The sequence below is a fragment of the Struthio camelus genome, chromosome 15, assembly GCF_040807025.1.
Source record: "Struthio camelus isolate bStrCam1 chromosome 15, bStrCam1.hap1, whole genome shotgun sequence".
NCBI classification, from domain to species: domain Eukaryota; kingdom Metazoa; phylum Chordata; class Aves; order Struthioniformes; family Struthionidae; genus Struthio; species Struthio camelus.
In genome coordinates, this window is record NC_090956.1 from 4622828 (window position 1) to 4763307 (window position 140480).

Sequence of the window (140480 nt, forward strand, 5' to 3'; positions counted from 1 at the left end):
CTTATCTTCCCTACACAGATATCTCAAGGATTCCAGTGCCTGTAATTGCCACTGCTTAATTCTGCAGAACCTAGGGACGGTATCAAAGTATTTTCCTCAACTTATTCTGTGGTTTCCACGAGCCCCAGAAATGTAGCTACAGAAACTTGCAGATGTTCCTCTATATTGCCATCAGGCCTAACTGTAACGAACAAAACGTGTGGCCTAGAAACAGCTCTCAGTTTCCAGGCAGTGTATCTAGAGGAACTCAAAGTGTTAACCCTCAATGATATGCAGCAGGATTTTGGAATCAGTATATAGGATAGGCCTGGATGCCTCAGGATTCTTTGGCACGCAAGATGAGTTGTAGCAGTTTGCTGATGTAGGAAAAAGAATGATGTAATTGATTTTGTTTACAAAAATGCTACTATTAATGTAGAAAATGAAGTTTTAATGCATGGGAAGCAACAAATATCGTTCATCAACTGGAAACTAATTGAAAGGGCAGTTCTTGCCTCCCTTCTTTCTTCTCCTTCATCCTGCAGCCAGGGATGCCACAGAGGCAGTGACAGAAACAGCGCGCAGGCCAAAACCAAAATCTTGTGACTCATAAACATACGTATCATACAGTTGAGTTCCAGGGGTGTCGTTATGTCACCATGTGAGTTAGGGTTTCTGGACAGGGATAAGGCTCGCTCCGAAGCTATTAAGATTCTCCAGCTGTTGGCCTTTGAAGTGGACACACAGGACATAACAGAGCTACCCAGCCCTCTAGCTGCAGTATGGTTCCACTACGTGGAGTCCTGCAGAAAAGACAGGAAAACTTTAGTGCTTTGCTGTGTGCTGGGGTGGAGAACATGAAGTCTGAGTTTCATTTCATAGGGCTTGCTAGTAAATGAAAGACATCAGTGTGTGGTTTCTAACGCTGCCTTGGATTCACAGAATAGTTTCTAGTTTATTCCCCAAGGATACCTTCTTTCCAGCATCTTTTTGTACTCAGTCTTCATCAGGAAGCCACGAGCATGACACTGCAGTATGGTCATGATCTTTGCTACGTGGTCATGTCATGTGTACAAGTTTGGCCAGGATCGCAACATATAATAATGATGCCAAAAAAAAAAAAAAAAGTGATCTTGTGGCTGTTGGCCTTATAAAGTACGATCAGGGGCTGTATGTGGCCCACTTTAACCTCCATCCATAAGTTGAAATTTATGGATGGAATAGGCTGGAGGAATGATGAGTATTGTGTGATTATTATAAAAGTTAGGAAATGCAGATTTTAGATTTCTGCAAAGAGCAAAATACTCACTTCTTTTGTGTGACTGTTACAATAGATACTTTCATTATCAAAAAAAGTATGCGCAAAAGTAATGATATATGCTGTTAATATTAGACAGCTGCAACAGTCTCTATTTTCCTTTCCCGTCTTAAATTGGATAAATGATCAGTTAGTAGGATTTTTGCCTGATTAAGAGATAGTAAAGAGCAAGTGAGATTTATCACATAGCTTAAGGTGCACTTCATTTGCATTGTATTAACTGCACTGTCTGATTAAAAGTCAGTACTGGGAGCATCTGTAAGAGAGAACATTATATGCATGAGGAAGTGGGTTGCTGTAGAAACTCTAACTCCGCAGCTATATCTACACCAAAGGCACACTGAGTCATAACTTCCATCGATTTTATTTAGCTCGATTTGCTAGGAGTAAACAGTACCTTGTATGTCCGATTTTGTACTCATTCTCCCTTAGGTCAATAAAGCCAAGTAGCAACTCTGATGCCTTCTTATTGTCCACAAACCCCTGAGGGATTATGCTGGGATTCAGGATCTGGTATCTAAAATGAGAAAGACAGGTCTAATGATATAAGAGCTACAGTTAGCAGCAGTGCACAAAGGCTGATCACTGCTTAACATCTCTGGTTCAGTTTCCTAGCCCTACGGACATGGCACTGGAATACAGGTGGTAAGGAAGCTTTCTACCCATCTTGGCAAAATGAACATTCTTGGAAGGGCATGCAGAAGTGTTAGACATGGACATTTATATCCACTCCCCCTCTGATTTGTCATGAGCAAAATCACTGCAGAGAATGTATATGGCTGTCCTCTGAAAGTGGAAGACATGCATGAAAGGAGAATTCATCTCTGCTTGAACTCAGGGTGTTGAAGGTCTATTAGGAAAGCCCTTCCTGCAGGTGTGGGTGCCTTCCAGCACGCCATTACAGGCCAACTGGTGCAAGATGAGGGGAGCATCCACCACTCCTAAAAATAGTCAAAGAACACAAGTCATCCCTGTAACCCAGGCTGCCCTTGCTTGCACAATGCTAAGAATAGATGCATTAATGGTAGACTGGGGCCTTGCACTCTGAAAAGAGACATAAGTACAGTGGAGGCTGGGGAGAAGATACCTTTCCTTTTTCTACTGCATGTAGGAAAACCTGACCTTTGTTGTCTCTGCAACTGAGAGTAAGTAAAGTCTCTATTACATTCATAAGGACAACAGTTGTTAAGCGATAGTTGTGGAATTCCAGCAATATGAGTAACCACCTATTCACAGCAGTTTGCTGTTGACTGCTTTCCAATTCCACTTTATTATACATCACAGGTGAAAACTTAAGTGGCTCTTCGGCTTTGCACTGTTCTCATGGTTGATCCTGCAAGAAAAGGCTGCAGGAGACGATACAGCCTAGTAAATAGTGATGCCAGTTTGTCTAGTTGAAGGTCCTATATTTCCTAATTTTTGTCCTTCCATCAAGAAATGAAAGGTTTACTAGACATCCTATCTCTAGCCCTAGCTTTTGGATACATCTCTCAGACTAGCATTCCCTTGAAAGGCTGCAGCATAGCCTGTGATGACCCACGTTCTTTCATTTCCGAATAAATATTCGCTGTTCAGCCAGCCACAGCTCGTGCTGAAGGCTGTGTGTGCTATGTGAAAGCTATGTGGCTTTGCATGCTACAGACACACCAGGCTGCTTGAATTCATTTGGAACAATGCAGTGGATGAGGTGCAGGGATATGCTATGCAAAGTGGTCATCAGCTTGCTCAGCTGCTCCTGGGACAAGACAAGGAGAAATTACAAAAAAAAAAAAAAAAAAAACCTAATGGGACTTATAGGAGGTTTTCTCTCTCCAGCCTCAGTATTGTAAATTCGTTTGCATTTTACAGCTAAAAAAGAAAAAAACAAAAAACACAAGAAGTTAGGAAGTGAGCCTGGTTTTACTTGGCCCAGGTGAACAAGCTTTCAAGCATGGAAGCAACCATGGGCACAGTCTGAACCCTGGATATTCATCTGTAAAAGGCAAGTGAAACAATTTCAGGTAAATGATGTTTTGTGATTCTAGCTTATTGTGTTGTATTGCTATCTCTTCAGATGTTACCATCATACAAGAGTTATCAATGAAAAGGGCGGCTCTCAACCATTAAGACTGGAGGAATAACTCCATGAACTGATAACAGCAGTTGGCCATTATTTGCTGGATGGACCATCTCCTAAAGACAGAAGCGTGTTACAGAGGACAGCCAGCACACATTAACTTCATCGAGGCTTGTGCAAAGTCCTGCATGGCTGTCAGTATTCGAGTGGGTGAAATGGCAACACCAGTGCATAATAGAAGCAAGCAAGGTTGTCTGAAAGGACTGGATTGAACTCAACCATAGCTGTATCAGCTGGGGTTTGGCTTTGAATTCCATAAGAACTGGGCTTTCCCCATAATATATTTCCCCATCTCATTTGTGACTTTCAAGCCAAGACATTAACAAGCTTCTTTAGATGTTTATGTCCTGCTTCTAGCACATATATTAGCTTCACAGCTAATATAAGTACAGCGACGCCAGCCTCGGAAAGTTATACCATATCCTCTGAGTGCTGGGCTGCATCTCTATAGACTGGGATATAGTTCCCAGCTCTGCCACATCCTGCCTCTGTGATCCTGAGCAAGTCTCTTTGAGGGGTTTCAGCTGCCTAAGCCTAGTGACATTTTAGACGCCTTCATGTATCACCAGCCACTGCTCCAGATGGGCACAGGTCTCTACTAAATCCTGTGTCGTGTCTTTGCCCTTTGTGGATGCGTGGGCATTTAAAATTGCACTACTGACACTAGATTCTAAAGTTCCTGTAGCTGAATGCCACCCTTCTCTCTTTCAGTTCTGCTCTGATAAAATCAGGGTAACAGCATTACCCAACCTTGGACAGGGCTGAAGATAAATTAGGGAGATTGTGAGCTGCTGCTGGAATACAAAAGCGTTGATGGCAGTTTCAATATAAAGGGCTGGATGATTGCTTACCCTGTAAAAGTTGGAGATGGTCATGAAAGAAGACCCTCTTTTCTGCTTCTTGTAGCCACCAGCTAAAATCAGTATTGCACAGAATACAGGAGAGATGCTCTTGCAAGAGGAGTCATACTAAAGTAGTATACTGTAGCTCACAATACAAATCCATCTTAACTAACTAAGTGAGCAGCTCAGTGCTCTCTGGATAAACTAATAACCCAATAAAAACATGATATTTAACCTGCAGTGTGCCCCTGTTTAGAGGTTGTTCTTTTATTATTTACTAGTCTAAATAAATCCTCAGAGCAGAAATGAACCTAGTCCTTGGAAAAGAACAGAAGAGAAGCTGCATTCACAATATGTTGGCATATGTATTTGTTTGCACCCTGGCTCAGTCTCTTCTCTGTGGCACTGGTGCCACTGTGCCATTTCAGCACAGGATGAAGTGAAGTGGCACATGCAGGAAGTAGAAGTAAGATCTGACCCAGGCTATTTGATAGCTTGAAATCTGAAAACCAGTTTCCTAGTCTGCTTCCCATTCGCCTTTTAACTGCAGAGCCCTGGGCTGGGCTGATGACAGTCCTAGCAGGCAGCAAGTTTTTATGGTTTATAGAAACCTGGCATTTGTCTGGGCAGCAGAAGGCCACTGACTGCCAGGAGGGGATTATATAGCTTGTCATTAAGCTGCACGCTGCGCTCACGCTTCCATCTGTGCAAGCATGTTTCTGCAGCAGTGCTTCGTAGTGCCTTCACGGAGCAAAGTGAACACAGTACGTAATGTCTGTCTCTCAGTGCTGGAGGGGCACAGTTTTCAAGGACAGAGCTAGATCGTCTTTCAGCATGGAAAAGAAATATGCAAAGGCAGACACAGTGTGTTACCTGGACGAGGAGAGTGTTACAATGGCAGGCTTAATCCTTTCTGCAAAACAGTGATGGGGAAGCACTGGGGGACTAGAACCGATGGCATTTGCTTGCTGACATTGCACTGACAGTATTGACTGTACTGTATAATGTTCACCCTACCTGCAGCCTCCTCCTCTTTAAGGAGGACACAGAGCAGGGGCATGCTGGACTTCTGGAACAAGCCCACCGCCATTTCATTAAGGGGATCCTTGTTCTTCTCCAGTCACCTTGTGATACTGTACCCCACCTGGAAGGGGGCAGAGGAGAAAAGACGTGGCTGCTCCACATGCAGTGAGAGAACAGTCCAGTAGCATGGCATGAGAAAGCAGATGTCTTGTTGTTAAACAACGATCCCTAGGTAGAGAGAAGGAGAAGTCCTCTGTGGGTATAAGGAAAGGATGCAAGTTAATGTTGGCACAGGAACAGCATTAATGTACTCACTGAAGTCTTGGGGCCTTACCATGGAAAGCATATGTGCTCTGAATAAAGGATTCTGCGGGACGGGCAAAGGAAAGGATGTTGCAAAGAGATTTTTTGAATGTTTACTTTTTAATATATTTATAAATATTATTTTTTTAAAATTTATTATTTATTTAAATTACAAAATTTAAATTAAAAATTTATTATTTGTAAATATTTATATATTTATAAATATTTGCTTTTTAGATTCTTACTTTGATACACTGACACAGGGGACAATGTGGCCTGTAGACTGCACGCATATAATGAAGCACAATGAGAATATAGCTTGGCACAGTCAAATGTCACTTGCAGGAACCTGCTTGGTATCAAAGAAAGGAAATAGTTGCTAAGTATGAAAAAGAGCAAAGGGCCTATGATTCATGCTCCGATCATGTTCTGTCAGTATATCTGTGCAGTGGAGTATATGAATAAGTGGTGGAGTTTGATAATATACTTAAATACTCTTCCTGCTGCTAAGCATTAGCATGGCTGCTTGACAGCACAGCAGAGAGGAAAGTCACATACACCAGGAAAGACTAGACAGGCTGCAGTGAACTGCAGGACGCTGGCTCTTCTGGCAACATGTAAGCAACAGAAGCAAAAATTAAATTAATCCTTTGGCTGATGTGCCTTTTGAGTAGCTTTCCTATGGCATTGTGTTCCTAGAAACAAGCCCTGGCTTGAGTTTTTGGGGTTTTGTTCCTTTTCAGAATATCTGTAAGGATTATATTTTTAATCAAGGCTAGTGGCAACATGCTGAAGAGTCATGAAACTGCTTGGCTATTCTTTGACTATTAAAATGCCCGACTGTTGTGTCATTGGTCAGACATTTGCACAATCAGTGCTTTCAGTTAATTGTTACTGGAAAGGATTTCTGAGATGCACATTTCTGCGCAGCAGGGCCAAAATTTGGCTGCAATTCTTCCTTAAGGCAACAGAGCCACATTAATTTAAACCAGCAAAATACTTTTCCCTTTGTTGTTTTACGTTAAAACCTTTGGAAGTTTGACGCGATCCGTGAGGGCTTGGCCTCTACATCTTGGCCTCATGTCTGACCTCGGTAAGTGCACGTTCAAGCTTACTCAGGGATATGGACATCATGTTGGTGGAAACAGCACTGGTCTGTAATTACTGTGCTGGCGTAATGCACCCGCTTGAAGTGAGTTTCTGCCCCTTTGCCTTTGCCACCTTTGGGCTTGAGGAAATTCGGTGATTTTCCCAGATGGTTGTCCTAGAGGGCAGACTTGAATGTAGCATCAGTGGTCCTGGGGAACACACACTGCTCTTCCAGGAGGGAGGAAATGCGCGTGGCCTAAAGGGAGGGGAAAAAATGCCCTAAGGTGGAAGGAGAGCATAAGAATGCGTTACTGTCTTGGCAAAGAGCTGAGACTCTGCCTCTAATTTTCCTGCGCTGCCCTTGCCACCAATACTGGGATTATTATCTGGTCACCTATCTGCATGTATTGAGGAGTCTTATTCTGTACCCTTCTTCTCCAGGATGGGGGAAGTTACCTTTTCCAGGAGCTCAATGCAAGCTTGTAGATCTAGGCCAAAGTCAAAGAACTATTCAGTGCCATCTCTCTTGTACTCCTCCTGCTCTAGCATGAGTAAGTAGTGGTTGAAGAACTGCTGCAGTTCTCATTGGTGGAGTTGATACACATCTGCTCAAAGCTGTGGAACTGCAGAGAAGAGCAGGCTGGTTGTGTAAGGCATTTGCTAACCTGCCTTTGAGATATGTCCGTCAGCTCTACATAGGAAAATTCAGCTGCTGGTAAAAAGCAATTTAACAGCTTTGTCAGCCACTATCGCAGGGAAGAAAATCACCATATTAGTCTCAATGGAAGGAAGAACATAGCTTGTTGCTCCCTTCCCCTTGCTGCATACTCAGGAACATGGTTACAGGCTCTGCTTTCTGGGACAGACAAGCCCTCCAACCCTGCTGGGAACCCACTGGGGAGGACAGAGAGGAAGCAGGGCTCAGTTCTATCCCTTCACACACACACCATCCAGCAGAGCTTGCTGGCGCACAGGTGGTAGTACACACCTGAAACAAAGGGTTTCAATCATTGCTCTGGGTCTAGGCCCCCATATGCTCCAGGAGGTAGATGTGCCTGTCTGCTCCACTGTAGCTCCAAAAACACCTGCAAAGCAGGGCTGTTCAGCAAAGAAGGATGAAGTCCTTAGCTGCACCTCAACCATCTGGCTAGGCCTGCTGCCCTGTGGCAGCTGTGAATGCCAGCTCTGAGTCTCAATAGCACATCTGTTCATTTAACAAAATTCAGCATTGTTGTTCAAGGTCATTTTATATCCCCTGGAAACACAGTCTGGTTTTAGCAGCTTTTCCAGTATTAACAAACTGGCTGAGGTCTCAACATACTGCCTTTGCACTGGTTTGCTTTCACCAGGTGTGATCTCTCAACCTACCCCTTTGTGGTGTCTAGCTCCGCCTGCTCCTGTCTTGGCTTCTGCTTAACCTGCCTGTTGCCAAAGTGCATGATACCCCCAGTCGGCTTGTAAATGCTGATCTTCTTTTCTGGACTGAAGCCTAAGACATCAGAGGCCACCTGGCATAAGGAACACAGAGCCACACAAGAGATTTCCTAATCTACACTATAAACTGGAAGCCAGCCCATAATGCTAAACATTTAAAATAATTTTCCAACCCATTGAAACCTGACCAGTCAGGCCCCTTCAGACTAACGTGGGACAGAGCAGCTTAAAGTTGCTGTAAACAAGCACTCTGCCGTTCTTTCATACACTGACTTATGCTAGCTGAGGACCTTGTGCTTTGACAGCAATTGTTCTAAATGTCTCTGTGATATCACGAGTAAACTGTATCTTCAGTGATCATCAACTCATTCCACTCTTCACCCTCCATTCTAAAATCAGCAGGATACGAGCAGCAAGAGCCCCATATCACAATTGTCCCCTGTCTCAGATACGGAGGAAGTCTGGCACTGCTAGCAGCATCGTGCTTTGCCCTATCTGTTTGCCCATGGCAGGGAGAGTGCACGACTCAGAGCTTGCTGGAGAACTTTGCAGACAATGAGTTACTCATGAGCCCTGAGCTGGGACCCACTGTCTCAGCGGCTATGAAAATCATAGGTGCTTTGTACAAAAGGCTTGTTTTCAGTGTACAAAGCCTGGAAGCTGTAAAATATCATCAGCTGCTAGAAAGGGCACTGTAAGTTCAGCAGCTGGAAGCCGTTTGATCTCTGTAGCTCAAGTCCTGCTTATAATAATAGTTTCAGGAGCCAGCAGATACTCCCAATAAGCTCTTTTCAGTAACAGATACTCTTCAAAATGATATTAAAAAGGAAAATGTTTGTCAAAAACAGATGAAAGGTCATGTCTTGCTCTTATACAAGCTGCTGCTTGAGATTACAAATGTATGTGAGATGAGCAGGTTTTAACCCATGGTCTCTACCACAGCTTTCCGATCTGTCAGTTTTTGGGCTTCAAACAACCACTATAGCCAACTCATTTGAAGTCCTGTAAACCGCAGGCCGTTGAATGTTGACCAGAAATTCCTACATCAAGCTCATTTTCTCTGAAGCAAATCTTTTACATTCAGGTTTCAACTCACAGAGAATGGAACAAATCCTTAGGTTATCCCTAGCTGCTCTTCCAGTAAGCCATTTATCCTCAGAGTGAAGAAGCTGAACTTTATTTCTAGGGGGAAGCTGGGCTACGGACAGCATCCTGTTTGCCAGATTTTCAATTTCACTGATGTTTCTCCAGACTTATATCAGTGAGAAGCAACTCTTGCCCATCATCCATGTTGTCTACTGTGACTACACCTTAACACACTGGTAGTGGTTAGGACCGGGCACATGAAGCAGTTTCTGCAACAAGAGACAGACCAAGAGGTGGTTTCAGTGATTGTCATCAGGACAATCAAGAAGTAACATGAGCTTTTTGACTGGAGACTGCAAGTTGTTCTAGGTTTCAATTCCTGAGCATCTGATTTGAGTGGATCACTTAAGAAAAAAGTCTTTTACGTTTCTCAGGCTACCAAGGAGATTTTGACATAGCAGCCCTGTCAAAGTAAGTGGGATTGAACACCCAAACCTTTTCAACAGTATTGAAAAACTTGTCCTGGATTTGTTTCCTGTGCTGAGGAGATGTAAGCAATTGACATGTAGCAGCTCAACACTTCCGTTTGAAAATGATTATTTTTACCTTAGTGGCAGCCCTGCCAGATCAGGCGAGACCTCACCATGCATTGATCAAGATAAAGGACGACAGCTTTCTTTTCTCAGTCCGGCCTGCCTAGGGAAAACTCCCTTGCTATCCTTCTTCTCCTTGGATAATTAGTAAACAGCCCCCCTTACCCCTGCCCCACTGCAGAGCACCTACTTTAATCCCTTTAAACCTACTTTAAGCAAGTATGGTTTTATTGAGTAGATTTCTTATTCTGGAAGCAGAGGACCTAGCAGGGAAGCATGATTTGAAGGGAGTGAATAACAACCACAAAGCCATACCAATAAGTTCAGATTTCTTTTTGAAGAGAATCTGGTAGAAGATATGATAACCTCTCTCAGCTGCTTGCTGGGAAATGACACATTACTTCTCTAGGAGGTTTGAAACACACAGGGAAACACATTCAGGTGCAGGTGGCAGCCACACATAAAAAAAATCATGGCCCAGTTGGTGTCAGTGGGACTTCTGCTTTTGATACCAGTGAAACCTGCATTCCACTAGTGTCCTTTGGAAGTCCTGTGAGTGCAGCAAGAGTGATAATTATCCTTCAGTGGTTGTCTCAGAGCATGCTTTTAAGTTTCGCAGCATGCCTACTAGGACAAATTTTAGTATAGCTGTTTTGCCAGCTGGTGAAATGGAGGCAAAGAATGCCATCACTTGTCCAGTTATATCAATGATGGGTTCAGGAACAGATCTCCAGACTAACTCACCCTACTTCCAAACATGCTGTGAATTGCCAGTGCATGGTCTGTAAGACTGACCTGTGAAACATCTGCTTATATTGTCCTTTTTTTTCTTCCAAAAAGAGCTCTGGAAAAGTTTTTCTGTATACTTTAATCTCTCTGCCCATGTTTTCTGTCAGGCACTAACAATAATTTGACTTCCAGTCTCCACGAAGACCGTACTCCTCCAGACCTCACTGTACCAATTCATTCAGCTATATCAAATCAGCAGACCTGTCTAACAGTCCTAGCTGGTGATTTTTCACCTTGCCTCCCAGCTGAAGTCTTTTGTCCACATAGGTCTGATGGTGAAAGGGGTCAAGTGAGTTCTTCAGACAAAGCTGAGTTGACTCAAACCACCTTTACTTTCCATTTCAGTTAGGCAGGGGACTTCAGGGAGCACTGACACACTCCCTTTTGGCAGCAGAGCTCCTGGGGGTGAGTACAGAAGTGCCTTGAGCCAATGCTGCCACTTACAGAATGAAGGTCTGTCCGTGGCCTTGCTCTCCAGGCCAGACTGGAAGAAGCTGTAACTTCCAGTAAACAACTCGAAACTTGCCTTGACCTTCTTTGTCCAGAGAGGCAAATTCAACATATGGTCTCTGGGTATGATGTAGATCTGGGATGACTTGAAAGTAGGAGGGATGCAGACAATCCCACATTAAAGAATAACTAGTCCATATGTTTCCTCTCTCCTTTTTCTGCATGCAAAAGGGCTTTACTCAGGAAAAATGATGGGGTCTTTTTACCTTGAGAGCTGGTATTTGTGGTTCTCAATTTAGTCTTGGATGCACATGGGCAAACAAAGAACAATGCACCTTCCCTGGAAAGCTATTTTTAGGGTCTTGTTTGCAAGACAATTATACTGTTGTTCTGATGAACGTGAGTAATGGTTGCAGTATAATTGTAGAATGAAAAGTGTACAGCTTTTGGGGGAGGCTTTTGTGTGTTCACACAGAGCCTCATAGGCAGCTAAAGAAACAATAAATAAATTTGTCATCATCTAAAGCATGTAACTTCACCACAGAGGTAGGGCCAGATTCTGGTGTCATTTACAGCTATGCAGATCCCACAAGTTAGCAGAATGAATTTCAGATTTGCACGTCTGACCTAATCAGAACCGGGCCCGTTCAACACAAGAGAAAATCCAAAGCAAAATGAATATAAAGAATTGTATGATTACTTACAGCTCTCATTGTCAGCCCCAGCCAGCTTGCTAGTGCTACCAAAGTGAATGTGGATAAATTTGCCCTAGATGAGAAAATAAAAGATAGTCTGTTAATCAAGATTGCAATAGCTGGAGGAAAACAGAAAGTAGCTGAGAGGTTCTGAGCGTTCATCGGGGACAGACAGCAGTGCCTGTAGGGGCAAATTTGCAAGTCAGTGAGAGGAAATTTAATCTTTTCAAAGAGCAGATCTATAAAAAAACCTCTTTCTTTTTGGATTCTGTATTAGAGCTTAAAGAAATCCTCCTTTCTTTGCAGCATATGGCAGAAGTATGTAGTGCACAGAAATAGAGAAATGAGACCTCAGCAGAAAACTCCAATGTTTTCTGTTCTCACTGTCAGTTTCAAATTTCAGAAATTAAAAAATAATCTGCAGAAAAATGAAAACATTTTGAATCTTTGCAGAAGTAAACATTTGAAACGGCTTTGATTTGGGGTTGATCAAAACTTAATTTTTTTCTCTTGATGTGTAAAAACGTGACATCGGAACAAAATGCACAGAAAAATTTACTTCTAGGAGATGGGAACCAATAATGCTTCATGTGAAATGTTAGAAAATACAAACTGACTGTAATTCTTGACCAACAATTTGAAAATAATTTCTTTAAATTTATTCTGAGAGGGAATGCCTTTGTATAACCTACCAGTGACCTACCAGTGCAATCCAGAGAAGGCCTGGTACTTACAAAATGGTAGAAATTGTTCCTCATAATGTTAGCATTGCCAAATGCTTCCAGAACAGAATTAGCCAGGGTGATTTGATCTTCCAGGGATCCTACAGAAGGAAGAAAAAGAAGATAAAAATCATCAGGATGCTAAACACAGAAGACTTTAGGCTGTGAGCACAACTACTCCTCACCCATCCAAAACAACCCGGTATATACATTTTCTGTCCACCAGCTCCCACAGGAAGCTGAATTACTGCCTTAAGCAGCTCTGCAGGCCGTGTTCATCCTGAATCCCTTACCTTCCCACCCGCAGCCTGTTTGCAAGTGCTGCTGATATTGTACTGAATGACCTTTTTTGTGTTCTTAGTCTTGCTGGCACCGGATTCTCCACTAGGCAAAGTGAACACGGAAAACAAACATAGTGTTGGTGGAAAAAAACCTGAGCAGATTGTACAGCAATAAGGGGGAAAACTCAGGAGAGAAGTAACATCATTTCTTTACTCTGTGTCAGACAGGCAGGATCGCCCCAGGGCTGCCACTGGGCACCTTTCCCACCCCAAACCTAATTCTACTGCCCCTCCTGCCATCCATCCGTAGGTTTGTGGGGACGGAAAAAAAGAAAAAAATCAAGACGCGCAAGATTACTTACGTAGTCAGCATAAATTGGTCTGTGGGGAAAAACAAAATTAAAAAGGCCCCTTGGCTGAGAGGGGCCGATCCTTCTGTCCAGCCTGAAGTCATCTCCTTCCAAATGCCCCCTCCATCTTCCTTTCCTTTTGGATCCGTGTGGGAAAACTCACTGCTATGAATCTTGGTCGGTGGCAAGATCATCTTCAAGACGTGTCCCCTCCTTTTCTGATTCGGCCCCACAGAAGACTCTCCTCTGAGGTCCAGCCTTGTGGATTTGAGGCAGGGCTTGTGGATTTTGAGTCTGGTTGATCTCCCCAATTCCAAGAAGCAAGACCAAATGTGAAGTATAATGCAGCTCTCAGTGCTTGGTGCTTCACTCTTCCTGAAGAGGATTTTTGGGAGGTGCCAGGATTCAGGGATCCATAGGAGAATGGCTTCAGCCAGGGCAACATTGGGATATGAAGGGACAAAGCTAGGAAAGAAGAGAGATTTATTGCTTGCAGGAAGAAGGTGGTTATTCCAAGGATAGAGGGCAGCATAAGACAGGCTAGGAATGTGAGTAGTGTAAGGACAGCCTGGTGGGGAGAAGTTGTGGAGGAGGAAGCAGGCATAGAGGTACAAGCTGGGACATGACAGTCCAGAGCCGTGATGGTGAGGAAGCTGGAAGGAGAAATAGGAAGCCACTGAAAGAATCCAACAAGGCTAGAATAACAGGATTTTTGCTGCAAGGCCAAATGTAGCTGCTATTTGTGTCTCTGGATTCAGAGTTATTTTACTGAGCCCCGCAGTAGAGTAAGGCAGGAGAGGAGAGGAGAGTTTGCTCTTATGAGTCACCCATGAGTAGTATGTCACGGTAGGTGTTGTCAGAGATGGAGAACGGGTGAGGGGGCGGTCTCAGTCCGCTTCTTGCCTTTGTACATCTGAGCTCCCCTGGCGCCGTAGGTTGGCAGCCCCTTGTAGGGGTTGATTGTCAGGCAGGACAAACCAGAGTTGATCTGGCAGGAGACAAAGGGAAAAGAGACCCCGGGTCCAAGGGAAACCGCTCTGCTCTCAGCCTGGGGAGCTGCAATGCCCCTGCATGCTGAAGCAGCCGTTAGCACAAAGGGCTTCTTTCCTATTTGCTGCTAAACAACATACTCCTTTGTTACCAGGAGAAAAGAGACCAGGTCCGCTCCCTGCTTATTGATGTTTATATCTCTTATTATTTGGACAACATGTTCATCATAATATTTCACCCAGATAAAACACTTTTCACTATGTTTTATTTTTGCAGGTGGCAGGAAATAAACTGCAGGGAAATCCCACCTGGCTGAGGATCCCTCAGGCTGCTCTACAGCACTGTTCTCTCAAGGATCTCCATGCTTTCTGCAAATACCGTAATTATTCCTCCCACTGATATTTATTTCGGTTTGCAGACCACCTGCGAGCCCCCAGAGCTCTGTGTGAGGGTAAATTCACAGCAGCCACAGATCAATATCACCCTCTGTTTTATGAATGGAGAAAAAGGAGTTCATTTGAAGACAAGGCAGAGCAAAACAGAGAGCTCAGATGTCCTGGTGCTTTGCCATTTGCTTTAAACAAATGAGAGACAGGCAAAGAAAAGGGACTTGGACGTGAGCTGACACTGAAAGATTTAAGTCATACCAGTGCTCCCCTCGGTTTACAGCCGGGGTTCAACAGAAGCCTGCAACAGAAGGATCAAGCGCTGTCAAGTCAGAGACAGAAGGTAAATCAACATCCCAAAACTGGGTAGTAGTTACTAATAGCGGCCAGCAAGCGAGAGATGAACTGGGGAGAAATAGCCAGGGAGAGTATTCCCCCTTTCCCTTCAGGCTTCGTCCTTGTCCAGTGTGGGGCCATCAGGTGCCTGCATATGACTGAGGAAGGGCGCCTCTCTCCTTCCCTTTTTTTCCTGAAAACTGTAAGACCCTAATTCTGGTGAGGGCAGTTCTTAGATGGGAGATGGCAGTGGGATTTCTGGAGTGCTGAAGGTGTTGGTGGTTTTCTGTGGTTCCCAGAGAAGCCCATGGAGTAGCTGTAAGTAAGAGTGACCACAGAGCTTCTCCCTCGCTCTCTGGGGTCACAGCAGCCTTCACAGAGGTGCCTTCTGTGCAACATGGGCACAAACCCTCTTAGTCTGAAAGGCTACAGCAGTGCACAAAACAGTACAAATACAGGCTCAGCAGCAAAAAGAAGCTGGGGTGGGGGGACCTGGTTCATCAGTTCCGTTCTTCAGCCATCAAGAACCATCACAGTCTTCCAAGAATCCATGACACGTCCACTTCAAATGCCCTTGGGTGTTTTGCACCCCTATCACAACCTTAGACCATTAGGAGACCAAAAACTGTGACAAAGCCATTCCACAGAAGGGAGCAGGGGAGTTCAAGGACATGACTCATGTCCAAAGGCTTTGCATTTTTTGGGGCCTGTTCCATGGTGGGAGCGGACTATATCCCACACTCCAGGCAGTCTTCCTTCCCCTGCCCACATATCAGAACTAGCTTTAATGTTGTCAAGGCAACAGTTCAACTGCTGATGGTGAATAGTCTTCGGCAGTGTCCGGCAAACCAAAGCTGTGCCTCCTGGGGACCTACAGTACCTGCTCAGCAAGTTGCTCTGTGCAGAGGCAAAGCTGATGTTGTCACTACTATTATTCTAGCCACTTAGATTAAAAGGAACACAGGCTGTGCTGCAGCTTTGTTTCACAGTGTGGACACACTGCCCAGGGTAGGGGCTTCCCTCTGTTCCACCTCTGCAGCCCCAGTGACAACAGCCCCAAGCAATGCTTTGTGCCGGCCCTGCGAGTCACGTTGTCTGCCCAGGCGTTGGAGGAGTCAGTCTGGAATAAGCAGGAGAAGCCCCTGGAGGGGGCAGGTGACTGCCAGCATGGTCTGGTTTTAGAAGGTACTGCTTGGGCTGAATTCAGAATAGCTTGGCTGTTGGAGAGGATGCTGATGTGTTGGCCCCTCTGGTGATCTTGTTTTCCCCACCATCCAGCTGAAGACCTTGGTGGTCTAAAAAAATATGCCTGCAAGGACTCCAAGGCAGCAGTGCTGTGCCTTTGGACAGGAGTTTCAGGGCTAAACAAGGTCCTGGTGTAACACTATCAATTGCAATCCGCTACTCCAGGATGAATTTCACCCCATAAAGCAGGAAGGAGAGAGTTTTCTCTGTGTATTTCCACTCCTGATCAGGCAAAGACAAAGAACTACAATAGCTTAGAAATCATTTCCCCTTTCAATCTATACAGTTAAAACTGTGGCATTGCTGGGTTTAGATGCTTGGATTTGCAACATGGGATGTCATTCTGCTGCTCCTTTCCACAGAAGGCTCAGGACTTCACTGTGTCTGTCACCTCCATGAAATACATGGACTACATGGTCTCTAAAGGGGATCAATAAAATGTTAAACCAAACACCCACAGATGATAAATGCATGTGACTAAAAATAGTTTGTACTTGCATCAAACAGTTTCTTGGGTGCAGGCCTCAAACTCCTCTGCAAACTTAAATTCTTTATGCCTCACCATCCCCTTATAGCTGGGTAAACTGCGGCATGGCACAATTACAACTAAAGTCTTGAGAGGTGTCCACCCATCGTGGGTGCTCCGGTCTTTGGCAGAAAAAGTATCTACAAAAAGCCTATTTTGTTCTGGCCTTTCAGTCTGAAGTTAATAGGAGTGACTGGTGCTTAGCTTCTCTGAAGGCAGCCCTGAATCATCTTGTATGGGTCCCTAGAGATTTTAAAAGCTTAGGTGTAAATGCTATCCTGAAAGGCGAGAAAGTAGTAGGCCATCCCAACAGTAAGGGATGAGTTAAAATTCTGAAATTTCATTTCCCAAAGATTACATGGAATTTAACGAATATGTAGTTAGAATACCTGCTGGCCCAGTGCTTTTCTCTTTCTGCATCTGCTTTCAACTTCTCCCCTATAGAGGTATATGATCCTTCCCGATCTCTACGCCCCACCTCTTCCCGACAGTCACACACAGCAAGTACCTACCAGAGACAGCGCTGGGAGAGGTGTTTACAAGGGCTGGCCAGGCTCTTATAGCTCTGGAAAGGACCTGAGCCAGCACTTTTTAAAAAAGACGACACGTTTCTGATCCATAAGTTCAGCTTACCGCCCTGCTGGGAGCCTGATTGGCCAAAGCTTTGGTCCCTCAGGAGAGATCAGTTAATGCTTTGTTTTTTGGGGGTTTCTGCTGCTCTTTCCTTACAGGATGTCTTATGAACTCAACTGCTGGAGTATAGGGATGAGAGGAACTGTCTACTGAAGGTTTCTTTCAGAGTCCCATCTTTGGCCATGCCCTTCTGGTTAGGTGGACTGGCATACTTCAGCAGTAAGAAGAGCTGATCTTTGGCAGACAGACGTCAGACTATACCCTTGGCTAAACCAGCCATGTTGGTGACCTAAGTGGCTTTTGATGGAACTAAAGTTTCATTTTAAAATCATTTCTATGTGCCATATTTATGATGGAAAACTTCTGGGTGTTAGCTCTGAGTGGACAGGATGAAGGTTCCTGTCAAGTTAGTCTTATGTGTGCAATTGCTCAGTTGGTGTGAACTGCCCCTAATGACAACTACTTCTGTATCAGCTTTAAGTGTTTCTCTGCAATATTTGTTTCTACTGGAGCATCTGGAATGTGGTTACCCTGCAAGCATTGCTGTCTTGGGTATTTTGGCTGAATACACTTGGGACAGAGTCTCCAAGCAGGAAGATTCAGAGAAACAGCCCCTTTGAGGTGAAAATTAGAGCGTTCATGTTACACCCACCTTGAATTTGTAACTGACTATTCACCCTGAAAACCTCATTCTAAGAACTCAGCATGTCCTGTCAGGAGCAGGATAATACCACAAAAACCATGGCCAGCTTGAATTTTGAATATTGAGGATTGTGATTACCTTCTCAGGAATGCATCCAGACAAGTCATATTTTCTGGGCTTTTTTAGGTAATTATTTCAAACCATGAATGTATGAGTGAAGATCATAAACAGTTCTCAGACAGACATCTTACAGAAGGACATGAAATGCATCGTATAAATAATGGATTCTGACCTGTTCACCCAAGTGTAATGTGAATAAATGTCCATTTTGCCCGCTCAGGAGAAATGGGCTGCAAAGGGAGCAATCAGATCTCTCCATGGAGTGATCCAGGTCAAAATGGCAAACCTGAAATAGATGCAAGCTTACTCAGTCCAGCGACAGATCAGCAACAGCTAGAACTCAAGCAAATTGCTTCTTTAGCTCGCAATTTTAATAAAATGTCATTGCGGTTTCCATAGCACAAACTGTGATGTATCCTGTATCATCCCTGACCACACAGTTCTCCAGTGTTGTCCAGCATATCACCACGCTGTGTAAATCCCACTGTGACAGTCTGCGTTGGATTGTGGCTGGTTCATCCAGCCATATCCCATTAGAGCGATTATATTATCTGGTAAAGATGTTTTTGAAGGTCTGCTTAGAAAATGAAGGAGATATATTCTGCCATGATATTTCTGGATAGCGCCACGCTTCACGGTTAGCTCTGGAGGATGCAGTTAGAAAGCTGTATGCTGAAAGGCCTGAGCAACGGATCGTGGGGAGGGAGCTGTCCTCTGAGCAGGGTGTTTGCCTTCAGCGTGGGCTCCATTTCCTGCTGTGACACAAGTCTCTTCATCATCCTAAAGTGAGAGTAAAAGTCCAAGCTTCCTGCCTGAAGGGTGGAAAATGGTTTTCAGATGGGAAGATGGTTTTCAGAAGAGGGACAAATTTGTATGCATAATACAGGCCACATGGAAGAAAGGTTCTGGTCTCTTCCTCCCAGGGCTGCCAGGACTGCCGGGGTGAACACAGTGGCCTAGGTGTCCATAATGGCATTCCCAGTCATAAAGAAAGAGGTTGTAAGCGCACAGAGGGCAGAGAGAGGAACAGGCAATAGGAAGGGGCTTTTGACTGCTCGCTTTACAGTCTCAGCCTTTGTGCTGTTGTGACAAGCCTTGAAATTACCAGCAACTCCCTTTCAGACGCTGTTTTCCAGGGTGGCGTTTAAGTAACAGCAACAAACTGATCTCTGGTCATTAGGGGAGGAATGCTATCTGGATCAGAAAGCCCTGCTGAAGGATCACAGGGTTATATAAAGATCAGCCCAGGAGACTGCAAGATGTTTGTGTATTTATTAGTCATTTAAAAAACAATGCCGATTCTTTGATGAAAGCTGTATCCTCATTCTCAGCTGTTGTCTGTTGCCTGCTTGGGGAGTATCAGTGTAGCGGTGGGGACATATTGCCTACTTGGGTAGGAGCCTGTGAGGGTTGGAGGGGTATTGGCTGTACAGGGACACATCCAGTCGCTAACCAAACAAGGACAGATTGCTCCTCGTCAGGCACAGAGGGTCTGATGGGGAAGATGCCAAGTACTTTCAAATCCCACTAGGTGTTCAGTGAATCATTGGTTCTGCAGAAGATGGTCTGTGTGGTTACATGATCAAAAACTCTACAGGGAAGTGTACACATGAGAAAGCAAAGTTAAAGTCCTTCTTTCTGGTGTTGTCTAACTTCTCTGTGCTCAGCTTTCCAACTGAAGCACTTTTTTAATGTAAAAAATTATGAGAACAAAACAAACAGCCAAAAATCCTCTGAAATCTTATTTTTTTTTTTTTAGGAGAAAGGGAGAAGAAAATCCCCTGAAAGCTCCAGCATGTGGCATCAAGTTGACCCCACACAGACTGCTAACAAGACTGGGATTTTTTAATCCACAGCAGAGGCTTTGTACACTTGAGCTTGTGGAGCAACAGATAGCACTAATGAGTTGCTCTGCCCTAGGTGGACCAGCTGTACAGAGGACTAAGCCAACTTTTCCACCAGGATTTAACTGTGTCTGCCAGCTGCAGAGGAGTATTAACATTCAGAAAACAGGTCTCACCCTGGATCTGGCAGAGATGGTGCACTAATGGTTAGCAAACCTTCTGTCTGTTCCCTCCTGTCTGTCTTACCGTCGTTCTCCAAATACATCTGACAGAGGTCAGGGATAGAAAAAACCCTCGCACCCAAGCTTAAACCTGAAGCAGATCTATCAGCTAGTCCCTTCCATAGCCCCAACCTCTGGCCACAGGACTCTATGTCTAGTTCTAGCCAAAGGCCACCAATGACCAAATTCTTATGCTTAACCAGAAACTGTCAGGAGCCACAGCCTTGTCTTGGACAAAGACTATCTCCCAGCCCCAGGCAGTGGGATGGTGCGACACAACAAGAGCACTAGGATGGAATTACAAAAGGCCCCAAATTCCAGCCCTACCCTAGGACTGTCACCTCAGTAAGTCCCTTCCAGGACAGCCTGGAGCTTCTTTCTACCCTACTTTTAACTGGCCCACTATGTATAGCTCTGGACAGGGACCCCAGTAAAACCACAACCATAGCCCTGACCAGGACCAGGACCCATAAGCCAATCTCAGCCTCGCAGTGCTGAGGTTGAGTAGCACCTACGGCTACTTGTTGGCCTGAGTTTTAAAGACGGTGGATCCAGATCATGAACCCTACTCACCCCAGCTGATTTTGGATCACGGCTTGTGCCATTTGGTGCCATGTGCTGGCTTGGATTACAAGGGACTGTACGTGGGCAGTCCACAGATTCATTGGTATGGACTGCAGGGCCTTCCCCGTATACATTTGGAAGATCACCTGCTCAAATAGTCCATGCATGCTGTGGATCACCCCTGTTCAGTTAACTCGGCCTGTAACATTCAGGAGCAGAAAAGACAAGACAGTGGGGGCAGGAGGAAGCTCTGAGATTCCTCCTCCCCTTGTTTCCCTTTTTCCCAGGGAGCTGTGAACCTCTGTCTGAGAAAACGGGGTAAAGGAAGAACACACAGACTACCTGTCTGCTCAGAGGGAATTTGAGTATATATTTTTATGTATCTAATCTCCTAATACAAGTCGCCCCAGTTAAAACAAATCTGCTTGGAGGATCACACCAGCTGCAGTCCGTGTGAGTGCTCTTCCAGCAAGCGGCAAGACGGTGTTGCCCAGGGGCTGCACTGGTGCAGAGAGAGCAGCTCCACTCAGCTTGTCCAGGGAGGCTGAGTGCACCGTGCACACCAGGGATCCTGCCCAAGCCTAGGGAGGCATCAGTGTAGGGAAGCGGCAGAAAAGATACAGCACAATGAGATGTAATTACTGGGGGGCCCTGAAAGCTCATTACCAAATCAGTGTGTATGTGATGTGAAACAGTTGAAACACAGACTATCGCCCCTGGGCGTAGCAAAAGTTATCTTCAGCTCCTGGGATCGGGTAAAATATGCATGTTGAATCCTCTTAGCATTTCCTAAGTACAACTTTCAAACAAAGGCCCCTAAATACACATTTTAAACAAAGACACTAATTTCTGTCGAAGTGCTGTCCTCAGCCATGGTAATCAGAGACGCCTGAGGAAGGTGAGTAGCCGGCACCCAGCACGCCTGGCTGTCCTTCTCAGCAACATGTCCCTGCGGCAGTTTCCTCTTCCCCATGCCCAGTCCTTGCACTCTCCCGGCTTGCAGTGTGAAGCAGGTCAGAATTTCGCTGTAACTGTCCATCACCCTTGCCAGACTGCTGGCAAAGCAGTGCGGTCGCCCCTCGGGCAGGTCAGCACAACAGCCAGCCTGGGGGGCTTCACCTCACTGCCAGTGCCCACCCCATGGCAGCAGTAACTCTGCTGGGCCTCGCCAGACTTATTGTTCAGTGCCCGAATCCCTGGGCACGGCGTCTGCCTGCTCCTCCGAGGAGAAAGCCGCCTCCGGAATTGCCCTGCGTGGTCAGGAGAACCGGAAACTTCATCTCTTAGTCTAAGTTGCACGTAGACTCCCTGGCAGCAAAGTGGCATCCAGAGGCTCAAACCCCTGTGATTTATTTGAGTTTTCTGACATTTTCACGAGGTTCCTCCTCCCTGCATGATTTACAGTAGACTCCACACCTTTAGAGAATGCTTTAGTCTTTCTCCTGCTAGAAACCGTGGAGGATAGTGATGCATGATTTACACCAAATCAGGTGTTTTTTTCAGTAACTCCAAGGACACGCCATCCCGCTGTTGTGTCTCACCCCCAAATTCACCTGAGCTTTATCTATTTCATTTCCTCCAGTTACAGATTCAGGGACTAAAGCAATATTCATTCCTGGGCCCCGTTAGAGAAAAATATCTTTAAGATTTTTGGATGTAATTATAACTTCTGCAGCTGAATAAATCAGTGTCCCATAAATGACAGAGGATAAAGGATTTAATAAATAGCTACGATTAAGTCTGATGTTATTTTTAAATAATTTCAAAAACCGTTACTCTAATCCCTTCGTGGCTGGCAGAAGCAGGATGCTGCTTAGAAGTTAAAATTAGTTCCTTAATGTTCAGTCCGGTGTGGAGTTACAGGCCCTCCAGGGCTGTGCTCCTTCTCTGAGGCATCCACTTACCCTGGCTGGCTAATGGACATTAACAGCTGTGTTTGGCAAGTGTTAAAGGACTCCCACAACTCACACTCAAGCGCTGCTGCTGTTCTCGTTTCTGGGGCTCAATTAGCTTGTCAGGAGCTCCCATTGACTCCAGCATGCCCGACTGATGGCATAATCAGTTGGTGTTACACTTCACAGTTTTATCCACTTTACAACCAAGAGGCTCCAAAATGGCTTTCACAAGCTGTCTCTCTTCCAGCACAGCAATTCCCTTGTCTTTAATACCCAGGGAATTCACAGCTCTGCCGTGCTTCTTTATCAATAAATATAGATCTCTTTTGTATAACGTCAATGTGACTTTCTTAACACCTACATTTCTGAGTGAATGATCCCATTCTTAGCAGGAAAAAGACACTTAAGAACACTGTGCCTTGAACAGAACCACACAAAGGGACAAGTCTTCTGGTCCATATAACTTCATACAAGTATTAGATGTGAATTGTGTATTTTATCAACCATACGAAAAACCCTAGCAAACTTGAGCTAGGATTGCAGGAATGCAGATATCCCATAGTGCAATGGCTAACCACGGAGAGTTGGTGTTTATCAAACCCATTTTAATCTGCCAAACACCCAGGTATTTGGGAGAAAATTAAGCCACTGTCAAGACTCTTGGTGACAATTCCCTCTTCTTGGTGACACCCCAGCCCAGAGCCCTGCTATATTCCCATAATAAAAGCTGACTGCGGGGGAAAGGCACTGGACTGAGGTGCAGTTTGTCCTGGCTTGCCGTGTCTGCAGGCAACGCAAGGTATGATCCTGCTCTCCCAGCCACCCTCGGTGACACCTTCCTTCCTTATGTATCGGCTCTAACAACTTCAAGGCCACGGGATGAGCTGTTTTGACCGAAATGATGGAAAATCATACTTCTTTCTTTCTTGCGATGGGTTTGTTTCCTTTTGAAAGCTGTCTGAACTGACACATCCCACAGCAACCTGGCTGCAGAGAAGCGCGTGTGCATGTGCGAGTGCGCGTGTGTAGGGGGGAGTGCACCACTGGAGGGAGAGGAAAGCAGGATCACTTTGGGGTCAGCTAGACTGAATTAGGGGTAACAGCAAGCTGCACCTTGAGCCTTGGGAAATCCAGCTGCAGTGCTTAGCTTTGCCACTGGCTCAGCAATAAGATAGGGATAACAATAAATCCCTTCTCCCACCTTCTGCGTGTCCTGATTAGATAGACTGTAACGGACAGGCGCTGTCTCTTATTATGTGCTTGTTTAGTGTCTAACACAATGGAGCTCTGATCTTGACTCAAATCTGTGGCTGCCACAGTAACAATAGGATTGAAATGAATCTAATGGCTGGCAGTGGGGAGGTCACCAGCTGCACGACGGCTGAATCCCTGGGAGGAATCGGTACAAGCTGCAAAGTCAGCATTGCCTCCCTCCCTCTGGGATTGTGTACCAAGGAGGACACGTCCCAACCGAAAAACGAGGAAGCTGAATTTCCAGGCTCTGTCCTCGCCACACTTAGGAATTGCCCTGGGCAGGCATGAATATCGGGGTGTGGGAATATCTTGAGAGCCGTGTGCATGTACCAGGCCCAGTTGAGAAGCAGTCTAGGTTTGGTCACACGGTGGCCCACATCCACCAATGGTCCCCTGGTGTGAAAGCGGCTCTGCGGTGTGCAGAGCGGAGCCGGTTCAGGCAGCCCGCTCGGATATTTCTGCATCAGGCACCCTCATGCTTCAGTCCCAAGGTTAATATACGTGAGGAAACGAGCCTGTTTGCACTCACCAGCGTGTTGACAATCCAGGCAGTGACTCACGTGGGTAAGGGGAGTGGGATCACGCGTCTTGTTTCACCTCGGCTTACACCAGGCTGAAGCACAACTGCAGCTGCCCCAGCAACAACCCACAAGCAAGCATCTGGTTGCTTGCTCTGCGACACAGACCACTGGTGCCTCTCTTGGCTCAGGTCCCCGCCAGCATCACCCGTACCAGGGGAAACCATGGCACTCAGCGCTTTCCTCGGCGCTGCTGCACTTTCATCAGGCTCCCCCCGCTCCCCACACAGCTGGCACAGGGCTTTTAAAGGCTCTGCTGTGAAGCGTGCGTGTAGCACCAATGCAGCAGGGCTGCACTCAGTCTTGGTTGACGTTCCTTGGTATTGCTGTAACTAATAAGTAAAATTAATTAGTTGATGTTAACTTAGTGGACTACATTAGAGTTGAGTGAAAAAATATGCTGTTTGAGAGCAGACGTTCATAGAGCTGGCAAGAATCCCTAGCTTTGCTTTCTCCTTGCCAGATGAGGTTTTCTTTTGCAAAAGGACTGCTCCGAACAGCTGCTGTCGCTGTACAACCTCGTGCGATGGAGCCAGGGCCGTGCCTGCATCATCTAACCCCACTGCCGAGAAACCACACTGACATCTTTCCCGACCAGTACCTTTCGCTGCACACACTGACGGTAAGCCTATTAAAGAGACGTGAAAAAACAGAGGAGGGAAAAACAACGCTTTTATCTCAAGGCTTAAAACTGATGTTTTCATATCTGCCACCAGTCACAGCCTAACTAATCCTCAGTGTCACGGTGGGAGCGCTTGACAAAGGGTTACAGGGTGAGAAAGACCAACAACAAAGAAAACCTCTAAACTGGAACTGCAGCTTTTCATACCTGTCAAGATGTGGATTTTCAGCCTGAGCACACAAGGCTGAGCTCAGGGGACACTGTCATGTAGATTTAGGGTTTTATCTCCTTTCCTCTCCATTAGCTGTGATACCCTCTTATTATACTGAACACTGAAACATTTTTTCCTCCAGCGGTTGTCCTCTTTCCCATTTGGCAAATATCGATCTGCCCGTGTCCTCAAGACAAGCTGAGATCAGCTTCGCTCATCCTGCGCCTGCTCGCGGGTCGAGCGCTTGGCAGTGCCACTTCTCATGCCATCAGTGATTGAAGCACTGTACGGGGAGGGAGCTTGTTAATCAACTTGCACGTGTTTTCTCTCTCCGTGTTCCCTCTCTCCCTGTGACAGAGCCCTGAACAGGACGGGTCTGATTGCACCTGGCGTGTGGAGGGGAAATGGAAAGGGCAGAAAGAGAAAGAGCAGCCCAGGATAACAATAAATTTATCGCAGCCTTGTTACACATTCATATCCTGCAGCACCTTGAGCGAGAAGGCTCTCAAGGCAAAAGAACAACGGCTCCGCTCTCGCCGCACAGCCTGCTCGGCACTGCCCTGCGCAAGAGGCTGCCCCTGCTTATCTTGCAGGGCGATTTTAAGCCAATTTAATTAAACTGCTTGGAAAGGTTGCAGGGACCCATCCACTTCAGCTTGAACCAGGCCTGTTTTGATTTAGCTTTGGCTGATTAGGAATTAACTGAAACAAACCACTCAGAAAACAAAATTAGAGGGTGCACAATAACTTTTGCACCAGATTAAGTTGAATTAAAAAGCAATTGAAATGTAATTCTGTTTCAAGCAGCCAAGAAACAAGCGAACGCAACCAGTGGCACCTGCAACTTAAAAATACAGCGTTTAGGAATAGCACAACTAGCTTTTTAATGTCCACAAACAACAGATATATCTGCAGATTTTCTCTCAACCCCCCCTCTCCCCAGGTACCTCCCAGACAAAGCTTTGTACAACTTGTTTCAATTACCTTGAAAGGGAGAATTGGCATGACCCTCCCGGGCTTTGAACCTATGATTTAAAGCAGCCTGGGTACTGTATAGTGTATTTTCCAGGCTGGAAATAGCAGCACAGTGAAATAGCTGCTCCCTGTAACTCATATGATTTCTTTTAAACTAGCTCTCATGATACACAGTTAGCAGGATATAAAGGCCCAAATTGTGCCCCCAGGTAAGCTGGGCGCCAAGGGGGCAAACCTTGGGGTTGGGTGCTGCCTGCCGACCCCAGCGCTCCCACCTGACTCCCAGCAACAACCCGCTCTCACCTTCCCACCGCAAGCCCCGGAGCCCGCTCTGAGTTACTGTTCTTCCTGTCTCCTTCGCAGAAAAGGACGTTAAGTAACATAAAATTAGATTTTAATTAAATATTTTAATAGCTGTTTTCCCTACCCGTTTAGCAAATACCGCTCCCTCTGTGGGGAGGCTGGCTGCAAAAAGGGCCAAAACAGGCAAAGTGTAAATGTAGCAGGGGGACGCACAGGGTGGATGGGAGCGGGGCAGCCCAGGCAGGAGAGCATTTGTGCTCCTTGTTGAGGAGCACCCAGGTGTGGCCATGGAAAATTAATGGTTAGTAATTGAGGGAGGGGCTGGCCTGGGAGCAGCCAATTAGGGGGAGAGCTGGTGGGTGCTGTGGCTCCATGAGGGGGTGATAAAAGAGTCAGAGGGGGGTCTGGAAGGCATAGAGAGAAGGTTGGGGGTGAGTAGCTTCTTCCTTGGGGAGTCACTAGGGTTGGGCTGGGAGGTCAGTCTTCCTTCTCCCCTATGGAGCTGGGCTAGCAGGATCTGGTGGTGGGCTGGGGTTGTTGGTCCCATCCTGTGAGGGGAAGGTTGTGGGGCTGTGCACCTGACATAGCTGGCAGTCTGGGGTCTGTGCTGGGTCTCTTGCTTGCCTGGTGTTTGCATGGCCTGCCAGGCTGTGGTGTCCCTGCTGTGATGCTTGAGTCAAGGGTTGGCTTGTCCTGGCTTTTCTGTGGGTCAATGAAGTGACCTTGGTGACTGGCTGCTGGGTTGGTAAACAGCTAATGCTACTGATATCCCTGCTTGGGTTCCTTGTGCAGCTGTGTCAGGAAGTGGTGGGAGGGAGGGTGCAGAAAAGGCCTCGCTTTAGAAAAGGGAAATAAAGAGTTCTTGGAGGCTGATCTGAAATACAGGTGCCTGCTGTAACCCTAGAGGGTAGGTAAAGATGCACCACCTGTGAGAGACCAGATTCTGAGTGTTTAGGAACAGCCTGGTTTTAGGAGGCACTTGGAGGTATCTCCTGGCTGATCTGAGAACACCACTGCTTTTTTTGGGTGGTACCTTTGCTATTCTCCCTCCTCCTCACAAAAGTTGCTTGAAGGCCTAGTGTTGGTCTAATTTTTGTGTATGCATGTGGCCCCTTGGGCTCTTCCCTACTTGAGTGGGTTTAGAAATGATTCTACCTGTCCCTCTCTAATGTTTAGTGTCTGACAATCCCTAATACTAACTGGGTTAGTGATGGCTGAGAGTTCCTTGCACTTACTGTATGTGGCCCCACATGTTTTTCTAGTGGGAGGGGACTCTTTTGGGAGAGTCCTAGCATCTGTGCAGGAAACTAAGCTGGGATGTGTGTGAAAGGGCAGGTTTGTATGCATTACATCTTGTCCTTAAATTGGACTTTAAGCTGGTGCTTTCAAAGGCAGAAGGCCTTGCTGTTCCTGCCAGATTTGGCCTCTGCCTAAACAGACCTAAAGGCATGATCCAGAACTGCAGGAAAGTGATGTTACTGTAACCATGAGAAGTGATATGGCCTGGTTCCTCTCGTGAGTCTGCTTCATGTGGCTATAGTGACAGTCATGATTTTCATAGCCTGGTGTTAAGTGATAGCTTGTGCTTGTATTTAGTGTCAAATTTGGTAGCTCAGGTTGCAGTGCATGCAGAGCTAAGCTCTGCTTAGGGCCTTCAGCTTTGACCCTTGCTGCTGAAGAGTAAGGCTGTTCAGGGCAGTAGATGGGAACTGCTTCACCACTACCCCTCCTCCCCGCCCCAGCCTCCTGAGGTTTGCAGGCTTGTAGATCAAGGTGGATGTTGCTGGTGTGGTTGTGACCTGATGCTACTCTGTCCTGAACCCAAAAGCAGGTGGAGACTTTCAGCTGGTAACTTGATCAACTCTGTCAAGATGCCAATTGTGAATGAGCAAGGTGAGCGGATGAGGAAGTTCAAAAACAGAGGCAAGGATGCAGCTGTAAGTATGTACTTCCCATCAGTCTTTCCGTACTCTTTGTACAAAAGCAGAGTTGACTGAGGGCCCTTCCTTCCTTGGTAGGAGCTGACACTAAGGCTTCTGAATGGCAGTGTGGCATTCTTCCCCAAACCTAGCTGTAAAGGACAGCAGAGGTGGGGGAGAGGGAGCAGAGCTTTTCTGGCAGAAGGGATACTCGGTTCACTTTCTAGATGTGATATGCTGCAGGATAGAGCTTGCATAGTCTGTGTTGTGGGGAGAGCAGTGGTGCAGGTATGTGGGAGATGAGTGGCAGGTAGGTGACTCTAAACTGAGCCTGTGAAGGTGCTGGAACAGGAAGAGAAGATCCTGCCACAACCTGCAAGGGTGCTGAATGGCAATTCGTCCTGTAGGAAAGGGGCTGGTGCTGGATATCAGACTGATCTATTAGCTTGCCCTCTAAGCAAGTATAGAAGTTAAGGGTTTGCCTTTCAGGTTCAGGAAATCTCTTCTTTAAAAGAACCACTGGTTGCAAGTTCTTCCAGAACCCTTGGGAGGCAGCAAGCGAGACAACTTTGTTCTGTTCTGTCTCCTGTGTAACCCTCCAGGCCATAGCAAAGAACTACCTGAGAGCAAATGCTGGTTCTGTGTTCCTCATGAAGGGAATTTGGGTAGGGTGTTATGGAGCTGAGCATAGGGCAGGAGGAGAGCTGCCTAGGGAAGCTGGGTGGTGCAGATACTGAAAGCAGATGGTGCCCCTCTCCTCTCCTAGGCACTTAGGAGGCAGAGAGTGGAGGTGAACATAGAGCTTCGGAAGGCCAAGAAGGATGAGCAGATTCTGAAACGCAGAAGCATTTCAATCACTTCCATGGAGGAGAGTCTCTCTCCAGGACAAGAGAAGAAGAATGCAGTAAGTGCTGGATGCTTTGCACCTGGACAGGACTGTACTACAGTGCACAGCTTGTACAGTATCTCATCTAATGTCCCTTCAATGTTTGGGCTGCTTATCAAGTCCTGCTCAAATGACTTGGGTAAAATAGCTAGTGCTATTCCTGATCAGTGTGCCCAGTGTTGGGGACTGCATTTCAGACTGCCTCTCCCTCTTTCTGGGTTATTTTGCATGGAAAACATCTCATGAGGCTTCCCTCAATGACAGGTAGAACTGGACTTCCAGCCCCTTGAGAGCTGGTAAACCTCCAGTCTGGCTCCCTGTGCAAGGAGGGGTAGTTAGCAAGCTGGTAGTGCAGTGGTGACTTTCTTTCCATGCTTGATTATAAGGATTAGTTGCCTCTAAGGCTTTTGTGGGTTCTCTTCCTCTGCCTCATCTCTACTGTGTTGCATAAAGAATAGACATTGCTTAGATATAAGGTGGTGACTGACTTGGGTCTAGACAGCTGATTGACTGCAGAGATTAAGCTGGAGGGAGTTGTGGCTTACCTTCTGACTCTGAATCATTCTCCATGACACAGGTTATTCAGCTGTCATTGGAGGAAATAGTTGAAGCTGTGAATGGGAGCAATACTGAGCTACAGCTGCAGGCTACACAGGCAACCAGGTATGCTGCCAAACTGCTCTGCTATCCACTTGGAGAGATGTGGCTGATACAGTGCTGACTGGTGGGCCTTGTAGGCAGAAGGCATTTTCTTGTATTTGAAGAGCTATCTGAAGATATGAACTGCATATGGACAGAGCCCTGGGCCAGTAACCCAGACTGCCCTGAGGGACCTTAGCAGAAGCCTGAACCCCTGCAGCCTGCCCTGTGTGGCCTGCTGGCTTCAGCTGCAGTCCTGGGCAATGCTCATGGGAGGCAGGAACTAATGAAATGTGAGGCTAGATGTGACCAAAGGGTTGGCAGTAGCCCCTGGATTTACCACCCGAACTGCTGTGCCCTATGCTGGCTGTGCAGACAGGGCAGGGAGTGTTAGCTTCAGTCAATAGATGAGATCATTAGGAAGAAATGAAATGCCAGAGGCTTGATCAGAACAAGGGCTAGAGAGACCAGCCCTATGAAGGGATGCAATTGAGCAGGGGTGTCCTGATCTGAGTGGCAGCAGGAAGAACTGAAGGCTAGTGCCTTCAGCCCCCGGCTGCAGCAGAGATCTCCCTCTCCAGAAGGCTAAGGAGAAGCTGCTATTGCTGCTGTTTCCTGAGCAAACCCAGTGCTTCCTTAGCTGTCTCTTGCTGCCAGATCAGTGATTTGACTGTGCTGGGGGATCAGTGCTGTTTCTAATGGCTGTGAAGACATCAGCTTCTGGCAGCTGAAGCCACAGCCTCTTGCCCCAGAGAACAGATCAAATGTGCCTGCTGTAGAAGGTGTTAACTGAGGGTTGGCCAATGTGAACCCTTCCTAAAGGGGTGAGTCACAACTAGCTTGCTAATCAGCCATATAAAACAGCTGGCTTTTTGCCTGTTCAAACCAAGTTTGCATATGCCTGGGGTGCCCTTAACAGCATACCAACCTACCACAAGATATCCAGTGGCAGCACTAAAGCAGCTCTAAGCCACTGATTTACACCTCCACACTACCCTCTGCCAGCATGAGCATTTGTGGCTGTGGAGCAAACCAGGCTGGGAAGCAGATCTGGCTGAAAGTGGCTTTTTTTGGCTTTGACTAGATCAATGTTCTTACCTCATCTATCTGGTGACTGCATGTGCTTCTGGGCCTGTGTGAGGCAGGAAACAGCAAAGAACAACAGCATGGGACTGGTGATTCTGGATCTTAAGCTATAGCTGGAAAAGCAGTCTGTGAAACTTCATTTTAAATGGGACCTCTGGTCTGTGCAAGGCTAGCCAGTGCTCCTGAACTGAGAAATGAAGGCAAACTTGCAGGCTGTGGGAGAGAACAAATTGCATGTAATCTATTTATTCATTGTCTTAAGGAAGTAACTCCTGCAAGAAGAGGAGTATGGAGTGATGTTCTGTTGGTTCCAAAAAGACACGTGCAGTACTGCACTCTAACAGACAATCTGCTGTTGCCTCAGCATTTTAGATTTTTCTTCTGCAGAAATCTCTCTATGGTAACTCCTCCACCAGAAGACCTGCTGACATAAGATGTTGAACTAGCATCTCTTGTAGCTGTTGCTTCCCTTGCAGGCCAGGACCTTATGCCTAGCTGTGGGATTATGGTCTGTTCTGTGCCACTAAATGGGCTGTGTCTCTTGCAGGAGAATGCTGTCCAGACAAAGGGACCCACCTCTCAATCAGATCATTGAATTGGGGATTATCCCCAGACTGGTTGAATTCTTAACCCGTGCTGACAATGCTCCTCTGCAGTTCGAAGCGGCCTGGGCACTGACTAACATAGCATCTGGCACCTCAGACCACACCAGAGCAGTGGTGGAAGGAGGTGCTATCCCAGCCTTCGTCTCCCTCCTGTCCTCCCCACACATGCATATCAGCGAGCAGTCTGTGTGGGCACTGGGCAATATAGCAGGTAGGCAAAGGTCTCCAGGCCTGGGCTTGTGGGTGTGGAGAGGGTTATTGCCCAGCCCATTGCTGGGGGCACTAAATATTGATCCTCCCCAAGAAAAGATGGGAGAGAACTGCTAGCCTTGTCTCCAAGCTGTGGCTGCTCCTGAAACCCTTCAGTCCCTTCATGTGGCTTTGGCAGCCTTTAAAACCTTGTATTGGTTCTGCAAGAGGATCTTGGAGGATGTTGGTTAAAGTCAAAAGCAAGACTCCATCCTGCTGGGATGGTCTAAGCCACTGTTGTCATTAGCTGTTCATGCTGGTCCTGCTGGATGCTCTGAGGCCTTTGCAGGGAAAACAGGGTGGATCATATCTGGTTATTCTGACACACTGGCACAAACTAGCTATGAAAGCTCTAAGGTTTACCTGGTAATTTTTTTCCCCCTGAAAATACTTAGTGGTATGTGGCTGGTAAGTGAGCCTCAGTCCCCCAGCACTGGCCTGTGGCTGCAGGTATGGTTGCTGTTTGATGTTGACTGTCTTGTCATTTATTACATCTACTCAAATGACCCTTTTTCATCTGTACAGGTGATGGTCCTCTGTACAGAGATGCCCTTATCAATTGCAATGTGATTCCTCCCTTGCTGGCTCTGGTGTCACCTGTAACTCCAGTAAATAACCTCTATTTTCTTGACTTAATGGCTGTTAATCACTTGGGTAATGGGTGAATGGTGATGACCTATTATCTGACTGCTACAAATAGCAAGCTGTTTGTATAGCGGAATGAGACCCTCTCCTAAACTGCTTTTGAGGACCCTGCTAGGCAGACATGTTAGTCTTCAAACTCACGTGATGTTTAGCTTTCCCTTCCAGGTTACTTCTAGCTTACAATGGTCAAATGTAAAACTGGTGCAAGACAGACTTCCATATGGAAGGGCTAAACTTGCCCTAAAGCAATGCCCTTCTGCAATGGTGTCGGTTCATACTGTTTTCTGTCTCTGGGGAAGCTGAACATCAGAGAAGCATAAGATGGATGGAGATAAGCTCTGAGGGGCTTTAACAGTGGTGCTGATGCTTCCAGGTGTCCTGTCCTATCCCATGGGTGTGGTGGAAGCTGTACTGTATGCTTTCTGTAGGCATAACTAAGGCCTTTCAGGGTAGTGTTAGCGAATGCCCTCTAGGCCCTCTGAGTTACCTTGTAAGATGTTAAAACCTTTCTGGCTGCTCTGTTCCTAGCCTGACTTCATCTTGCTTCCTAGGGATCCCTGTGAAACATGACAACATCAACTCATATGTGCAGCCTGGTAGTGGCAATACTTTGAACCTAGCTGCCACTGTTCTCCTGGAGCGTCTGACTCCCTCTTACTAGGATAAACTGTCTGAACAATGCCCTTAATCAAATTCCTGAGGTGACCTGTGCTAGAACAATATCTCTAATTAATGCTACTATTAAAATACATTTTTGTCTGAGGAATGGTCTGTAATTTGTCCCAGCAGATAAGCTGCTTGACATCTTTGTAGCTTGTCATGCCACCAGACCTGAAGTTTTTGGAATTCAACATTGGGGGCAGGTAGGGAACTGACTGTCTTAGTCTCTTACCCATTTCATCTCTCATCCAAAAAAATGCTTCACCCCTTCATTACAGAAGCTGCCTTCTGGCTACTTGAGCATAAGTGTACTGGCTGCTTGATAACATCTGAGTTGTAGGGACTGGAAGCAAGGTGCTACCTCTTCAACACTCATTAGTCAACACTCATTAGTCCAGTAAGTTTCTGTGGACTGGAAGATTTTTATGAGACTCCCTTGTATTTCAGGTTGGGTTCCTGAGAAACATCACATGGACGCTGTCAAACCTCTGTAGGAACAAGAATCCCTACCCTCCCCTGGATGCAGTGAAGAAGATGCTGCCAGTCCTCATCTGCCTCATGCAACATGAAGACAAGGACGTAATTTCTGACTCCTGCTGGGCTGTGTCCTATCTGACTGATGGCTCCAATGATCGCATCCAAATTGTGGTTGATACAGGGATTCTCCCGAGGCTGGTGGAACTTATGGCCAACCCAGAGTTGATCGTTATGGTAGGAAATGCAGTCTTCAGTTTCTGTATCTGTCCCTTAATATAGGAAGCACCTACTTCCTAGAGTGGCAGTATATCTAAGGAGGGAAAAGGCATGTTTCCTTACTGTCTGTGGCTAGTGTGGCCTTTCTGGACTACAGTATTAGTTCAGTTACTGGTGAAGTTAATATTCTGTACCAACTTGCTGTGACTGGCAGACTGGATAGAGAATGTAAAGTTGCTTAGAGCAAAATGGGAGGACAGTAGGTCAGTAAATACAACAGTAATCATCCACTATGCTTTCCTCATTTGAAGGATCAAGCACTTGACCTTGCTGGACTTCCTGGCAGGTATCCCTTGAGATAAGGATTCTCCTCATCTGTTCTAACCTCCTCACCTGTCCTAATCTCTATCTAGACTCCAGCCCTCCGTGCCATTGGGAATGTAGTCACAGGGACTGATGAACAGACCCAGGCAGCTATTGATGCTGGTGTCTTGGCTGTCCTGCCTTATCTTTTGCGACATGCAAAGCCAACTATACAGAAGGAAGCAGCATGGACTCTCAGTAACATTGCAGCAGGGCCTTGTCGGCAAATCCAGCAACTCATTACTTGTGGATTATTGCCACCTCTGGTGGAGCTGCTGGATAAGGTAAGAGGCAGGGGCACAGCATTGTACATGCAGTTATTGCGAAACAATGTTCGAATCAATCTGTGATGCTCTGTTTGTGAAGCACTCTGAGGTGGCTCTTGGGCATGTGGTATCTGCTTCAACATTGTCAAAAGGCTTAGAACAGCCTGAACACTTAGCCACGCTTTGATACTAACAAGTCTCTGAGCTACTCCTGACACCTGTCAGGTGTCTACCCAGTGCTCAAAGCACTTGGAAAAGTGGCCCAGTACAAGCTCAATACAAAGGAAAACAGCTAGTCCTCATCTGACATACTCTTCTTGGAGCCCAAGCTTTAGCTGCACTCTCTTGTGGTTGCTCTTTCAGGGAGACTTCAAAGCTCAGAAAGAGGCTGTGTGGGCTGTGGCCAACTTCACGACAGGAGGCACTGTGGAGCAGGTGGTAGAACTTGTCCAGTCTGGGGTGCTCAAACCTCTGCTTGACCTACTCTCAGCCAAAGATAGCAAAACTATCTTGGTCATCCTGGATACCATTGCAAATCTCTTCCTGGTAAGATCTTGCTTCCAGCAGTTCTTGTACTCCTTTGGGGATGTAGATCTTACATCTCATCCCCAAAGGAGCAAAGTGTGAGTGTTCAGCTTGCATCATGTGGCTAGAACAGCTCCTCCTAGAACACTACTGAGCTTGCAAGGATAATTGTTTGACTTAGTGGTGTTTAACTTGTTCTTGCTCCCTCTTGGGAGCTCAATGTTGCCCAGCTCTTGGGACAGCCTAAAGTGTTCCTCTTACTAAACTCCTATGACTTTAGTCTATCTCTGGAAAGTAAAACATGAATGTGCTAATCCCCAAGCTGTAAAGAAATGAAGGTCTTGCAGAAATCTAACTGCAGAGAAAACAAGTGGTCTCAGGGGTCTCCACATGACTGCTGAGCTCCCTGACAGCTAATAAGTCTACTCACCTGAGTTTGTTTCCTCTAGTGCTATGGCACCGGTGAAATGGCTTTTGCAAATGAAATATTGGTGGCAGGTCACACTTGCCGCTTCTCAGTGTGTGGATGTAACTGAAGATTTTTTGCTAGCTTGTTTGGGTAGCAGTCAAGCCACAATGTGGTAGTCCCAGCAGAGACAGTATGTCATCTGCACAGTAGTAGATCCTTGATCTCTGCTATAACCCAAAACAGGAAAGGGACTATGGTCACTTGCCCCTGTTAGGCTGGGGTTACAGTAAGTCTAACTGAGCTGAGGTAGCCTTGGTTATATTTGCCCCTTGATTGTCTAACTTCCCAGGCAGCTGAGAAGCTGGGAGAGACAGAAAGACTGTGTCTCTTAGTAGAAGAACTTGATGGTCTGGAGAAAATTGAAGCCTTGCAAACCCATGACAACAACATGGTCTACCGAGCTGCACTGAGTATCATAGAGAAATACTTTGCTGGTGAGGTATGTGACCCTTGTTCTGCTTCTCATCTCAAAATATGAATTATTGCACACTGGAATGTAGCAGGGACCTTAAGGATGCTGAAATAGGCTCTTGGTAATAGACTTCCATAGCAATAGAGTGGGTTCTTGCAGCTCATTCCAGCTGCCTCTAAAGGTCTAGAAGCCCTGACTTGAGTTGTCAGCTGACTAGTTGCACAACAAAAATGGATGCATTGATAGCATCTTGCTGCTGGAATTTAAACTGGCATCAGCTGGAGTTGCTGTGACTGCTCATATGAATACTAAATACAAAGAAGCTTCCTCCTTTGGAGCTGAGTTAGCTTGTCCTTATAAATGGAAGCCTCCTACTCAGCTGATAACTGCTCAGGTTGCTTTTGGATTATTTGACCCTTCCCATCTTAATGAACTAGAAAAAGAATATAGGATGTCAGCTGCTTGTTGGAAGCAAGTCCTGCAACTGTCATGTAGATGCCATGCTTGGACCTAGCCTCACAGATGGGGAAACACCAGGAAAGAAATTTAGTGGCTTTGTCTGATCTCAGAGCTGAGACTCGGATTTGAACTGCAGCAGCAGGGAGTGAGTGTCCATGTTCATTCTTTGGCTAGAACCAAGGCCTCTGGGATGCCCCTGCTAGAGGGTGTGGGGAAGGCTGTCTAATGCAGGCACCTGCCTAAAGGGCTGGGTCCTAGGAGGAATATCTCCTCTGCAAGGCAGTCTTTGCTTGTTGCTGTTACAAGCAGACTCCTGAATTTCAGTGAATTCAGTGCCATCCAGCTACACCTTACCTCTGCCTGTGGGCTTGTTCACTTCCCTCTGAGCTGCAGGGACAATATACTCTGTAAAGAGCGGGAGGACTTGGTTTAGTCCCCAAAGGCCTTGTTAGAGTGAGAAGCTGATCTAGCTTGTTAAAGCAGAACAGTTCTTTAAACAGGGAAAACACTAAGCTGCTGCTGTGCAGGGGGGAGGAGCTTAGGCTTATAAAGCTGTGGAACCTTTAACTGATGGTCACCTAACCTTCTCCTAGGAGAATCCAGATTTGCAGCCTGGGACTGACCAGGATGGGCAACTATATGACTTCTCAGTGGAGAAGCAAGACTTCAACTTCTGAAGATGAAGCACTAGAAAGCAGTGAGCTGCTGGGTGGAGGTGGCTGGTTGGAGCTGGGATCTCCAGACCAAGAGGAACAAAGATGTAGTCTCTTTTTACTTTTGAAATCTATGAATAAATAACACTTCTGGGTTTGTACTACTTGCTTATGATTTTTCTCAAGCTGGTGTTCTAATACTAGTATAGGTTTTTCCTGTAATGTCTAGAGCCCTGCAGAAGTGTACTATGTGATGTTTTCTGGATTAAGAGCATGGGCAGAAATTTTCTGCTGACTGCTTGACTCAGATTAAGCTGCTAAAGAGTAGGGTGTTACCATCAAATCCAGGTCTGTCTCAGTGCTTGTGCTGAAAAGGTTGCTTGTTCTAGGCTTGGAGTATCTGAAATATAGCTCAGAAAAAGCTGTTCAAGAGCTGTTTTGGTCTTCTGCTGGAGGTGAGAATGCCTCTCTCTAGAGGAAGCTCTAGCATGAGGAAGAAATAAGTCAGGAGAACTTGGATCACTGTCACCCAGTCCCTGTAGTGCTTCCTGCTTGTAGCTGGGCCTGGATAAAGGAGCTGCTGAGCAAACATCAGCTCTGATGGCAGCAGGGATATGTCAGAGGCAGTTGTTGAAATGGGAGCTAATTTGCCTCCCACTTTAGCTTCACAGATGCTATCCACTAATTCAGAGTCCATTGATCTGACTCTGCCTAGAGCTGCCTGTTGAGACTGAGGGACCTGTATTTCAGGTTTCCAGTAGGTGTTGCTACCTCTTGTTGAGAGAAGGCTTCTGTCTGAGCCCCTTGCTACTTCAGGTTTCTCCACTGTTCAGCCTGCGGTGGGTGAGGAGAGTTTATGAACAGCTTCCATGGGGTTCCAGTAGCCCTGCAGCTGTGGCTAGGGTAGACTTGAATGGGCTCTGGCAGATACACTGCTGCACAAACATTGTGCTGCATGTTCAGAATGAGCTGCTGGACACTGCTACTCAGTACTGCTTGTCCTCATAGCTGCTGATGGGTTGTGGAGGGCTCTGCTGGTGTTGGAGAGGGCAAGCCTCAGCGCTTGAAGCCTTGTCCAAGGGCTTTGCTCCATGCTGAACAGCATCATTGTGCCCCTGTGTTTAGGGGCAACATAACTCTTGGATTTGGGGTGGCAGCTTCTGTTGCTGCTGTAATGGGTTTCACTCTTTAGTCTCTCCAGCTTCAACCTGTAACTGCACCTGAGTGGTTCAGGGCTCTGCCTCCTTGGGTGCAGAGAGGTGTGACAGAATCTAATCTGAAAGGGAAAACCTGCTTCCTGGGAGAAGCTCTGCCTGTGGCCTGGATTTGTTCTCTAGCAGGAGTTAAGCTGTCCTTCTCCAGTCTCCTTAGGAAAAGGAGTTAGACAGTGAAGTCTGGTTGTGCTCCCTGCCCTGCAAAGAGGCATGCAGTCCTGACTGTGTGGCCAGAGTAGGGATCACCTGCTTAATATTAACATGCTGAGCTGCTGAATTGCAAAGTAATTCCTATTTTTTTATTTCTTGGATCCAAAACCATAAACTTAAAACTGTGATAAAGCAATGTCTGAACATGTAGCTGAAACAATCACCTGGGAAAGTCCTTCCTTTGTGCCAATGGGTTAGCATAAAGGGCTCCAGCTCAGCTGCGTGCACCTCCTTGTAGTGCGTTGCTGACAAGGCTGATGCTGCATCTGGAAACGCTCATATTTCACCAGGTAAAAAGAATCTGACGCAGGTGCTTCCTCAGTGTAAATGGAGATGTAGACCGGAGCTGGGCTCTGCATGGCTGCTCTGACTTTGGTCCAGCGCAGGGCTTTGTCCTGTGTTTCAGATTGTCTGTGCTGGGCCTGGCCTGTGGGCTGGGAAAGGAAGGGTGGAGCAGGTGGCTAGGAGGACTTTCTTCTAAGGGTGTTGATGCTCTGACTTGAAGCAAGCTAAAAAGAGCAAGGGCAGAGCTGTCTGTCTTTTTTTCCAGCTTACCTGTGCATGCTGGAGAGGCCTGCCAGTGGTGGATAGTATTATGCAGAGCTCTGAGAGCAAGTGGATAGCTTAAACTGCAACCAAATGGTGCCCCTAAAGCCCAGAACATGATGGAGAAAACAACGTGACCCCCTCTTTAAGAACATGGGTAGGAGTATGCATCCTCCATAGCCACCAGCCTTGTGGAGAGCTGCACCATGAGCAAGGCAGAGGCAGCATGGCTTCGACTGATGCTGTTGTACAAACGCGGCTGGAGAACTGGGAACGGTGTCTGTCTGAACACAGCTGCCTGCTCGGCTGTATGTACCTGCCTGATGCCTTGTGTGTTTGGGAGGCTGCTGCCTCAGCAGGCGCGTGAGCTACCTGCAGGCATCTGCTTGCCCCTTTAATGAGTGGTGCTCTCCTCTAATCACCGCTGGCCCCGGGCACAGGTGGCAGTTGCCGCTTTGGCATTCAGCTCCAAAGGGTTGGAGACACCGACTTCTCGCATCACCCTCCGTCTCCCTGGCGTGACCCTCCTTCCCTTGCTGCTGCAGCCAGCTCACAGGCGCGGGGCGAAGGATTAGTCGGGGAGCTGTTCACGGGGTGGCTGCTTCCCAAAGGCAGATTAAGAGTAGCTTGACCCTGGCTTCTTGGCAAAGCCCCTGGCACCTTCCTCCTCCTCGGGTGTCCACACCTCGCTGCTGGGCGAAGCCGAGGCTGCAGCACAGGAGGGGACGGCGGGGGGTCTCCTGCTGCCTGGGCTCATCCTCTGCTTAGAGATGCACCAATAAGTAGTTTTTCTAATTAAAGCACCCTGCATCTGAACCCCAGAGAAGCCGGATGATGGCTGCTCCATCCCTGGCTCTCTAGAGCTCTACAAAGGCGGTGCTGGTGCCTGTGCTGGCTCCTTTGTCAATAAAGGACACCGTAAAGGGGGTAGGGGCTCTTCCAAAGTACCTTTATTCCGAATTATTCATTTTCTGCTGCCACAGGAACACTCAGCAACCTCCATGGGACCATGTAAATTAGTTATGGGGGCTCTGACTTTGTAAGACTTGATCGAAGGGGGTTTCGGTGGCAGTTCCCAGGGATGCAAAGCAGGGAGCTGGGGCCTGCGCTGCCCCTGACTCACCCGGCCTGCCAGGAGCCGGCTTGGGGAGTTACGCAAGCCGAAAACTGATGGCTGGAGAAAAGAAAGAAGAAATAGGAGAAACAGCAAGTTCAGCTCCCTGGAGCGTGGGGTGGGAGAAGCAGCAGCGCCGGAGTTGGCCAGGAGGCAGGAGTCTGTGCCCGGGCGAAGGAGAGTCCCAGCAGCGGCCGAGACAGGGGCTGTGCCGGGAACCGCGTAACTCGGGGCTGCGGGAGCCAGCTCTGCCGGCAGGGGATGGGACCGAGCCCTGGTTAGCGTGGCTGGGCAGGGGGAAAGGTCGGGGAGGTGGATTTGGGGGAAGAACGTGAACGGCGGAAAGCATTGCTTGAGTCTCCAGTTTTTTTGCTGCACCTGATGCTTGGCCGTAGGTTGTCGGAGGCTTTCTCTTCTCCGTCGCCTGTATTCTGCATTTTCTTCCTGGCATTTACGGAGTGGGGTTTCTTCCTCCTCTTTGCCTCGGAGGAACCGCTAGTGAGAGTGGTTCCCAGCTGATCTGTCGCTAGGCTCAGTTAAGATGCTGCAGACTTTGAGCAAACAGACTGTAACAGCTACAGCTCGGTCCCTCCGAGTGATGATCTGGAGCTGAAAACAAACAGCGAGGAAAGTGTGCCGCGGGGAGCCGAGACGCTGGGGACCAGCTCAGCGGCAGGCTGGAAATCGAGCAGCAGGGCTGTCGGGGCTAGCCATAAACATCTTTGCCGTGCTCCTCCGCCCTGAGCACGCTCGAAAAGTGAGAGCCCGACGCGCTCTGTCACTGCAGGGGACCCGCCTGGTCCTGAGCTGAGCTCTCAGTTAGCCAACGCCGGCACGCAGCAAGAGCAAGGTCCTGGGCGAGGACCGAAGGGCCTCACGCCTTCCATTAAACAGCACTGGGAAAGGATGGGCAGAGCAAAGGAATAAAAGCTGTGGTTTAAAACTGAAGATCCTCTCTGCTCAGCACAACAGCGGTACTTTCGAAATCCCGAATTAAGGCGTGCGCTGGTCGGACTAACGAACTTAGCCGCTAACCCTCCGCGTCCCTTTCTGCTTCCAGAGCCTCCCTGCGCGCGCGCCCCTTGCTTCGGGTCTGGCCGAGAGGCGGGGAGGGTGAGAAGCCGCGGAGCCAGCCCTGCCGCTGTCCCCTGGCAGTAGCCAGCGACGAGCTCGGCGCGAACGCGGTCAGGAGCGACGCCGAGCCCGGCACGCCCCGTCCTCGTCCCCGCTTCCAGTTCCATAAATCAGCCCGATCGGGGAACTAGGTCATCTCTTTGCCTGCAGGAAAAATAGCTCACGTTTGCTCTACAGTAGTATTTGCTACTTCTGTCTGGCTACGCAGGCCCGCATTGAGCCCGGCGTCTGCTCCGCGGGGACGGCAGCACGTGTCTAAGCAAACAGGACAACCTAGTCTCAGCCAGCTGGGTGTAAAAGAAGGCTGGCCCGGAGGTTTGGCGCAGGGAGGTTGGGGGATGCGCCGTGCCTCGGCGGACAGGGAGGATTTAGGGATCCTTTCAGGATTTTTCTTTCAGTAGCGATTTTGTTTTTGGCTGGCAGCAGAGGTGAGCGGGCTTGTTCAGCGTACACGCATCCTGGCATTGCAAATAGAAGTTGGTGTATGTTTTTTTTTTTTTAAATTTGTTAGTTCGTAAATCAATAGGCTGGGGACGGGTCACGGCAGAGGCGCAAGGACCAGGCCCCAGCGTTAACTGCTGGCCGACCAGGCATTTGGGGAAGCAGTGAGCAACGAGGTGCTCGGGGGGGTTGCATGGGGCGCGGGGGCCACGGCCAGGCTGCTCCCACGGCATCGTCTCCGGCCAGTGGCTGCGTCTGCGGGGGACCGCGGGCAGCCGGGTGGCCCCCCGGGCACATCCCGGCCTTGTGGGCGCGCGGGGACGAGCACCTGAGCCCGCTGGGGGCTGAGCTGCCCTCACCCCCAGACCCACGCACCAGGCTCTCGGGTTGGCACCGCTCTGCTTGAAACCTGGCCCCGTGTCCCCCCCCCCCCCAAAACATCACCCCTCTGCTGCACCCTGCGCCCTGCCACACTGCCCCGGCCCCCACCCTCCCTACTCCACCCACCATTTCCTCCCCTCCACCCTGCCCTGAGCCGCCCACACGCTCCATTCACCCCTCATCCCACCCCAGCCACCCTCCATTCACCCCTCATCCCACCCCAGCCACCCTCCATTCACCTCCATCCCACCCCCACGCACCCTCCATTCACCGCCATCCCACCCCAGCCACCCTCCATTCACCCCTCATCCCACCCCAGACACCCTCCATTCACCCCCCATCCCACCCCAGACACCCTCCATTCACCCCCCATCCCACCCCAGCCACCCTCCATTCACCCCCATCCCACCCCAGCCACCCTCCATTCACCCTTCATCCCACCCCAGCCACCCTCCATTCACCCCTCATCCCACCCCAGCCACCCTCCATTCACCCCCATCCCACCCCAGCCACCCTCCATTCACCCCCATCCCACCCCCACGCACCCTCCATTCACCCCCATCCCACCCCAGCCACCTTCCATTCACCCCTCATCCCATTCCAGCCACCCTCCATTCACCCCCATCCCACCCCAGCCACCCTCCATTCACCCCCATCCCACCCCAGCCACCCTCCATTCACCCCCCATCCCACCCCCACGCACCCTCCATTCACCCCTCATCCCACCCCAGCCACCCTCCATTCACCCCCCATCCCACCCCCACGCACCCTCCATTCACCCCTCATCCCACCCCAGCCACCCTCCATTCACCCCCATCCCACCCCCACGCACCCTCCATTCACCCCCCCCACGCACCCTCCATCCCACCCCCAGACACCTTCCATGCACCCCCACCCCCCTCCATGCACCCTCCAAGGGACCCCCGTGCCACCCCCACGCACCCCCTGTATCACTCCTACCCACCCCCTCTGCCGCCCCATCCACCCTCCGGGCCCCCATGTCACCCCCATTGTTACCCCCGCCCCGCCTCGCCCCCCCGCCGGGCCCCGCCGTCGCCCCCTCTCCGCCCCGCCGCCAGGGGGCGCTGCCGCTCTCCTCCCCCCCGCCCCCCTCCAGGCCGACCTCACCTCCATGGCGGCGGCGCGCGGCCGCGCCGCGCTGCGTGCTGACGTGCGCCGCCCCCTCTCCCGCGGGCGGCGGGGCGGGGGCGGCGCCAGCGCGCTCTCCGCGGCCGGGCCGGGCCGGGCGGCGGGGCTGAGGCGGGCGGCGGCGGCGGCGGCAGCAGGCCCGCATGGGGGTGCCCGGGGCCGGCGGCTGAGACCGGCTCCCCCAGCCCGCGCCCGCGATGTCGAACCCCGGCACCCGCCGGAACGGCTCCAGCATCAAGATCCGCCTCACAGGTAACGGCGCCGCCGCCGCCGCGCGGCCCTCCCGCCGCTTCCCCCCCGCACCGCCGCCTCGCCCGCCCCGGCCTGGCCGCCTCGGCGCCGGCGGCCGCCGCCCCCTCCGGGCCGCGGCCTGGCGGCAGGGCCGGGCGCCGCGAGGGGGCGAGGCCGGCCGGGCTGCCGCCGCTACCGGCGCGAACTTTCCCCGGGCCGCCCCCCCCCCCCCCATATATAATATATATATATACACATATATCCCTAATATATCTTGGCCCCCTGGCCCGCGCCGTTGCCCCCCGGCGGGGTGTCAGGTGCGCAGCCCGGCGCTGCGGGGGCCCCCGGGGGGGGGGGGGGCTCCGGGCCCGGCTCCCCCCCCCCCCCCAACCGCCGCCCGCCAGGACCGACCTCGGCCTCCTGCTCCGCCGCCGAGTTTCCCTTGGGCCGGGCAGGCGCTCTGTGCTGGGAGAAAATGTGGGTTTAGTCGCGGGCCAGGGCTGCCTCCTTCCTCCCCGGCCGCCCCTTCCCCCCTTTTCTCCTTCAGCAGATCGCTCATCCGGCTCCCGAAGTTGCTTCGCTGAGCGATAAGGGGAAGGGGGGAAGGAGCGATAAACTGCGCACCCGCGTGTGGATAAGCCAATTCTGTGTTGCACCCTCCAAGAGCTGGATTAAATCTTCTGGAAGCTGCCCCGGTTGATACTGAGGCTGCTTCCTTAATGGAAAAAGGGCAGAGTTTCTGAGGGCTACGGTGTGAATTATTGATAAATAAAGCCCAGTCCAGGCCTCCAAGGCAACAGGTGCAAACTCGGAGAGCTCTTTCAGCGAACCGCCGTGCTGCTCTGGGTCAGTAACGCTGATCTGCACGGAGTTGTTTCCCTGGGTGCGTTAGGCATCGTCAAATAATGGGGAAGCAGCACTCCTGCAGTTACACACAAGATTAACTTGCTTCTGGCATATAATGCAATCAGTCAGAAATAACTCCTAAAAAAAAAAAGAATCCTGCTTTTTTAATCATTTTTGTTTGGTTTTACACTGCTCTGGCTTTAAGAGACTAAAGTTTCTGGGAAAAAACATAAATAGGACAATCCTTTTCTTGGATGTGAAAAGGTTAAAAAAGGATTTAGGGTGTATGTTTGATCTGAAATTACAGTTTTGCACTGATGCGTGTTAAATGTCAAAGCAGTCCTTAATATAACTTATTTTATGCAACCCAATAAATAAAAATGTTGCAAGAGAAGTAGCTTCTGCCATGCTTACAGCCCTCCTCAACGTGAGGGTATTCTTTAAATAGCAGAAAAAAGCTGTTGGGTTTGATTTTTAAAGGAGGAGTTCTGCATCAAAATGCTGTTTTACTTCTAGCTTGCACTGTTCTCTCTTATTTGAGAACGTTTTGGACATTTTCTGGAATAGAGTGAAGGTTTGGTTTGTTAAATAACTGGATAGATTTTCTTGTTCATATATTCCCCCCTCCCCAAAGAAAAGCTGTACTGAAGAAACCTCCAGCTTGCTCAATCATATCTTCTGTCCTTATGAGCATTCAACCTGGGTGGTGTGCCAAAAATTGCTGTATTTAATCAAAAAATAAATTGCTTTGGGAGAGGTGTTGCTTTGGGAGAGGTGTAGCTTTGGAATCGTTAAGAAACGTGTTCCTGGCTTCTCTGGCAACTAGCTTCTCGACTTACCTGTTTCAAATAGCTGTAGCTAGCATGACTTTTTTTTTTTTTTTTTTTTTTTGGAATCTGTTTTGGTATTGGGAGATTTGAGCTGAATTAAATCAAGACACAGCGCATCTTCTGTTATGGTTTACTACCCGCATTGTGTTTCCTGCGATTATAGCCATTTCTGTTTTCCACTCCTGCAAGGAACTGTGTAAATGCCACTTAGTTTGAAGATGCCTGTGAGGGTTACTTTGTAAACGAGAAGTCGACAGTGATAGCATCTTCCGTACTTTTTGAAAGACATACTTTTTTCTTGCATGTTAGGAAGGTGCTTGTATTAGCACTGTGCTGGGATTATTTTATTTATGTGAATATATATATAAAAAAGTTCTGGCTCCTCTGATGTTTATCAGAAGTGATCTTCTAGCCTTATGTGGAATGGTGTCAGTCCTATCCTGATACAAATCATAATGAAGGAAAATGGCAAATAATGCATCCTGTTTAAAAAAAAAAAAAAAAAAAGAGAAAATGCGGTAATAGCAAGTAAGTTGGATGACAGATTAAAGTGACTTTATCTTCTGTGCGTCTCAAACATGGTAATCTCTCTTCGTATCTGAGTTTCCCCAAAAGCCTGTGCAAAGTTCCTTGTATTTCCGATGGAGCTTTCACCACTGCTAGAGATGTCTAGAATTGTTCCAAGAGACAAGGCCGTAAATATCTTTGGCTCTTACAAGTTAAGGTAAACTGAGCTATCACCAGGGTAGTGTAACAGTGAATGACTTATTTAAAAAAAGATGGAAATAATAAAAAGATATTTTAAGTTCTGCAGTGTACGTGCTTGAAAAGTCCACTGAGTGTGTTCTGGGTTGGGGAGGAATGCAATCCAAAGACCAAGGGACCTTTGCTGAGTGCCTCCCCACCTCCTTTTTCCTTTTTTTTTTTTTTTTCTTTCCTCCCTTTTAAGTGATGTGCTTTTGTCTAAAACCTTTTGTTTGCTGCTGCCGTCACTGTCCCCTGGGGAAGTTCCAAAGGGTTTATCAGCTCCAAGGCTTGCATCCTTCTTGCTCATGCTGTTATATCACCCAGAAGTACGTGTGAAAACTGCAGTCTCATTGTGCTAGATACCAGAGATGCTCCTGTTCCAGGTAGCTTGCAGATTAGGTGGCACATAGAGTTGGAAAGAGAGTGAAGAGGTGGGCAAAACATGTAACATTTTTACCAAAAAAATTTGCGAAGTTGTATTTTGACTTTATCAGTACTATTTCCTTTTTTTTGTTGTCGTCGTTTTTCTGCTGTGTCTTACCTGAGGTGTTAAAAGTTGGCTGGCTTCTAAATGCCGGGGAATGTAGAAGAGATCTGGAAGGAAAAGGCATTAGTTTTAACTTTATGGATCACTTCATAGATGGAGCAGGAGGGGAGGAGGATTTCATGTGTAAGGGTCAGAATGCATGAAAATGTGAGATGGCTATTTTGAGGGCTGATCGCAAAGCCGGTTTCTTTAACAGAAAAGCAGCAGTTGGTATAAATGGGTATAATAGGAGACTACAAATAACCATCTCCAAGTATCTAACTTAGCTGCAACTGGGAGTACTTGAGAGCGTAAAAATGTGTTCCTCATTAGCAGACCAGGTCTGAGAAGTTGCTGGGCCGCTGTTTGTCATTGTTTCAGTTGCATCAGTGTGGCTTTTAGTGGGGCTTCTTTGTAAACTGGGTCACTGAAAAATGCATGTTAAAAGTGTTCCCTAAAGTAAGTAATTTTTTAAATTTTTTGTTTTAATTTTAAATCCATGGCAGTGAAATTGCCCAATTCAAAGCACAGCTGTCGTAGAGTCAGGGCAGCTTGCTTAGATGCAGGAAGCTGATTCTGTGGGTGCTTGCACCGTCTTTGGGACGGCCGAGGTGGAGCGGTTCGAGGGGAGACCTCGACAGGGTCAGGACAGTGGTAGGAGGCAGTGGTTTCGAGGGTACAATTTTTACAGAATAGGTGTCGCAGTAGAGGTTGTGGTGGGAGGACGTAAGTGAGAGTCCTCACAGTTGTGATGGGAAGGAAAATTTGGTGTTAGTAGCATTATGGAGAAATGAGCAACCAGATGTAGAAGTTGGCAGTTTGTGAAATAAGTGGAAGAGTTGGAGGGGATTTATTGGCGGCGAGTTTCCTTCCTGCAGGAAAGGTTACGGCGCTTGGTAGTGGCACAGAAAGGGAAAGAGGAAGTGGTGATACAGATAAGTGTCCTAAACACTGCTCTCGGTTTATTGTAGTTAGCGCAGCTTAGGGAAGTCTCATCTGCAAAGCCTGAACGATTAGTATCTTTTAAATGAGTGGTTCGCAGTCATTTTGCAGATATTCATTTGTAATTTAAGGAAACACTAAAGAACACAGTGACTTCAAGTACAGAGTAAAATACTGTATTACTTCAAAAGCAATACACTTAGGGTTGTTAAAAGGGCAAATTTTAAAAACACGGCACATGTTAGTATGTTTTGCTTTCCTTTCGTGACTAATGTAGTATTGATCGATGTAGCAAAGTTAACTGACTGATCAATAGCAACACTAATATTGGTGACCTAGACAGCTTTATGTCCTATTTTCAGAAACAATGAGTGTCTGTGTAGGGATCTCTATAGCAGAAGTAAAAATATTTCCTAGGCTATCTGTAGTGTTATGTTCTTACATTAGAAAGATTAGTGGTTGCAGACCAGCATAGTTCTGATGCTAGCATTGGTGTAGGAGAAGGATGAAGGCTGAGATGGCTGACAGGTCGGCCAGCCTGAGGTTAGCATGTGGAATTTAACATTGGACTGGTTGTGTATAGTGGAGAGGGTGGTGGGAAATAGCAGTTTAGCAGCTGCAAATTTTGCGTGGTAAGTTGGGAGCGTGTTGAAATCTGTGCCTAGTTGTTTTCTTGTTGTTAGAATTTTCTTTATTTCCCATCCCTCTGGGAGTGAGTTGCCTGGCGCTTTTGTGGTCGGAGCTCTGGCCTGGACCTCGATTCGAAGCTTCACCGCAGGTTTCCTGTGCGATGTTGAGCAAGTCACTTCAGCTCTCTGCCCATTGGTGTTATGAAGCACTAGCATTTTTGTGAAGGTAAATTCCTGGCTATTAAGAGGCCCTTTGATAGGGATGACAAGAGGCTTGTGGCATATAACTAGGGGACTTAAAAATAAATAAATAAATAAATAAAATAAAATGAAAATCGTGCTTTCATGGGAGAAGGTGAGAGTGCAACCTTTCCATAGGCCAGCTGGCATCTTTTTACTGCCAGAGTGGGAATCCAAAGAGCAGCCTTTTCCTCTGGGCAGGCTGGTGGGTAGCGAGTCTCCTTTTTTATTTCTCCCAGTAAGGCAAAACCGTGCCAGCACCATTGTCCTGGTGGAAGTAAATTCACTCTCCAAAAGGAGTTTGCTTGAACGTTCCCCTCGGGCAGGGAAAGTAGAAACAATAACTACTTTATTCCTAACTTGAAACTTTCTTTTCTCAGCCTGAATGTCTTGGTATAAAGAAATGTAATTTGGGATGTGACTGTGCAGTTATTTAATGATTACTTCTTTTTTAATTCCATATTACCCACCAGCTTAAGAATTGCTTTCTCACTGTTTCTTTAAACGCTTTTGTTGTGTTTATAAAATTTTGTGGTGTCTGTCTTTTTGTGCTGAGAAGTTAAACATCAATCCGGTGGTAACTGTGACAGTGTTTTCCATTTCCTGGTGCACCAGTCAGTGTTAGGTTGCGATGTTATGTATCCGGGCAGTTGACCTCTTCCTCACAGCAGCCAAGAAACTGCTAAAACTGCCATTGCAGATAAATAAAACGAGACCATCAGATTTGTTTTCTGTGGCCTTCTGAAGGTAGGTCTGGTGTGTTGCAGGAGGGAGAATTGCCGTCTCCTTTCTGTATGTAACATCAGTGTTTGTGGTGGTTTTGGCGGTTGCTTTGGATCGCTGCCCAACTTTAAGCAAGTCCAGTTGACGTGCTTCGAGTTGGATTGATCTGGTTAGATTACTTGCTACTATTTATGGTTCTAGAGTTAAACGGGGTCTCTCTTGACTGCCCCGTTGGTTTGGGCCGTGATACTTGAGGTAGCACGATAGCGCAGATTGGTTTGGAGAGGATAAGGTTAAACCGACATCAGAGCGTGCTTGCGACCTTTAGGCATGTATGCATCAGAGCAATTTGTTTAAAACTTGAGGGAGGAGAGTATAAAAGAACTAGCTAGAAGAGACTGCTGCTCTTCTCCCACCTCTCCCACTAGGGATGGACCTTTACTTGGTATGTTTTCCTACGGCAATTCCTCTGGAAACGGTGAAAGCGTTGGTGTGAAAAGGACCAAGTTCTAAAATATCATTGAAAGCTTTTATCTGTATTAGTGCTTTGATTATTCACATTTAGGAACTGACAACTTCATAACAATGGTTTATTTTCCTAGAGTGAAACAAGCTTGTGCTACTGCCATTTTACTGAAAATTGTTCCTTTTATACCAGCAGCTCAGAACTGGGACGTTTTGTTGCCCTGGCCCCCTCTCCCCCATTTTTTTTGCCATTGAGATCTTAAATTTGGAATTACTTGTTGACAACCACCATGTTATGTTTCCTATTGTAGATAGGCTTCAGAGTGTGTGGCTGTGTCAAGGTCTCAAGTTTAGTCCTTGATGCTCTTGCTCACACCCAGCTGCCGCCGCCTCCATTAACAGTGAGGACAGCACTGCAGTGGAGTGACTTCAAACGTTTTTACCTTGATATCAAGGTAAAAATCTTCCTCAGGGTGTATCCTGGAAAGCCTGAAGTTAGACTTGCAATCAGTCGATATTGAACGCTCAGGTTGCTGCTGGTGCTGAGGAAGCTGCGTTGCTGGAAGATTATGATGTTTCAGGTGCTTACAAATGAGTTCCTGCAGATATTGCTGCAAGGATTGAACATGTTATTTTGTTGCTAGTCTGACCCCCGTTGCCAGAAACTTGTCACCCGCCCCAGGAAAACAGGCAGAAGAAAGCCTGTGCTCATACTTCAGCTGCTTCAGACTACGTTCAGCTTCTCCGCGTAAATCTGTCTTAACAATTTAAGCTAAGACGCTGGACTTTGAAGAGCTGAGGTATGAGCACGTGCTGCCTTCTGTTAGGGGGAACTGACTTAAAGAAACGGAAAAGAAAGAGTGGTAATTTCTTACACCACACAGCAAGCTTTGCTAGAGCTTGTTTATCAGTATATATTAATCTGTAAAAGATTTATCTAAGCATTAATGTAACAGAGGAAACTTGCAGGTATGTTTGCTGAAGTGTCAGTAGTTCAGTAACGGGTTAAGATGCTACAGTGTTTCTAAACTTTGTTTCACTTCTGTTTGAATGGAAATTTAGTAATTTCTGAGAGGCGATCGCTGGGAGTATTTTTCTCTGTTTCCCTTCGCTGTCATGCTTATGAAAGTCTTAAGAATGCAAAAAAGGGAGTTGGGGGCAAAACAGAGTGAACAACTTTGTTTCAAATATTCTCTTTACGAAGCGGCAACTACCTTGAGAATATTTGGGGGTATAGGAGCTGGATGATAAATTTGACGGTAGTCTGGCTGAATTGGCAGAATACGCTTGCATGCTGTTTTAGAAAGAATCTCTCCACAGGGCTGTAATAGCTTGATGCCTTCCTCTTCAGCAAGTCATTTTTGTCAAGTTAAAGGCCAAAATTCAAACTGGCTTGTTGTCAAGGACACTAAGCACAGCAGGCAAAAATCCCCAAGGCTACCCAATTCACAGCGTAGATGATAAAGCAGGCCGAGCATGGTTTACTCTTTTCCCCTCCCCCCGAAAAACCCTCTTGCCTTTTTTTGAGGAATATTGACGCTCTTATGCACGCTAACAGAACGCAACGGCAAGTATTTAAATGGAAGGTCTGTTCCTCTGTTTGTGGGCAAAACAATCCGTTATTGTTTCGGAGTGATGGGGAAATAATGCACAATCCTGGCAGCGACTGTGCGACGGTGCGCGCTCCTCCATCGCTTCCAGCCGCGGTCACCTCCGCTGCAGCCGAAAGGGATCGCCGCTGGAGCGCCCTGCATGCGGGAGCACGAGCCCTCCGCCTCGGCTCTTGTCGATGCGGCTCTTCCAGAGGGTTAAGCTCACAGTCCTAAACCTTGCCATCGTGACCGTAAGAAGTGATGAAAAATCCTGTGGAATTAGGCGTAATAGCGTTCTATTTTATACTTTAGTTCCTCATTCTCATTTAAGAATATACTGTGAAGTGCAACGCGAAGCCACGATGTTAAGTTGAAGTCTTTAATGCTCACTAAAACACTAGAGGATTATTATGTGTGTCCCTGAATTTCCTCGCTAATGTTCAAATTTAACCATAGGGTTTTTTTTGAATGGTAGATGTTTATTTCCCAATTGATTACAAAGAAGCCCAGCTGAAAGAAATGTAATTCACTTCTTTCTTTCATCAGAAACCTGATGTTACCAACTCTTTCTTTAGCAGTAATTTTTGCTTTTACTGGTAACCAGTAGTAGGTGAAGAAAAATTTTGGATAGGATGCAATCTTTTTTTTCTCCCCTTCAACTTTCTACATTTTATTTAGAGTAAAATTTCATTTTCTGTATGAGTGAATTAGGAGGAATAACATTTCCTCTGACCTCTTTATATGCATTTCAGTCTTCCCTAAAAATCTGCTTATTTCCTCTAATCATTAGACTAAAATAAAATGCGTATGTTCTTCTCAATTTAAAGTTTCCATCTCTTGTTAACTTCACAAAATGGTGAATTAAATCTGCATGTGTTAATAGCATAGGTTTATTTTCTTTAAACTTCATAACTTCCAGGGCATTGTATTAAAAGCTCTACATTATGTTTTTCTCCTTAACGTAAAGGTAAAAGCTCATTTAAGATGGATGTTCTCTTATTTGTTTCAAACTCCAGGCAACTGTTAGCATCAGCCTGAACTCCATTTTTTTCATGGTCCTGGTTTTTCTTCCTGAAACCCTGAATGTGGTCTGTCTTGCATCCCCAACGTAAACTAGACGTTACAGCAGAAAATTCAGTCCCTGTGATCGGTATTGTTATATCTGCACAGGACTTATGACCCCGAAAAGTTTCTTGGAAAGGAAACATCTTTTGAAATGCGTACACTTCACTGTAGTGAATAGCAAAAGCGAAAGAAGTCCAGATTGCATATGAAAACCAAATGAGGATACGGACTGTGCTGTTGCTTTACATCAGTTATCTGACTATGGAAGTGCAGAGTTTAGAAAAGCAACGAATTTCAGCGTGATTCAGATCTGCAGTGATTGTCATACTTTCAATGGAAGTTATTGTTCTTTATTATTGCTGCTGACTTTTTTTTTTTTTTTTACTTGTATAGATGTTTTTATAAACATGTGTTTTTTAGATTTAAAAGTCGGGGTGTAATATTCTACAAATGCGAGTCTAATCAATGGATACCTCGTTGCTGAGCAGGGCTTCCTGGATATTTTTAGCGTTAATGGAGAGAGAATCCATTATATTTGATAAACCTTTGGTTCTGAATTGAGTAGGCGAACGTAAGCTAATGATATGATGTTGGCCTTTGAATTTTCCGAGTTCTCAAAATTATATTTACTTCAACTTTATTAGATTGTATTGGAAAGTCCAAGCAATATCTTTTTTTTTTTTTCTCTTTCTTAAAAATGGCTGCAGACAGGTAGCTGTCAAGCTAAGTATTACGAGGGGCACATTGACCTTTCACGCATCTGTAAATGTTCTGTTAAAGCAATAGATCAGGAAGAACAGAAAAAAAACTCGATGTCAAAAAAAAAAAAAAAGGGCCAGAAATGTTGGGGCTTCTGTAATTTTCAGAGAGTTCCATGTATCTTATCTTTCCTCTCCTAGCTATTTCTTCTTTGGACTGGTTTTAAGCTGTGATCTGCTGATGTGTTTAACCCCTCTTGAGATTGTTTTCAGCCAGAGCGATAATACTTCTGTTGGGAGTCCCCCTTTTCTAGATGAGCGCTCAAAAACAAGTGATGTATGTGGTTAAGTAAAGTTACTGAGCTAGTAGTGAAACTCAGGTTAAAATCTCTGCCTCTGCGCTTTTTCTCAGAGACCCCATGATTCACTGTAGTGTTAAATTTGCTATTGCAAAAGCACAGGTTATAGGAATAAACGTCCGTCTCTTTGTAAGACTGACTTCTATGTATTGTGCAATAACTGTTTATCTAAAATATAACATGCTACATGTACAGTTAACGTGTCATAATATGAGCACCTACGTCTTTTATTCCTCCTTTCCAACATTTTTGGGAAAGTGAATGTTTTGTTGATAGACTTTTTTCAATATGTACTTATTAGATGCATCTGTTAGAGCACAATAAACTAGCTCAGGTGTGAGAGTTGCTTGGGCAGACTGCCAGAAGTGTGCAGCCTTTAATTCCAGTTAGGCTAATGGAATCGCTTCTAATAATCGTGCTGTCACCAGCTCTTTTTAGTAGTGCTGTTACCTGGCCTCATGTAGGACATAGGAAAATGAAAGAAGCATGTAGATGGGTGCCTCTTTGTGGTGTTTTCTTTAGCGTAAAATTAAATACCTTCTCGGAGTTGGAAGGGCTTGTTTCTGGTAACAGGATAAATAATACTTCCATATAACCCTGACGGCTTGGCTCGGACTTGGAGTCGCAAGTGATTTTTTTGGTTCAATCACAAAAGTAACTTGTCTACAAATAATGTTTTGATAAACTTCAGGAGAAATTAGCAAACCGCGCATCAAACGGAATTTATAAAAACTTGCTTGGGAAAATGTGTTCTAAGTAGTCTGCAATTCAAGGCATTTCCTTCGCAGGATGCTTATCAAGTCTGCATGTGCTACTTCCAAATTGAACTATAGCACATACGAGAGCTATTTTTGATCGAAGAAGGAAATAAAGCCCTGGAAAGTAGCACCACTTTATCTTTTTTATCGTTGCCTTAGGACGCAAATCCTACAAGCGTGCGGAGAGAGTGCAGCCTTGGAAAGAGACGGAAAGGAGTCGGGTTCGTCTGTGATGTCGGGATGACGCTGGCAATGTAAATGTGATTGAAATAGTTGTTGTAGGACTGATGAGTAAATACACTAGAAGCCTTTGGATAAATTGACTTGGCTTTGATAGTCTGTATACCAAGCAAAACCAAAATGTCCTGCTTGTTTCTGTGATGTTTCTGTACCGAGGCAGCTGTATCAGTCGGAGCAGCTGCCAGTTGTTAGGGCAGTCGTGCTTCCAGATGCCTACGCAGAGCGCTTTTTTGATGATAGCTGCAATCAAAGGACTGTGTAGCACAGACGTGCAGGAGGTCCCCGTCGTGGCTGCGAGCCTCCTCCGAGGGCGGTGGAATTAAGATGTTAAAAGCCTGGAAAAAGAGATTCAGCAAGTATTTTGCTGGGATTTCTTCTGGATCGGAAGGCTGATATTAACCAGTTTTCAATTAACCAGTTTTCTAGGCTTTCGTGGTTTCACAGATCAGCAGTGAAGCCTGGCACGCTGAGCCTGTCTACAGATTTTGGGAGACAGTGCTGCCGTAGTTCACTGTTAGGCTGGTGAATGAACTTAGGGGGCAAGCTTAAGCTTGTGTCTAAGAAAAGCAGGCTAAAAAAATTATCGCACCTTTTACTCTCCTCTAAATAGTTTTTGGATCTTTGTCTGATTTCAGTCAAATTTGGCAAGGGCAGAGATGTTAAGTATACTGAGTCTACAAGTTTCACAAAGGTCAGTATTAATTAATCCTCCCATCTCCTTCACGCCGCCCCTGCCCCGGGAAGGCGTTGGAAATCAGTGCCTTCTCCCTCCTGAAAGGCAGCAGGCTCGGGCCCAGGTGGACGGGTTTGGTATGGGGGAAGGTGCCTGGAAGAACTGGAGAGGAGCCCTGCTGTAGGAAGAGGAGAGACATTTGTGTATGAAGTCTAGCACAAATCATTAAGCAAATCAAGCTTCATTAATTAAATTTCTAATTGACCAACTGGAGTGAAAGGTTTGACTTCTTCCCCCCCCCCCCCCCGCCCCATGCATGTGCTTAACAACATTCTCTGAGGCAAACATCCAGATGTCTTTATCAAGCACCTGTAATAACGATTTATAGGCTTTTCTTTTGACTTAGGGTTTTTGTTTTGCTTTTTAACCTAAATGAAATTGTGCACTAATTCCTTACACGAAGATTCATCTGCATCCTGTGAGCATGTCGCTTGCAGCATCAGACAATGCATCAACCTCCTACTGGCATTTTTTAATTAAAAGAGCAGCACTATCGCTTCAAATTAATGCCACATAGCTTATTTGAGTAAGGAGTGAAATGTTGTTTATGGGTGTTTCTCTTATGAAAATTGTTTATTAGATTTTTTGCCCTCTTTTGGTTCTGTCTGCTAGTTTGTCGTTGTGCTTGAACAATAGCAGATTCCTAGGTGCGTGAGTTGTTAATGGCATGGATGGAAGTAAAAGGCTTGGATTTGATGGATTTAGTATCTCGGCTGTTTGACAAATAAGAATGACTTTCTTAAAAAAAAAAAAAAAATTCCCACAAACAAAGCATTACTATATCTTTGCAAATGTATTCCCTGCGTTGAAAATGTAGTGAAGAAATAGATCTTTCTGGGAGCTTCTGTGTCACAAACTGCCAAGTGATGTTTTTGGTAATCCTGTTCAGTGAAATTGTTAGGTCTCCATTTTACTAAATTACTGTGAGAGCAAGTAATATATCTAGTGAAAGCTAGCCCTAGTGAGAATTTTCCTTGTACAGCGTTTCGTTTTATCTAGAATATTAGCGCTGCTAACCATCCGTGTGAAATGTAATGTACTGAATCTATTTAGTCAATTTAAAATGGAAAGCAAACTTCTTAGGCTTTGACTGAATAAACTGTTCCCATGTGTGGTTTTTTGTTGTTTTAGGGTTTTTTTTTTTTTTAAAGTATTAAATTTTAGACTTTGGATGTGTTTATATAGTGGTTTGATATAAAGAGCATTTCCTTTAGGAGAACCTTCTTCATATTTTATTGGTGCAGGATCCAGCAACCTAGAGTTGTCACTTGCATTGAGTGATATTTCTGAACATGAAAGACACATATTAAGGTAGTATAGCAGGAGACATCTTTTCATTTGAGCTCTGTTTTACTTATATAACACCTTCCTTTGAAGTGTCTCAGAGCAGAAGTGGGATTATAATTTATTGATGTAATGGACATTGACATTTGGTACAAGGAAAAATGCAAACACTGTTGCAGACAAAATGATGAAAGTATAAATGTTGAGAAAATTGTAAGTAACATCCTGGCCAGAATACTGAGGTCAAATATTTTCATTGGGATCCCGACCTTTGTGACTGTAGATTCGCTTGGGGTTAGAAAGGGGTTTTTCCGTTTTTGTATAGCTTACAAAAACCAGCTTGGAAAATCGCTGGTTTGTTGCGGTATGTCGCTGTTAAGCCGCTGGTGAGAAACTGACGTCGCAATGCAAGCGTTTATTTTATAATTTTAAAAAAATCTTTGCTAGAGTGTTAGATGTATGCTGTACGTTATTTGTTTTCATTCCAATTTCTCTTTATTTTGCTCTCTCTCGCTAGCCTGTAATTTAACACATTTCTAGCATCTTTTGGGTGGAGGTTTAGTCAAGGATGTTGATCGTCCTGCTTTTAGGATGATGGCTCTAGCCTTCCACAGCCCTTCCAACGGAAAGGTCCTTCAGCAGTTGGTACAGCGGCAGCAAGGGACGTTACTGCTCATCGTCCGGAGGCTTCGTGATGTCCTCTTGTTGTTGTCATATCCCACCACGCTTAATCTGAAAACACATGTAAAATATTTGACGTAGCTAGATGGTACAAGATAAGGGTTGGAGCCGTTCTCTGTCTGTGGTGTTAGTTATGCTTGAGCTCACTGAAGTCACAAGTTGGCTGCTAGCGGAATAATATGGATAAATGTTCTGTGGATACAAAGGAAACGGTCTGTGTCAATATGGTAATGTCCACAGGCAACAGACTTCCCTCGCCACCCCGCTGCTAATTTGAAGGATATTTGCCATTGCCGATCAGTTGAGGTACAGCAAGTAAGAAAAACCGTAGGTTTGCTCTAACCAGCCTGTTTGTTTTGTTGTCCATCCCCTGGTGACTGTCGGTAGTGCTAGGCTGAATAAACAGAGACTATTGATCAAACTTGAAGTCATTAACTTGGCAGTTTAAATAGATGCTGTCCTATATAATTAGAACAACGGAGTAACACATAGGCTGATACGGCTTTATTCTGAATAAAAGCCTCCTTTTCATGAAATCTTGTTTGGTGCTATTCAGCTCTCATGGGTTTTGTGCCTCTAGTAGGTCACACGAGAATTAGACATTTTATTTAAAATACCTAAAGGGAAGAAGCTAGCTTCGCTTGTGTAAGCGAGCGATGGCATTGATATAACGTGGATCTGCCGAACTTTGATACTAATTGGAAATAGCGCTTGGAGGAAGGGGTTGCTAACATGTTGCGTGAGGTTACTGGTTAACCACATCCAGCCAGACCATTTCTTGGGGAGGCAAACAGGAGTACTCAGGGGAAGAATAACATCCAGTATTACCTTCCTTCTCCAAACGTTTAGCATTTCTTTCAGCCCTGAAACAGGGGGAGCTTCTCCGTTTTGCTACTTTGCTGAGAAACAAATGCCTATTAGATCTGGATCTCTATACTGAAACACAACAGGTGATTAATTATTTTAAAAGCGTAAGATTTCTTTTTAACGGCTACTTTAGCGTGGTACGCCTACCAGCCTCCTAAATTATTCAGCGTTTTAGATGCCGTTTAGCAGGACTGTAAGATATACGCTATATTTTCCGCGTTGGACTCCTTGGATATCCATTAAGGGTGAACGGCGGTGTAGCGCGAACGCACTGGGAGGGAGCAGCGATAATCTCATTAATATATGCCCAGCATGCCCTTCAGCACTTTAGGGACAAATAATATCCTGTGTTCGGTGCTTCCTGTGTTTTTTCACTTGTAAACAAGGAGGAGAGTAGAGATCTCTGAACAAATGATGAAAACACGTTAAGGAACGAGAAGAGCAGTGTGTAACATCTTAGGCCAATGTTGAAAGGGATTATAGCAGACTGAATGATCGGGAAACAAAGAACTGAGTATTTCAGAGTTAAAATTTTTCAGGAGTTAAAGAATATTCCAAAACGGCTGATGAATTTTATTCAAAATCAGAAGTGATGCCAAGAAGTTCATTTGAGTGAACAAAATTTTTCTTTACTCTTCCTGGATTTAAACTTTGTGCTTTTATTTGAGCTTTCACGCTTCAGTTAGTAAAGTCATTTTTCTGTTTCTGTAGCTAAGCGTTTAAATAATCCCTCTGAAGAACTTTTGAAATTTAAGGGATGGTGCTTTATGTGAAAGCCTGCTTCGTTCTTGATGTATACAGTGTCAGTTGTGTGTAATGAATGAAACTGCTCACCTCCTTTTCGGTATAGATTTCCTACAGCAAGGCATACAAATGGTATTTTGAGCAACTCTGTGGTCTTTTTTTTTTCTTTTTTTTTCTTTTTTGCGATGATAACTTTACTTGCCTGAGCATTTAAAAGGAAATACAGTCTTCCTATTTCAGTACCCTCTACTTTCTTTTCAGTATCCGGAGGGGCTGAAACCTGGCAAAAGAACTGAGGTTAAAACTCTTCCCTAAACATTACATGTGCAAGAACAGGTAACATGAAAACTCTCAAAAAGAGATGGAACTAAAACGTCCTAATGACTTCTAGCTTGGGCAAATCTTACGATTTTCCCTGCAAAACACTAAGAGCATTTATACCTAGTCCAAGCTAGCATCAAAACTTCCACTTACTATGGGCCACGAGGCTGTGGGACACTGTCTTGATGATGATGATCCGTACGCTCGTTATCCGCGGGTTGATAACGACAGGCCATGGAGCAAAAGGAAGAAAGCAGTACTCTTGAAAGAGGTCCAGCAGGTTCCACTTCTGGCCATCCATGCACTAAGTAGCCCAGAGTAAAATGAACTTATTGCTCTAGGCTTTTCTACACTGTTAACTCTTTGTTGAGCATTGACTTTAGCATTCTGATTTTAAATTTAAGCTGATGCTTGGTCTGTTCAGAAAGTACTGCTCAGCCTCATCTGTTTGCTATCATCCTGACCACGAAAAGTTAGGAACAACAGATTTGCAAATCAGGAAGGCGAAAGCTGTAGGAGCATGAAAAAATTTCTTTGGCAGTGAGGCCCATAGCTTTGAAAAGCTTTATACGACAAGACTTGAGACTCTTTACGTTTCTATCCAAACATGCCAAAAAGCACTCGGCATACTTCGGTTAAAATATGAACATAGAAAACAACTATATGCTCTCGAAATTAGGGGAAGTTTGTAGGACGTTTGTTACTTGAGGTATGCAGTTTTAAAGCATTGATATGGTACCGATGCCTTGCTTGATTTAAAAATGCTTTTCATTTACTTGCAAAACAAAATTTGAGGGTGTTGACTGTGCCTCTTGAAAAGTCATCCAGCATCTGTTGGAATTTGTTGCAATAACAGTTATTGAAGCTATGTTAGTGCTAGAAGGGTACTTGATAAGTGTTATTCTCTGCAGTAAATTTTCAGTAACTGCTTGTTACAGGATTGTCTAATTATTAAAGAAATACAAAATGAGTCTTAGTTTTAGAAAAACAGCTTAAGGCTAGTGCACTGTTTTTCCTGAGGTTTGTTCTGTTTTATATGCCTATGTTTTATAGGCTAAATTCCTTCTTGTGTAGAAATTTCTCTATTGGAAATTCTTCACACTGATGTTTTAGAAAGAATGAAAAAATGGGGGTTCCTGAATGTTGTGGTCATTAGGGTTTGTCTTATTTGCATTTCTAAAAATGACTATGGCAAAATTTGTTGTTTCTTATTTATTAATACACTTTACAAAATTTTTTTCACTTTTTCATTTTTTTCATTTAATTTCAACGTCAGCAGCATCCTGGGTCACCTGAGCAGTTCCTTGCCAGCTTGCTTTTCTTGGTTCATTGTACAGCTTTAGTTCAGCACTGAGTCAAACAGTCCTACTCTGACCAGAGTCAAACCTATATATTTAGTTTTAAGGCAATTTTCCATGTGAATTGGTTAGTTAAAATTCTTCTACTGATACATAAACCCTCACGGGATTAACTAATAGTTTACATAGTTTACAACTTACACATGACTTAACGCCATTCATTTTTGAAATAACAATGTTCTTGCTTTTGAGCTCTTGCAACCTACTTAACATTTGATGAAAACCAGGCATTAATTTTTGTCCCGTTTATTAAAACAGACCAACTGGAAATTTTCATGCCTATAAATTTAACTTTGTACCTCATTTAATTGCAGTAAAATATCTAAAAAGCTAAATATTGGTTCTATCTGGAAAAACAAGACTCAGTTTTTAAGCTGATACTAAGAATGTGTTAAACTGCATCCTTTTTCCTCCTTCAGAATCAGGTTTCACATTCATATTGGGGTTTTTCGGGATACTCACACTACCTGTATATGAAGGACTGTAAATATCAAGCACTCTTTGGAGATGCAAAACCTACGTTTTAGGACTTCAACTGAAAAACACGCATCATTTTTGAGCAAAAATTTGTAGAGCTTTTAGTATTAGACAGAATATTAGTATTTCTACGCGATGTGTCTTTGCTACCTGTAGTCAACTCTCTCAAGATTTTCAGTACCAAGGTTTCTGCTTTAACAAGTTTTGCATGTTCTGTAGTGGAAGGCTGGATTTTTTTCTGCTTTATGCAAAATGGGAAAATATTTTGCAGGAGGCCTATATGCACGTGAAGAGGGCTGGAGGTGAGATTGGGTTAGAAAGCACAGTTGCTGAGTGCGTTCACCGTAATCTGAGGTCTGACAGCTGACCTAGGGTTCTGTTCCTATCGTTATTTCCAAGATGTTTTGCTCCCTGGACAAGGTCCCAGGGCTGTGTCTGTTTTAATTGGTTTGGTTGGTCCGTATGGTTAGTGTCCGCAAATGCGTTGCTCCTTGGTTTTGGTGTTTTGCTTTTTAAACTTTTTCCTCCGTAATAAAGGAGTCGAGGGCAACTGCGCAGCTTTTCCCGGTGGACTTAAGAAACGAACGTCCTCGTGTAAGGACTCTCAAAGTTCATCAGTTGGGTGGTGTTTTGTGGAAAAACAGCTGCTGTTGGTACATAAATGTACTCTCGTAACTTGAGTCGTACAAACAGGTTATGAAAAATATAGTTGTAGTAGTGGTACGGGTAGCCCCTTTGTGAAATAGAGCACCAAAAATACCTGGGAAGGAGGGGGAACAAAATTTGTATGTTTTATAGTAAGCGTAAGGTCTTTTGGAAAACCTTTTGTGTAGTGAGCTAGTAACCAAGTGGTCAGCGGCACGCGAGATTCCTGGTAAGGTTTCCTTTTGATAAGGAAAACAAGATGTTTAACACTTTATATGTATAACTTGGGAAAACAGAGGTCAGAGATGTATTAAATTAATAGCATGTAAATTAAAAGCTGACTTAGCAGAAGACTGTTCTGCGCGGGGGCTCTCGTTAGCCCTTCGAGGGGAGCGGGAAGCATTTTAAGCCTAACTTCTGCCTAAGTCATAGTGAAAATGAGCATAGTTTTGTGTCTGCATCTGGAGGGCTGGGGTATTTTCTTGGCACTTGATTGGTAAGTCGCTGTTCATCTAACATTTTCCAGAGACACAAATCTGTATGGCTGAAGACTGTGCGATATTTCTAGAAAGCACCTTTTGTTTCCGGGAAGCCCCGGGAGCATGGTGGAAAGACTAGGGGTAGGGCCAGGTTTTGGGGTCTGATTCCCAGCTGCACCGATGTGCAATGTGCGGTTGGTTGAGTGTATGTAGTCCTATTATATACTAACGTTTGTATAGATTTGAAAACGGTGCTTTGAAAACGCCGAGTGTTAAAAGTGCAAAATATTTTTGGCAATCTTAGTAAAATTCAGTTTGGAATCCGAGTTATGAGTGCATGTGGGTGGAGGAACATGTTTTTCATGCTTTAGGAATTTTTTTCCAGATGCTTTTTCAGTGCTTGGGTAACTTTAACAGCTAAGTATTAAGACTTCAACATGGATTTATTCCTCAGTATTAATCTAATTTAAAGAAAATTGTGCTACATAGTTTCGTGACATGTTTTTAACTTTACAGTGATGATCTCACGCTGCTGCGCCTGTCGAGGTCTGTTTCAAAATGTGAGCACAAGTATGTGCAAACGGTTCAGGGAAGCCTATCTTGATAAACACTGTTTGCTCAAAAATACAAATTATTGGATGCAAGTGTGTAGAGTCTTATGGTTGAAGATACAAAATACTAAAGGGAGGAAATCCAGAGCTGCATTGATCCCAGCACCTACAACTTGCACAATAAGGTGTGGAGTAAACGCTGTTTTGTATTTGCGGTAGGAATGTTGTCATTGAAATTGTTCTGCCTAGCTGTCAGCTATGAGGTTGAATTTGCACTGAGAATAGAATATTATTCTCTGCGACTTTAACAAATTTTGAGCTCTTTCCAGAGATTTCTATTTCTTACTAGAGAGCATATACAGAAGCTGACCCAGTAGAGCTGAAGGTTGAGGGTATGCTGTGTTTTCAGAGAGCTGCCAGATGATTTGGGGATACTTTTTCCAAAGCGAAAACTTGAGGGAATTTGGTAAAACTCTTTCTACAAAATTTGTTCCATTTGGTTGTGGTTCTGGCAGATGTGTTGGTGGGGGTGAAAAACTGAGTTTTAAAAAACATACGGTGCAGATATATGACTGTATGTTCTGTTAATACGTTTTCTCTGGTAAAGTTGTGCAGTAGATGCAGCTCTTCTTTAAAATGGCTTTCTTTGAGAATAGGTCTTTCAGCTGCCGTAAAACAGAGATAGCGTTAACTAACTTAGCTCTTGAATCCTTGTTTTCAAAGCAGGTGGTTGTCCTTCGATGGTGTTGGGAGATAGTCTGCACAGAAGAAGGTACGAGGAAGTGAGGCCGGGCATCTCAAGGGTATTTCCTTGGTGGCAGTGGAGGCTTCGCCAATTCTTGTCACGTTCGTGCCCCAGCATCTCTTGTTGTATTTATTACAACTGAGAAGACGGCATAGGGCCGAGAAGAACAGTAAGGAGAGGCAAGGAAGCTATCAATAAAAGGTTTTCCCTAAAGAAAAGCGTTCCCGGAACTACAGTTTGAGTAAGAGAGAGGAATTTAAAGTGGCAGGGATTTGCCCCGTTGCACGTGAGGCAGACTCTAGAGGTAGGTTCTGCTTGCAGGGATGAGGCTGAGCTGAGGGCATGCAATGCTTGGAGAGGGCAGAGGTGCTTGGGTTTTATAGCCAGCTAGCAAACAGGAGATTTGTAGAGAGTGTGAGAAGGTTCTTGGCCTGGATTAGAGGAATGCATAGCAAAGTCATAAGAAAAGTGATGTAATAGCTAGGATTGAATGAAACTTTTAATCTGGGAAGTTGCCTTCATATCAGGCGCTTGTTCTGGGTGAGTAGAGGGAGAAGGCTGAGAAGAGTTAGTATGAAGGGTAATTAGGTATGCTTATTTCCCCTTGTGTGGTTTGTCTGCCTTTCTCTGATCCCATACCTCAGCATTAATTCGACTTCCTATTATCTCCCTCTTTTTTCATCCCTACAAAGTTCTTCAGCCACATCCGTAACTCTTAACGTTTCTCCAAGTTTTATATCTCAATCAGTTCGTTCTAAAACTTACTTTACTTGTCTTCTGTGGCATGTAGGCCCAGTTAACAGGCAATTTAATGAGTCCTTTTCTCCAATAGTCCTGTACTGTTTTTCTAATGGTTTATTTTAATACAGGCTAAATCATCCCTTGCTTGTGCGCATAAATAAACTGAGAAGACTTATTGTTGGTCAGTACCCAAGAAGATTTTTCAGTCTTAGTAATTTTTAGGAATCCTGGAGGTGAAAATGTTCTCTTTTGTCAACTTTGTATTAGTCCGCACTGTGAGAACTCTGTCTTCGGCACGACATTTTTATGCTTAGGTAGGACTGCATTTTTATTCTTGGCTAAGTAGATACTTTAATGACATGTTAGTGGACTAATAAAAATGATTTTTTTCTGGGTGTGTGGTTTTTGAAGGTCTCTTCAAAGTTGTCTAGTGTTTGCAACTGGCTGTGTGAAGCCAAGTTCCAACCCACGAGGAAAGCATGCCTTGAAAAGAGGCTTTGATTTTTTCACTGCAGCCTACACAAAAGGGCCACAAAAGGCTTCATGTATCAAATCTAGCAACTCTTTGAGAATCGAGTTTTGGGTTTTTTTTTTTTTTAATGAAATATTGCTTTAATCTTATAGTCAAGTTCAGTTTTAGCTTGAGTTCAGGCAGAGGCTTCAACGATCAGGCTGTGATGTCTACTGCCCCTGCAGGGTGGGGGGTTTGGGAGTTTTTGGCTGGCTCACATGTCACATTGCAAATTTTGTTGGCACTGCAATACAAAGATTATTATTGAAGGACACTCAGATGTGCATGTCTATGTATATACGTTTATAAAATTAGCTGCATACAACTAAATTGGTTTATTTGGTAAATTTAATTATAAGATTTTAGTTATGTCTGTCTTTTTGGGGAAAAAAAAAAGGTTCAGTGCTGCAGTAGTTCAGATTTGGTTGCTGAAAAGTTAAAGCCATCAGTGGATTTATGCGTTTCAAAGTCTGAAGCAGACAGAGCAAGACTAAAACTATTCTTAAAACAAACAAAATAAAGGACTAGAATAGAAACCTTGGCTTTTGTGGTGACAATTTAAACTTCAATTTGTGAATAAAATGGTATATTTTAGTACAGAGATGTGGTTAGCTGTAGAGAGGCTGCGTTTTTACACACGTGGTGCTTTTAGCCATCTTTCCGTTTCCATTAAACTTTCTCTTGTACCCTATCAAACATAAATGATTGTCAGCCTTAAGAAAACAAAACACTTAAAGCCTTCATGGGTTGCCTAGTAGTAGAAATAAAAACAGAGGTTTATCTGCACTGAAGTTTCCCGTAAGGTTATGTGCACAGACTAGGAATGATAACGCAGAATCGCTCTTAAAGGCTGTTTGGAATGGGTGGCTCAGGGTATTCAGAATATTTTCTGCAGAAACTACACTGGACTCTTTGGATGAGGAGTGATTTCACGGCCAGATTCAGCCTAGCTTTTAATTGCACGCCACCGGAGTTTGAGGCTTTAGACTAGCACGTGGTAGATAGCTGATGTTGGCATTTTGGGGGGTGTTTTACACTTGAAGCACACGGTTTTGCTATGCAGCCCTCTGAAAACTGCTTTTAAGAATGGTCAAATTCTTGCTTTGAAAAACAGCCGGTAAACTGGTGCGTATGGGTGGCTGTTGTCATGCAGTAGAGGCAGAACAAGCCCATTTCATACAAAAGTTGCTAGGTTCACAAGTGCAAAGCTAGGCAGACTTCGAAGCACCGTCAGAGATGTTTCCATGACTTAGATGTGTCGAATTTGACCTGCTTTGCAGCCTTTTTACTTTTGAATGGTGCACACGAACTTCAGTTTCGTTATGCCAATTATTTTTAATCAAGATCTTTATTTTCCTCTTCTCCTAAGGAAGCTTTCATTGTTGTCACTTACTTTTTGCTTTTATCTTAAAGCAAACAAACCTGCGATGCTTTTAATGCTTATGATAAATTCATGGTACCTATCTCTATGGTTAAAGACTGTCTACACAGATGTAAATACTAAGTAAAGTCCTTTCTACGTCACCAGCCTGCTGGCTCGTGTTTACCTTCTGACAGAAAGGTAAAACAAATATATCCTGGAATCTAGTGGCATATTTGTACAAGCACAAATGATTAACTTGGAATAGCAGAAAGAAAGGCCAAAGATGGCTGAGAGGTCTATTTGCTAGCATCTTTCAGTATGACCTTCCCCTCTTTCCAAAGGGAGATGTGGATATACTGCTGTTTTCTTTTCTTCAAAATTGAGTGCTAAATTGAATGCTGTTAGGTCAGATCCTGTGCACCTGTAGAAGCCCTCCCTGAATTTGAGGAAGGAGATGCATATTTAACTTGGAGCATAAAGCAAAGGATGAATGAATGCAGTTCCAGTTGCAAATGTTTCTGCTCTGTCACACTGGTGCAGGCTACTATCCCGTTCCTACTGAGTGTTTTCCATTGCCTACCTGTATTTCCGTCTGTGTTTCAAAACATGACTAGCTAGTTTTTACATAGTTCAGTTTGGAAAACATTTGTGGTGACTTAGTCCTGTGCTGCAGGGTGGGATACGTTACAGGTGAATGAGTATGGTGTTGATGGAGAGAGAGCAATTTGAGGATCATCTTGCAGATTGGCAGCTGTCCTTCAAGCACGGACAATTCAGAAGGAGGAACTGGCCTGCAAAGGGTTTGATTCGCAACCTGGCTCCGTTTCCCTGGGGGTATTCGAAATGGTTCCTCATCCGAGCTGTGTTTCTCTGCCTCCTTTTGGAAAACGTTGGTCTGGCTGTAGAGGTAGCTCGCTTGCTGCTGAAGCTGCAGGTTTTTGACACAATTTGCAGTCCAGGTTGTTGAGACGTTGGTGCCACTTGGTGCTTTCTGTATTTTGCCTGCCCGTAGCTTGCTCGGGCAGCGGCCGCGGAGCCGTGGCAGATGATTCATTTCTACTTTGGGAGCAGGGTGGACAACTGGGGTCTGGCACAGGATCCACTCGACTAACTCAACTTACATCTGCATTGAAGACATCCCCAGGGTGAATACTGACATTGTATAAGGCCTTGTCCTTTACCTTCTGCCAAATATGCATTCACGCTAGTACTTTACCCAGCTGGCTAATTTGGCCTTTGAAATTATCTCAATAATGTCAGGTACTTTAAAAAAAAAAAAAAATTCCCATCCCTTTATAAATATTATAATATAGATGTAAAGGCATTGTTTCAGCATTGTTTGGGATGCAATGCGTCTGCCATATTTAAAAAAAACAAAATAAAAAGTTCTTCAGCGCTGCATAGCAATTCACGGCAGAGTATCAACAAGTACTCGGTCAAGCTGGAGCAAGTCGGTTGTCTTTCAGGAGGCAGAATGTAAATGACCAAGACAGGAGAATTAGCGCCTTTTGCAGCTTTGCAACAAATGCTGACAAGCCATAAACCTTACAAAAAATCTCCTCCTCCTCCCCTCCCCCCCCCCCCCCCCCCCCCCGCCAAAACCCCAAACCAGATGCAGACGGCTTTGTGCAGGGTGCTAGTGTCTCTGTTGCCCGGCTCCTAGATGAGCGTACACCCCGTTCCCCTGCGCTCTGGGGGAAGCCACCTCTGATGCAGGCGGGAAATTAATAACTTTTTAAGCCCTTGTAGCTAAATCTACCCGAATTCAGGCCTGCAGTAGCAGCAGTCGGTTCAGGCTAGCAATCTTGCTGAGTTCTTTGTAGGCAATGCTTTTAAGGAGAAAAGCTGGCATAAACCCAGCTTTGCAGAGCAGGGAGGGGCTGTCTGCTCAGTCACCGGCATAGTTTCCTGTCTAAGTCTCCCATTGCTGACCTTTGTCACCTGTTTCTTTACTGGATTTTAGAAATCCAGAGTTTTTAAGTGATGGGGCACTTAAAAATATTTTTGCTTCAGCAGACTTAATAGGCAAATAGTGGAGCAAAGCCAGTGGCCCATCTCGAGCGGCCCCATTGTAAAGCTTGCTCCAGAAAGGTTTCTTTTGGCTGTTGGCTGTTGTGCCAATATTTTTCTTACTAGAAAGAATAATAATTTTTTTGCAGCCTAAAATTGAGGGTTTCACGGGCTGCAACTGGAAAATTGGCAGCTGTGCTCCTCTACTGTAGACCAAAAGCCATTGGCAAAGGGAAAAGAATTAAATGAAGAATATAATTCTTCAGTAATAGCTTTAGCAATTTAGGCTGCTAGTGAGCTCTAGAAAGCACCCCTGAAATGTAGAATAAATGTAATAATTATAAGGGCAGACTATATGCAGATAGTTAGTATTCGGGCGGAATACTTTTCCAATTCAATAATGTATTCTTAGAATTGAGGATGGGAAGTGGCATGAGTTATTTTGATTTTTAAAAAAGAAAAGCTCCACTGGGTACAGGAACCTTAAAATTCATTTTGGCTAGTATTAGAAGGCTCAAGTTCTAATTTTACCTGTATTTACTCTGTGTTTTCTCGGTAATTTTTTTTCTTTAAAGCACTCACAACAGTAAGTGAAAATTAAACTTTGCCCTGTCATGCTTCCATATAAGAGCGGCAGTGATTTTGTAACCCTGTTTTATTTCGAAGGCAGTTGCCATAGTCCTGCAGATTTTTCATTTTCGGTCAGTTGTTTAAAAAGGTGCAAGAGAAGCTTTCTCCGATTATGCCGTTTGCCAGTGAAAGAAATAAGTAACTTTTAATCCGTTCTAAAAATAGTTTCCTGCTGCAGCTGCTTTAATTATTACTAAAACAAAGGATTTAAAATTCCCCCCCCCCCCAAACATCTGGGTTAAATAACAGACCGCTTTGCTCTGTCTGCTTGCCGTGGGAGGTCAGCTAGTTTGGAAGGTGGGAAGGTTGCTGCGGAGTTGAGAGGCAGGATTCTAGTGGATGTGGAAAAATGAGGGGTTTTCTCCTGCGTTTCTGCTACCGCTCCTTCACTTGACCTAATCCAGAGTTAGCACGCGTGTGTAAATGCCCCTCGAGAGGTTGCGTGGGAGCGGGATCTGCCCCGAGCCAGGCGAGACGGAGACGAGGAGGGGTGCGCGACAGCTGAAATGGCCATTTGAGTTTTTTTTTATTGAGCATTTATTCTCACGCAGAGATCAAAGTTTGGTGGGGAAAAAAGACTACCTCGAAAAATAGGTATTTCTTTTATAGTTATATTCCTGCCTTGGATCCCAGCTTTAGATCACTTAGAGCTCTAATGTTTTCATTTTTGGCTCTGCAGTTATTTTTCCTGGCCTGTTGTAAGAGTTGAATGGACGCTGAACAGCTCGAATTGCTGAGATCATTCTGAGCAGCCCTTATTGAAAAACAAAATCAGGCTTGTAGCTTATAATGGACTTAATAGACATGGAGATTGATGCGAGTTCCCTGATCTAATTTTTACTTAAACTACTGTGCTATTTAGTAGGATTGGAGAGAGGGGAAATGATGTCTCATTTGTTGCCCACCCAAAAGAAGGGGGGGGGGGGGAAAGCCCTTGACGAGAGTGTGTTTTTTGCTGTATACTTCTCTTCTCCACAACAGTCTTTTCATTCTTAAGGCAAAAAGTTTTTGTATTTGAAAACTGCTTACAGCTGTTACAGTGCACAGCTCAAGCATTTTATGACTTATCACAATATCTTTTGTATGCAGTGATTGAACCTAGGGGCAGGCTGCAGTATATTAAATTGGGCTTAACACAGAGGTCATGGTCCAGGACCATTCTTGGTTCAGACTCTGTTTAGTCCACAGTCTAAAATGGTTCTGAAACCACAAAATTCTGTTTTTAGCATGTGTGTAAGCATGCTGTATGGAAAATTGGGAGGGTTAATGCAAAGGGACGTTCATTCAATCTTATATGCACTGTAAGAATAGAACAAAAGCAGCAGAGGAGTTTTGTCTCTTTATGTAAATGCATATTGCATTCACAGATAGAGACAACAATGCTCACGTTTAGCGTTTGTTCCTTTTTCTGAATTACGATGGGGTAGTATCGTAACTGTTGTGATTGCTGGGAAGGTTTTTTTTTTATGCTCTAAGATTTGTTTGTCTGCTATTTTGTTTTGCAGTGTTATGTGCCAAGAACCTTGCAAAGAAAGATTTCTTCAGTAAGTATCCCCTGATTGTTATAACTTTCTGCTCTTGATTAATCAGATTTATTTGTAAATTGTGTATTACTGTCATTGCTCATTTATGCCTTTCATCTGTTCTGTGGTTCCATATTCCAATAACATTGCATTACTCTATGAATTCGCATCGCCTTGAATTGTGTTTGGGTAGCAGAGACGTTAGGGTTGGGAAGAGCAAGGGACTCCTAAATTCTGGTTCCAGCGCTGGCTGACGAGGCTGCAAGCAGGCTGCTGCTTGCAATTCTTTGTGCAGGTGATGGGTAGCGTCTGCCTCGCCGGCACCTGTATTTGTAAAGCATGCCAAGGGTACAAGTGAAGTGTCCCAGTGCTGCAGTCTCAATGTTGTGTCAAGGACTGATTAGAAATGCCCAGTTACCAGGGTGCGTAATCACTGCAATATGCATAATTTACCGGTTTTTAACCTTTACTTTCTAAAAACTTCTTCTGTTGATCGCAGATACGAATCTGTATGACAGAAGTATGTTACCCTCTATATAGGAGCTCATTTCTGTCTTTTTGGTTTTACTGAAGTAGTTTTAGAGTTACAGCAACTTTCCTTTCTTTGTTGGAATCCTCTGCCCCCCCCCCCCCCCCCGAAAACACCCCCCTCATCCCAAAGCTCACCATAGGATTAACCTGGAAGAAAGGAAACAAAGTATCATGTTTTCCTTTCCTTTTCCCTTCTACAGGACTTCCTGACCCGTTTGCAAAAATAGTTGTTGATGGGTCAGGTCAGTGCCATTCAACTGACACTGTGAAGAACACATTGGACCCCAAATGGAACCAGCATTATGATCTGTGAGTTGTTGATTAGATCATAAATAAAAATGTTCTAGAAATTTAGCTAGCAAACAAGATGCAGAGGTTGGCAATGCAGGCTTTATTTCATGTGTTAGACCAAAAAAAAAAAAAAAAATCACATTTCCTGAAGAGGCTTGGTTTTTGCAGTAACAAAACCATGCATGTGAACGGGTGCTTCTCTTGTTTTTAGGTATTTGAATTTAGAAGCACCTCTTTGTATGTTTTAGGTTCAAATTGCTTAAGTAACCTTTACTGGAGCGGTACAGTCAAGCTGTTGCAAAATATTGTCCTTGTTGTATTGATTTATCTTCTTCAAAATATTAGAAACAAATTTTTCAAAGTTTTAGCTCATGTGCTATATAGCTTTTAATGAGGCTGTCTGTAGTTAATTAATGCTGTAGTAATATCTATTTAACGTGCTGTGCAGCACTGTAATTCATTCATAACACCAATCCAGGCTTAAACACTCCTGTATTTAAAATAAAACTGCATAACCAATGTACTAAAATGCATCAGAATTTTTTTTTACTAGGAAAGCCTAAATACTATGGAGTAAAGAGCTAATATTTTTTTTCTAAAATTACTCTTCTAATACGTGTTCTTCTAGATATGTTGGGAAGACCGATTCCATAACCATCAGTGTATGGAACCATAAAAAAATCCACAAGAAACAGGGAGCTGGCTTCCTGGGGTGCGTCCGCCTCCTCTCCAATGCCATCAGCAGGCTAAAAGATACTGGATGTAAGAGCAACTCCTACCTGACACAGTCAGCTACGGTCTGCGGTGCCTTCTTTCGAGTAGTGAATAATATTCTTCCCTTCCTTCTCATGTTTTCTTGATGTTTCCAATTTTCATTCGCAGACCAGCGTTTGGATCTATGCAAACTAAATCCCACAGATACTGATGCTGTACGAGGCCAAATAGTGGGTAAGGGTATTCTCGGTTACACATTCATTATCTTAAGTATATACACCGTACAAACAAATGCTGTATTAAAACCAAAACCTTCTGTAGTCAGTTCTTGCTTCCGTGCCTTTTTGTGTTGTTTCTTCTGACTTTAAAAGAATGTCCTGTTCGTGTAATGGGATTAAATTACATTGCCTGAAAATTTTCATTGTACTCCTGCATAGGAGTTTGTTTTCTCTCAGCTGATAATTGGAAACAATATTATAAAGAAGGAATGAATTTGGCCAGGTTTCTAATGCAGCTCTGGAAGGGTGAACGTTACTCGTGTGAAGCTAATGCTATTTAGGCCAAGGTGACAAGCAAACAATGTTAAGTGGGAAAGGAGACCTGGAGGCATTTATTGCAAGTAGTTGTTTTACTCTTGAACTTTTTTATTCTTTTATTTTTTTCCATTCTTGAACTTTGACTCATGTAACCTATCTACAAATTCCAGCAAGGTTTTCTCACTTTTGGCAATGTTCATATTATGCCTAATTTACCCCACTAAAAAAAAAAAAAGTCTTTTCAATAGAGATCTATATGCATCTATCTGGCAAAACCCAAATTCTCACTGCAATGGTGACATCTAGTGGTGAGTGACTTCTTTCAGGCTTGCTTTTCTGGATCTGTGTGAAATACAGATGGGAATCCTGGTGAATTTGGTAATTACCAAAATACCCTGCTGAAATTTTGAAGTGGTGATGCCTGTAACTTTCTATTCTCATGAGTTTTGAATGAAAAATGCTCCATGGCTATAAAAGAGGTAGTGATAAATGATGTGCTCTCACGCATAGATTATAGTTTTAGTGTTCCTTAATGTTGCTGGTGGGCTTTTGTTTGTTTTTAAGACGTAATCGTTCTTTTCATATTAACTTTGATTTGTTTTTTATTTCAGTCAGTTTACAGACACGGGACCGAATAGGCACAGGAGGTTCTGTAGTAGACTGCCGAGGGCTTTTGGAGAATGAAGGGTAAGGATTGCTTTCTTTACACTTAATTGGAAAAAAGATTTATACGTGGAAAGAATATCGTGAACACAATAGAAATGTTTAACATCAATGTGACTAATATGTCTTGTCTGGGAATATGTAACAGGTAGTAAGGTTATGGCTGGATGCTTACTTGAAGAAAGTGTGTATATGTAACTAAAACTAGGTAGGAATTGATATTTTTTGATACCAGTGCTTTTCTAGCACTGGTATAACTAAGAAATTCAGGGTGTAAAAGTGTTAAAGTGGCATATCTTACCTTAAAAACTTCAGTACTTGAAGTAACGGAGAGAGAGAGAGAGAGAGAAAAGTAGTTAGTTCTGCATTCACTTCTCTGTGATGGAAACTCTTGAAGTTTCCCCATTTTCAGAACCGTTTATGAAGACTCTGGACCAGGAAGGCCGCTGAGCTGCTTTATGGAGGAGCCGGCACCGTACACGGACACCACGGGGGCCGCGGGTGGAGGGAACTGTCGCTTTGTGGAATCCCCCAGTCAAGATCAGAGGCTTCAGGCGCAGCGGCTTCGCACGCCTGAAGTCAGAGGCCACGTACAGACACCTCAGAACAGACCGCATGGCCACCAGTCGCCGGACCTACCGGAAGGTTATGGTAAGAATTTTTTCAGACCGTAAAATTTGTTCACGTTTTTCCAAAGACTTCAGAGAAAAATTCTCTCTTTTTAGTACACAGATGTGGTTTACTTGTTAAAACATGCAGTATGGATGTGCATCTAATGGTCTGCCTTTTAGAAAAGGAATTAAGGGGTGCAGCTGTAAGTTTGAGACTGGCTGATTAGCAGTTGGCTACTGAGGATGCACTGAGAGGTTGATGGTAAATTAAACATGAGTTTGTGCTCTGATGCTGTTACAGAAAATTCACTGCTAATCTTGGCTGTGTATCCAGGGAGAGCGAATGTAAAGAGCTCTTTAAACTAGAGCAGTAATGCTATTTTTTCCTTCCCCCTTGGCATGTCGTGTAGGTTTGAGCCCACGTTTGAGGAAAGATCAGGAAAATAAAAAAACGACAAAGCCAGTAGTGCAGGAGAAGATTAGGGAGGATAAGATTAAGAAAAATTTAAATCTTAGAAAAGAGCGTGCCACATCTAGGAGTAAAGAAATCAAGCTCAGAGTTTGGGGTTGTTTCAAAATCTAAAAATAAAACTACAAATTAAAACATATTGGTACTTAGATCTGTGAGGTTTCAAAAAGATTTTTGACGTGTATAGTCAAACTTTTGAAGACTGTTTAAGGACAAAGTAGTCCACACTGCAAGAGATCAGATGGGTAGCTCAAGTATTTTCTCCTAGCTCTGACAGAAAAATAATATGCTAATAGCTTTAAAGAAACTGTTTGTTTATTTTTATTTTATTTTTTTCGGATTTGTAATTTAGAATATCTTTCTTCCCTTTTCCTAGAACAAAGGACAACGGTACAGGGGCAGGTTTATTTTTTGCACACGCAGACTGGAGTTAGCACATGGCATGACCCCAGGATACCAAGGTATGTATTTATAGTTACAGAGTCAGGGTTTTTTTTATGTATTGCAATAAGCTGAATCTTTGAAAGCAAAAATCAATGAAATGGCTTGTCTGAATTTAAAGAGAGAGATACCAGCAAAGGAGTAATTTTGGATCTCTCTAGTTAGCAAACGTTAAGGATTACTCTTACTGGAAAGAAGAAAATGATCTACTTGTAAATCATATAAAACAAAAGAAAAAATAGATAGCCTGCAGGAGTTCCCATTTAACAAATTCCTCATAAAATGTTGATGTGACTTTATTTTTGATAAACAGTAACAGCTTTTTGAATCTGACCCATGTTTGTGTTGGAGAACAGTTTGGACTGTAAATTGGAGGAAAATGTGACTATTTCCTTAAAGCCGTTGTTTCCTGAGTATTGAACTTGTAAATTCTGCTTTAAAAGTGCCCACTTCTGCTGAAGCAGAAACTAGTTGTCATCTTAAAACTTGCAGTAGTGTTGGGGTGTTTTTTTTTTTTTTAATGCCTTAGAGCAATGATTTTTTTTTTAGAAAAACTTGAATCCTCCATATGATTAATTTAGTAAAGCCTCTTTAGAACTTAACCTGCAGTTAATCTGGTTCTTTGTGACTAAGGTCTGGCTGCTTTCCTTGAGGAGGCCTGAATGTGTGCTGTTGCACGAGCCACCTCCGCACCAGATTCAAGAGTGAAACACAAAGTTTGTATCTCTGCAGCTTCTGTATATAATTGACTAGTGTGATCCAGGATACTAGAAAAATGATGATGAAGTAGTGTAGGGATAGACTGACGTAGCCACAGTACATGCAAGCATATATGAAAGGTAACGTTTGTAGAGAGAGTAAAGAGCTGGTGTTAGACCAGCTGGTGGTAGCTGGAAGAAGAAACGACGCTGCTCGTTCTTCAGGTCACCTGTGTGGGCCTTGTATGCCCCAAACCTTGTGTCATCTTCCAGTGATGCCGGGTGACCTAATGAAAGGTATTGATTCTTCTCTCTACAAATCTTAACGTTTAGAGCCAAGCTTTCAGGATCAGCGACATAAATGGACACAGCACAGTGTCTTGTGAGTTACAGGTAGCGCTGTCTTGTTTTAGTTAAAGGTGGTTTTCTTTACTACCAGTTTGCGGGAAGATAATCAGTGCAAAAACCTAACCTTGGCAATTAGCGCAGATGTAGGTTAAAACTCCAGGTAATCAGATCTCTGAAATACTTTCAGATGCACAGCTGATTGAAACAAATGGTTACAATCATAATCTTCTTTTAAGCAGCCTAACAAAGGCTTGTCTGTCTCCCTGCGTACCCCTGCTGGCTTGTAGTGACTCTGACACTAATGAAGCCTTTGGTGTACAAAAAGTGTTTTCTACCTCTTCTAAAGCCTCTCAGTTAACTGCTCTGTATTGGTGTTGGGTGGTTTGCTTTTAGGTAGGAAAATCTAGAGAGTTATCTTCAACCCTGGATAACAGATGAATCCATGCCAGCTGTCTAGAGAAAATTTCACTTAATAACACCTTTTCTGTCTAAACCATAACCTTCAGGGGACCTCCTCCTTTCCTTGCCAATCTCAGTGTCTTTCCTATATTTAGCACGTGAGACCTTAAGCATTTGAAATTCTCTAGGTGTAAATACATCCTATGTATTGAATTCAGATACTACCTGAAGGTAAGTGTCCACCTTTAACAGCACTCGTAAAGAATGATACCTAAAATTATCTAGCATGATAGGGCTGAATGTGTTGAACCTGATTCTCAATGATTTATCAGTCAAAAAGTTAGGATTCTAAACTTACTAATTAAAGAGGTGATGGTTGGTTGGTTGGCTTGGTTTTGTGTGTGTGTGTGTGTGTGTGTTTTTGTTTTGTTTTTGTTTTTTAACATGATCTTACTGTTTGGCCATCTTGGCTTCTTATGTCTTAGGTACTTAGACAGTGGTTCGTGCAGAGGCCTTTGTTTCTTAATTGTTCAATTTTCTGCGTTTAGACCACGTTTGTGCTCAAGGGAATTGTTCTGTGAAGTCTCTGCTATGAAAAAACACTTTTTCCTCCTTTTACAGCTCTGATGCATATTGAAGTTAATTTTGAGCTGTATGGCCTTCATATTTTCAAAAACAGAAAGTGTTTTGCTGTTTTATCATCTTCTTATCCATGTACAGTGCATACACAGGGAGTTGTCCTGCTTAGATTAAGGATTCTAAAAAGGATAGCATAAAAATAGCTATTCTGTCTTTCCTCCTAAGCCTTTCATAACCCAGAATCGTGGAGCACCAAATTCACTCCCCCCACCCCCTGCGTAAGTTGGTTTTATCTTAACTTCAAGAGCACTTTAACCTTTTATTTGCTTTTCTCCTTAGAGACCTTAACAGTGTGAATTGTGATGAACTAGGACCTTTGCCTCCAGGTTGGGAAGTTAGAAGTACGGTTTCAGGAAGAATATATTTTGTAGATCATAATAACAGAACCACACAGTTCACAGATCCAAGACTACATCACATCATGAAGTAAGAACCTTGCATGATTCATCACAAATGTGAATTCTTAAACCATTTATTTTTGTCTAATTTTAAGTGCAATCTGGGAGTTGTGAGGGACTGAAAACTGAATCATAAGGATCTTGGGGAACAGATACAAGTAGATGGATTCCTGTGTGGGTCTAGTCAGTCTCTGAGCCTCGGTTCTCAGTGCTGCTCGCAGTTGACCTGGCTGACTTTGTGTAGTCTCTTGAAAAATGTTTTCACTGTGCTTTGCAGTGCTGTGGGTTAGGGAAGGGCTCTCTTATATCAGCACAGCACCGGTCCTAAGCTGGTTCCACAAAATTTCCTTGAGCTGCGCTGGAGCTAATATGCTGTGCTGGAACCCAGATGCAGGCGTATGGGGTAGAGGGTTCGTCAGATGGTTCAACGCATGCCTCTTGGCTTAGCAGTTTAGCTTTGTGCTAGCTCTGCTAGACCTGACCTGGCTTCATGCTCCCTTGTGCTCCAGACAACAGGAACATAAAGCCAGCTGGAGTCTGGTCTCCTGGTGCTGTGCACAGCCAGCTCGGGTTCAGCAGGATTTAAGAAGCTCAAGCTCTGCATCATGCAGAGGCAGCTGAACACTACAGACCTGAGCCCGGAAGCAGCCTGGAAGCGCTCGTCGCGCCTGAGCTCAGAGCCTTGACTGGATCTGAGTAGTCTCTGCTTGATTCCAGCTGGGGGATCTCTGGATCTAGGAAATAATTGATCAGTAACCCAAGTACAGCACTGACAGATAAAGATAATTGAATGTATAAAGCTGCAGCTATGTGGGACAAGTACACCTTTGCCTTTTAGTAGCCATAGATACAGTACTTACTACTCTGTCATGAATGCTCCGCCTTATTTTGCGTGGAGTTGAAATAAAATTCATAGAGGTTGTTAGATGATTACGTTTACAAAGCTGTTAATCCACTAGAGAACTATTTTCATGTTATACTCCTGAAAGTTATCTCCACACTGGAGAAATGCCACAAAGTTTTCAGTTACTGCTCAGTTAGCATTCAGTGGTCATGCTATTCAGTAACCGAGAGCGCCTTCCGACTGGGTATGGCCACATAAAAGCCGAGCTGGGAATTGCTGAGACTCTTGGCTTTTGTAAGCATCTGTATTCCTTACGTCTCTGACTGAAAGGTGATGATTTTACAGAAGTTACCCAGCTTAATTCTGTATTTCACCCCAAGTACTCCAGAAGGCACTTATACAGTTCTTTCCATCGCTGTTTTTACGCCTGTCTTATTTTGCTTCTGGAATAAATATTTTAATTCATTTTCCTTCAAAGCCATCAATGCCAGCTAAAAGAGCCCAGCCAGCAGCCTCTGCCAGCCCCAAATGAGGGGTCACTAGAAGACGGTGAGGAGTTGCCTGCACAGAGATATGAAAGAGACTTGGTACAAAAATTGAAAGTTCTTAGACATGAGCTCTCTCTTCAGCAACCGCAAGCTGGTCACTGCCGCATTGAAGTATCCAGAGAGGAGATATTTGAGGTATTTGATTGGCATATGACTAGTAGTAGCAGCTTTCGTCCTTTGTGAATTAAGTAAAACTGACCTTTGATTATAGCAAGTCTGCTTTGTGAAAGAGGTAGTGAATCTGATAGCAGCAGGGGAGTTGACAGAGCTGGGGTAATATACAAAGTTGAAACTAAAGGATTGTTTTTTGACTTGGGAGTTTGTGGGAAGAAATGCTGAAATACTCCATAGCATGGTACTTAATGTAGGTGGTTTTTTTTGCTCTCAAAAGCATAGGTCAGGCAGGTCAAAAACTGTTGCCCAAAAGGGCTTTTCGAACATAGTTTAGAGGAATGGTTAAGAGTAAGGAAGAACGTTTCTCTGCATTCAGATACTGAATACAGGATGCTGTGGGACTTAAAACCTTTTTTTTTTTTTTGCCAGCCTGAGTCTTTATTTTCCAAAGCTCCTGTTCCTTAAGCAAGGGCAGCTGGATTACATAAGCTTTTCATGGTTTTGTTGATAAGTTTGAGCATTCTTTTTCATTTAGAAATGGCAGCATATGAGAACTTAGATAGAAGGGCATCTGGTTGCTTGATATTACCACTTCTGCATTTAGGCCTGTAAAGGTAACTGTCATTGGGACTTCTGCTATTCTTGGAGTGGATTAGTTTGAGCACCTTTGTAGCAAAATGGAATTAAAGGTTCGGTGTAATTTCTACCACCTAATGTTACAGAGATGTCATTGGAACTTGCTTTAGATTAGTGTTTTAACAGTATAATTAATATTTTTGTAGCTGAGCAACAATATGTATTGTACTAGTACTTTGAGGTAGACTTAGCGGGAAGAAAATAAGATGTCTAATCTGTAACAATATGCATATATAGGAATCCTACCGTCAGATAATGAAGATGAGGCCAAAAGATTTGAAAAAGAGGCTTATGGTAAAATTTCGAGGAGAGGAGGGCCTGGATTATGGAGGAGTAGCAAGGTGAGATCTTGGTTTGTCTGTCCAGCACTGTTTAACTGTAAAACTGCCCTTAAAGTGGCCTGTGGTTTATGTAATTTGCAATCCAGTTTATAGAGAGTGGTCTTGGGTTCAGTCTTCATTTCCTAGTAGATTGGAAAGTGGAAGGATGGGACTTAAAAGGTGTCTCACAGCCTTCCTGATGTCAAAAGCTCGTGCCAAACGTTTTGGTATCCTTTGGATTTGGGAATGTTATTGGAATTAACATTGCTCTGTATTCAGCACCATTCTACGTTCAGTGAGCGTAGAAGGCTTGTTTTAGGAAATGCTATCGATCTTGTTACAGAAAATGCTGATCCCGGCAACAGGATCCTGCTTCACAGCTGAAAGTGTGAGCAGCTCAAACTGTGAGGTCTTTCAAGAAGTGTGTTTTAACTCTGAAGTTAAAACTAAATACCAATGCAAGTTTTGTTAAATTCACCTGTCTGATTTCCAGCGAAAGGGTTGCAAGATGATAAAGGTTCCTTTTTGTTTTCTGAGCCACGTTCAGGCAATCTGTGATCTGTTGGAGAAGGAGCGGAGATGAACTAATCCTAAACAAAGTTTAAAATTTGGGACTTGTCTCCCTCTTAAAAATAATGTTGATGATCCCCTAGGAGTTGCTCAGATCTGAAGAAAGCTCTAGAGTTGACTGATATCGATCATCACCAAAACACTCCTCTTTGCAGTGGCTTATGTGCATCGTAAATTCACTAGGTGATTTCTCAAATCCACAAAAGCTGTGTTACCAGGCTAGGTGTCTTTCCGTAACCCATCACAGGACAAAGAAAAGAAGTTGAAACATTCTGCGCTGCCTTACCCAGGGCAACCTGGAGTGTCTCCGCTGTTAACATCCTTACTGCCCCCTGATGGCTTTCCTAATTGCCCATCTGTTGCAACAGGCTGTTTAAAATCAGTACAGCTCTGTTTCAGAGCGTTCACAATCATAGTTCTCAGAACATTTTGCATCTTGCATTGGATGTCCTTTGCAAATTTCAGTAATAAGGGGATATTTCTAATAGTGAGATGGGACGTCAAAAATAGCTTCAGTTCCATTCCTGTCCTTGTATATTACTGAGGTGAGAGAACGTACCTGACAGCTAATGGGTTTGATCTGTTGACCTCTTTTGGCCTCCTTGGATATAGAGATTCTCTAGTCATCATTAGCGTTTGCAGAAAAACATCTTTTTTAAAGACCTCCAGTGTTTGAAGTTGTTTTTGTTGTTTTCTTTACTAATCCTTTATAGTGTAACGGTTACGGAGGAGCAGATCTCTTGGACTCTAAATATCTGAACTCTGTACATAGTCAAGGTTCTTTGGAAAGGATCCTGTTCAGACTTGATTTGTTTTTTTGTTAAGCATGTCTCTGATGGTGTTCAGGGAACAGGTATGTTCTCTGAAGAACATGAAGAGTATGACTGCGTTACCTAACAGCTTATGAGTATCTCTAATTAATGTTAATTCCTTCAGTACCTCTAAATTAAAACTGGCCTGCCAGTGAGTGGAGTACGACACTTCATAGGTTTTTAAGTGTACCTTTTTGGCCTGCAAATTGAAGCAATACAAGATTATTTGATTTGAAACGGGAAATTCATTGTAACTGATGACTGTTTTGGTGGTTCACAATAACTGTGTTGTCTGAAACATCAGTGAAGTTACGTTCTTCTAAAATACCACTTTTTTGGCAGAGAATGGTTGTATTTACTGTGCCATGAAATGTTGAATCCCTATTATGGACTCTTCCAGTACTCTACAGATAATATTTACATGCTGCAAATCAATCCAGACTCTTCTATCAATCCTGTAAGTATTAACTTCTGAGCGACGTACCTACTTTGAGAAGAGGTCCCGCGCAGTCGTTCTTGCTACAGCTGTGGCAAGAGTGTAAACAGACAATGAAGTGGAATAAGAATGTGTTAGAGTCTTATATTAACACAATGTGGAGCAGAGGGCTTGAGAGTTTTTTCTTACTGGAGAACTTGTATTGATGCAGACCCTAAGAAGAAGCAGCAATTCTGTAGTAGTACAGCTGAATTCTTTTTCGGACATGATTAATTTGCTCTGTAAGATGGGGGAATAAATTGGGGGAAATGTTGACCTTAGCACTTAAACTGGTTTGTAAAAGCTGAGGCACATGAGCTACATTAAAGGCATGGGACTGACAGAAGCACGTGGCCTGTTTCCTCTAGAGTAAATTATAAAAAAAAATATTTTGAGTGGTTAAAAAGAGAATGAACTACTTATTTGTTTGGAGTAGACCTATCTTCTTAGATTGTCTGCGTTTCATGGGGTTTTTCTTTTCCTGAGTTTGACCCCTTTGAAGGTCTAGAGGACTTGCATCCAATTTATTAGCTAGGTCTTGCACAGATATTTGTTTGAGATGTTTAATCAATAAATGCTTCTGGTTTTGGTTATAGGATGAGGAAAAATTGTGGCCCCTCACGCCCAGAGGGTTACAGATACTTGCATGTGTAACGCACTCCTGATGGTGCAGATACAGCCACAAGATGTCAGTGTCGGAGTGTCTTCCCGCTGCATGATTCTCTCTCCTCTCTCCCTGCAGGACCATTTGTCTTATTTCCATTTTGTTGGTCGGATAATGGGTTTGGCTGTGTTCCATGGACACTATATCAATGGAGGTTTCACGGTTCCCTTTTACAAACAGCTTCTGGGGAAACCCATTCAGCTCTCTGATCTGGAATCTGTTGACCCAGAATTACACAAAAGTTTAGTCTGGATTCTGTAAGTACTGTATTTATCAATTGCCTAGCTGTACAGAAGGTGGGGTAGAGTGTGGCCGTAGTGAGAGAGTGCTTTAAAGAAAGCATTTGCAAAAATCTTGTAATGGAGGAGGTCCGTACAAGTTACTGAACGACTGTTTCCCCGTTAGAAAGTCCAATGTACTTGAGGAACGTGCTCTCATACGGAGCTCTTTGTTAGCCCTCTTTGCAGTAAAGTAGATACTAAATCATTAAACGTTGCATGGGTGTCATAGAATATCCCACTATCGAAATCCAAACTCAGGACGAAATTCCGAGGAAGTACAGAGAAAATTATTCAAAGAGAAAATTATGCGAATCAGGCACCAACTTTGACTAAAATAGAAACGAATAGAATTAACCTGGCCTTCTGTAAATCTATACTACTTGGAACAAAATCTGACATTCAGTGTATATTTGGAGTTTTCAGTATTGCTTTGCATTATCATCGGTGACCTTTTTTCCTAAATGCAGTTTTAATTTTTGTATTTAAAGTTACTGATGCTGCTAAAGTTTACTAAGCGATGAATTAACACTGATACCTGGCAGCAAATTGGTTTATTGCTATATGTGTGTGTTTATGTATAAGGTTTAATTATTTATTTATTATCAGTGCATACTACCAGGATTAGAGAGAAAAGTGAAGATGACACATGATGCATTAAGCTATACAGAAAATGGTGGCTGTGGCATCATTCCTTTAGTGGTTGTGTGAAATGCAAATGGGTGGTTACTAAGTTTATCCCGAAGACTCTCTTCAAGCATTTAAATGACAAGCTATCTGGATGACTATTGATAGTTAGCAAAATATCAAAAATGTTAGGTTTATCTTCTGTCTTTTCATTGCCAGAGAGAATGATATCACCCCAGTTCTGGACCATACATTTTGTGTGGAACACAATGCTTTTGGGAGGATTTTACAGCATGAACTCAAACCAAATGGCAGGAATATTCCAGTGACAGAAGAGAACAAGAAAGAATATGTCAGGTATTGCAGAGCAGAAAACTATTCTGCGAATGTAGTGGAAAGAAGGTAGTGAACAGATGAATTTTTTTTTTTACATACTGAAATTAATGAGATTGGTATTTCAGAAGGAAATACCTGACTTATAAATTACATGACTGTTCTCGTACAACAGACTGCTGTAAGACCTGGAAAGATTATTTAAGTTGTGAATTTTTCCTTGTTTGTCTATTGATGGTGCAACAATTAACTGTTGATGGAAAAGGATTTACTAAGCACTCCTTTTAAAACCAAAATGTATGTATTAAAGTTAGCTCCTCTGTAAAATGAGTGTTTTCCAGCTCTGATATTTAAAAAAAAAAAAAAAAAAAAAGCCCAAGGCCCATCTATCTCATTACCCCTACCTCCTTTCAGGGTTTTTTTTGTTTGTTTTTTGCAGGTTGTATGTAAACTGGCGATTTATGAGAGGAATAGAGGCACAGTTCCTGGCTCTGCAGAAGGGTTTTAATGAACTTATTCCTCAACATCTCCTCAAGCCTTTTGACCAGAAGGAACTTGAGGTATATTCTTCATTCATTTAGAATATTATTTTGTAATTTGCATAACCCACCATCAAGAGCTGATCAAAATAAATCAGCAACCCAAGTTATTACAACTGATGTACCGAAATGGTTAGATGTTTAGAATCACAGCCAGCAGTGCCTTCCTTTTAAGTATTTTGCAACCTGCTTTACTCTGGAAAAGAGGTTGAAGTAATAGGTCCAGTCTGTGTCAGAGCCTCTAACAAGTGACATCAGAAAACAGATGCAAACTGTTCTGTAGTCGTTGTCTGTTACGGTACAACAAATCAACGAGTGCATTGGGATAAACTAAGTAGGATTCGGTGGTGGTTGGTATTGGCACCTCCAGAGAAAGCCTCCGTGGGGGAAATCCTGTTGTGCATAGCTCAGTAGAGGGCATTCTGTCTTCAGGGTCTGAGCTGAACCCTTACAAAGCTATGCTGTACTTTTCAGGTAAGATAGATTTAAAAAGCAGGTCTTGAAGGGGCTTTTTGACTCTAGTTTCTTGTGAAATTTTACATTCGGGTAAATGCCGAATGTAATGCTGCCCTCTGCCCAGTTTTCGTTTCAGTTTAACTGGAGAGAGTTACTTCCTGAGCTAACTTATTTTTGTAGCGTTACTGTGTACCAAAAAGGAGGTTCAAGCGCTTAAAGAATGTTACACTTTGTTAAAGAGTTTGTGTGTTTTATAGCAGCAAACCCGAAATGACTTTGAATGTTAAAATGATTTCTAATCCTTCAACAGCTAATTATAGGCGGCCTGGATAAGATAGACCTGAATGACTGGAAGTCAAACACACGTCTAAAGCACTGCATGGCAGATAGCAATATTGTAAAGTGGTTCTGGCAAGCAGTGGAAACGTTTGATGAGGAAAGAAGGGCCAGACTGTTGCAGTTTGTGACGGGGTCGACACGTGTCCCACTTCAAGGTTTCAAGGCTTTACAAGGTGACTGATGAGGAGGCAGAGTTAATCTGCAATGGAAGAAAGCGATAAAAATCGTGTGGTATTTACTAGGCCCTCGTAGAATATCAGCGTGTTACTGGATAACTTGGTTGCTTAGAATTTTTAATGCCAAGAGCAGCTTTACATTTGTCAGCAGCTCTCCTGATGAGGAACACTTTAGCCATTGCCGACAGTGATATGAGCCGGCAAATCTGTCATCACATAGCACTTTGGCTGGTGTCAATATTAGCTTATCAGTCTCTTACGATGGTGTGGCCTGACGTTGTTAAAATTGTCGCATGGAAGCGCACACATGATTATAGAGCTGACTGAACAACTTTCTTGCACGTGAAAATTGTACTGCCTTCATTGTGCGGCAACAAGCCTTTAGACTCTATAACAAGTTCCCAAAAACTCTGATTTTGCCATCAGAAGAGGTGGCAGTGTCCTAGGCTGCTGTGATTCTCCTGATAACGTTCTGTCTGTTGTCTGGCAGTCAACTTGATCTTGCAAATTAGAATATACAGTTCTGTTTTACAAGGACGGCTGCTTCATACTGAAGTCTTTTCATTTTTGAAGGGGCAGGTTTGTTAATATAAAACTTGGCTGTTTTCTAAACTACTAGTCTGCAAGTTCTTGATCATCAACAGCCCCCCGCTGTTGTCATGCCTTCAGCTCCAAGGCTGATGCACAGATTTAGCCTGTGGCATACTTGTATTTGCAGCTGGAATGGTAATTTTCTCTTGTGTTTTTATAAATAGCAAATTCTGTGTGCACGAATGATGTTTTGCTGAAGTGCATTAACTAGAATGTCTGTCTGTAAGGTTCTACAGGCGCTGCAGGACCCAGACTGTTTACCATCCATTTAATAGATGCAAACACAGACAACCTTCCAAAAGCCCACACTTGGTAAGATGAAAACATTCTGCATGTCAGTGCTTGCTTTCCCTTTGTCTTGGTTTAAAGTACACTCCACTCTGTTGGTCCTGACTATGGATTAACCGGGTTATGTGCAGAGGTGAATCCAAGTGGGCTCTGCTAGCTTGGACATATCTGTGCTCTGTAGGTAGCAGTATATTTGACTTCTGTTCTTATAGCTTGATTTATGTCTCCTGTATTATCTGTGGCTTTGGTCTATCCTCAGGATGATTATTCTGGGTAGTGAGAAGTTTGTAGGATGTTTATTTCCACGTGTTCAGCAAAAGCATTGACCGATAAATGACTTCTAGCAATGGGTATCCTTTTGCTTTGAGTGAAGTGCATAAGAACGTCATCATACTGTCGCCTTTGGGCTTATGAAGAATAGTTTTTCAGATTTAAAATTTAGAAAAAGTGTGCTATTGGTAGAGCGTAAGCACAGAATTGAGCTCTTGTATAGATGACACACTCTAGGGAAAGGAAACCATTTCAGAAGAGGCACGGATTTTCTGCAGGCAGAGGAGGAAGTAGGTCTGTCTGTCTGTCTGTCTTGCTTTATTTGCAAGTCCCCTGCATCTGCTCCCTGTCTCATCCCCTTGAGCCCTCCACATGCAGCCCTAGTAAGTTGTGCATTCCAGCTGTGGAAATGTGGCTGTTTTATCTTGTCTCCTTTGGCCACGAAAGCGGCTGATGCTTTCTTTGCCAATGATTTTACAAATTCTGCCTGTACGTAGCTGATGTAAATATTTTTTTCCAGAAATGCTTTAGACTCGTATGCTGCAATATGCTTTTATTTTGCCTCTAGCTTTAACCGGATTGACATTCCGCCTTATGAGTCATACGAGAAGCTTTACGAGAAGCTGTTGACAGCTGTGGAAGAGACATGTGGGTTTGCTGTGGAGTGAAAAAGCAACCAAAGGAAACAGATGCTAGCTCATGGACCACCAAATCAAAAGCTAGAAGAAGCTTGCTGTGAACTTCCTGCTAAGCTGTCTGAAGCATTGGAACTCTAGACAACTTACAGACGGAGTTGTTCCCTTCCGTTGTTGGTGGATGAGGGTGGGGGTAGGGGCTTTTGTTGGTGGTTTCCAACTGTGTTTTCTCCCGTTTTTGTTACAATAACCTCTTCCCCCTTCTTCCATCCCCCATAAAATGAAATGCAGCCAAGTTCAGTATTTGGCTTTGGTTACACAGGACATTCTGCTAGATTTGTAACACATATTGTGATAGGGTCAGTGACCTGTGGGGTTTTTTTTATAGGAGAATCAAAGTGTAGTCGAGAATGAGCTTGATTTGTGGAGGACCTGAAACTGGTGTAGGCTTATCTGGTTGGTTTGTCTTAAATCAAGCTTGAGCCCTCGTAGAGTCCAGCGAGTGCTGAGCGTCTGACTGGCACTAGAATTTACATTGCACATTTTAAACAGCTGTTTAAAAAGTAAATTTCTAGCAGAAAATAACTCCATATGAACGTTTAACTGAAAGGCAAAGAAAATGACATTCTGCCTTAGCAGGAAGCTCCCAGTGAAAACTGTGGCTCACCTTGAGAAAAGTGAAGGAATCTGGGACAGCTTAAATGGTATTGTATGATTTCTTTTTGGTTGTCCTGGTTGAATTGTTTTGCACATGAAAACAATATTTCCTCCTGCAGATTTACTTTCCGTGGTTCGTTCAGATTTGAGTACCTCGCAGAGGAGCCTTTTAAGGAGGAGACAAAGGACAAAATTAATTCAATCCCAAAGCTGTGATTTCTGTGCCACTGTTTTATCTGAGATGTGTTTGTGTGACTTGAAATTCTAAGACTCATGGAAAATGCTAAAAGTTAAGTTAACAGAGTAGACTTCTGTTCTGAAGTTTTTTGGCCTTGGGAAAGGCTTATCTGGAGGATGATGTAAAAGGGTAACTATATAGTGAGTACGTTTTAAATGTTAGGTAAAGCTATCGGAAGGATTTATGACTTCAGTTCTGTAGGGATGAAGGTTTCTCCAGAGAGCCATATAAGGCTATTTTTTCAAATATCTGAAACTAATATTAAAAGGTTTGTTCTCTAACACATCGCTAAAATGACTTCCCAGGGGAAACAAAAGCAAATCAAATACCTGAATCGCTAACATTTTTTCCAGTTTGCACACGATGATGAGACAGTATTTTAACAAATAACATGATTTCAGAAAGTTCCAGTTATCTATCAAACATGTCTAAACTTAAGTAAAGCAGACTTGCTTGTATAGGATGTTTTTTCTTTGGCAAGCCTGATTTTTAGAGAGATTCATTACTGAAACATTTAACAGATGTTATGTTTATGGAATAGTGCATTGAAATTCAGCTGTGGGTAAGAGATTGTTCTTAGATGATGTCTACTGGAATACTTCTATTTTGTCTTTTTTTAATTGAATTTGATAATAGCTTTAAACTGTGATAGGACAGAAAGTTAGATACTTGTCAAAATCCTGGCATCTTTCTCCTTTTGTTTTGTTTTTCCATTGACCATAATTCTTGTGATTTGATGTTGAGAGTGAGGATTGCATTGGAGGTGTAAAATTGTACCATATTGTGAGATTTGCACAGGGTGGCTAAAGATGCTCATACTGCAAGACTATATAGGAGAGAGATATATTTAGACCCATGTTCCGTAGGAATCTTCTGGCGCTTGGGGATCAGTTTCTGCAGTACTAGTTATTGGGACAGAAAGGAAATTGTGCGACTGCTGCTGTAAAAAGAGAAAATGCAGCCCTCTGCAGATGACCGTCTGTACAGTCTTGGGCTGAGGAGCAGAATTCCTGTGGCCCTGGCATTTCAAAACGGCTGCGAAGTCATACCTGTTCGTAGAGTGCACCTAATCCTTTCGGTATGTTTGAATGTGCAATAAACCAGTCAGATAGGAAAAATCCAAAATGGATTATCGTCCAAAAGTTTTGCATGCAGTCTCATGTGGAATTTCTGCTGAAGGAGTTCAGAAGACTGAAACCCACCACTAACAAAAATCCTCTCTTGCAAGCTCGACATGCAGCACAACTGGCTCTGTAAAAACCCAGCGAGGTAAAGGTAAAGAAAGGCCCTTGATTCTGAGGTCTATAGGTCAAGTAGCTTTATGTCAATGACACAGTTGACATAAGATAGTTCCTAATGTCTTTGCTAGGTCAGTGTTTTATTGAATGCACAAAATAAGAATAGGCAAGGATTGTTGTTTTGAAAAGTCCGTATGTTTTTTGCTGTATTTAAAAGCCCTTGTCCAGGTACCTCCTCCATGCTGACAATAATGAGAATAGGGCGCTGTCTTTTTAATTACTTCAGTTCTCTTTTTAAACAGCTTCACCACCTCTCCCATCGTGTTGTCTTTGCAATTTTGTGCCACTTCAGTGATGATAAAGATTGTGGGGTTTTTTTGTATTGTTCTGTACATGCATTTGAGGCAGGCCTTAAAGCTGGTTGGATGGATGGCAAAAATAAAGTGAGGTAGTATGGGTTTTAAGTGATAATTTATTCTTCTTACGGCTGGTTTCAAGGCCAAAGAAGGATTGAAAAACAAACAAGCGTTTGCAAGGCTTGAGGCACTGATTCTCCGAGGTTTCGGGGGCTGTTCTGGTAACCTCAGCTATCTGAATTTGCAAGTGTGTTCATTCCCATGTTGTCTACCAGCATTGGAACTGGTTGATATTTCTCAAGCTTGCCCAAAGAATAACATGGAAAAGTCTGAGTCTCGTTCTGTCATTACACGTTCCACCTTGTACACGAATACTTCTTGGATCAGACCTGAAGGCATTGCAAGGTACCATGTGTCTCTTGTTCTAAAGGCAAGCCTAGAACCTGGTCCTGCGGCACAGACCTCCAGTACTTGCCCTGGTACTGCTCATCAGCCTATACTATATGCTCAGGGATGTAGGAGACCACCACTCTGCTTGTGTTTTTAAATAGAGAAGAACTGAGATTGTTTTATGAATGTTAGTGTCAACTTGGGCATTATGTTAGAGAAGACCTTGTTTCCAAAAGGCTGCTTGAAGCTCCAGACGGTGAAATCGAAGTTTGCTCAGCAGTGTGTGTACTTAGTTCAAGTCGAGGTGGTTATGAAATCCAACAGATCTTGTAAATTAGAGATCCGGCCGCCGTGCCCTCCGTAGCCAGTGCCCAGATTCAGGGCCGTGTGGCACTGCAAGTTCCCAGAAACACAGTATGGATCTGTTTTTAATTTGTTAATTTTTGTTCCTCAACCACTTTATAATGTATTTTTTTAATTTATTATTTTGTAATGTCATGTTTAAGTATTGCTGCTATCCTTGTTATTCTTCCCACTGTTTTTATTGCAGATTTATTTTGTGGAAGTTGTACACTAATGTTTCATTTTATGTCTAAATCAAAGTATTTAAAGAAATACTAGTTCTATTTAATGTGGTTATGGAACCAGCTGGAATAAACAGTGATTGTATAGTAGGCTGGACCCAGGAGGTCATGTTCATTTTTGTTACATATGCAATAAACTCACAACTTTAAACTCTTGCTATCCACCATTTTGTTTGTTTAAAGGAAGCTGTAGGAAAATTGCGCTGTTCATAACTAAAGAGTGTGATAGTGCTGTGCTGTGCTTAGCTAGGGGAGGTGGCGAGGGGGTCGAGTCGTAGTGTTAAGGAGGACAACAACAGCAACAAAAGTAGTGATGTCCTTAAAAATCCTGTAGCATTATGAAATACTGAGTAAGGCTAGAAAAAACCAGTCTGACAGAGCCAGAGTTCAGCATAATGAAGCCCTACCGGCGCTAGCAGCGACTGGTCTCTAGTGGTTATTGGGCATCGCGTTTTCTCGCCAAATCGTCTCGCCTCGTTCTAGGTTTGGGTGCCAGAGCAGCGGGTGACGTCGGGGCAGAGCTGGGTGGACGAGCTGTGGAACAGCTTGGAAATGCAGCTGGCTGAACGGTGATTTATATAGACTGCCCAGATGAAACCTCTCCTTTCCGGGTAGAAGGCTTTTGTTGCATTCATTCTCCAGCTGAGTATTTACCACTTCAATCTGTTTCCCTTCTCTCTTTTTTTTCCTATTTTTTTTCCAAAGTCTCAGTTCTCAGGAAAACCTGATATCCCCCGTTAATGATCGTCAGAGAAAGATTAATGCTGATGAAACTCTGCTTTCCTGTATTTCTCTAATTGGTGATGTTTTGCAAGTGGAGAAAGAGGGGCGCCGAGTCCCTCTGCTGCCGGCGCTGGCCGTCGTCGGCAGTGGCCGCCGAGCCTGGCGTGCCGCAGTGTTGCCTTCCCTCCCTAAAGCCGAAGGCTCTCCTGTCTCTGCTCTGTGTATCGTGTGCTACAGAAAGGGAATCGTTTCGTGATCCTTCCTCTTCTCCAAGTACCTTCACGAGCCGCGTGGTCAAGCGCCCTAGCGCGCAGTGAGGAAGGGACTGCGGAGCGGACGGTTCGTCCGTCCCCTCGCGCCGGCCCGCAGGAGGGGTTGAGCAACTGTCGCTTGCCTGGTTGGAGCAAGAAATGCTGTCAGTACTGTCAAACACTTGGGCTGCTTCGTGTTTTAATAAACGTTTGCAGAAGTACCGCTGGTCTCTGCTAATCTTTTGGCACACGGACCTCATTGAAAGGGAAAAGGATTCCTGTAGGCTGCTGCGGTGGCTTCGGTTTGTCGTGCAGTGGTTGCTGGTGGAAAGTGGTAGGACTTTTGCACTATGTGAAGCGTTTGAAGAGACAGCAGAAGATGAATCTTCTGGTTAAGAAAGCTTATAGAGCTCAAGTAGTTTACCGTCTCTTACACAGACGTTTGGCAGGTCAGTCAAATTCCTCCGGTTAAGTTTTCCAGTCTGCCTCTTTCTGCAGGACTTATAAAAAACAGTCCTGTGAAAAGCTCTAGAGGTGACAATTTTTTTTTTCCTCTCTCCTGATTTATAGTGGTGCTCCTGTGTCCTGGGCGCTGTGCCTGCCTGCCTGGGGAAAGACAGCCCCTGCCCAGGAGTACTGACTTTAAAAAATGCGAGGCAGAACGGGGTTTGATCTGCAGGCAGTTCGCGCTGACAGACCTCTGCTTATTTTCTGTTGCTGGTTTACAATTTGAACCCTCCCGGTCATTTCTCTTTTTCAGCCTTTCTTCACATGTGGCTTAAATAAAACCACAACCCGCAAGCTTTGCCAATAAACAGTTACGGATAGGATCCTTTAAGCGGAGGGAGGGAGGCAGGTTACTGCCTCGCTTTCTGATCTTGCTAAACCCAAACGTCCCGCTTGCTGGGTGGACAACCCGCGCAACGTGCCCCGTCCAGGACGTCTTCCCGCCTCGCCGGGAGCCGTATCGCGTCCCTTGGGAGCGGGACGCTGCCGCCCTCTGCCAACCCCCAGCGCCGGGGGCTGCCCGCGCAGCTGGCGGCTCCCGCAGGTCAGGCACAGCCCGGTTAGCCGCGAGGCCAGATGTTTTCTCGCTCCCACAGCCTGGCTCTCGCCGCCTGCAGGAAGGGGAGCGGTGGGAGGGCGGGCGAGCGGCTTTGCGGCCGTTCCTCGGCGCGTCGGGCGCGGGTCGGGCTGGCGCTGGGCCGCGGCAGCTCTGCGGAGAGGCCGGGGGCACGGCGAGGGAGCCCCCGCCACGGGGCTCGAACGGTCTCGGCTTTAAGTCAAGACCCGCCAGAGGAAACTTCTGGCCGAGGCGCTGAGTGGGGAGAGACGAGCAGGCGAGAGGAGTCCTGCGCGGAGGCAGCCCTCGTCGGCAAGAGCCGCAGGGCGCTGAATCCCTCTGGCAGAGCGTTCGGTCCGGCCGGCTTTGAAGCGTGAGGCGAATCGGGTGCTGATTAAACAAACAGCGACTCTTTGGGGTGGGTGGGTGGGGGGGTCCAAAAACCTCAAAGACCCTAGAAGGAGAGCGAGGAGGAGCTGGGCTTAGACAGAAGCGCCCGGCGGCCCGGCCCCGCGGTGCGGGGGGCTCCTCCGGCCGGAGCGGAGGGGGCAGGTCGGGGCCGGCCTTGGCCCGGGGCCCCTCGGGGCTCCCGCGCGGCGAGGCCGGGGCAGGCGGCGGGAGGGCACGGGGGCTTCCCCCTCCGCCCGGGCCTCCTCGGCCTTGCCCGGTTCGTCGCGCTGCCGGCGGCCTCCGAGGGGAACGGCGGCACCCCGGCCCGCGGCAGAATCGCAGGACGGCCCGGCCGCCTCCTAGAAAAGAGCCAAGCCGCCTCCTGTCAAAGTTCGGTTTTATTTTACAGAAGTAGCGGCAGCTCCCGGCCCCCTTCCTCGCTGCCGGGACGGGCAGCCGCTCTGCTCGCAGCTCGTCTCTCACCGGGCTGACCCCGACGCGCAGCAAGGGTCTCTCAGTAAGCCGCCCCGCCGCGGGGAGGATGCTCCCAGGAGGGAGGGACCGGCGGCTTCGCGCCCTGCCTGGTTCCTGCCTCTTGTCGCAGCCCTCGAGCCCGGGTGGGTTCGAGGAGCGTCGGCTCCCGGCGCTTGCGCGCAACGAGGCAGGAAAACGGGTTCCCCGCAGCGCTTGCAACGGGAGTCGGGAGCCCTGGTTTCCTCCAGGAAATTGCTTTTTCTAACAAAGCCGCCAAGCAATCAGTTTTCGTGAGCTAGATAGAAACCGAGCTGCGAGCAAGCCGCTTCTCAAAGGGTTCGTAGCGGTCCGGCCGTCGGAGCCGTCTCCCCCCAGGGAACCGACTTTTCCCCCTTCCTTTGCCCTAACCGACGGCGCAGCCCGCCGAGGCCCGCGGCGCCGGCCCGGCCACGCGCCCGCCTGCCAGCGCAGCTGAAACCAGCCGGTCCCGGCCGGGAGAAATGAGCAGCATCTGTGTTTCCAATTCAGCTCCATCGGATTTAAAACCTCAACTTCTTCTTTCCTTTCTTTCTTTCTTTCTTTCTTTTTTTTTTTTTTTTTTAAAGAACCGTCGCTGCCAAGGATTAAGTGATCCTTAAAATCTTTGGCTGGTGCCCGCTGCCGGAGCGCCGCGGCGCTCTCCGTGCGCCGTGTGCCCTCCCCTGGCCCGGCTGCTCCGGGCCTAAGGCCTTATGTAAACTTGCGTGAGCCGCTTGGCTCCGAGCGGAGCAGCGATCTCCTCCGCGCGCATCCGCCTGCCGCCCCGGTGGGCAGCGGGTGCAGAGCCCCCCGCCTCCCCCTCCCAAACCCGAGCGCCGACGGGACGCGGAGGGAGGCGCAGGGTTTGCACCGGGGCGATGCAGCTGATCGGCTCCCCAGCGCCCCGCTGGTGCGCCCTCACCTCCCTGCCCCGGCCGCCCGCCCGGCCGCCTCTCACAGGGAGCAGACGTCCTCGCCGGGGCCACCCTGGAGCCGGGCGGCGGCATCGGGGCCGGTGCGGCGGCCGGAGGACCCCGCCGAGGAGCGGCGGCGGGCCGGGGCGGCGGGGAGGCTGCGGCCGCCCGCCTGCCGGCTCCTCAAGTACTCCTTGTAGTTTTTGGAGAGGAGGGTGTAGAGGAAGGGGTTGATGCAGCTGTTGCTGTAGGCCAGGCAGGTCACCAGGAAGTTGATGTAGACAACTGTGCTGCTGGCGAGGCGCCCCGGCTCCGAGCGGTAGATGCTGAACAGCTGCCACAGCCAGAAGGGTACAAAACAAGCCCAGTAAGCGAGCACGATGCTGAAGATCATATAGAGGACTTTCTGCTTGGGACATCTGCTCGTTTCCTTGGTGCTGGAAAAAGCCACCTGAGACCTCCAGTAGGTCCGAGCCAGCTTGATGTACAGGCAGCAGATGATGAGGCCCGGGGCGAGGATGCAGGTGTGGAAGAGGATGGTGAGATACACCCTGTAGGTCTCCATCCGCCACGTGGGGTGGCACATGCGCTTGGTCACCCCGTTGCGGTGGCTGATGCGGAGGTCGATGAGGATCATGGTCGGCAGGGAGAGGATGAAGGACACCAGCCACACCAGGCAGGTGAGGGTCCGCCGGCAGTCCCGCGATCTGCCCAGGGTGTCCAAGGGCCTGACGACGGCGAGGTACCTCTCGGTGCTCATGATGGTGAGGATGAAGATGCTGGCGTGCATGGTGAGGAGGTCGAGGCTGAAGAGGATCCTGCAGCCCAGGTCTCCGAAGTACCAGTCCCTCACGAAGTACGTACAGACCACGAAGGGGATGGTGGATAAGTACAGGAGATCGGCCAGGGCTAAGTTGACGATATAAACGTACATGGAGCCAGTGAACCTAGCGGAGATGTTCATGACCACCAGCGTGTAGATGTTGCCCACCACGCCAACCAGGCACATCGTGGCCAGGATGCAGCTGAGGAAGGAGGTGACCAAGAGGTCGCTGGCATTGCCAAGGGCTTCCAAGGTGGCGTTGGCCGAAGCGCTGGCGTTCCTGGGGTGGCAGGGCACGGAAACGCAGGGGCTCGGCTCCATCCTGAGCCCCCGGCGCGTCCCCTGGCGCTACGAGCCGCTTCCCAGCCGCAAGACGACCTCGCAGCTGCCGGGCACGGGAGGACCCCACGCCACGCAGCGCATCGAGGTCCCGCTCAGTGCCGGAGCATCGTCCCCCTTCCCCGAACCAGCCCTCGCTCACTCACAGCTTTCGAACAACCCCTGCTTTTAGCGGCGCGTGCTCCGACGGACCCCGACGGACGCAAGACCGAGGCGGTTCGGCTCCGGCGCTGGCGTCGGGAGAAATCCAGAGGCGCAGCTGACCCCTTCCCGGCGGAGACTGAGGCGGCGTCGGCTCGGCGGCCTCCTGGGCGCTGCCGGGACGCCGTTCGGGCTGCCAGCGAGTGAATCGCGACGTCTCGCTCCCCTCCCGCCTGCCCCAGGTTTCGCTCCGTGGGAAATCGCAGCTGGTGCGGGACGCCGAGCGGCCGCCGCCGGCTCTCCGTGCCAAGTTAAAAACCCCGTGGCCGCCGATCGAAGAGCTGCCCGTGCCCGTCCCAGCGGAGGTGGGCCACGGCGTCGGGGCTGGGGGCCAGCGCCGTCCGCTCCCGCCGGCTCCGCTCCCCCTCGGCCGGCTGCAGCGGGCGCTGGCGCTGCGCGCGGGCGGCGAGGGAGGGGACTGGGGCGCCGGCGGCCCCGCGGAGGTGGGATTTGTCACCGCTGCCTGCGCGGAGGGCACGAGCACGGCCGCGCCTGGTGGTCCCCTCCGCGGCGCTGAGCCGGACCCGGCCTCTTCCCCGGCAGCAAGCTGCCTGCCGGGCTGCGGTGGCCGTTGCGCCCGGCTCTCCCCCCGCCCCGGCGCCGGCGGCTTTGGGCTCAGGGAGCAGGTTACCGGGGAGGGGGGGGACGGCTCGTTTCTCTGCCTAAGACGCGCTTGCTCCCGCGCTCTCCGCGCGGCCGAGCTTCAGCCCCCCCCCGCCGCTCGCAGGAGGGGATGGTGCAGAGACCTTGGTCGCCCTGCGACCTGCCCTCGGTCCTTCCCCCACCGCGTCGCCCCGCCGCCGCCAGCCCCAGCACCCCGTTAGTAACCGCCGAGCCCCTGCAAAGCCCCGGCAGGCTTCGCCCATCGCTGCAATCGTCAGGCCTCAGCCGTCGCGCAGGGGCGGCCGCGCCGGGGCGGCGGATGCTCGCCCGCGCCAGGGCATCGCCACCCCGGAGGAGCGACGCCGGCGGCAAGGGGAGCGCGTCGGGGCAGCCGCCCCGCGGGGCGCTCCGGTTCGCCCCCTGCCACCGCGGCCGGGGCCAGTGGTCCGGCATGCTGCCGGCATGCTGCCGCTCCTGCCAAGGGCGCGCAGCGTCTCGCCGGGGTTCGTCCTGGGAAGGAGAAAGAGGAGGAGGAAACAAGGAGTGAAAAATTCTACTAATTCCTTCAAACGGAGCGGAGAGGAAAGGATTTGGGCCGCCAGAAAAAGGTGACGGGTTTCTCCGGGATCCCTTTAGACCTGCCACAGGATTTGCTAACAGATGGGGTTTTTCTAGCACTTCTGAGCATCCTCGTGGTTTCGCAGGAACCGGGGGACATACTGCTCTCTTATTATTTTCACACTGGTTCAGAAATACGGAAACGCAGCACTTCTTCAGTTTTAGAAGCGCCTCCTCAAGGGGAAAGGGAGGAGGGAAAGTTGGAATGAAGTTTCCAGGAGGAAGGAGGTGACAAAATCGCAGCCCTCTGGGCCAGGTTCGTTAAGGTTTAATTGCTGCTCTGGCAGCTCCAGGAGCTCCTGGGGGGACGGGGGTGCGGGTCTGGCGGGTGCCACCTCCCGGCGGTGGGCATCGGTCTGGCAGGAGGCTCTGCAGAGGGTGCTTCCGGCCTCCCTCCTTTAATTCTGCTGGGGTCTTGAGCGGGGGAACCCAAGGAGGTTCCTGATGGAGGTGGTGGGATGGAACGTGTGTGTGTGTGTGTGTGTGTGTACATGTGTTCCCTGGAAAGGCTCTCGATCTGGGGAGGCCTCTGGAGGTGTTCTAGATCTGGAGTGGGGGGTGTGGAATCTGCAGGAGGTCTAGATCTGTTCCAGAAAGGGTGTTTGGAGGGAGGTTCTAAAGCAGGGAAGATCCTGGAAACATTCTAGATTTGGGGAGGGGGGGGTGTACATGTGGAATTCCTGGAAGGGTTCTAGAGTGGAGCACTACATTTAGGATTCTAGCGCGGTGGGATTTGTGGAAAGGTTATAGTGTAGCAAAATTCTTGGAAAGGTTCAAGACTGAGGACATCTTGGTAGGGTTCTAGATTGCTGGACCTAGAACTGGTCTAGGCCAATTAGTCTAGAACAGGTCTGGACTGGCGAACTGGGAAGCAGTCTAGATTCTGGGCTGTTGAGTCCAGAACTGCTCTAGACCAGGGAGTCTAGAATCATTTCGTGCCAGTGAGTCAAGAATGGTTCTGGGTTGGTACAGTCTAAATCAGGGGGGCGGGGGTCTTGAGAAGGTTCTAGACTGAGGATCCGGGGAATGCTCCTGGTTTGGAAATTCCTAGAAGGGTTCTAGAGCAGTGGAAGTCATGGAAACTGTTCCAGATCTGGGAAATCCTGACAATGTTCTGGGACGATGAGTTTATGACCATTCTAGATCAGCGAGCCTAGAATCATGCTAGATCAGGGCAGCTAGGACTGCTCTAGACCAATGAACCTAGAACTGTTCTAGGTCTGAGCCTTTCTGAAAGTGTTCTGGTGCTGGGGAATCCTGGAAGTACTCTAGAGCAAAGAGGACCTTGGAATTGCCTAGACATGTTCTAGTTGCAGGAGTTCCTGAGCAAAGGTTCTAGATCTGGGGTTTCCTATAAAAGTGCTTGGTTTAGGAACACTAGTGCATGCCAGGAATTAAGTCCTAGCCAGGCTCTAGAGCGAAGCTACCCTAGGAGGGTTCTAGATCTGGGAAGCACCTAGAAAAGTTCTAGATCCAGCATCCCCAGAAATCACCAGGAATTCCCAGCAGCAGCAGCCATGGCAGCAGCAGCAGCCGGGCAGGACGCAGAAGTCTGGTTGCTCACTGCCCGGTCCCACGCTGGGCCCCAGCAGCACGGCCCCATCCTCCCCTCATCCCTCTTCTGCCCTGCAGCAAAGCCGGGTGGCCAGGGGCAAGCGGCGGCCGCGGGGGCTCCTGGCCCCGTCGCTCGGAGCTGGGGAGTCCCGCGGTGGCCGTGCAGCACCGAGCACAGCTGGGGTGCCATCACAGCTGGCGGCTCGCAGGGCTTTGGGACTAATTAGAGGCACGTACAGAGCAACACGCAAATGAGCAGCGTTTCGCTGGGGGCGGGTGGGCTGGTGCTGCATGTAAAAAGAGGGAAGGAGGTGGCGCATCCCACGGCTGCAATGACTGGACCCTGATTTCAGGCAGTTAATGTGTTTTCCGTTCTCCAGAAATGGCCGGAAGCACCAGAAATACGGCCAGATCGGGCAAGTCCGGCTCCGGCGGCAGACGAGGCGCTTCGCCGCGTGCCTTGCCGCAGGGTCAGGCGGAGGTCCCGCGCCACCGCAGCCGAAACCCTGCGGCACCGGAGCTGCTGCCTGCGCCCGCGTAGCGCCCGGGGCTGGGGCTCGCCAGCCGGCTCCGTCCCCGGCGCTGCCTCCCGCCGCCGTCCCTGCTCCGTTGGCCTGGCTCTGAAATGGCCCGTGGGTGCCTGCGCGGGGGCTGAACGGGGCTCAAGCATTTGGGGCTTTGCAGATAAGGTGAGCGTGGCGTACGTGCCCGTGCAGCCAAGGGAGAAGCCGCACTGCGTGCCCGACCCTCCTCTCCTGCTCTCCAATCACCCCAATGTCCGGCTGCACCCCGCGCTGGCCCCCGTAGCTGCAATTCCCGCCTGCGTTGCACCGGGACGACATGTCCAGCAATGCAATTCCCGCCTGCGTTGCACAAGGACGACACATCCAGTGTTGCGATTCCCGCCTGCGTTGCACCGGGACAACACGTCCAGCATTGCACTTCCTGCCTGTGTTGCACTGGGACAACATGTCCAGCGATGCAATTCCCGCCTGCGTTGCACCGGGACGACACGTCCAGCGTTGCACTTCCTGCCTGCTTTGCACTGGGACATGTCCAGCGATGCGATTCCCGCCTGCGTTGCACAAGGACGACACGTCCAGCGATGCGATTCCCGCCTGTGTTGCACAAGGACGACACGTCCAGCGTTGCACTTCCCGCCTGCATTGCACAAGGACAACATGTCCAGTGTTGCACCTCCCGCCTGCTTTGCACCGGGACGACACATCCAGCGATGCGATTCCCGCCTGCGTTGCATCCGGCCGACGCGTCCGGCGACGCTGATCTCGCAGCCCCATCTTGTGGTTACCGAGCCGGCGCGGCGCATGATGCCCCAAAGGGCACCGTGCCGGCCCGTCGGGTGGGCGATGCCTCCCCCAGCACCGACTCGCACCACGAGCGCGCCGGGACTAACGACAGCGCTCGGCGCCGGGCACGACACGGCCATGCGCGTCTCCAGCCCCGGGGATGCTCTGCCGCCCACACGCCGAGGGCTGCGAGCGCCGGGGCCGGGCTGCCCCGCGTCACCCTCAGGAGGGGACTCCGTGCAGTGTCACCGCAAAACGCCACGCGGGAATTTGTGCCGGATGAGTCCCGGGCAAAGCGATGACGGCTGCAGGGCCCTGGCCGCGGCTGGCTCGGGGCGAGTCGACGCTCCTTGGAGCCGGGGCAGCCGCCCGGCGGGGCCGGCTGGTGCTTCGGCCTCTCCTCTTCTCCTTTTGCAGCTCTTCTTGTCATTTGGCGTCTTGTCTTGTCCTGTTTTTGTCTCTTCTGGTCCCTTTCTGTCTCTTCTTACCGCTTTGCATCCCTCTCATGCCCTGGTGCCCCTTCTCGCCCCTTTGCATCTTTTCTCGTCCTTTTGTGCCCCTTCTCAGCCCTCGGCAGCTCTCCACGTCCCGGCCTCCCGCGGCAGAGGGGAATACAGGCCGTGACTAATAACTCCCGTTCAGCGATTAACGCGTGCAAACATCTCCCTCCTCGGCCGAGGTCGCTGCCTGGCGCTCTGCGTCGCTGTGCTCGCGGCCAGACCGAAAGCGGCCGGCGCGGGCGTCGCGTGAGCCCCGCCGCGAAGCGCCGGCTCCATCGCGCCCCTTCGCGCTTGGGCGCGCTCGCGTGCCGCCCGTGGTTGCCAGCAATGACAGGGACCCTCTTCTGGCTCAGAAACGGGGTGTGTTGCAAAATCGGCTCAGCTTCATTCAGCCTCTTGGGAAGGGGCTCGGCGAGGCGGCGGGTGCCAGGCAGGGTGCCGCAGGGCGGCCCGACGCGCCAGCCGTCGCCGCGTTTATTGCCCCGGCCGGTGCAGTCTGTCCCAGCCGGGCCGCCTCCGCGGGGTGCTCCGGAGGGGTTCTGCACCCCCCCCACCAGGGAGCTCCCATAGGGCACCTGCACCCCCCCCTTGGCACAGCACCCCCATAGGGCACCTGCACCCCTCCTTGGCACAGCACCCCCATAGGGCACCCGCGCTCCCATAGAGCACCTGCACCCCTCCTTGGCACAGCACCCCCATAGGGCACCCGCGCTCCCATAGGGCACCTGCACCCCCTTGGCACAGCACCCCCATAGGGCACCCGCGCTCCCATAGGGCACCTGCACCCCCTTGGCACAGCACCCCCATAGGGCACCCGCGCTCCCATAGGGCACCTGCACCCCCCCCTTGGCACAGCACCCCCATAGGGCACCCGCGCTCCCATAGGGCACCTGCACCCCCTTGGCACAGCACCCCCATAGGGCACCCGCGCTCCCATAGGGCACCTGCACCCCTCCTTGGCACAGCACCCCCATAGGGCACCCGCGCTCCCATAGGGCACCTGCACCCCCCCCTTGGCACAGCACCCCCATAGGGCACCTGCACCCCTCCTTGGCACAGCACCCCCATAGGGCACCCGCGCTCCCATAGAGCACCTGCACCCCTCCTTGGCACAGCACCCCCATAGGGCACCCGCGCTCCCATAGGGCACCTGCACCCCCTTGGCACAGCACCCCCATAGGGCACCCGCGCTCCCATAGGGCACCTGCACCCCCTTGGCACAGCACCCCCATAGGGCACCCGCGCTCCCATAGGGCACCTGCACCCCCCCCTTGGCACAGCACCCCCATAGGGCACCCGCGCTCCCATAGGGCACCTGCACCCCCTTGGCACAGCACCCCCATAGGGCACCCGCGCTCCCATAGGGCACCTGCACCCCTCCTTGGCACAGCACCCCCATAGGGCACCCGCGCTCCCATAGGGCACCTGCACCCCCCCCTTGGCACAGCACCCCCATAGGGCACCTGCACCCCCTTGGCACAGCACCCCCATAGGGCACCCGCGCTCCCATAGGGCACCTGCACCCCCCCCTTGGCACAGCACCCCCATAGGGCACCCGCGCTCCCATAGGGCACCTGCACCCCCTTGGCACAGCACCCCCATAGGGCACCCGCGCTCCCATAGGGCACCTGCACCCCCCCTTGGCACAGCACCCCCATAGGGGACCTACTCCCCCCCCCCCCCCATAGGACACCTGCCCCCCCTCGGCAGAACACACGCCTGCCCCCTCCCCTAGCGAAGCACGTACCGCCCCTCGCCCCGCCCCTTTCCTCGCCCCGCCCCTTCCTTCCAGGCCCCGCCCCTTCCCTCGAAACCATTTAAAGGACGGAAGGGGGGCGGAGCAAGGCCGCTTGGAGGACCGCCGCACCGCCTCTATGGTAGGTTTGCCGCGACGGGACCGCTCCAGCCGCCTTCTTTCTCTCGCCGTTCTCCTCCCCCCTCCGCTCTCCCGGCCTCTTCTCTATGGTGCGGGGCGGCGCGGTCACGTGGCGCGCGCAGGCCGGAAGGAGCCGGGCAGCGGCGGCTAAATGAAGCGGGGGTCGGGCGGGGCGGAGCGGCGCGACCCGGCCCGGCCCGGTGAGTACCGGCTGCGGGGCCGCGCCGCCCCCCCCCCTTTCCTCCGGCCCGCGCCTGCCTGCCTGCCTGGCGGAGGAAGGAGGAGGGGGGAAGGAAGCGCGGCGGGGGGGGGGAGGGAGGGGCGCGTTGCCGGGTGCTCGGGGGCTCCCGCCTCCCCTCTGACCTTGGGCGGGGGCTCCGGGGCCGCTACCCGCGACCCCTCGGCCCGGTCCGTCGGTCAGACCCCCCCCCCCCCATGCTTCCGCTCTCCGCCCGTGAGGTAGCTGAGCCCCTGTGCCCTCGCCCCCGGGGAGTTAGAGGCGTCCCTTGTGTCATCCCCCCCCACCCACCCGTGGGGCCCCGGGGACCCTTGTGTCACCCCCCCCCACACACACACACACACCCCGCTGGGGCCCCGGGGACCCTTCTGTGTCCCCTCCTGCTGATGAGGCCCCGGGGACCCTTGTGTCACCCCACCCCACCCCCATGGGGCCTTAGGGACCCTTGTGTCACCCCCCCTGCCAATGAGCCCCCGGGGACCCTTCTGTTCCTCCCCCCCACATGGGGCCCCGGAGACCCTTGTGTTGTCCCCCCCCCTTGGGGGCCTGAGGTCCCTTCTGTGTTGTCCCCCTGCTGATGAGGCCCTAGGGTCTCTTGTGTCACCCCCCTGTGGGGACCCGGGGTCCCTTCTGTGTCCCCCCTGCCAGCAAGGCCCTGGGGACTCTTGTGTCACCTCTCCTGCCCCTGTGAGGCCCTGGGGTCCCTTGTGTTGCCCCTCCCCTACCCCACCTCCATGAGGCCCTGGGGTCCCTTGTGTCACCCCTGCCTCCCCTGGCTTCTCCCTGCCCTGTTGGGGGACCTGGTCCTGCTGGACAGTCAGCCCGAGCAGGGTGAGGGGGCTGGGGGTGGGTTGCAGCCCCTCTCCGAGGCTCCCCTCCTGGCCAGGTACCTGTGCTGGGGGCTGCGGGCTCCGGTCCCTGCTCAGGGGCCTGCTCTGAGTGTGGCTTGTTGATTAACAGCTGCCTGCTACGCTCGTGTCGGCAGCTTTGCCCCCACAGCGGAAAGGACCAAGGTAACGTTTTCCTGTGCTTGCGTTCATATGCTCTCTCGATCCGCTCCTTTCACGTATGTTACCCTGTGTATTTTTGTTTAAAAAGGGAAAAATGAGTGGGCTCTAGAGCTGATCAGAAAATATGGATATAAGCTTGCTCTTCTCCTCTGACCTCATGTCTTGTTACGGAAACACTTGGTGCCATTTGGACATCTTGACATTTCAGGCATCTGCTGTGGGAGCTACTGCAAGAAAGAAACCCAAAACACAGCTGTCCTCAGAGTTGAGGGATCTGTCTGTGTAAGAGATACTCCTCCTTCGCTCTCTTCCTCTGTTTCTCTCTCTATTGATTTGAACGCTAGCTCAGCGTGGTGAGAGAGCAAACATGGGAAGTGCTAATATACACAGCGTTTATATAATAAAAATCTCTGATCTGTGTTTCTGCCTTTGGAATTACACTTGTTCCAGCAAATGACTGGAGGAAGGTTTGCATATTTTCATGAAACATGCAGCACTGAAGCACTCTGAGATTTAAGAGTTTTAGCTAACTTTTAGCATGCTTATGAAGAAATCAGTGCGAGCTAATCAATGTAGTGGTCCTTGTTCATTTGGAATTGAAAAAATAGCCTAAAACAATAATCATCTCGCAGATCTGCTGGCTCTGCGACTCTGAACTCTCTATTTGAATCCCTGTGTGGCAGTTGATCAGGTAACTGCCATTTGTACTTACATCTGGCTTGAATAGTTTTCTTTTCATCTTGCATGAAGACATAAAGCATTATCTTTTAATTTCTTCTAATATCTTAATTAAACTTTTTGAAAGATACTTAAGCAGAAACAGCTGTCATACAAAAAAAGTCAAAATTTCTCGTCATCTTTCTTAATGCTTTTCAAGCCAAGTTCAATTCCTTAAATGAAATATTGTGATTCAATCACTGATTTGCAATCTCTGATTTTTTTTTTTAATTTGTAATACTATTGCTGCTGTACACTTATTTTTGTTATTGAAGCGTAAGGCTGAGTGCTGTAGGAGTGTAACTCAATTTTTATGCCCCTTTCACAGGGGCTCTTCTTGTGTCTCTCTTTAAACCTATTGCCTTTAATACAAGACAGCAGATTGATTTTTTTTTTTTTTCTTTATTTCAGCCAGCAAGCCAAAAAGCAATGACTAACTGCCTTGGTAGCTAAAGGGACAGGTAGTCTTAATGCTAAAACCTATGAGTAGGCAATTGTTTCCTTGCTTTTCTCTAATCTTTCTTATGATGATTTTTTTGTCATATGATTTCTGCCATCTAGATAGATACATCCTTGGAGCCACTGCAGAAGGCTTCCAGCAGTAGCACTGGAAGGGAAAGCAGGTGTCCCCCGCAAGGTGACTAGACTAGACTTTACACACTTGCTTAGAAAGTGGCCGCCTCCTGCCTTGTGCTACCTGATTGAGAGTGGAGTAAGAGCTTTTCTCCCCACGACCTGTTTGGTAGGTGAGGGGGGGATGTGTCTGAGTCCCGTTGCTCTGAAGATGCAAATCTTAAGCTCTCTGGTACGTTGCTGTACAGGTTCCCAGGTACCATACCATAGGAGTGTACAGTGCTAACTGCACAGTGGGACCTTATTTCTTTAGGACTAGTAGACTTGCAGGGACAGCTTTAGTTACAGAACTGCATGATTTACAGCTTTAATCTGAGTTTTTCATCTCTAGCACCAACACTGTGCAAAGTTTCACAGCCTTGCACTGGGCCTTTTGATACTCTAGACATCTTAATAGAACTCATGTGCAGGATGTCTGCACGGTGAGACTAGATTTTAATAAACGATCATCTTGACAGAAGTTTGTGACTGGAATACTGAAACTTGGGAAAAATTCGGACCCACTTCCTGCAGAGCTGTAGTGATGTTCAGCCTGTGCTGTAGCGCTGTGTTTTGGTAGCAGGCCTTCCTCTCTCTTTCCTTTCCTTCCTAGAGTGTTTTCCTGTTGGCCTGGCTGCAGGCATCTTTCTTGGACAACGGCATAAGTCAGAGTGCAAATAGCTGTTCCTGGAACAGTGGTTGGGGCAGGCTTTACCCTGATGATGAGGTATATCCTGGTTTACGGTGGGGTGCTGGCAGCCTGTGCTAGGTTTATGTTTCAGAAGCTGCCTCAGAACTTGCAATTCCTTGGTAGGCCAATGCTTTGTCTGCCTGGGAATGCAGTGGGCGTTGCTGCCATCGACATGTAACTGGCACTGCCTCTGACTGCTATGGTTGTTAGCAGTGTGGCTCGTGCTTTGAAATTGGACACAAATTGCTAGAAAGTCCTGTGGCAAAAAGAGGTGGAGCGTGCAACTCCGGCGAGTTAGGCGCAGCCAAAGAGAGACAGGAAGTGTATCTCAGGGGCCAGGAGCTGATTAGCAAGCATAAGTAGCACAAACCCGAGGGAGTGAGAAGTGAAGCCCTTTAGGTGTTCTTAGTGCTGGCTGGAAGAAGCTCTCATTCATTAGTTTGGAATGGATGTCTTATTTTCTTCTTAAGTCGTTGTGAGCGGTTCGCTGTGTAATAGCGCAAGCAACACAGCATGGCAATGGGTGTCAGTGCTTGCCGCAGGCTGCATTCTTTTCAGGACACTCAGAGCTGTGCTGCTAATTCTTCGAGTCAGAAGCTTATTTTTTTTGCACATGGATTTGGTCTGGAGATATTTTAAGTCTCTGTTTAAGGACAGAGGCCCAAGTTTGAATTCAGTAATTTAACTATTTAAAGGAGAGGCTCTAAGAAGTCTGTAGACTCACTAAAATAATAGGCTTGTGTATTATGTGCCTTGATAGATGGGTGGGCTTTTCAAGCTGCTACATGTAACTTCAATTGCCCTTAGCGGGATCTATCCCTGGTGGTGTAGGTGCTTTTTTTTTCCCCTCCCTTTCCTTTCAGTACTGCTCAGTGAAAGGTGTGAAGCATGCCACTTATTGTGGATACTATTTTCTAGTAGTAGCTCAGGATATAAGTTTATCTGTATTGACATGGTAGTTCCTGTGTTTGAAATGGAGCTAGTAAGTTGCTGATCAGCATGCTTTGAGAAGTGCAGTGTTTTTTGTTTTGAACAGGCTACTGTGATGGAGGCCTTAGTTCTGGGAAATCATGGAGGGGAAGGCAGGCTGAGGAGGAAAAAGAAACGGACACTTAGCAGCGTTCTGGGTGACCTGACTAAGCTATGCTTGCCAGAGTACTGAGATGTGAGATAATAGGGAATGTTTTATTGAGCTGAGATAATCTTGTTCTCAGCTGTTGCTGCCTTCGTGTTGCTTTTATAGAATTTCAATTTTATTTCATTTCATTTAATTTCATTTTATTTTGGAATATCTCAAGAGTGGTGTTTTTCTTTTGGGTCAGTGCTTAAGAGCTTGCAGTGGTTTTAAATTCATAATGATCCTCAAGAAAGCTTAATTCTTAAGGGCTATGAAATCGTTTTCCTATTGAATAGCACCTTTCTTGTAATTACCTGTGCTGTTGCAGTCCATTCCTTGCATCTGTACAGGGAACTGTCAGTGTCCGAATAAGCGGAGAAAGTATGGGGCTGTGGAAAAGATTTTAACAAGGGGAGGAGGGAAGTGGCTACACTGAGTCACGGTGCTGTCTCTTACTGTTTCTGACCGAGGCAGCTTAGCCTGACAGCTGGCATACTGGGTCAGTCCTCTGCCAAGAGCAGAGCTTGGAGGTGGCTGTGAGCATGGGAAGGGTGGTTAACAGAGGGCAGCAGAGCTGATACTGCAACTGCTCAGTCTGGTCGCTCACTCAAAGTCCTTAAATCACATTGCTTGGTCAGGGGAAATCTAAATTAAACATGGTTTCCTCGCCGGCTTTGTGGGAGCCGGACTCCTTCGTTGCTATCGATGATGCTTGGCGGTTCTGCAAGGTAGCTCTTAAAGCTTGCTGTTGTCTCTTGCCATGAGGAACAAAGTTGATGAGCTGAGTAAATCTAGGAGTGTTTGTAGATATCTGGGTGACCTGAAGGGTTTTTGGTTGCTTCCTGAGGGAGGACGAGTGCTATGTTGCACATACTCATACAGTCTACTTGCCTCCGTAAGGAGGCCAATCCACAGTTTGTATTATTTGGATAAACATTTGGGCAAGATCAGTAGAGGCATCGTGTGATATTACTGTGTAGTATAAGGTGATTAGAATCTGTACGAGCTAGAAATCTTTATTTGGGGAATAAGAGGATGGAAAATGGCCTAAAGTAATTTATTTTGTCTCTGAAACCTTCTCACCAAGCTGTGGGCACTTACTGCTGTTTCTCAATTGGAGAAACCAAGATGCAATGTTTTGCCTTTTGCAGTCTTGCAAAATCAGAGTTAGGGACTGATTTACGCTTCCAAATACCGCCTCAAGGAATTGATGCATTTTTCTATTTGAAAGAGGAGGAAGGGAAACCTCTCCCGATGCTTTTTGCAGATCACTTTTGCTTGGAGATACTTCAAGACTGTTAGTGAAAGGAGCGCTTTCCCACGTACCAGTGGCAAGTACAAAATGTGACTGTTGGCCAAACGTGTTACAGTGGGATAGCTGAGTGAAGTAGGCAGTGATGTTGACAGCTGCCTGCAGCAGAGTAGTGAGTGATGCTGCCTAGAAGACTTTCCTTCTTTCCTCGCTCTTGCTTTAGCGTACTCTTAACGCAATATGAGGAAGATGACAGCAGCAGTGTCCTGGGAAGGCAGGACGAGAATATTTCCTTTGTAGGAAACCGGCAGCATGGAGCCTTTTATACCTCCCTTGCTAGCGGGATTTCCAGCTACAGATGAACCAGGCTGGCAAGATCCATTGGCGTTAACTTGGCTAGCAAAAATAGTTCATGTCCCCTGTGCTGTTAAACTGGAATCCTATTGTAGCGGAGCAGGCTTCACTGTGTATAAATGGGGAGGTGCCCTTGGATCAGCAATAACTATCGTAGACCGGCTTGCGATGGCTAGAACGCACCTCTAGCTTGAATATTGCATCTGAAAAGTGCTTGTCAGTTTAATGCTTTTTTTGTTTGTTTAGCAGTTTGTGGCTGCTTTTGCTGACCCTCCATCCCAGATGGCTAAATAATCTGTTTGATGTTATGCTGTTGCAACACCCAGCAGAAGAATTTATATTCTGCTATGTAAAGGCTTAAACCATGTTAGACATTTGAATAAAATCTGCCTAAAGGAGAGGCCCACAAATTTGCAGCCTGAAAAACAGTTGCGTCCTTAAGCGAATGGTCTGATTGCAGCCTGCGTACCTTGTTAGCTGTGGTCCATAGTGGTCCTTGCAGTCTTGCATATGCAAAATGTTTCCCTTGAGCTGAAATTGTTAGGTTCTGTGCAGTCTCCTAAATATGCAGGTCTGTGAACCTGGGGTGTTAATGTGCAGGGCTTCCTTCCCTGCTTTGTGGCTGGCCAACTGATAAATCTTTCTGTCCTTGTGAACTTTATTCTTTTCTGAATCTCTTTGTTAATGCTGAATGTAGAGCATCTCTAAATCTGGCCATGATCTAATTCTGCTGGTTTCAGTTTTGATATAGCGGTGTAATTATTTCAGATACAAACCCTTTGGTTTTCTGGTATTTTAACAAATTCTCCTTAAACCCTGCAATGGCCACTGCCACATGGCATGGGTGAAATCAGCCTGGAGGACTGTCACGAGCCTGAAAGGCTGCCCTCTGTTCTGCTTCTGAGAGCCTGGCTGCCAGGCTGAAGTTCAGTTGGCCACAAGGCCAAAGCATGCCTGCAAACTAAATGAAGCCTGTTTTTATAAAAAAACAGTCTCTGGCTGGCTTGAAAATCTTGTAACAACTGGTCATCTGTGGTGCTCGGGCAGTAAGGACATAGTTGCCACTTCTCCAACGGGTGGAGGTTGTCCTCCTTGTGCAGTGTTTGTTAGCTACAGTAGGCAGCTTTTTAAATACTTTCTAGCAAGAACCAATATAGTGTTGAGCATGGACTTACTGCTCAGGTACTGCATGTGCCTTCTGTGGTTTCTGTCCGTATTTCACGTAGGGCAGTTTGACTTACTTCACTGCAGAGTGAACTTGGCCTGTTGCTTCAGTGTGGCTCTGGCCTAGCTCTTGTACGTATCTGGGCCTCTCAGCTGAATGCGTAAAAGCATCTTCCCAAGCCAGCACCTGATCTTGGACAAGGAGCTTGGATGGTTTGAGTGCTAATTATGCTGAGGCTGCGGTTATACAGTGTAAGCTGTAAGATCTTCCCCCTGCTTGCAGTTTATTTTAGCATCTTATTTCTATTCTCCCAGTTATGCCATAGCTGATGTGTGAAGAGAGAAGGTATCTGATCCAAATCCTCAAAAAAAAAAAAAAATTGCAGGGCTTTTCTTTTTAAAGCTGGACCAATTCCTGGCAAAGCTCGGTGTGAGAGGAGTTGACAAGCCATGCTGTGGGAACATGGACTATCTTAAGTGGGTATTGCAGTGAACCTTTTAACATGAAGCCACAGCTTCTAGCTACCACTGATGACCTTTGAAATTATGAGCACAGATGATTGGCTCAAACATGGCTCAAAAAAAGGGGTACAGCGTAACAAGTAGGATGTGTAACCTGTGAAGTCAGTCTTATCTGGAAGGCCCTAATTCTGGGATGTCTGACATGTACGTGCTGCAGATGAATGGTTGGTGGCAAACTCAAGTATTTTGCTTGCAAAAGTACAGTACAGATTGACACAAACTTTTCTTCCTTTTTTTTAGGTGGGCTACTGCAGTAAGCAGTTTTTCCCCTGTTTTGCCACCTCAAGGTCAAGCTCTCCTACTTACTGTCAGCAGCTTTTTGAAAGGAGGTGAGGTATTCTTTGCAGACTTCAGCCATCTTTGGAAGCAAAACTTCTCATGATATGTTCTGGTCACATTAACAAAAATTAGCCCCTCTTCCGGCTTTGCTCCTGGTGCACTGTGGCTTTTCTGGATCATACCTTCCAAGTGCAGCTTAGATCTTTGTTTCCAGAGTTGCTCTGCTGGGTAGCAGCTTAACACTTAGGATGCTATAACAAGCCATCCAGCGCTCTGATTTAAAGTCCTCTGGCTGTTACTGCAACTATAAAAATGCCTCTTTGTGCTTTCTAGCCCTCTTTGGTCTAGTTAGTCACTTGCTGCTGTTTTTAATAGCAGTTTGCTCGCTGTGCAGCCTGTGTCTCCTCTTGTTCTGGCTCTTGGTGCCCTCTGCAAACAGAGCTGACAGCAGACCGGGCTGCTAGTTGCTCCTCTGAGTGTCAGTGCTGTAGCATGTTAGGGTTACTCTAACCAGCAGCCTTAAACGCCTGCCTTTGATCTTCTCCAGTGAAAAACTGTGCTAGGATGATAACGTCAAGGCTCCTGAAGACACGTATCCAACTTATTAAATAACAAAATGCAACCTTTCAAGTAGTTTTTCTTTGTTCTGTTAAACCTTTTTAAAGGTGGCACTCAAGATTCCCTGAAAATAAAAGGATAAAAAAAGGAAAACTACTAAGCTTGTAGAGGAAATACTGTGTCCCTTGCTCCTGAAGAGTGGTATGAAGTATAAGTAATAAAGAGGAGCACTCTCAAGTCTGTTCTGGAGCAAATAGGTCATTTCTTTTGTTCTTTTCTGTGGGGCCTCTGGGTCGATAGGGAAGAGAAGCCTGTTTGAATTAATAGTAGGTAAAGCATTGCCGGGGTGTAGTGCCTGATAGTCCGTGGAGTCTTGCATTTTCAGACGCTGTTGGGCTTAATAGTGCTCCTCAGAGGGAAGAAGTCTCTTAGTGCCTTCTGTTGGAATACATGTGAGTTTAGGGCTAGAAAACTAAAAGTAAAACTGGAAGTGGCAAAGCAGTAAATCACAAGTTTTCACATGCTCTTCCGTTCATCTCCACCCTTATACCACAAAATCAGAGCAAAACAGTTCCTTTTAAAATGATGTCTTAGGAGATAGCCGTGAGCTGTTTCTGGGGCCTGAAGAGTTTGGCTTTGTGTGTGTATGTACTGCCATGGTCAGGTGCTGAGATTCCAGTATCTGAACCCATTCCTCTAACAAGAAATGTCAATCTGGCACCTATTTTTCTAATGATTGAGGGGAGGGGGAAGGGAAGTTTTGGATTTTGGGGATTCTACTGTATGGTCTTGTACAAGCCAGAAATCTGAAGGAGGCAGAATAGCACCCTTTACAGGAGCCAAGTGCAGAGGTGGCTCCTCCTATTCCTCTTCCTCCCCTCTTAAAGCCTTGAATTTTCACTTTGCTCTGAAAATAAGTAGCTCAAGGCAACGGCATTAACTCTCTTTTCAGCCAGACTTAAATTTAACTCTTCCTTTCTCAGAACTGAATTTGATATTGGGGGTGGGGGGTGGGGGGGAATGCCTGACCTGAAGTTCCCACACCTTTTGACTTGAACATGCATTTAGCATGCAAAAACTAGTAGTCTCGTGCCGGTCAGAGGGATGGGACAGTAGTAACCCATGTTACTTAGCAAAAGAACTGAATGGGGGGTCATGGAAAGACTCTGAAGCACCTAGCAGTTGAACTTGCTGACAGTCGCTAGGAAGTTGCTTGAAGGCATCAAACTCTTCAGTTTCAAGCTAAATTAGCAGTAGTTCTAGAAGTTGGATCTGCCCACTTCTACAGTCACAACTTGAAAATTAAATGTACCTGTTCTTAAGCAATCTTATCTTTTAGTGAAAAGCTCACAAATAGCGGAAAACTAGTGCCACTCCAGGTGGCTAGCTGAGACAAAACCGGACAGAATAAGTTCCTCTTCTACCTACAATATTAATAGATATAACAAACATGGAGGTAGAACACTTCCAAGAAATATGATTAAGTGATACTCTCACCGTAATGGAATGAAGAACTTTGCTTCAAGTTGACTAGAAAGTCTCCTGAAAACACAGGTAGTCAAAATATTTGCTGGAAGTCCTAAGCTGATCTGCAAAATAGAAAAGTATAGCTAGTGGTTGGAATCCCAAGTCGTCCCTAAAAGTCTGCCCTTTTTACTGCTCCTGTCTAACCAGCTTTCATTAGACAAACAATGCCATATATATAGCGCCTATCCTGTTGCATTTGTATTTCATGTTAATCCATCAAAATGTCTTGCACTGTGTTCTTAGTAGCACTGTTTACTGAGGAGTGACCGAAAACGTAGCCTTGTTCTGAAGATCTCTGTAGTGCAACAGCTCTTCCTTGTTCTAACCACAAGCAGGCTTTTAGTGAAGCGGGATCAGCGCAGCCCCATGATAGTGAGCTTATAGTTGGCTTTCGGTCGATGACGTAATAACCAAGCACTCCACAGTTATCAAAAGATCTTCCGTCAACAGCGTGTCTTGGAGGAAGGGGCATTGCTTGCTTTGACGCATGTTTCACAGTGCAACTTTGATTCGTGGGTGAAAGAGGATGAGAAATAGAAGACTTTCACATGATGACTAAAGTTATGATTACTGCCAGAGAAACTGGAAGATCCCTGCCCTTCCTGTCCATCTTAATCGTCCTGCTTGGAGCAATACTTCTGAAGCCAGTTATGGTGCTGGGGTAGCTGTGGAAGTAGCCACTGCTGTCCTAACAGCTTTCTGAAAAATGCGTACTGCAGTGTTCTTTCCCGTACAGGGAGGTAAACCTTCAATTTGGATATACTTAACCCTACAAGTGTTAGTATGGGTTAGTTAATGTTTTGTGATATGTTGTCTCTCTTTTGGAGTAATGAAATCAATTCTCTAGCATGCTTTATGCTACAGAACTGTTTTACTACTCTCTTGCTGGGGGAAGATTATTGGCTTCTGCATTTATTCCTTGCTTTTCTTCAGATCAAGAATCCTGCCCTCCCCTTACAGGGCACGCATGCCTGTCTTTCAAATCCTTTGTTAACCTAAGCTGATTGCTAATGCGTTGTGAAATGCTTAGGAAGTGGCTTAAAAGCTGTAAGCCAATTCTGTTATTAAATGATCTTCTGGTATGTTGTGTAATGTTCCTCCTCAGAAAATGTGACAGGCCTGAAAATTGGCGACTAAGCTACATGAGCACAGTGGTCTTAAGAGCACCCAAGTGAGACTTAATGGAGCCAGCTGTACTGTTCTCCTTTCAGTAAACCAAGCTGCTGCTAGAAGCCAGGTGGTCTTGCCTGCAAGTCTCTGCCCACACACTCCTATCTCTTGGAGGACAGGGGCAAGGCCTTTGGGCTGGGACCAGTGTTTTCATTTTGATGTGATTTCCTCCTTTTGCTTAAGCTGTAAGTAGGTCTTTGTACAAACCTGCGCAATGGAAACTACGTTGCAGTTGCACATCTTAACCTCTGGCTTTATTTTGAAAGGTGTGATGCACTGACGGTTACTGCCTTGTGCATAGCAAATAGGACTTGTTTGTGCAGCAACGTTTCTTGGCAGGCTTATGATCAGGGGATTTCTAATTTTCAGCTGGGATGCTGCTGCTTGGTGTGATCAACTGCTGTTAAACTCTTCCTGCTTTGGCTAGTGGCTGTTATATGGAGCGGCCCCTAGCAAACTGTGAACCCTCTGAAATGTCTCTGAAATGCCTGGCAGTTAGGCTGGTTTATTTCACTGTTTTTAAGAGCTGAGTTTTTGCCTTTCACACTGCTGGTTGTCACAAACCATACATTATTTAAGTAGCTTCTCTTTATTTTAGCACCTTGAAACCAGCCAAAAATTCACCTTGCTCTCAGGCTACCAGAAGGCAAGTTAGCTGCCTGCAGGCAGAAAGTGGGGATTGAAGCAATGTAGGTGAGCAATGGTGGTGGTGCTGTATGGGGGGGGAGAGACTAAAACATACAGTGATTTGATGTCACTGACATCTCTTAAGTTGCTTTTTTTTCCCCTTTTGATTGGGATTTTAGTCTCTTACCTTTCTTGCAGTGCTTTCTGTTTAGTCCTGCTGCCTTGAGCTAGAGCCGGATAAGACTGCTTTGGTGTCTAGTCCCATCTTGCGTACTTGGGAGATCAGGACTTCAGACGTTATAAGTAGGAAAAAAAAAAAGCATTAAATTTCCTAGGAGGGGAGTCTCTCCTAGCCTGTCCCTTTAATTTGTAGTGCCATCCAAAGAGATTCATTCTGACACAAATGTAAGGTAGAAGGAGGGCATTTGAGTTCTGCTCCAATTACTGCAATGAAGAAACTCCTGCATATACCAGGATTTTAAATATACGCGCAGTACAGAGGCTTATTATCTTTAGGTTAGACTAAAATATGTAATGTGATCTTTAGGGATTTTTGAATGTGTTTTGGAAATTTTTGTAAGCAATGTGTGCAACTGAGATCTGCTTGAACTACTAGCAGCTGGTTCTTCAAGCCACAGCAGTGACTGGGGCCAGTGACTTTGTAGGATATACAGTTTTTTTTGTGAGATCCTTGAATGGAAAATACATGCAACTTGCACTGTCAGTCTGAGATCTAGAAAGTTCGGAGAACAGTTGCATGCAAGTCCCTGATGGTCTACGTTCCCCTGCCCGGTAACTTTTCTGTTAATGTCTTTTTTTTCTTCAGGTTGCTGCAGGAAAGACCTTCCACAGAAAGTATTTTATTGCCTGTGCAGTGAAACAGCTTGGATGTGCAGAGTCATGAATATATGAAGTAATCTGGAATACAGAGGGAAAATTTAGTGGAATCCCATCTTCAGCAGAATTCTTTATTGTGCTGTCAACAGCTAGCTTCAAAGTCATGCTAAGAATTTTGTTTTCTCCTGTTACCCTATAGAGAATCAAGTCCCAAATACCATTTGGTGTGCTGTAGTGTTGGTTGGAGTTAGTAAGAAAAGAACTGCTTGCCAAGCATATGTCTGCATGCTGTCAGATCTGCTTTTCTTAAAGGGAGAAAAACCTTTCTAGTTCATGTTTGTGTCTTATACTTGACTGTATTGCAAAGGAAGTGATGGTAGTGTTGGGATTTGGTTATAGGTAGCCTTATTTTTCACCTATAAATAGGTTCTAGCATAACTGAGGTGGTGTAAAGAGAGTGGGATAACTTCTTTCCTTCTGCTTTGCTTGCTTTTTATTATGCTGTTTATGTAGGGCAAGACCCTAGGGTAGCTTTGATCTTGTTACCGCACATTCTTTGTGGCCCAGTGTTATAAACATGAATAAACTTCTTAATTCATGCCACTAGATGGAACTGGCCTGTGCTTATAGATACTTGTTTAAATGTGAATTCCATATTGACTATTGACAAAATGAATTACTAGCTCTCTGTGGAAGCTTGGCTTTTACCCTCTCAGTAGTGTTTTATAGGCTGCTTTGTTTTTTATGCAATGTGTTTTAAAAGAGAAGTGGTATGTTGCCAATTCCTTCCAGGTTTGGCTTTTATTTTTTATGTTGCCTTGCCTGTATATTAGTTAGAATGCTATTTATTACGTTCCTGCCTTTAAACCACCGTGAGTCTTTTGGTGATGTGCACACGTCTGTCTTTCTACAAGGGGGTAGACAGTCTGCTTTCTTAAATTTCACTTCACGTTATCTCTTGTACCTTTTTTGATGTTCGAGGTTGAAGTGTGCAAGTTCCTTTCTAGATGAACCAGATTTGCCAATGGAGAATGCTGTCCTTACAGTAGTTTTATGGCTTATCAATTGCTTTTGGATGTAAAAGCAGTTCTTCAGGTGGCATTGGGCAAAGCATCAAGTGAGCTGTTTGGCATCAATTTGGCAAAAGACTTCTGGTGAGTGTGCTAAGCATTTTCAGTGTTGAGCCCCTTCATTTTCCCCGCCTCTGCTGAAGTCTACTTGCACATTGCATGTCCCCGTAGGGGCTAAAGTCCATACCACTTTACTTTGCTCAGAGTAAGTTTAAGCAGACACCTGTCTAGCTTCTGCTGTCTACATTGTTTGATGGTGCAAGGGCTAATTTGTGGCTTTCACATACATGCTTGCTCCCCCCTAACCAGTCTCAGGAGTGATCCTTCACCATTTGACAGGTTGAGCATTGGCATTTGCCTGCCAAACCGTTCCTTCATCAACTGTGAGATTGAATGAAAGTGGCCGAGATGAGGCAGTTGCTAGCTATGCAGAGCCTGCTGATTGTTGCAAGGAATGCTTTGTGGGACCAACTTGCCTTAAAGCAGAAATGGTTGGCATGGATACACTTGATTGGATCTTGAGGCCTGGGTGCTATTCCTGGCTTTGCTTCTAGCCAACTCAGTGACCTTGGCCGCGTTGTTCCTTTCTGCGCTCCCATCTCTCCATCTTCTAAATGGCAAGAATAATATTGATTTTTTTTCTGAAGTGCTTGGAGGACTATAGATGAAAAGTTCTACAGGACTACATGATAGCTATGCACAAATACCAGGGAAAATGGAACTGTAATAATATGGATATGACCTATATAAAAAGGACAGGGTTTTTCACTAAGCATGCTTATAATCATCCAGCTGCTGAGCTGCCACTCCAGTGTCTGTCTGCAGTAAGAACAGTGCTTTTGTACCATTCTGGCAAGTAAAGTGCTATCCAGACTTTTTTCCCTTGGTTGTAAGGGAATTCAGAAGCTGAAGAACCTAGTGCAAGTGACCAAAACTTTTTAAAGTGTGGCCCCTGAGTAACATATTGATACTAAAACATCAACATTTCCATGGTGTTCTTGTGGCTGCTTACTGGAAACTGGCTGTTCTCCTGAAGCTTCAGGGCTTGAACGTAGGAATAGTGGCATATTTGTAGAAATGGTGGTTTTAAGAGACCTCTCAAGGTCTCTAGTCCAGCCTCCTACTGAAAGCAGGACTACTGCCAGTGCTAGGACCAGGAGAGCTGCAGCTTTTTCTAGCCAAACCTTGAAAACCGCTAGGATGGAGGTTCCACAGTGTAAAGGGAAGTCTGCTTCAGGCACTGAGCCGTGCTACTGGCACCCTTCACATGTGTTCAGCAAATGTCCTGCCCTGCAGATGTGAAAACGCTGCTTCCTTGCTCGTTCCCCCTGGTGCCTACAGTGAGAGGCTGAGGGACTGGGCCTCGCTCTGTGGGAGGGGTATGGCTTCCTACCTAGAAGCTGGCTAGGTCACCAGTGTTGCCATGCAGGGTGTGCTTTATATGAAGTACGGTGTTGGTTTGGGCTCTTCCAGGAAAACAAATGCTTTTGTATATGTTAGATCATATACTTACTTTTTATCTTGTATTAAAATCTTTTGAAGATGGTGGTGATGACTAGTTCCTGGTGCGTGTTGTGTGTGTACCTACTATACTTTTTAACTGACTTTTCCATCTTACTCTGCTAGCTGCAAATCCGGTTCCCTGCAGAGGAGGTTAGGCAGGATTACTGAGGAGGAATTTGTGCTGCTCTTGTGGACTAGCTAACAGGATTTTATGGCAGACTTGCCACTTTCTTCTGACTTATGCATCAGTAAATATTTCATAATACAAATCTCTGTGCTCTAGTAAAGACAAATACTTCTCTATAAAAAGACCTCCTTCCTTGTTCCAGTGATCAAATTGTGCTCAGAGTTCGTGTATGTAGTCAACCGTTTTGTGACGGTGTGCACTGGGAGCTATAGGCTGACAGGGCATAAAATGGAAACCTGTTGTATGGGTTCTGATCTCCTAATCCTGTTCTGGAGCCTCCAGCCAGCATGTTGTGCCTGTCTGGGAACAGGTGGTAGCAGAAAATTTTAGTCCCAGATGCTCTGTCCTGTGAAGGAACTTGATCCCTGTTGTGCTGTCTTTTCCGTTTAGGAGCAGGTGGCATATCTTGGAATTTAAACCAAACCCTCATTGAAGAGAGAATGTCTCATAAATCAGGGGAGACTCATTTTTGAAATAGCAGATGATGGCAAGAAAGTGTTCTGTAAATGTGACTTGTAACAAAGCAGTAACAGTAACCTGCCCTTACATAGTGCCCTGTGGGGGGCTGCAGCCCCTTTCTGAAGCGTCAAAAGGATGAATTTTGCTGGAAGGGAGCTGCAAAGCATCTTTGACCCCTCTGAAGCTGTCTCAGCTTGGCCAGCACACAAGGGAATTTAGAGTTTTTATAAATAGTCTCTCCATTTTGAGTGACTCATTTTTACAGTTCAACTTCTCCGTAGTCAGGCCTGCAGGTCTTGCTGCTAACTGTTCACCTGGATGTTAATATTAGCATTTCTTGCATACTAACGTGTGGCATGACTTGCTTCATAATGTTACATGCAATAGGGGCTAGTTGTTAATGACACTGAGTCTGAGATGCAGGCTTGTTCAGGGTCATCCTGTAGCAGCTCGGGCACCTGGCTTGTGCTTCTCTCACCAGTAGATGGTGGCAGAAACACCACTACGTAAGCTGATGCATCAGGCTTTTGACCTCTTGGAAACAAGAGTTCTGATCTACAGAAGTAGAGGGTTTGAATCCTGACTGGTCAAGGTGCGTGTCCTCCCTTCCTGTGATTACATAGCTGTAAGCATCTGCATGTTTTCTCCATGAAGGCTTTTTAGGCCTGTTTGTACTCTTCAGTCATGCTGTCCTAACTATCAGAACAGGAAACTGAAATAGTCTTTCTAGGCACTGAGAGCTTCTTTAGGAAAAACATTGCCTCGGAGAGGGTGTACTGGGAGAGCCAGGAGAAACCCGATGATGCTGTAGTGACTGACTATTGGGAAAACCTGATTAGGATGCTGCTAAACTTGCATTGCTACCTTCTGCTTTTATTTGTCTTCTAGTTCCTCTTGCTAGCCTGATTGCCATGCCTGGGCATTGATGCTTCTGGGTGCAACTGTTTAAAATGGCAGAGAGAGGCGGAAATGAAGAGGTAATTCACTTAAACAGTTTCCGTAGCCACAGAGGGAAAGGTGAGTACTGATCTGTGCGTATTTCCAAAACTATCTCAAAACTGTGTTAACAAGCAGTAGGATTAACATCACTTGCAACTTAATATCTTTTAATAGGAAAGTGCTAACAGTCTGTTTTGCTGTGTCGTATATGCTTTGTTACGCTTTATTTTCTGTAGGTAGCTGTGAAGTCTGTTATTTTTATACTGACACTTGAAATACTTGGCTCTGTGCTTTTTTTTTTTGGCTGCCTTAACACAGACTAGTAACTTATTGGAAATGCCAAAGCCGTGTAGAGATATTCCAGCTGATTGGAGGGCCTCAACATATGTTTCAACCTCTTAAGGGCCTCTGAGGAAAGAGGCAGGCTTTGCACTCCTGTCCTAATAGGACTGCATGCATTGGCACTCATTCCTCCATGAGTGGAATTCAGAACGATGCTTTCTCTGTATGTGAGAAGGATGCTAAACAAATACTCCAAAGCTGTGAGTGCTTAATCCTATCGAGTGATACAGTTGTGTGTTGGTTTACTGTAGAGTTATTAAAATACAAACCAAAACACTATATCAAATCATAGAGACAAAGCATGAGCGTACACTGTCTATTCAGCACAGAAGTCCTATGTTTGTGGCCGGAACTTCTCCTCAGAGTTCCAGAAGCTCTGTTCGCTAGCGTCCCTATTCCTCTCTTGACCAGCCATGAGAGACGAGGTTGTCATCTCAATAGCAGGATATCTGCTGCACCCACAGCCAGGGGCTCTATCCTTGTCTTGCATAAGGTATTTGTGCAAGGCCACACCCTTTCAGAAGAGGCTAGATTGCACTGGGGACCTTGCCTCTCCTCTAGAGCACACTGTGCGCGCTAATAAAATGTATAGACCTTGAGACACTGAAAGCTCATGACTTCCCTGCAAAAATTAGGAGATGCTCTGTACCTGGCTTGCTTGGAATAGTTTTTGCAGTAGCTTGACTCCTGCTAAAGTCTGGCACAGCAGAATGTCTGTGCAGCATTAGTTAGTGAATGTTTCATGCGCATGTTGTAGTTTCTTGAGGTACAGTTTGTGCAGGTCTTTCCCTCACTGGGCTGAGGGACAAAGGAGTGCCTGTAACGCAAGTTGCAGAGGAACCAGTGACCTTTGAGCACTTCCCTGTTGCTGAAATGCCAATGCGAAGATAGCTTTTTTTCAGATGCTTCGGTGCTTTTTTGCCTTGTGACTTCAGCTGTGTCTCTTTAGCAAATAGGTAACTTTACCTGCTTTACTACAGACTGGATAAACCGCAGAGATGAAGGTCTTATCACAATATCGGATTCCTCAGATGAAGAATTACCTTTGTTGCTGGAAACGCCAGCCCAGCAACGGCATGAGGAAGATGATGATGATGTAGTCATCTTGGCAGAGGTGATGCTTCATTCTTGTACACTTTGCTGCTTTATCTGTTGCCTTTGTAGCCATTTTTTGCACAAATATCTGTGTTCCTCAGTCCTCTGTGGTTACAGTAGTTTACTTGGGATGTCTGGAATGAGTGTTGAAATGGTGACGTTTTGCTGTGTTAAGTGTTCAGTCATGTTTTGGGTATGAGAGGGGAAAGATAGATTGGTAAACTAAAAATTATGCCTAATGAAGGCCATAGCTTCCATAAAAGTATCTTAACCTGGAAGGGTGAAATGGTTTGTAAGAGGACCTGTAGTCTACTTGGGCTGCTGCTCTAGTTAGAGACTCTTGCTTGGCTGGTAGTAGTAAACATCTCTTGTCTGCTATTGCCAATAAAATAGCAGACAACTATTGACTTTTGTCATCAATGCTGATTCTGAGCAGTCTTGTGTGGGTGTCTAACCACTCATTCTTTGGGTGTATGGTGGAGTAGGCTGGAAAGCAGTTGTCTTCTCCTGCATACCACTTTCGTGTGGGCATTTGTAATGGAGCAGCTGTTATGCTGCTAGTTCATGTTCTGGTTTACGGCATGGTGGCCTGTAGCCGTATCCTAAGCATGTCTGACTTCTCATAGAAGAAAATCTGATTCTTTAAATTTCACATTTCCCCCAGAATTAGAACTTCAGAGATAGTTACTGAACAGTTTGAGAAGTGCCAGCTAACATAACAGGAGACCTCTTTCAGCTTCTTGCAGTCTCTGCAGCTTTAGATTTTAAACAAATACATTTTTGATGTTTTGTAAAATGCATGTCTTCAAACCAGCCTTGTTTAACCTCATATGCTTTATGTTCCTCTATTCTATTTGGATTTTTGTTGGGATGATGCAGACACTTGAATTGTTGCAGCTTTATAAAGCCAGCCTACTTGACACACTTTTTTTTTTTGCCTACCAGCACAGGCAGTTGCACAGGCAGTCACCCAGGAGGGTGAGGTGCTTCAGCTTACCCTGATGATTTCTAGTATCTAACGTCACATTTCAAACGTATTCTTAATATAACTTAACTTTCCATTAAAGTAACAAGAGGCATTGAGAAAATGGGTTGCTAAGCTGGCCTTTTTTCTCTTCTTTAAAAAAGAAAGTAGCAGAGGCTCTTCAAAACCTATTTGTATATAGAAGTCTTAGCCTGCCAGAAGCAGGAAGAAGGCCAGAGATTACCAGTCTGAGCTTTGGTTCCTGCTACCTGTTTAAATGAACTGATGAGTTGAGATGCAAATATGCTATCAGCTAGCTCCTGCTTCTGAGAGTATTTTACTAGGAGTGGAGTAGAGCTTGGAATAAGCTCAGGAAAGTATTCCACGCAAATCCTGTGCATCCTTGGTTTGCCAAATGTTCTCTGCTATTAGCCCTTGGGAATGGGCAAGGGATGGGGTAAAACTGATCAGGATTCAATGAAATAACGATATATAGATTGCAGTTTTATGCCTCATGCTAAATGGACTTTTCGTCTGTTTCCTATCAGAAATCTGATCGGACGCTGAAGATCATCTGGAGCAAGGACTCTGACATGCAGAGAAGAGTTCCCTCTACTTACTTTTGTCTGTCTTCTTTTCAGACCCCAAAACATCAGCAACTTCTGCGTCCTAATGTCATCAGACCTGCTGCTCAGTGGCAGGGGGCAAACGCTGTAGGAGAAGGAGGCTCTAAAGGTGCTGTAGGGCCCTTGAGGAGCATATATCTGCAAGATGAGATCTCAACTCTGCTGTGCCAGAGAGACCAGTATAATCGTATGGTGGAGAACCCTGCTGGACCAAGCAGGGATGAGAATATGAACCTTGCCTTGCAGCAGCCCGGACCCTCGGAGCCTAATGCCCCCACATTTGAAATTAGGAGCAACCAGGAGCCTGGGCCAAGATTTTTTCCAGTAATAAAGACAAGTCCGCCACTTGTTGACAGGGGAATCATTAATCTGGAGAAAGCAGACTTTCCACCACAAGCAGAGGAAAAGGTGGAAGCCCAGGGCAGGCAAGGAGAGGACTCAGAGCCAGAGCTTCTAGAAAACCTCAGAGGAACAGCTGCTGCAACCCCTGCAGGTGGGCAGGTGATCCAAGAGAACAGCAGATTGGATCACCCATACATCCAGCCATTGGAAAGCGAGCCGCACGCTGTAGTAAATGGCTGTGCTCCTCAGCAAGGCCAGCCTGAAGCAGACCCAGGATCTCTGAGGGCTTATGGAGAGGAGGCTCCTGGGCCAGCCTTCCCCAGACCTGAACCACAGCAAGATGGGATTCCAGGTCCTGCTTCACCTCAGCCAGCTCATCCACCAGAAGAAACGAGGGGTCAGCAGGCAGCAAAGGACAATGAGCAGCCAGGTCCAGCATTCCCTGGACGGAGCTCACATGAACTTGTCTCTAGTAATGTGCCAGAACAAGGAGCTGCTGGGCAGGACCAAGACCTCACTGCACTGCTCATCAGAGAGACGGTAAGTATTTCCTCGTGCTTGTTTGCCCTCAATATGCACATTGTTTTCAGACAGGTTTTTCAAGGTATGTAGTGTTTCATGTGCTCAAAGCACAGCTCCTATTGACTTCAGCTGCAAATGCTGTGTTTTGGCCAAGTATCAAGTAGGTGCAAGGTAAGGAGCAAGCAATGAGCTGTCCTGGAGAAGCTTGGTTTGAAGGACTAGCCCTCAAGATTCACGTCCTCTCCTCACCTTCTGCCGTAGAATGGGTATCGCTTGTTTTAGGGCTGGCTGTGGGTCTAGGGAATTTAGCAGAACTGGTTGTAGGATTTCAAGGGCACAGTGAGGCAAAATAACATGAGTCTGCCCTTAATGGTTTGTTTGCAGCTCTGTTCTCTTAAAGGCTACTTCCCTCTCAACTGTGCCAGTATTTTCTTTTTATGGCTGATCTCCATCTCTAAACCAGCTGTACAAACTTTAGATTTTAGAAATAAACTAGTAAAACTGAGACACTAAATTCAAGTGGAGGGATAGAGGGGGAGGATAAAGAAAACTTAGGGATGCATTTCTGGGAGCCATGACCACTTTCAGCTGGCTCTTCCAGCCAGAGCGGTCTGGACCATGGCCATGTAAAGGCCACTATAGTTAGGGCTAATAGTTTCCCTTGCAGTGTGGATTTCAAAACGGTAATTCTGAGGAGATGTTGGATAGACAGAGTGAAGACTGTTCAAATTCCCCATGCACACATGCTCCCATATACCCACTAGGTGGGATGGTTTCCAACTGTGCATGTGAAGCTTTGCACGGAGGGGCACTAGCCACAGCTACTGAATGACCAAGGAAGGCTCTCCTTACCTTTGGTACATTCACAAACATGGGTAATGTAGAAATATATATATATATATATATTTATAAGGTACTGTTGTGATGCCTCACATGTCTGTTCTCCCCTCTCCTCCAGTGCCCTAGTCCTCCTAGAGAGGAAAGGTCTTTTGATGCCTTAAGGAACGACTTTCCCTAAACAAGTGTGAAGATCTGTATCTTAATTATCCGCTAAGGTCATCCCTCCCTGTCCCATTCTATTTGTGAAAATTAAGGCTGAGAAAGTACTTTTGTTCTTATTCTCAAAGTGGTAGCCCAACAAAATTCCACTCTTTGAGTAAGACCTTGCTGATCGGTGACCAGCTCTGGTAAGATGGACAAGTAATACTCTTGTGTTATCAGAGTTACTTGACAACCCTAAGTAGTTCAGTCTTGCAAAGCAAAATACCGTATGGTGCAGTCAACTGCAATACCTGTGCAGAAACCCAGGGGGCAGAGGGCATCCCTTTGCTCTTTCCATGTGGCCAGTGCTGGGAGGACTTTTACAGAAATGCCAGTAAAGGTTTGTTTTTTTTCTGTCTGGTCTCATCACCAGTATGTCTGGTTGCTTTGAATGGGTACGTGTATTTTTTTTTTTCTGCTTTGGAATGTTGTCTTTCAGCAGACAATCTGAAACCCTTAGTCCTCTGAAGGTAAATATTAGCTCTGCTTGTGTTGCAGATGATGCCTGTGTGTCTCCGGTTTCTGTCCACGCTGAATCATTTGTCAAGCCAGCTGCTCATGGCCCCTCACATCACTATCCATATTCCTCTGAGAAAGCTGTTAGTAGTCATTCTGGAGGAAAGAAAAGCCAGCGGATTGCAGTATCTGGGGTGGCTGGAAATACATGGTCACTTGGAACCCATCCTGGCCCCAGTCTCAGGGGCATTCTAGATAATTATAAACCTCTGTCTCTGGTGCTGTTGCTAGGTTGTGCTGCATAGTTCTTCTAATACCTACATAACCTTTAGCTTTTCCTACTGTAGGAAGCAAGATTTCCAGATGTGAAGAAGGAATATATTGAAGAGCTAATCAGCCTGAAGAACTGCTATGACTTAAATGTGTAAGTACAGAGCTGAGGGCCAGAGTATGTCATGCAGCGGTCTGGCTACTGTCACACTTCCACTGCTGCTCTAGCCAATGATGCTGTTTCACAGCGTATGAAGGGTAGGAGTCGGTGCTACCTTGGTAGTGCTGAAGAGGACAGTGTGTCCCCCGCCTCCCCCCATGAACCTCTTCCTAAGGCAACACTTAGTTCTTTGGCTTTGTAATTCTGACATCACACTTCCGTTTCTCTGCTTTTGTTAAAGTAATTTGTAAGTGCTCTGTTGCTGGTTACTTGGTTCTTTAAGAATGTCATGTATCATTTCCCCTTAACTATTGCTAGTTTCTATAGGATAAGATATTGACATGACCTTTATAAAGCCTTAGTTCAAAGGTGGGTTGATGAGTTCTGAATTGGGGAAAATCGCTCCCTGCCTCTTCATTTCATATGGCTTTTGGCTCTTTCCAGGCAAAGCTGACCCCGTCCTGGACTCCATCATTTGATGGCATGATGCTGATTTTTCCATCCCCTTTGCTTAATCAAGTGATAGTGGTACTGGTGACTTCTCTCAAGTCACTTTTTGCAGATAGAATAGAGCGAACATGTTTCAAGAGGATTGATCCTAGATAGCTGCTGATGGACTCGTTTTGATCAAATTGAGCAGAAATGTGGACTGAGAAGGGAAATAAGCAGCAGAAAAGTCTGGGAACTGTCACCTTCCCAATTGTGCTAGCACCTTGAGAAGCCCCCGGTGTTAGCAGTCATATTTGATATGCTTGTGAATTGTGTTAGAATCAAAAATAACCTGTTAACTTTTCTGTCTTCTTCCTGCCCCTTTAGATAAAGCTTGCACATTCAAAGAGTGAAAGATTGTGTGTGTTGGCACCAGCAAATGCTGGGGAGGGAGTTGTCTGAAGTAAATTACTTCTGACTTGTCTGATATTAGGTGGTCTCTTTCTGCAGCTGTTGCTATCTGAAACGTGTTGAAACTAGTTATATGACATGAGAATGAAGAACAGGGATTGGTTACTAGAATATTCACTCCAACTTGTATGAATCTGGTGCCCTTTGCAGGGAACTAGGGCACTAATTAAGCAACATTGACGCGTGTGAGGCTTAGTTATTTATTGGACCATAAATAAGTTAACTGGCAGGGAACTAAGGATGAGCCCATCCATTGGGCCTTGCTTTCCAATTTGCTGCCTTTGTCCATGTTGTAAAAGTCTTGTCTTCAGAGCAGGACTTGTTGGTTAGAAATCTGTAAGACTAATTTTTTTCTTCACTTCGGAAAGTACATTCCCTGCAGTGGTGACCTGTTTAACGTGAGAAGCTTTTGGATGCCTGCGCTGTGTACTTGATCCACCTAAGAGCGGATTGCAGAAGGCTGCTAAGGCCGTAGACTGTTCCTCAGGGTGATCAGGCCATTGAAGCTGGGCATCTAGCTGCAGGATCCTCACACAGATGGTGTGGAAAAACTCATTAGTGTATCCTGCAGGGATCCAGCAAAGTCTGATAGAATTAAATCCCGGTATCGGCCTCTATCAGTCTTAATGTGTTCCTTCTCTTTTTGCTCCTGAAATCGGTCCTTTCTATTGTGCGCTGCAGAACCAGTGAGATGCAAAGGCGCTTACAGGCTTCTCTGTGGGCCATCTACAGTGTCTGCTCAGTGGTGCATTACCCACTTAACTGGGTGATAGAGGTTTCTTCCCCATATTTTTATTTCTTTAACCAAACTATCTTTTGAGTTGTTGCTGCATCTTTTGTTTTGGAGCAAATGGGTCAAAGCACTAGTCAGCCTAGCTGGCAGGATCTCTCTGATGTCCGTGGTATGTCAAGCTGAATCAGGCTTGAAGTATAATAAATAAGGGTGGCTGGGTTTGAACAGGGATGAGGCTTTTAACTGGCTATGTCCTATGGTGCAGATATTAATGAACAGTGCTGCAAGCATGTGTGCACTGCACACTGGGGGATGCACTTAACTAATTGTCAGACATATTGAAGGTTAACATCTCTGAAAATCCCTGAGCATTGAAATGGCAACTTGCAGAATAGTTCAAATGTATTCTGACTGTGACGCAGCTGAAGTCCTTATGTTTGAGCTACAGGGATTTGAGGTCCTTGAAGTTCTGGTTTTGCTAGATTAGAACAGTTACCCTTTACAAAAAGGAGGGGTGGAGGGAAGGCTGGATGCTATTAGATGCTCAGTGCCAAGATATTGTGTTGTTTCCAAAAATGATTGTCTTAAAACTTTCCACTGATGTGGAAGAGAAGATGTGAGAACTCCTCTTAGCAGGGTATCATCTATTCAGCTTTTGTGTGCAGAAGCATTCACGTTCAATCAAAAGCTTCTGGCTCAGTATGTCAATACCTGATTAAACAAAAAGAAATGCCTCTGCTTTGAATGTAAAAGCAGGGCTAAAGTAATTGTGCTGTGATAGTGGGTTAATGCTTCAAGGCAGTTCAGATTTCTTAATTAAGGACTGATTTCTGACATCAGGAATGTAAATTAGCAGCAATTATGTCTTTGCTTCATCTAGCACCTTTTCATTCAAAAAGTTTTACAAATGTTAATTGCTCCTCATAGCTCCTTTCAGAAGAGTATTATCCTCAGTTGGGGAAACCGAGGAACGGCTTATGTGACTTGACCCAACTAGCACAGCTGGTTGGTGACAGAGTTGAGAATGAGCTGTGAAAGTCTGAATCAAATAGCCTACAGCAGGCTTTCCCCTTCAAAAGGGTTTCTAAAGTGTCTGTGGAGCTCTGGCAAGGCAAGCATCCTTAAGCTACTTGCTAGGATCTCCTCTATGCGGAAGCACCCTAAGTTAAACCTAACTGACAAAGTTTATGATTTTCCTCTTGTGATCAGACCTCAGCTGTGCTGGGTTTAGAGGGTAGTATGTATGTAATTTTTCAACCTAATGATTATTTGTAAATGCTCTTTGAGCTAGCGTAGTTTCTAGTGTGAGCTGGATAACGCCTGTCTGATTTCAAGCCTTATTGCAATAAACCTGTGTTTAGAGTACACGCCTTTTTGTAAGCCCAATTTAAACATGTTTTCATCTCAGCTTTAATGTGAAAGTCGATAAAGACTGGAACTTAATTAAAATTTGAATCTGTAATCTATCCAGCAAGCCATCAGCCTTTGACAGGTTTTGTGGGAGGTTTTAAGCTTATTCTTCCAAAGGTGCATTTACACTAGCTGCCACAGAGGTCAGCTGTGTTTGAGTTTATGCTGCTAGGCTGTGACTGTTCTTTCTTGTATGTCTTCATAATGTTAATTCCAGAGTAGCAGAAAGTTAGTACACCTTGACTCTTAAAGTCATGCAAGATTTGACTTGTGCTCAAGGGAGATGTTACTTTACATTGGTTACCCATCGTAGTAAGAGTGGGGAAGTGGACCTGTTTCCCTGCTGGCACGGGATAGTAGTAGCTCACCCATACAAACTTCTCTTATATAAATGCAACTGTTGAAAGGCAGATCTATATGCTTTTCCTTTTGCAGTCATACAGCAGATCATTCTTTACTTAATTCTAAGTCATTTCACTTCAGTTTGCTCTAGCCTGAGACTGCTCTTAGTTCTTATAGGACAGGCTATAATTTGCCTGCCCAGCCTCTTAGTTATAGGATACTAAAAACCTGAAAAGTGAGGAATGAACCTGAGCTCCCAAACCCTCAAGTAACTATATTTATCTTTTCAGACTTTGTAACTTTCTCCTGGAAAATCCAGATTACCCAAAGAAGGAAGGCAGAGTGGTTTTAAATCCCAGCAGCAGCCTGCTTGCCAGCCAAGATGAGACAAAGGCAAGTGAGAATAGCCTCATCTATAGTCTGTCTCCCATTAAGCATGTTCAACCTGAGCTGATCTTGGGATGTGGTGTTCTATGAGTGTGCATTTGTGGAGTGCCCTGCTGAGCCGGGCTTTTGGAGGAGGCCTCTGGGTGCTTTTAAATTAGTGTTAAATAACAATAGTTAGTTGCTTGTAAGATGACCTCAAGACTCATGTTTTGCTACTGTATAGCTGCACCTTGTCTGCTCGTTTCCCTTGAGCCAGTCCCTCTGTCTTGCCTGCCTGTTGGCTACCTCCCACGTGGAGTGTTCATTTTGGTCACTGATCTAAATTCTTTGGTCCTTCTGTTGCATGAAGTAGACTTGGACAGTGAGTCTCTTTTGTGTGGCGTTTTAGGCATTGCTTTTTAGCCTCCTAACTGAGAATTTCCTTAGTTTCTTGTCTTGTTTATTTTTTTTTCCTGACAGTCCCTTTGACAAAGATTTTTCTCCCTGAGATGCTTTCTTCGAGTAAATTAAAATGGCTGTATGTGACTTGAGAGATGGAGATGCTGAATACCTCTGGGAAGTATCCCTCAGACTTGAGACAGTGAAGCTGTTCACCCTTTACAGTAACACGAGACAGTGAGAAGAAGATATATTTGTGTAGCCACACACAAATGGCTTTAAGCTAGTTGGCTTCAATCCTGCTAGGAGCAGAGCTGCAGTGTGGTGCAGCTCGGGGCAGGTTACCTGTGCAAGTACACCACAGTAAGCTTCATACGCCATGCTGTGCTCTAAGCTGGTGCTTAGGTTTGCACTCAGAACAAGGTGCCATGTAGCTTGAGTTGTGTGGTCTGGCAGAAGTTCCTGACTACTGAAAGATGGGTTGTTTGGGGTGTTTTTGTGTGTCTATAAAAGCCTTTTCATATCCTCTCTTGCCTCTTGCATTTTCTCCTCAGGTGCCTAAAGTGGACTACTTTGATTTTTCCAAACTTGCCCCACTTGATCAGCGGTGCTTTATTCAAGCAGCTGACCTCCTCATGGCAGACTTCAAAATGCTGAGCAGCCAGGACATTAAGTGGGCACTACATGAACTCAAAGGACACTATGCAATTACGCGAAAGGTTTTTCAGTTCAAATCTTTTTTTTTTCTTAACTGGAGTCACATCCCCTTGTCCGTGGAGGAGAACAGCGCGATGTCTCTTGCCTTACTGCCCTATCTGTTTGCGTGTGGTTGTATTTTTATAATCTGCCTTTCCTTTCAAAAAGTATTTGATGTTCATTTAGTTGAGAGACTTGCAAAATTTCTCAGCTGCAGAAAGTTGTTGCACTTTGCTGTCCTAGGAAAGTTAAGAGATGCTAGCTATTGATGGTGGATGTTGCATTGAACTGAGAAATGTTCCTGTACTTTGCTGCTGAAGTAGGGCGTAATCGCCAGTAAAGCCTAGACTAGTGAAGTCTTAACACGCTTAACTGCTGTTATTGGTTTCTTCCTGACTACACAATTGAAGAATGAGGAGGAGGCAGCCAGTGAGAGACTCGGGTTCCTCTTAAGACCTCCAAAACGAAACATATATTCCTTGTAAAAGAATGTCACTGTAATGGAGCTGCAAAGAAACTTATTCTCAAGTATCAACTAAATGCGAATGTGGTCTCAGGTTTTTGACCTGGAGCTGCTCTTTTGATGTGTTTCTCTTGCTTGAGCTTCTCTCCTTGGCTTAACTGAAAAACACAAAAAATAACCCCTTCATTGATTGATCAAGTGTTAAGTAGCGGAATTGAGCAAAAGCAGATTCTTGCTCTAAACCTTCGGAGAAGAAGCTTCAAGAAAATTGAGCTCTGTTGCATCAAAATGGGCACCAGTTGTATTAGAGATAAACTGATGTGTTGCAGAGCATCATTCAACTCTGCCTGATCAACAGGTGGCTCTTTCATTTTTATGAAATGATTGTTATAAATTCATAAAGCAACAAGATGGATAAAGGGTAGAGAGGTAGACTTGCCTTTATGGGGTGTTTAGCTTTCCTGTTTTTAAATCGATCTTAGGTACAAGTTGTTCATGCAGTGCTTTAATTTGAAGTGTTTGCCTCTGCTTTCTTCCAGAGGGCAGAAAGGATTTATGCCTGTGTTGTTTTCTAGGCCTTTTCTGATGCCATCAAGAAATGGCAGGAGCTCTCTCCAGAAACCAGTGGGAAAAGAAAAAGGAGGAAAGAAATGAATCAGTTTTCATATATAGATTTCAAATTTGAGCAAGGTAAATACCGGGGGGGGGTATGTGGTGCTCTCTGCATGGATACTGTAAGCAGAGCTGCCTTGCAGCAGAAAGTGCTGTTGTTGGAAAGGGCTGTGGTCCCCATCTATGTCTCTGTCATTGTCTAGTATCTGTTTTGAAGATATTCTTCACGAGTGCATCTGCTTGGTTCAGTGCTGTTTGAGATACTGAAGTTATGCGGCTGGTAGCGTGTAGAGGAGGAAAGGTTTAAGCTTTGCTCTTGCTGGCCATCCCGTTTCATTGTACCTTTAACCCTGATTTAGGTGATGTGAAAATTGAGAAGCGGATGTTCTTCCTGGAGAATAAGAGACGGCACTGGAGGTCCTATGACCGGCTCTCGCTTCTCCCACCGGTGCTACTAGAACAGGAATTCTATGAGCAGAAAGTTAAAGAGATGGCAGAGGTGAGAGTGGTAGGAGCTGCTTTGATCTTGTGGGGCAATGATTTCAGCTGCTGTAGAGGTCTTGGCCTTAAGCGTGGAAATCTCTCTCTTTTGGAAGTCAAATGCTGAACAAAATATTGGACAACTGATGGCTTTTGCCCCTTTAACTGTTAACACTTATGAATTTTAGAAATGAGTTACTTGGGGGTGGGGGGGGAAGTCAAGCAAGGAATTTCTTATTCGCCTAAATATGTAGTTGCACTTTTGCTACTGAAAAGCTTCCATATATCTGCTAATGTTGATATGTAGTCCATGATAAAACACCTTTTTGGACTCTTTTTTACTGAAACAGTAAAAGCTGTATTAATAAATTCTTTCCTCTAAGTAGTGGCTTCCTCTTCTGCTTTTGGGCTTGTAATTACAGCTCAGTGTTGGTGGTTAACAGCAACTAGGCTCAAGGCAGGCTATCCGCTCACTCTTCTGAAACTTGGCAGTCCTATCTCAAGAACGTCCCATGTTGAGGGGCACGCGTTTCAGAGCAGAACCTTGCAACAGTTGCTGGTGTGTTGTCTTCCCCTCGTAATCTAATGAAAGACAGAATGCACAGCTCTGCAGCTGCAGTCCTTTCTGAAGTAGCTTCTTAAAGATCAGTGTCTCTTAGGCAGATGGTAGTGTCTCCTTTTAAACGGAAAGCTCATTTTTCTTGGCTTTCTCTGGAGAGACCTATTGAGTGTGATCTTGCCTGCCCATAGAAGCATGAGCTAGTGGCCCTCCATAATTCCGAACTTGGTTCTTTGCTCTTGCTGCCTTTGCTTCTCCAGTCCATTTTAGCTGAATCATAAATAGTTCAATGGATTGGAAGGATGGATTGAATGGTGTTGTAGGCAGACAGTGTGCCTTCTATGGTGGTTTGTTAAGTCTTGAGATAATGTAAAAGTGTTTAGGGGCTGGAAAACAGGTTTATCCATTCTACAAATACAAATGCACGTGTCTCTCTTACAGCATGCGGACTTTCTCCTTGCTCTGCAGATGAACGAGGAGCAGTATCAGAAGGTCAGTATCGGTGATATGGTTCCTGGAGTTCAGTTTGTGTATAGAGACTATATTGCACTTACTACTTTGCAGAGTTCTCTCTCTTCTGGAATAGAGTTTGTTTTCTGAAGGACTGCATTTACACTGTGCTCCATTTGCTGAGCTGGCAGAACCTACATAGTATGTGTTGGCTGGCTTTTAGAAAAGGTAGACAAGAGCTGAGTCCAGCAGGACAGTATTGATGTGTGTAATGATCTGTAGTAGTTCAGTCAGCTGCTGCTTGTGTTTTTACTGGCCAGAACAAACATTGCAGTAGAATCGTACCAGTTTTGCTCTTGCTATCTACGTTATGGCTGTTTAAAACAAATTTGCTATTCTTGGAGGTCTGCCAATGGAAAGACCTTTCTCATTTGCAGAAAGGACTCTGTTTTTAAAAAAAAAAACAAAAAAAATTAAGCCCTTCATTTTAAATGAAGAGAGAAAGAGATGAGTTCAGCAGCTGTGGATTACCTTTCTCTTTCTCGATGCCTATTTTTCTTCCAACTTTGGAGATGTTGGACCTGTGAAGAAGTGGGCATACTTACTCTTACCAGTGGCAAGCTTCTCCACCTCTGCGGTGAGAAAGCCAAGGCAGGGTGTCTCCAGGCAAATGGGTAAATCTTTTAAAGAGCAACAGATTTGAATCTTGGTTTTTTCCTATGTGAACTGTGCATATTCTCCGCTGCTTCCTTGCAAGCGCAGCTTCCCTAACCCAAGATGGTTCTCTGCCTGTGAACTAAGAATTAGTCAAACACCATGTGTTCTATAGTTTTTTGGGGGGGGGATCCATCATGGAGGACATGTAGATGCTAAGTTACTTTAAAATGAGTTTCTGAGTTTGCTTTCTCATGGTAAGTTTCAACCCTCAAAGAGGATGTTTAATAGAATAATGTATATCTGTAGCTTACTTGTGTTTTTCATATGATTAATGCTGACTTTTTTGGTATGGATTGCAGTTGTATGTGCCCATGTCACTGCATTCTTATTTCTAGCAGTGTTTGGTATGTTGCTGTAGCTATTGGTTTTTTTGACTGCTGTTAATACCTCTGCTCATGGCTGCAGGACGGCCAGATGATAGAGTGCCGCTGCTGTTATGGGGAGTTTGCATTTGAAGAGCTAACACAGTGTGCAGATGGTCACTTGTTCTGCAAGGAGTGCCTAATTAAATATGCTCAGGAGGCAGTCTTTGGCTCTGGGAAGGTAAGGATTTCCTGCCTGGACATGGGGAAATGGGTAGATTGCTGTTGGAAGATCTTATTGCTGTTGGCAGAGTGTTGTTGCTTAAACCAGATGTAACGGCACTTCCCAGGAAGTATTTGAATGGAACGGAGTCCTGAAATCCAAATCTGACAAGTTGGTCTTACGATCAAATGAACAGCCCAGAGCTTCACAATAGGATCTTTGCTGAATAGGACTTGTCTCTTGCTGACCTCTGACTTGCTCCATGCTTAGCAACTCCTAATGGATTATTAGGAAAGCTTTTCAGTATTCGTATAACAACTTGCACTTATTTGGTTGTGATTTACTAATTAATAAGCCAATGGTGTCTGCACAGAGAACCTGTGCTTATCTCTGATTTGGCCAGTCCCTTCCTAGCTAAGGGATTGTTCTTTATAGAAGTCCTTGTGATCCCACCTTAATTTGGGGGTCAATTCATCTACAGGACTGCTAACCTTCTCAGTCTCATGTAGAAATGCTGATGCTACTAGGACATGGTTACCAGAGTTGGCCTAAATGGTAAGGCAGCAGTAGTTAGCAGTTATCATGGTACTTAGCTGAGCCATAAATGAGTTCCTCACAGCAGGTTAATTATGCATGCTCCTTTGCCTCAGGAGATGAGGATCAAACTTTAGGGTAATTCTTGGGGGGGGGGGGGGGGTGTACTCCAGGATCTGTATTTCTTGTAACCATATAAACTGACAACTGTACTTAATGTGAGTGTATTGCCAAGAATAGAACATGCTGTTCATGAGCATAGTGCCAGCTTTCGAAGGGGAACACGCAGTGGCAACAGGCTGCTTTGTGGTCATAGTGGCTTTGGAGCAAGCGGACTCTAATCCCAGCTATGAAGAGCATCTTCATGCCCGTTGTTTGTCTGCGGACTGATCTAGCAGATCAACTAGCCTTGTTCGTACCATAGCAAGCCCCTACTGGCAGCCTGGCAGTCATCTGCTGTTTTAAGCTCTCTTCTTCATAAGCAAAGCTCTGTGGTGATTGTATTTGGAAAAGTTCTGGTTACTGAGTGTCCTTGTATCTGTCACTAGAAACATACTGAAACTGCGCTCTCTCCTCTCCTTCCAATTGTAGTCAGAGCTCAGCTGCATGGAAGGGAGTTGCACGTGTTCATTCCCCACCAGCGAGCTGGAGAAGGTGCTTCCGGAGAACATCCTCTGTAAATACTATGAGCGGAAAGCTGAGGAGGAGGTGGCTGCTGCCTGTGCAGATGAGCTCGTCAGGTGAGTCTCCAGTGCAGGATACATGAGTCGGAATGGATGAACTGGAGGAAATCCTGTACTTTCTGTTGTAGAAAACTGTCCTCCAGAATCCTAAATGCGTGCTGACTTTGGGGCAGGTAGCTTTCAGAGAGTTGCCCTTTAGTTTAGGGGCCCCGTAGTCCTGTTTTCCTCAGACTGTTTTTATTTAGCACAGTCTGCCTTCCTTTGACTAGGAGCAGATTAAAATTCAGTAAGGCCGTCTTCCCTGTCGTTTGCCAGCCCTGTGCTGATCCTTTAAATTATATGCTCAGCACTGCTTTTGACCATGTAATACTTTGATTGCAAACAGGGAAGTGATTGAAGAAATATGAGCAAAAAGACAGTAGTCAGCAAATCCTTGCGGCAGGTGTTTGGCTGAGCTTTATAGCTATTTGACTAAATCCACTTTGAGCAAAGATTTGTTTGGCCCTGTGTGTGTTTGGCCTATTAAGAGCATCTTATTTTGGGCTGCAGGTGTCCATTTTGTAACTTCCCAGCTCTACTGGACAATGATGTGAAGCGGTTCAGCTGTCCTAATCCCCGCTGCAGAAAGGTAATTGGGTGACGCTTGCCATTTGGTCTCTTCTGGAGCATTGGGCTGGAGAGCTGGGAGGGCAACTCGCACTTAGCAGCAGGTGAATGAACATCTGATGTGGCTGCATGGGGCAGCAAAGTATTTCCTGGATACTACTGAAGGTCTGTAAAATTGTGTGGCGAGACAGATGTATTTCAGGGCACTGATACAGGCGTGGTGACTCCCTTTCATGTGGCAGGCTTGGAAGACATTGGCCAAAAAGAAAAGCCTCTAGGTGCCTTAGGCTGCAGTTTTGCATGTACAGAAGTACTTTAGGTGAACAAGGAGCAGGGTATTTAAAAGGCCCAGAAACAAATTGTAAACCATTATCTAATGAGTTCTGGAGAACAAGCTGGAAAAAACCTCATCTGCTGTCCTTAGCGGAATTTGGCATATTGCGTTTTTCTCTTATGCTACCATTTGAATACAGATTCAACTGGTAGTGAAGAAAACTTGTTTGAAGAGCTCACTTAAATGCACCCCTTCGAAGGGCAGTAGTTCTTTGCACTTCTCAAGTTTGCTAATAGCCACAACAGAAGAATCATCAGGTCCAATGGCTGGGCAGAATGGGGAAACTTACTGCTGCTACTTCTACATGTTTGTTTTTCCATGGAAGAGATGGTACAGAAACGTGTTTCGCAGTCTCCTGAATGTATGTTAAACCCTGCTTACATCTGGTGCCAGTGAGTTGGGGCTGACATAGTATCAGTGCTTTAGCACTAGTGCTGTGGGGCATCTTGCGTAACTTTAGCCACAACAACGAATTCTCATGCAATGTTCAGGGCTGCCTATCCCCCAGCAGAGATTTCTGCTAATCAGAAATTCCTTTTGAATGTGTAGACCATATGCTTGTAGCTGCCAAAGCTTTGGGTTCTCATTTTGAAGTCATACCTCTGTTTGCCTGTATTGGAGAAGTAATAGACTTTGGATAAGAAGTCAAATTTTGTTGTCTGGAGAAATTGAAGTTGCCAGTAGTGAACTTCATAGTCTGTTAGGAGAATTGAATATACTGGGGAAGAAAAGCCATTTGTGGAAGATGTACAATTCCATTTTTAATCTCTATGTGTTTTGCTAACATTACCCTCTAGCATTTGGGAAAGAACCCTCTCAATTCTGGATTATCCACGTTTCATGAGCAAAGAGATTGGACTGCCATTAGGTGGCACTGTTGATTCAGGTTTAAATAGTTCTTTTTTCCTTACTCTGTTTAGCAAAAACCAAGCTGTTCCCAAAGTGTCAGCACCGTAGAACAGAATTTAGGCTTAAGCAACATGAATGTTTCAATGTGTAAAAATATGAAGCATTTTTTTGATGTGTAGTGTGGCACAGTAAATGTGGCAAGAGGGTCAGTCCTGCAAGTGTTCTTCCCTCTGGTCTGTTGTTTATTTCCTTCCTAGGACCCTGTTTGTTCTCGCTTCCTGGGGCTGCAGTATTCCAGTGAGCTGAACTTCTGGTTTCCTGGACAGCTTGTGTTGATTCCTGAGCTGAAAGTCTGCTGAGTAGCTTAGGGCTCTTAGAAATCTAAAAGTCTTTTGGATTTGAAGTCCAGGATGACAAGCTGAGCTAGCAGGATGTGTTAGTGTCTCATATTAGCAACTGCAGTGGTCTTTCATGTTCCTGCTACCTTGTTTCTTTCCAGAATGAAGAATTTCAGTTAATGTTCTTGCTTGCAGGAAGCTATTGCCCATAGGGAGGAAAGGGCTAGATTAGCACAGAGGTTGGAAAGGATGCATTGGCTTTCCTAGCAGTGCCTCTGGCAGCCCTTGTGGTAGTGATGAATGATCCTGGAAGGAGTTCTTCTCTGGTTTGAAGGACTGTACTTGCACAGCTGAACTGAAAGTGAGGGGAAAGAATGAAAAGGGGTAGGTCAAAGTGTTCCTCTCAACCTCCAGAGTAAAAGGATGGGAGAGGAGGGCCAGATGGTAGTCCTGTTGTATATCAGTGCTCCATTACCTGGATCCTCTGTCTTGCTTCTGGAATTCATGTTGATGCTCTCTGGCTTTCTGTTAAATCTGGCAGAGAGGTTGAGACGCATTTGGATCGGGAATGGATGTAAAGTATGTGATGGAAACCAGCCAGAAGCCTTTATTTTTGGCTGTGTGTGGGGATTGGGCCCAACAAAAGAGCTTTAGGCACACCCAGCTTGCCGCTTACACGTTGCGCCTTGCAGGTACTAAAACGTGGCTAGTTGTAACCTCTGCAATGGGCAGAGCTACCGGTTGCTGTTGCCTCCTTCAGTGGCTGAGTGGATGCATGAAGAGCATGCAGATGAGCCTGCACCATCTGTCAGTGCCATTGTGGCTCCAGCTGTGTTGTGTGAAGTTTGACTCGTAGGTGGCTAGACCTTGCATCTGAATGTCACTAACTGCTGCTGGATGGAGGGGAAGCTTAATTAGCCAAGGAGAAAGGTTGCCCAAGCCACCCACCCTGCAAATGCATTCTCCCACGTATTTGCAGTCTGAGCTTGCGATGGGGAAGAATCAGCTTTCGCTCAGCTGGCTAACATGAGACCTGCCTGAGTTTTGAGGTTTTGCTCTGTGGTGAGTCTCTCGCAACGTGTTCCCAGCGGCTGTGGGCACAACGTGAGGATTCCTGGCAGCCGGCTCGGGCAGCCTCCATCTTGTCTGTGCACGGATCTCCGCGTGGAAGCAGTGCTCGAATTTCTCATCTCTTAACGACGCGTGTTTTTCCTCAGTGTGTTGTCGCATCACAAAAGGTTACCCAAACCAAAGCTGCCGATTCTGGTAAAGCCGTGAAAGACACGTTGCGCGTTGATTCCTTAAGTACTAGGAAGTGAGCGTGTACTTTCATAGGCTGGGGAATTCCTGTTTCCCACCAGAAAAGGGAGTCCTTCCCGCTCTCTCCCTCCTCCCAGTATCCCATCTCATGCACGAAGACTCCGCTTTTGTTCAGAGGCTGCTCGCTGCCATCCCAGTGGCTGCTGTGGGTGGGGACGCTTCTCCCCTCTTTGCAGTCGCGGCACAAAGCGCTGCAGGGCTTTCAGCAGCTACGAGCTAGGCAGGGGAAAGCTGTCGTTGCCATGGAAGTACAGCAGGGAGCCGTGCTGCCCCTCTAGGTGCCAGGGAGCTTAAAACCTTCAATAGTTGTTTCGTAGCCAGACTGCAACCTGCAGCCACCTTGCAGGGACTTGCATTTCCAAGGCTTTAAGTCCTTTGCACGACTTGCAGGACTGAATTGCTGCCTGCCTCAGTGCTGGCTGGATGTAAAAACGGGATTGCTCGTGGCTGCCCAGCGCTGACTTGCGTAGCCCTCGGACGAGGCAGCTGCCGCTCTTGTTCGTGGCTGCGTCCTGCGTCCCATTAATGAGGCTGTGCTTAGGGGATGAGCTTGCCTGCTGGTGTCTGAACTGTTGCGCTGGAAAAATCAGCGCTGATGTGCCTGTGTGAGATGGATAAGCTCTTCACTCTCCTGCCTTTTCATCTTAAGGACAGGCTCCCTGGCCAAAGCAATCCTTGTGCGTACTCTTAATTTGCAGGACTAAGGTGTGGTGTTTCAGGGGACTTCTTTTCAAACTGCTAGACTTTCTTAAGATTGATTTCGAGGTGCTGGCTGTGAACAGATGCACCCAGCTGCTTTCAACCTTCATTTTCTTTTGGAAGACGAACAAGTTTAAGCTTGTACAGGGCTCTGCCTAGCAAGCTGTGCTTGAAGATAGCTTTTCTTAGCAGGGCACTAACACGGCATCCGTGACATACGTTAATAAGCCTAAGTTGTGTCGTATAGCTTACAGCAACTTCAGTACAAGTGGCCTTTCTTGCTGAAATAACAAATTGTTGCGTGAGCAACCAGCTCTAAAGTTATAAAAGCAGCTAACGGGGCATTGTGCACGGCCTGTCTGATCGCTGTACCTGGTGCGGTAATGGAGCGAGCAGCTGTTCCTGATTCAGAAGTGGAGAATGAGGCAGCCCAAGCCACCTATGATCCAGTTACAAGTGTTTTATAGGGTGCAAAGGAAATGTTTGCATAATCAAATACCCAGCAGCAGCAGAGGATGTGTTTAGGATGACATAATCCTTCCAAGGATGTCATCCAACGCATGCCACGGTGCCATGCTAGAGGCTGGGCTGTTGTTGCCCAGAGCTGCCCTTCCCAAACACCAAATGTTTTGCAGTGTTCAGCTTAAACTGTATCAAGAGTTGTCACAGGCGGGGTTGGAGAAATTGAGCTTGAACAGAATGCCTCAGTGTAGGATGTGCATATGGAGAATTACTTAATTCTCCTTCTTTTGCAACATGTTTTCCCAGCTGCTGAAGTCTGCTGTCTCATTCAGCTTCCTGACAGCAATGCAAACATTTTGAAGGTCCTATGGTCCTGTCTTGTTCTCTGTGCAGCAGTTCTTATCCCTGTTCTTTGTATGCTTTTCCTTGGGCGTATTTATTTGGATGCAGTTGTCACTTATAGCTTGTCCCTCTGCTTTAGTAGAGAACAGAGCTGAAGATGGCAGTTTGCTTATGGCAAACCGCTGTAATTTCTTTTTGATGGCACTAACTTCAAGGCCAAATCCCATGTTTAAATTTCCATCCTGTGACTGTGTGAATGTGGTTTAGTAGAATTTGTTGGGATGAGGAGGAAATGGAAATGTGGTATGGAGAATCTTGCTACTTGTCTTACTAGTGGAGTTTGGGAATGCAGTACTTGTGTGCTTGCACGCAGTCGTGTCTGGAGGCCTGTCTTCTGCTTCTCCAACAGAACAGTTTTGAAGCTGTTACTGTTCACTGCCATCTTCTTCCTCAGCAATGCATGGGTGAAACTTTTCGCTCCAGAGTTTTGAGCTTTCTTCTTCAGTTCAGTGCGTTTGCTGCACCCTTCTTAAATAAGTGGTGCGCATGGGAACACGCTCCGCTATATTGCTGCCAAAACCACAACAAATGGCAAGTTTCCATCTGTCATCTCGGCTCAGCTCTGAGGCACTCCGCTGCTGGGCAGGCGATTCATTTTTCTTCCATAAAAGGGCATTGAAACTTGTCTGTAGCCGTGGTGCACTGTGCTGCAGTCAGTGAGCAAAGCAAGCAGAGATGCTATCGGCGGCAGCACTGGCAATACGGCAGCCGGAGCTCCGGTGATTTCAGTATCTGTTCGCAAAGGGATGGGCAGGAGGGAGGGACCAAGGGCGCAGGTGGGGTTGAGGTGATTGTAGGTGGCAGATAACACCCTATTCAACTTTCCTGCCAAGTCTTAAAGACAGAGATAACAAGAGGGTGCTCCTGAAACAGCAAAGCCTTAAAAGTACAATCCCATGTAGGAAGTGTGTGTGTGCTAAACCATGTGATGTGTCCTAATGAGGCGTGTAGGGTCAAAGTTGCACGGGGAGTGCTGAGAGTCAGGAGATCTTCCCATGAGGAATGCTGAGAGTCAGGAGATCTCATCCCAAGCTTTATGCTGGGCAGCTGCTTACCTTTTCTGGGGGCACGAGGGAAGGCCATGTTCCAGGACGCTCCCTGCATCCCAGCTGTACTGCGCATGCCTGCTTGTTCTGCTGGTGGCTTGCTCCCTCTCTGAGAAGGAGCACCCAGGAAAGTCTGTGACCAGGAGTGAGTTGTCCCCTCCAGAGCAATTCCTGTAGCTTGCTTCTAAGTGTGTCCTTGGTCTGGGCCAGGAGCAGCTGCAAGTATTGACTGGTGCCAGGAGCAGCCCCCTCCTAAATACCGCTTTTCTGGGAGGTACAGTGGTCAGCCTGAAATCTCTCCCTGCCTTGTGACTAGATGCCTGTCCTCCTTCCTCAGGACATGTAGGAATGGGCTGCAGGTGCTGCAAGACTATCTCATGGGGAAAGCAGGCTGCTGCAGGAGCAGACTGGATTCATTGCTGTGGTGGGATGTGGGGAGCCCATGAGCAGGAGCTCAGGTGCTGCTGCTTTTACAAGGTCAAGTCTGCTTATGCAGTGGTATGTGGAAATGCTTCACTTGATAAATGAGTCTGACAGAGAAGGAGAGTGCAAAGCCCAGCTTGGAAATGGACCTGAGGAAAGAGGTCAGTTTAAATGGGGTATCTGTCTCCTGAAGGTGGAAAAAAGTTGCTGAAAGCAAGAACTCAAGTTAGTCTCTTTAAAAATAGACCATGTAAGTCAGTGCAATTCAAGCAACAAAGCTTACTCCTGTGCTTGGTTTCTGCCTTTTATAGCAATATCCATTCAGGGAAAAGGCAATTCTTCCACTGTTTACTGACCAATGAATACCTCTTTGTCAAGGTCCATAAGAGGTAGTGCTATCTCCCCTTCATAGCTTTGTCCTGC

At 46.1% G+C, this 140480-nt stretch overlaps 4 protein-coding genes and 1 long non-coding RNA gene across 22 annotated transcripts in view; 3 read left to right on the forward strand and 2 right to left on the reverse strand.

Moving 5' to 3' along the window:
- Nucleotides 1-28287: 28287 nt before the first annotated feature.
- On the forward strand, nucleotides 28288-37104 carry KPNA7 (karyopherin subunit alpha 7). Its single transcript, XM_009685297.2, has 10 exons — nucleotides 28288-28353; nucleotides 29102-29239; nucleotides 29799-29884; nucleotides 31494-31762; nucleotides 32326-32408; nucleotides 33553-33816; nucleotides 34212-34445; nucleotides 34791-34973; nucleotides 35711-35860; nucleotides 36886-37104. The coding sequence occupies exons 1-10, from the start codon at nucleotides 28288-28290 to the stop codon at nucleotides 36967-36969; spliced, it is 1557 nt and encodes a 518-aa protein (XP_009683592.1). The 3' UTR covers nucleotides 36970-37104.
- Nucleotides 37105-39845: 2741 nt separating this feature from the next.
- LOC104150833 (uncharacterized) lies at nucleotides 39846-44048 on the reverse strand. The gene is made up of 4 exons (XR_011134685.1): nucleotides 43990-44048; nucleotides 43777-43830; nucleotides 40408-40638; nucleotides 39846-40089 (listed from the first exon to the last, which is right to left on the reverse strand). It is a non-coding gene; the product is annotated as an uncharacterized lncRNA (long non-coding RNA).
- On the forward strand, nucleotides 43235-89555 carry SMURF1 (SMAD specific E3 ubiquitin protein ligase 1). 4 transcript variants are annotated; one of them, XM_068908357.1, is made up of 18 exons: nucleotides 43235-43386; nucleotides 69671-69709; nucleotides 70420-70528; nucleotides 71139-71272; nucleotides 71393-71458; nucleotides 72372-72447; nucleotides 72821-73074; nucleotides 73880-73964; nucleotides 76308-76454; nucleotides 77749-77953; nucleotides 78806-78909; nucleotides 80613-80727; nucleotides 81488-81666; nucleotides 82534-82671; nucleotides 83087-83207; nucleotides 83953-84154; nucleotides 84976-85060; nucleotides 85875-89555. In XM_068908357.1, exons 1-18 carry the CDS (start codon nucleotides 43332-43334, stop codon nucleotides 85972-85974), a joined length of 2214 nt encoding a protein of 737 aa, XP_068764458.1. In that variant the 5' UTR covers nucleotides 43235-43331; the 3' UTR covers nucleotides 85975-89555. The 4 variants fall into 4 exon arrangements, with proteins under 4 accessions (XP_068764458.1, XP_068764459.1, XP_068764460.1 ...); XM_068908358.1 differs by having other exon boundaries at nucleotides 84985-85060; XM_068908359.1 differs by having other exon boundaries at nucleotides 72836-73074.
- Nucleotides 89556-92912: 3357 nt separating this feature from the next.
- On the reverse strand, nucleotides 92913-94886 carry LOC104150842 (urotensin-2 receptor). Its single transcript, XM_009685305.2, has one exon. It carries the CDS (start codon nucleotides 94379-94381, stop codon nucleotides 93278-93280), a length of 1104 nt encoding a protein of 367 aa, XP_009683600.2. The 5' UTR covers nucleotides 94382-94886; the 3' UTR covers nucleotides 92913-93277.
- A 6149-nt stretch (nucleotides 94887-101035) lies between these two features.
- RNF216 (ring finger protein 216) overlaps nucleotides 101036-140480 on the forward strand; it is an 86394-nt gene continuing 46949 nt past the window's right edge. The window contains exons 1-17 of one of the 15 annotated variants that reach the window (XM_068908313.1): nucleotides 101121-101258; nucleotides 102257-102309; nucleotides 108976-109064; nucleotides 113723-113809; nucleotides 114741-114887; nucleotides 117841-117969; nucleotides 119214-119347; nucleotides 120841-121800; nucleotides 123627-123703; nucleotides 127385-127487; nucleotides 128414-128578; nucleotides 129594-129708; nucleotides 129990-130129; nucleotides 131111-131161; nucleotides 132242-132379; nucleotides 133487-133635; nucleotides 134128-134206. In XM_068908313.1, the coding sequence (XP_068764414.1) occupies nucleotides 117903-117969; nucleotides 119214-119347; nucleotides 120841-121800; nucleotides 123627-123703; nucleotides 127385-127487; nucleotides 128414-128578; nucleotides 129594-129708; nucleotides 129990-130129; nucleotides 131111-131161; nucleotides 132242-132379; nucleotides 133487-133635; nucleotides 134128-134206 (2178 nt within the window). In that variant the 5' untranslated portion in view covers nucleotides 101121-101258; nucleotides 102257-102309; nucleotides 108976-109064; ... (1 more) ...; nucleotides 114741-114887; nucleotides 117841-117902. Of the gene's footprint in view, nucleotides 101060-101120; nucleotides 101259-102256; nucleotides 102310-108975; nucleotides 109065-111296; nucleotides 111840-113722; nucleotides 114888-117840; nucleotides 117970-119213; nucleotides 119348-120840; nucleotides 121801-123626; nucleotides 123704-127384; nucleotides 127488-128413; nucleotides 128579-129593; nucleotides 129709-129989; nucleotides 130130-131110; nucleotides 131162-132241; nucleotides 132380-133486; nucleotides 133636-134127; nucleotides 134207-140480 lie in introns of those variants that run through there. The other 14 variants (XM_068908323.1, XM_068908311.1, XM_068908322.1 and 11 more) reach the window with 14 other exon arrangements.

Bases quoted from the DNA above. Each gene is read 5' to 3' on its own strand.
- KPNA7 (XM_009685297.2), top strand. From the start codon at position 28,288: ATGCCAATTGTGAATGAGCAAGGTGAGCGGATGAGGAAGTTCAAAAAC. The intron at 29,240-29,798 runs GTAAGTGCTGGA...TCCATGACACAG, and splicing joins GACAAGAGAAGAAGAATGCA to GTTATTCAGCTGTCATTGGA. The intron at 35,861-36,885 runs GTATGTGACCCT...ACCTTCTCCTAG, and splicing joins AGAAATACTTTGCTGGTGAG to GAGAATCCAGATTTGCAGCC.
- LOC104150842 (XM_009685305.2), bottom strand. From the start codon at position 94,381: ATGGAGCCGAGCCCCTGCGTTTCCGTGCCCTGCCACCCCAGGAACGCC.
- SMURF1 (XM_068908357.1), top strand. From the start codon at position 43,332: ATGTCGAACCCCGGCACCCGCCGGAACGGCTCCAGCATCAAGATCCGC. The intron at 72,448-72,820 runs GTAAGGATTGCT...AAACTCTTGAAG, and splicing joins GGGCTTTTGGAGAATGAAGG to TTTCCCCATTTTCAGAACCG. The intron at 82,672-83,086 runs GTATTGCAGAGC...TGTTTTTTGCAG, and splicing joins AACAAGAAAGAATATGTCAG to GTTGTATGTAAACTGGCGAT.